Below are 144179 nucleotides of genomic sequence, written 5' to 3'. Positions count from 1 at the left end.
ATGGAAATACACTAAAATATATCACCGTATTCAGAACAACCTTGATTTTGAACAAGTTGCAAATTCCCTTGAAATTTCAAAGATGCTCGTTAGCAAATTCTTTGGTGTTCCGCGGAACTGACACTGATGTGTAATCATGTGGAGAATTTGTGTCTTAACCTCAAAATCAACCATGACTGATGGTTGTGTAATAGCATGACCGTTCCCAGCCCTCGTGGCTTTCATCATTGCCTCCATCGTTTGAGCTTGAGCTCTGTCACCCATCTTTTCTTCTTCCTTGATATATTCAAAGTTCGAAATATAAAAAGGTAGAGCTGCAAAACCTTCTAAGATTTCTTTATCCTCTTTAGGTTTGTTGCGTGTGTGATAAACTCTAGATGGTTCCAGAGTTATGATTACCTAATCTACGATCACACCACAACAAAACAACGCGTAAATCCAGACAAAGATAACAGAACAGTAACTTTTCCAAGAATTAAATTCTAACAAAAGGTTCGAATAACTAAAAGCTTGTAAGTTCCCAATTAAACACCGCTCTCCGGCAGCGGAGCCAAAACGTTGATGTTGTAAAACCACACTTAAATCAAATGTAGTAAACTAAAAGAGTTTTATCAGATGAATCAGGCAACTGTCCTGATCAATGTAGTAAAATCTAAATCAACCGCTTTCTGTGGACAAACTCATACTTGCTAAATACTTTACTACATTGATCAGGACAGTTGCCTGATTCGTGTGATAAAACCCGTTTAGTTTAGTACATTTAATTTAGGTGTGGTATTACAACATCAACGTTTTGGCTCCGCTGCCGGAGAGCGGTGTTTAATTGGGAACTTACAAGCTTTTAGTTATTCGAACCTTTTGTTAGAATTTAATTCTTGCAAAATTTACTGTTCTGTTATCTTTGTCTGGATTTACGCGTTGTTTGTTGTGGTGTGATCGCAGATTAGGTAATCATAACTCTGGAACCGTCTAGAGTTTATCACACACGCAACAAACCTAAAGAGGATAAAGAAATCTTAGAAGGTTTTGCAGTTCTACCTTTTTATATTTTGAACTTTGAATATATCAAGGAAGAAGAAAAGATGGGTGACAGAGCTCAAGCTCAAACAATGGAGGCAATGATGAAAGCCACGAGGGCTGGGAACGGTCATGCTTTATCTTCTCAAAATCAACCGCTTTCTGTGGACAAACTCGTACTTGCTAAATACTTTACTACATTGATCAGGACAGTTGCCTGATTCATCTGATAAAACTCTTTTAGTTTAGTACATTTGATTTAAGTGTGGTTTTACAACATCAACGTTTTGGCTCCACTGCCGGAGAGCGGTGTTTAATTGGGAACTTACAAGCTTTTAGTTATTCGAACCTTTTGTTAGAATTTAATTCTTGCAAAAGTTACTGTTCTATTATATTTGTCTGGATTTACGCATTGTTTTGTTGTGGTGTGATCGCAGATTAGGTAATCATAACTCTGGAACCGTCAAGAGTTTATCACACACGCAACAAACCTAAAGAGGATAAAGAAATCTTAGAAGGTTTTGCAGCTCTACCTTTTTATATTTCGAACTTTGAATATATCAAGGAAGAAGAAAAGATGGGTGACAGAGCTCAAGCTCAAACGATGGAGGCAATGATGAAAGCCACGAGGTGTGGTTTTACAACATCAACAACAATACCCACTTATAATAATATATACTTGTATATCGAAAAAACACATTATTTACATAGAAAAAATAATAATAATAATTCGTGAACATAAATGGAAATATTGTTTGAAAATGCATTGAACTCTCACTAAATTCCTATTGTATGCATTAAACTTTCAAAATTCATATTATATGTATTCAAGTATCTAAATTGTTTTATTGTATGTATTTAATCTGTTATAACAAGTAACCTTTGAGGTCATCTTAGTTCCTTTTTGTAGACATTGACATCATTGGTCCCCGTGTTTATAAACCTTAATTTCATTGTCCTTCGTATCATATTTTCATTTAGTAATTAGAATTTTATCAAAAAAAATTTCATTTATTGACTAGGATTCTTTATCTTCTTTTTCAACAAATAGTCATAAGCATCATAATCAAATTCACTGCAACAGAAAGGAAATATATATAATTATCAAAATTTTAATTGGTCATCGTTATAGCTGCATTTATGTTATAGCAAAAACAGATCATTAAACCCAAACTTAATTCTTTAAATATCTAAAGAAAAAAAGATTTTAGTTCCCTTAATAGAGGTAACCACGTAAGTGCTACTCTGCGACATGGGTGTAATCCTAAACCCATATATCAAAACAAATCAGTAACACACACATATTAACTAAAAATTGTAAACTAAAAAAATTAAAATGATGCCCAGCAAGTGAGATAGCTGGATGCAACTACCACCCCAACATTTTTTAAAAGAAAATCTCCACCAACATTTTTTTTTAGCAGTAGCAGTATTAATTGATTCCAAATCAAGGGATTTATTTCAAAAAAAACAAGTTTTCATCTAGTGATTTTGAGAGATCAATAATGTATATGTCTAGAAATGAAATTGAGGTGATCAATGATGTAACATATTAAATACATACAATTAAATAATTTAAATAGTCGAATATATATAATAAAAAAATTTAAAGTTTAATGCATAGAATAGAAAGTTGGTAAAAGTTAATGCAATTTAAATAATTTTCCCAACATAATTTATTAGGACAATTTTGTAACGTTATTATTATGTATTGTCACATGATCATAAAATGACGGAATATGTAAATAAGAGTGTGTAGTAGTTATAAAGTGTCGATATAATAGGATGACTTTTCTTTCGAGTATATGTATGTATTTTGTTATGGTCTTTCCACTTTGAACTTAAGTATTAGCATTTAATAACTTAAAGTATTAGCATTTAATAACTTAAAGTAGTTCCCTAATTTGAAGACATGTCAAACGACAATGAAGTAAACTCCGACGACACTCAAATTTTCCTCTTTATATATATATATATATATATATATATATATATATATATATATATATATATATATATATATATATATATATATATATATATATATATATATATATATATATATAATCAAAAGTTCAAACGAGAACCAATAAAAGGGCGAGAACTGCGAGAACCATTAAACTACAAGGATTTTCAAATTTGAGTAGATTGAATCACATATAAATGTTGATGGAGAGTAAGGTTAACCAAAAAATAGTTTGAAAAAATCTATAGTTTAACTATATAATCAAATATATAATTTCTCTGTAAGACCCGAGTTTGAAATACACATTTTTGTATATAAATAAATGCTGGCAGCATCAGTGTCAGTGTTAGGCCGCAGCGCGGCTACGGCCTGGTGATGATTCCTTGGTTTTATTTAAATTTAAAAGAGGGGTAGTTTGGTCTTTTTGCTTGAGGTCGGTTTTGAGGCTATCAAAGGGGTGGATGAGGCTCATTTACCCCATTCACCAACCTTATCACCCTCTTCATAAAGTAGCGAGAGAGTAGTGAGAGAAACTAGATCTTGAAGCTTTTCAAGTAGGTTTTTGCTAGATCGGGTCCACTTCCTCGTGTTTCTACCTTCTAGCATCTTATTAATTATGTTAGTGTTCATATTTAGTTCTTGCTAGTAACCAAACCCTAGATGGTTGTGAAATTGGGGGTTTATGGTTTGGGTGAAAGTGTAAATAACCTAAAAATTGATGATCTTGAGTTAGTTGAGGAAATTGATAATCATATGAGTAAATCTTGATTAAGGTTCATTAATGAATTTGATTTACTAGTGATTTGGAGAATGAGACTTCCAAGCTTAGGGTTTGACCCATTATTAGGTTAAAATGGGTTTTTGGGTAAAAAAGTGCACTAGCACAAATTTGATGACCTAGTGGTGTGTAGTTGGGTGATTTAATGCCATGGTCACTAGCTTTAGTGATTATGGGTGACTTAGGCCTACGATTGGCGTTGTGAGTGCAAGTGGTGAACATTTGCACTAGGTGTCTAATTGGACGGGTCGAAAGCTCTCTTAGATAAGTGTTGATTTTATGCTAATGTAATTGGTGATTTTCATTGACGGTTGAAGAGCTCATTGGCTTACCTTCGTTTTGGATACAAGGTGCGTGGAATAATTATATGCGTATGTATATAATGTATTTATTTGTATGCTATGGTATGAACCAAAGAGCCGATAGTGCCATAGTGTGAACCAAAGAGCCGGTAACATCGTAGTACATGTGTTGAAGTGTGAACCAAAGAGCCGGTAGCACTTTAGCGTGAGTATGACTCGAGTTTTGATGTGAACCAAAGAGCCAGTAGCATCATGACTAATGCGTATGGTGTGAACCAAAGAGCCGGTAGCACCATGACGCGAGTATGCTTAACCATATGGTTGTGTATGTGTTGTGTAGCATATTGTATTGTTTCTATCATATGCTATTGATTATTGCTAGTCGAGGTGTTGGAGGTTATTAGCTTCGTACTTGAGATGGTATGCTAATATTGCTAGCGTATATGCGGTATGTGACTAAGTGTTTGCAAGTAGGTATATATTATATATTGTATGTGTATAATTATTGCTTTCACTAAGCGTTTTACTTACCCTCTCGTTGTTTACCTTTTTAGGCTCTGGCGTTGACAAGGGCAAGGGTATACGTTTGAACTAGCGATCTCCCTACATGATTATGCTAGAGTTTTACTTTTGGAGTTCGACCTAGGTTTGGGTAGTTTAACCCCAAACACCATGCTCGGGTTTTGTTTGGTAATTAAACTTGTCGGTCGAAACTCATATTTTTGAATTATAAATGAGCAAATGATGCTCGGTGGTCAAATAATTGAATTGGGGTCTTAAAACTTGTAAACTCTATTAGTTAGGTGGTGGATGGCCTTTTGAATCGATGTTTTTCGTTTAACACGAAATTCGGGACTTATGTAAATTATTCTAAGTAAGAATCAGCATCAGCATAAAGCCGCGCCGCGACCCAGCAGGGTGTGCCGTGGGCTAAAGGGGGTTTTGGATGTCGAGGGTGTTAGATGGTTCAAACCATCTGAGACTTTGATAAGCCGCGCCACGGGTTAAGCCTGACAGGCTTGGCCTGTCCCATTTTAAAAAAAAAAATTACGTCATTTAACGGGCTAGGTCGTTACAAGTGGTATCAGAGCATGGTCTAAGGGATTTAGGCGACTTGAGATAGGTGCCTAGACTTAGACTTTATTTGTGTATGCGTTTTATGCGGGACTTGTAGGAGATGGGTCGGACCGAGTGTGGTTAGTGCCTAGGTTTAGGTGAACTAACTTTGTGTTAATTGTTTTGTATTGTGTTTGTAATCATCAAGCGAGATAGGTATTGTACTAGCGAGTTAACGCGATGTGCTCACGTAATAATGACTAGCTACCATTGTTACGGGTGCAAATCGTGTCAAACAAGCAATGTATGACGAGTGTTGAGCAAGATGGGGCGGTTTGGTATATCTATGTCATTTCTGTTTGTTTCATTGTTTAACTTATTTCCTTTTTATAGAATGAAGATGAGAAACGGACACGATAAAGATAACGGAGGTACGAGCGAGGACTCCGAGTTCACGGCCAAGGTTGAGACCATTATGCAAGGCGTCACACGGCTTTTCTTGAGGATGTTAAGAAGATGTTCCTAGATTCGATTGACGAGCAAGTAGTCAATCTAGTCAAAGAACAAGTTAAGGTTGTTCTTCACGAAGATAATGTTGGAAGGCGAGACTTCCACTACAAAAATTTCAAATATGCTCAACCTCCCACTATTGATGGTGAACGAGACCCACTCAAGAGTGCTCATTGGATCTCCGATATGGAGGGGGATTTTCGTACTAATGAGTGCCCTCTCGATAAGAAGACGAGCTATGGTAGTAGCATGATGAGGGGTGATGCAAAGTTATGGTGGGACGCAAAAATCCAACTTTATGGCGAAGAACAAAGCATGAGTTTGACGTGGTACGAGTTTAAGGCGGAATTTTTCAAAGAGTACCGAACTTTGGCAGATCTTTCGAGGCTTAAGGATGAGTTGTGTACTTTAAGGCAAGGGTCAATGGATTTAAACACTCTCAAGTCCACCTTTTTATCAAAAACCTAATTTTGCCCGGAGTATGTCGGGGATGATCATATGTTGAAAGAAGACTTTTACCGAACCTTGAATGACAACTATCAAGAAAGGATTAGTAGGAACTCGGTGAAAACATTTGATGAATTGTTTGACATAGCTAAGGGTTTTGAGTCGTTTGCTTCGAGAAAGAGTGACTTCACCTTTGGTAAACGAAAATTTGAAGCTACTAGCCACTCGAACAAGAAGAGTAGGGGTGCGACCGAGAGGGCCGGTAGTTTAAAAAGGGTGCCTCTAAGGGTTTTGGACCCACGTGCTATAATTATGGGTGACAAGGGCACATGGCCCGTGATTGTACGAACTCATCTTCCAACAAAATCGTTTGATTTAATTATCAAAAAGAAGGACACCGAAGGATGGAATGTCCTAATTTGCGGAATGAGCAAGTTAAGAGGCTAGAGAAAGCGGCGGGTACGGCTAGGGGATGAAATTATGTGATGACCAATGATGAAGTCAAACAATCCAATGAAGTTATCTAAGGTACTTTCATGGTTAACTCTAATCTGGCGAGGATACTATTTGATAGCGGTGCTAACTTATTGTTTGTGTCTCTGAGTTTTGTGCCTAAACTTAAGAAGCCGCTAGCTAAGTTAAGTCATCCGATAGAAGTCGAAATAGCAGATGGTAAGATGGTGCTAGTGGTTGATGTGTGTAAAAATTGTAATGTTATGTTTGGTACCGAAACCTTTAAAATTGATCTCATCGCAATGACTTTGGGTGAGTTTGATATCGTCGTTAGTATGGATTGGCTCGATTGTCATAGAGCTGATATTGCATGCCATGAAAATTTTATTCGTGTGAAGACCCCAAGTGGGGGAGAGTTAATTATTCATGGTGAGAGACGGAGAAGACTTGTGCCATTATGCACTTGTGCATGAGCACGTCGTATTCTTAGTAGTGGTGTCATGGCTTTTCTTGCTCATGTGGTTGATACTCGTGAAGAGACACCATCCATTCATGAAATTCCGGTGCTTAGTGAATTTGAAGACGTTTTTTCGGATAAATTACCGGGTGTTCCGGCGGAAAGACAAGTTGAATTTCGCATTGAGTTGGTTCTAGGGGCTACTCCCATTGCTAAAACTCCTTATCGTTTAGTACCGACGAAAATGCAAGAGTTGTTGGATCAAACCCAAGAGTTGCTTGAAAATGGTTTTATCCGACCGAGTGCTTCGCCATGGAGCGCTCCGGTTTTATTCGTAAAGAAGAAGGATGGTAGTATGCGGATGTGCATCGATTATCGGGAGTTGAACAAAGTAACGATCAAGAATCGTTATCCGTTGCCTCGGATTGACGATTTGTTTGACCAACTCCAAGGTGCGACGTATTTTTCTAAAATTGACTTACGGTCCGGCTATCACCAAATGCGGGTCCGTGAGGAAGATATTGAGAAAACGGCCTTTCGAACGCGTTACGGGCATTTTGAATTTGTAGTTATGCCTTTCAGTCTTACGAATGAACCGGCGACATTCATGGATCTTATGAACCGAGTGTGCCAACCTATGTTGGACAAGTCAGTAATTGTGTTCATTGGCGACATACTTGTCTATTCAAAGAGTATGAAGGAACATGCACATCATTTGCGTGGAGTGTTGAAGACATTACGAAAGGAGAAGTTGTATGCTAAATTCTCCAAGTGTGCATTTTGGCTAAGGGAAGTGCAATTCCTTGGCCATATTGTGAATAAAGAAGGTATTCAAGTGGATTCGAGGAAGATAGAGACGGTGAAGAGTTGGGAACAAACTACACCTACGAAAATCCGAAGTTTTCTCGGATTGGCCGGTTATTATCGTCGGTTTATCCAAGACTTTTCAAAGATCGCTTCTCCATTGACAAAGTTGACGAGAAAGAAAGCGAGATTTTTGGGAAAATGAACAAGAGATTACTTTACAATTGTTGAAAGAGAAATTGTGTCAAGCTCCAGTCTTGGTGTTACCGGAAGGTATAGAAGATATGACGGTTTATTATAATGCCTCATTAAATGGACTCGGGTGTGTTCTAATGCAACTGGGTAAAGTCATCGCTTATGCCTCTCGACAATTGTAGGAACACAAAAAGAGATACCCGACTCATGATCTTGAATTGGCGATGGTGGTACATGCGTTGAAGATTTGGCGCCACCACTTGTATGTTGTCAAGTGTACGATTTATTCGGATCATAAGAGTTTGAAACATCTTTTTGATCAACGAGATTTGAATTATCGCCAACGTAGATGGATGGATGTGGTAAAACATTATGATTGTGAGATACTTTATCATCCGGGTAAGGCAAAAGTGATCGCGGATGCGTTAAGTCGAAAGAGTCAACATTCAGAGATACGAGTAGGATCGTTACGCAAGATTATTACTAATGATTTTCTTGTAAAGCTTGGTGAGATTCAATTTGAAGCTTTTGTTAACAACAAGTATGAAGAACGAATCATGGGGCAAACAAAGTCTATTACCTTAGGCCCGCATGGTTTGTTGTCCTTTCAAGGAAGAGTGTGGGTGCCTAGAATGGGAGATTACCAACAAGTCCTACTTGATGAAGCACATAAGTCAAAGTATTCCATTCATTCAGGTGGGACAAAGATGTACCTTGATTTGAAGAAAGAATATTGGTGGCCCGGCATGAAGCGTGATGTTGTTAAGTATGTTGAACAATGCGTCACGTGTTTTCAATTTAAGGTCGAACACCAAAAGCTGTATGGTATGTTACAACCGTTGGAAATCCCGAAATGGAAATGGGAGCACATTACCATGGATTTCATTATAAAATTACCAAAGACGGCGAGAACCCAATTTGATACGATTTGGGTGATAGTTGACTGGTTGACAAAAAGTTCATTGTTTCTCCCAATTCGGGAAACGATATCGTCGGAGAACTTGTCTAAGTTGTTTATCAAGGAGGTGATATCGAGACACGGGGTTCCTATATCTATTGTTTCAGATCGGGATACTCGTTTCACATCTCGATTTTGGAATAAGTTTCATGAAGATATGGGTACACAATTGAGAATGAGCACGGCGTACCATCCTCAAACGGATGATCAAACTGAACGTACGAATCAAACATTGGAAGATATGTTACGGGCGTGTGTCATTTATTTCGGTGGTAGTTGGGATGAGCACTTACCATTGGTGGAATTCTCGTACAATAATAGTTATCATACTAGTATCGGGATGCCACTTTATGAGATACTTTATGGGCGAAGGTGACAAACTATGATTTGTTGGGGTGAAGTGGGACAAAAGGAAATACGGAGTACCGATTTGGTTTTAGAGACGATTTGTAAAATCGAGATGATTCGGGCTCGATTAAAGGTGGCGCAAGATAGACAAAAATCTTATGCCTAAAAACGTAGGTGGCCGATTGAGTTTCAAGAAGGTGACATTGTGATGCTTAAGGTTTCGCCATGGAAGGGTATTATTCGGTTTCGAAAATGGGGAAAGTTAGCTCCTCGATTTATTGGTCCGTTCAAGATCTTGGATCGTGTCGGTGAAGTTGCTTATAGACTAGAGTTACCCGAAGAGCTTACGGGAATTCATAACACATTCCATGTTTCCCATCTCCGTAAGTGTCTTGCGGATGACTCGACGTGGGTAACGTTGGATGAGATTTCCTTGAACAACAAATTAGAATATGTCGAGGAACCGATTGCCATTCTTGATAAAAAGGTTAAAACGTTACGTAACAAAGAGGTGAGGACTTTAAAAGTCCAATGGCGTCATCGAAAGGGTTTCGAGTTTACGTGGGAATACGAAGACTTTGTTTTGGTGTATCTCCCTGCTTGTCATGCGGCTTGGATTGCGAGGACGTAATCCTAATCAAGTGGGGGAGAGTTGTAAGACCTGAGTTTGAAATACACATTTTTGTATATAAATAAATGCTGGAAGCATCAGTTTCAGTGTTAGGCCATGGCGCGGCTACGGGCTGATGATGATTCCTTGGTTTTATTTAAATTTAAAAGAGGGGTAGTTTGGTCTTTTTGCTTGAGGTCGGTTTTGAGGCTATCAAAGGGTTGGATGAGGCTCATTTACCCCATTCACCAACCTTATCACCCTTTTCATAAAGTAGAGAGAGAGTAGTGAGAGAAAGTAGATCTTGAAGCTTTCCAAGTGGGTTTTTGCTAGATCGGGTCCAATTCCTCGTGTTTCTACCTTCTAGCATCTTATTAAGTGTTGTGGTAAGTCTCTAAACTGAATTTTATAAGTTAACTATATTAGTGTTCATATTTGGTTCTTGCTAGCAACCAAACCCTAGATGGTTGTGAAATTGGGGGTTTATGGTTTGGGTGAAAGTATAAGTAACCTAAAAATTGATGATCTTGAGTTAGTTGAGGAAATTGATAATAATATGAGTAAATCTTGATTAAGGTTCATTAATGAATTTGATTTACTAGTGATTTGGAGAATGAGACTTACAAGTTTAGGGTTTGACCCATTATTAGGTCAAAATGGGTTTTTGGGTCAAAAAGTGCACCAACACAAATTTGATGACCTAGTGGTGTGTAGTTGGATGATTTAATGCCATGGTCACTAGCTTTAGTGATTATGGGTGACTTAGGCCTACGATTGGCATTGTGAGTGCAAGTGGTGAACATTTGCACTAGGTGTCTAATTGGGCGGGTCGAAAGCTCTCTTAGATAAGTGTTGATTTTATGCTAATGTAATAGGTGATTTTCATTGACGGTTGAAGAGCTCGTTGGCTTATCTTTATTTTGGATACAAGGTGAGTGGAATAATTATATGTGCATGTATATAATGTATTTATTTTTATGCTATGGTATGAACCAAAGAGCCGGTAGTGCCATAGAATGTATGAGTGTGCTACGATGTGAACCAAAGAGCCAGTAGCATCGTAGTACGTATGTTGAAGTGTGAATCAAAGAGCCGGTAGCACTTTAGCGTGAGTATGACTCGAGTTGTGATGTGAACCAAAGAGCCGGTAGTATCATGACTAATGCGTATGGTATGAACCAAAGAGCCGGTAGCACCATGACGCGAGTATGGTTAATCATATGGTTGTGTATGTGTTGTAGTGTAGCATATTGTATTGTTTCTATCATATGATATTGATTATTGTTAGTCGAGGTGTTGGAGGTTATTAGCTTCGTACTTGAGATGGTATGCTAATTATATTGCTAGCGTATATGCGGTATGTGAGTAAGTGTTTGCAAATAGGTATATTATATATTGTATGTGTATAATTATTGCATTCACTAAGCGTTTTGCTTACCCTCTCATTGTTTACCTTTTTAGGCTCCGGCGTGGACAAGGGCAAGGGTATACGTTTGGACTAGCGATCTCCCTACATGATTATGCTAGAGTTTAGCTTTTGGAGTTCGACCTAGGTTTGGGTAGTTTAACCCCAAACACCATGCTTGGGTTTTGTTTGGTAATTAAACTTGTCGGTCGAAACTCATATTTTTGAATTGTAAATGAACAAATGATGCTCGGTGGTCAAATACTTGAATTGGGGTCTTAAAACTTGTAAACTCTATTAGTTAGGTGGTGAAAGGCCTTTTGAATCGATGTTTGTCGTTTAACACGAAATTCGGGACTTGTGTAAATTATTCTAAGTAAGAATCAGCATCAAAAGAGAGCTGCGCCGCGGCCCAGAAGGGCGCGACGCGGGCTAAAGGGGGTTTTGGACGTCGAGGGTTTTAGATGGTTCAAACCATCTGAGACTTTGATAAGCCGCGCCGCGGGTTAAGCCTGGCAGGCTTGGCCTGTCCCATTTAAAAAAAATTTGTGTCGTTTAACAGGCTTGGCGTTACATTCACGTTCACATGTGCAGGTGTGTTTGTGTAACATACGAACATTTCATATAATTCACAATTGAACATGTAATTTGTGGTTGTGAACATTTTTTTGCCAATGATATGAACATTAGATAACACTTATATGCAGTTATTTAAATATAAATACATATAAACCATGTAATTAACGAGTTATTGCCCTTTTTGTAGTTCTCGTTTGAACATGTCCCTATATATATATATATATATATATATATATATATATATATATATATATATATATATATATATATATATATAAATATATATAAATATATATATATATATATATATATATATATATATATATATATATATATATATATATATAGCGAAAGGATTCGGAGAGAACCAATAATAGAAGAGAACCTAGAGACCTTACATACTAATGCACATTAACCTACCGTCTGCACCTATTTTTTGAAAAAAAAGGAAAAAAAAAAGAAAATTCAAATACTTCGGAAAAAAATTTAATGATGTATAGGTAGAGAGAACTTAAAGAACTCACATATTAATGCATGTTCACCTATCATATGCACCTACTCTTTAAAAAAAATTCTAAAAATTTTTTTTTAAAAAAATCGAAAGAAATTTTAAAATTTTTTTAATTATTTTTAAAAAATCCACGTCAGCGCAGACTGACTGCAACGTGAGTGCAGACTGACTGCCACGTCATCGCAGACTGACATGTGACTCATGTGACGACCCGGAAATTTCTGACCAAATTTAAACTTAATCTTTGTATGATTTTGACATGATAAGCAAAGCCTGTTAAACCAAGTCTCAAAATTTTTGAACTGTTTATATGGATTCAGTTAACCTTTGACAACTTTCGACGATTCACGAACAATTATGTATACATAAATATGTAAAATATATGTAATTATAAATACGAATATAGGTGTATATATAATATTTTGAAACAGTAAAATACAATTTAATTATTTGATTTGAATATGTAAAGTTGTGACGACCCGGAAATTTCCGACCAAATTTAAACTTTAATCTTTATATTATTCCGACACGATAAGCAAAGTTTGTTAAGTTAAATCTAAAGAATTTTAAACTGTGTTCATACATTCATTATAACCTCGACCAAATTTCGACGATTCACGAACCTTTATATATAAATAGATATGTATATGTATATATATATATTATAACTTGAGAATATTAATAAAGTATTAAACGTATAATACTTTACACGAACGTATTTGTTTCAATATGATTTTCAACGAAAAAAAAATATATTAAATGATTGAATTATCAGAAACATTGAATTATGATTACAAGTCTCTGTTGAGAGGTCCACTATGATTTAAGAAAATCTATTCATCTTAACGATATTCAGAATAATTTGTAAAGCTATTTATAAATAAAAACAAAAAGTGTCATTTACGAAAGTTAGACAAAAGTTAGTGGAGAATTGGTTTCCATAATATTCTATTAATCTATTTTCAAACGTACAAAGATGTTTTCAGTTTAAAAAGAATTTTATTATTAAAACGTATATAACTTTTATAAATATCTAGAATCACTTTTGACAACTCATTACTTAACCAGTATAATAAATATAACGATATTTATATTTTATTTCATTAAATATATATAACGATTTAAATTAATATTATATATATTTATACCCGTATTATACATACATAGTTTTTTATACTTTTACTATACTTTAACTTTACCTTTACTTTTACTTTTACTTTACTTTAAATTTAATAATTCACTTTAATAATTCATACTTTAATAATTCACTTTAATAATTCATACTTTAATAATTCACTTTAATAATTCACTCTTTAATAATTCATACTTTAATAATTCATACTTTAATAATTCACTTTAATAATTCATACTTTAATAATTCACTTTAATAATTCATACTTTAATAATTCAAAAATCTATTATAAATAGAATTCAATAGGTTTCATTATTTCATAGAAACTTGAAAATATATTTCTCTAAACTCTCTCAATCGATTTATATATATATATATATATATATATATATATATATATATATATATATATATATATATTTGCTCTGTATTATTTCAAGATATTATTAGTATACATAAAATATTACGACGGAGTGCTGTCCGAGTGATTTCAAAATAGTTTTTTTGAATGATTCGAAGCTAAGGAAATTATGGGTTATAGCTATGGAGGTGATGGGTATGGTTCATGGGTATGCTCGTGAGGTCAATCTAGTATTTATCTTCTCCGTTGCGTCGACGTACTTTCCTGCAATATTGAATCTCAATATTAATACGTTCGTGAATCCGAGGCCAACCTTGCACTTGTTAAATGAAGTTATATGTATTTTTACTACGAAATACAGTATTGTGAGTTTCATTTGCTCCCTTTTTAATTGCTTTTGCAATATATATTTTTGGGCTGAGAATACATGCGCTGTTTTATAAATGTTTTACGAAATAGACACAAGTACTAAAACTAATTCTACGTGGGTTTAAACCAGAAATATACCCTTAGCTTGGTAACATTAAACTACTTGTCTATGTACGGTAGGCGCGAATCCTAAAGATAGATCTATTGGGCCTGACAAACCCCATCCTGACTATGGGATGCTTTAGTACTTCGAGGTTATATTAAACACACCTGATCTGGTGTACTTCAGAGGGTAAAACATGAACGTTAAGGCTTGTTACCGGGTGCCTACAACTTATAGAATACTTTTATACACTTGCGAGTGTACATATATTTATAAACGGAAATCTTGGGGTCTATTAATATGTTGAAATGATTGTTATGATAAACCTATGAACTCACCAACCTTTTGGTTGACACTTTAAAGCATGTTTATTCTCAGGTATTAAAGAAATCTTCCGCTGTGCATTAGCTCATTTTAAGGATATTACTTGGAGTCATTCATGGCATATTTTAAAAGACGTTGCATTCGAGTCATTGAGTTCATCAAGATTATTATTAAGCCAATTATAGTTGGATGTATTATGAAATGGTGTGCATGCCGTCAACTTTCGTTTTAAAGAAAGTTTGTCTTTTAAAAACGAATGCAATGTTTGTAAAATGTATCATATAGAGGTCAAATACCTCGCGATGTAATCAACTATTGTGAATCGTTTATAATGTATATGAACGGGTCCTTTCAGTTGGTATCAGAGCGGTGGTCTTAGCGAACCAAGTCTGCATTAGTGTGCCTAACTGATAGTCGTTAGGATGCATTAGTGAGTCTGGACTTCGACCGTGTCTGCATTTCAAAAGTTTTGCTCATCATTCTTGTCAGAAATTACCTGCTTATCATTCTTAGTCTAGACACATCTTACTGCATTGATTGCATGAATAGTGTATAGACAAAATTCATATCTTAGCGTATCTACTAATTCATATCTTAGCGTATCTGTTACTGTAAACTTTGCCTGACATATTCCGTAAATTCCTCCGTAATCTACGAAACCTTTTGCTCTATATAATTAGAATACCACCCGATAGCCAGAAAATTATTTCATATCGAAAAATTCTTTATTCAATCGTACGAAATGGAATTCATCATTAGTTCAAGTCCCTCGGATTCCGAAATGGAATCCCACTCAAGTTCCGAAAGCAGTGTGACCTGAATGGATCAACCAATTAGTCATCATCTATTCTGGATGAATTGGGGATGGCTCCGTAGCCTCCTTAATCATTGGAGACAAGAAGAAGGTGATCCCTTCCATCTACCACATTGCCCTCTTGGCGAAGAACCTGAAGCACTTACCAGCGAACTTATCCGAAACACCATTTTCTCTCTTATTTCTAGAGTATCTCGTCACGATTACATACTACACCAAATTCTAGATTTTATTTATCCGCTCATCCGAACCAACAATCACCCCGGTGTAATAGAAGAAGTCAAAGAGCTTCGCGCTCGGGTAGTGGCTTTGGTGAATATGGTGCAAAGGTTACAAACACCAGCAGCAGCACCAGCATCATAAACAGTATCACCATCAGCAACACCAACAGTACCATCACCACCACCAACAACAACATCCACATCCCACACCGCAACATCACAATCTGTATCTCAAACATCAACGTCATACGCCCTGTAAATATCCAGGAATATCAACAACAACAAACGATGAAGTATTAATTCATAAACTTCATTGAAGAGATATCTCTGCGGTAGTTATGTAATCTCCAAAATCTTAGAGATTATTTAATTCTGACCGTAAATCGGATGAGTGAACGGAGATGGTAGAGTAGAAACTTTGATCAAAAATGGTGTACGATTTACAAGCTAGAATTGTTTTACCAACAGCATCAACATGACCGTAGCATCATCAACACAGTCAGTGCCGTCAGTATCGTCAGAATCAACAGCACCTGTAACATCACAAACTCTGTCAGTTCAAGAATCATTGTGGACATCATTACGAATCAACAACAAATATATTGTATCAACGAGTTATGAAGTATTAACTCATTTCCAATCGAAAGATTTATATGTATATTTTATATGTATAAATTTTTAAACCATAATAAATCTTCCCTTACTAAGCTATTATGTGTGAATCTTAACTACTCAGTTAATTCATATTACAAATATGCAATGATGTACGTCCTTCGTCCGCAACTTAACCATCGTTAATTACAATCTCTGTCTCAATTCAATAAAAAATCCAATTCATAATAAATCAAGTGTATTATTCGAATATATGTTTGATTTTACACTTTCATCATCGATGTACTCGAAACTTTTCAAATAACATCATTCGTACCTTGCGAAGTTCACAAGAATTTCACGAAAACCAACAAATAACAAAGTAATGATTCATAATTTCAATATTATTGAAGAAATACTTATGCAATTTATAAAGTTTTAGGGATTACTCAATTCTAGTTCCAACCATAAAACAAATGAGTTTAATTTAATATTAACTCATTAAATCTATATTACATCTAAAGAAAATATACACATATATTTTTATAAAGACTGTAATAAACTTCTTTTGTACAAAATATTAATTGTGAAATTTTTTTTAACGGGTAGGTAATACCCGAGAGATATATAAATTCACAATTAATATATTACATTTTTCGAAACTGATTCAGCAATCATCAACTATACTCCCTACTTTCACAACAATATCCATTCTTTCATATAAATCAAAACAATCATACTCATTCAAATTCAATTACATATTCTGATTTTGAAATCGCATAATTCAATTCGAAATATAACCAGTATCATCACTCTTAGATTCCTATATCTTTAAAAGCTATACTTTGATTTCAAAACTGTGTTAGAACATCATATGTATTAACGATTATAATATGTGCTCAAACCCTTCGAAATTCCTGAAGACACTTCAACTAAGGAACAATCGAGATGATGATCCAACCACATGTTACCCACAGTTATACACCTAAAAAAAAACTCTCAAAACCCAAGTCATAGTTTGACACGTATCCGTGTTAGACCCTTTGGCATTTACTAGCTAAAATAACTTTTTCAATTCCATTTCAAAATAGACAATTTTGTCACAGCTCCAGCAAGTCATCTTCGACTTCTCAATCAAAACAGTCTTATTATAACCTCGATAGATACGTTGCCCTTTTGCCAATGTTACCGGGGAATCGTTTATAATCACCACATTAGCAATAAACTTACCAACAACTTCATTGATCTTTGACTTTCCAAAAAAAAAATCATTATAATTATCGAAACCCTATCATATACTCATTCGTACCTTATAACAAGAATTGCCATACCAATTATTGAGAATCAGCAATCAGTATTTTGAAGCCTCGTAGCATGTCTACATCAACAATTACATATACACACAACGTCTACCTCCAAGACTTACATTCTTTGAATGAGAAATTTCTGAAAAACACCCTAAACTGTGAACCAGTTCTCGAAATTTTGAAAAATGCTGACGAAGCAGCAAAAACTGTAAACGACCTTAACAGTAAAAAGTTGGATGATAAAGGATAGTATATTGGCAAAGCTCAGTAAAAGAGAAGCTTTGGAACTGGAAAACGGATTGAGCAAAGTATGAAGGAGGCTGTGGACAAATCACAAAGGCTGAACCTGCCTTCAAAGAATCCAAATGATTCAGTACTTGCTGAAGTCATTAACGAATACCTTGCTCCTGACTCTAAACCCCTGCGGACAATATCCTTCATCATCCTCTGATATTAGATATTCTAAGATATCATCGTATCTTTCATTATAAATATCATCCATACTTCTGAAGATATTTTTATAATTATTCTTATCTGAAATCATTTACCTCTTCGCGCTATCTGTATTATATCATAAAAGAAACTATTTTAGTTTCTAAATTCTGAAACATTCGAGTTTAAAATAGGAATATTCTTGAAGAAGTGTTGGGAGCTGAAGCATGAGTTAGTATAATATAATGACACTTGATCAACGTGATTATATTACAGTAATTCATGCTGAGTTTCTAAATGGAACATGATGATTCACATATCATAACGTCATCATGTGCTATGTTACACGACTCTTGTATTCTCTTCGACAAGTCAAGATCGTGTCATTACAATTTCCTTCCTAGAACATTAACAATGTTCATTCTGAAATTATATCTGCGAATTCTGGACCATTACAAGCGGTGCTTAATCGCAAGAAGAAGAAACGAAAGGACAAAGCTCCGAACTAGAAATGGGAGTATAAATCATAGCAAATAGAAGAGAGCATTAACTGTGGATGACAATGATTATAGAAGAAGCAAGGACTTTGAAATATAAGGGAAGATATAAAACCCAACAACAACCCAGAAATCACAAACCGTATATATCAATGCATATAGCAATATAAAGACACGGGAGAACTAAAAACACTATAAAACCAAGAGTATAGTAGAAGTAAATAGATTCTTCCAGAGGCAGATGAAAAAGAAGAGCGACAGATATGAAAGTGAGGAGTATATCAAGAATCAGCACTGGATGAAGCATATTGACAAATACTTTAAAATATGAGTTGAGAAGGTGTGAGTTGTAAGAAAACAAATGAGGTGGATTTATAGTGAAATATCCGACAGAGAAATCAAAATGGATTATCGCATTAATTCGAAGAGGATCATAATTTCCTTAATCGCTAAATAATCAAATCCAATATAGATTGCAAAGATTTTCTTTTCGGAGATCAATCGTGATGACGTCAAAAGATACGACGAATCACTATTATCTTATTTCATTCTTTTACGATAACTTCACTCACACGCTTCGAGTAATCGAATTATTTTATCCATTCTTCTTGAACATGATAAAACTCTATAATCGTTATAATAACATTCTCATTGTTAGTCATGACGAACTCTATCAAATTTCGGGGACGAAATTTCTTTAACGGGTAGGTACTGTGACGACCCGGAAATTTCCGACCAAATTTAAACTTTAATCTTTATATTATTCCGACACGATAAGCAAAGTTTGTTAAGTTAAATCTCAAGAATTTTAAACTGTGTTCATACATTCATTATAACCTCGACCAAATTTCGACGATTCACGAACCGTTATACATAAATAGATATGTATATGTATATATATATTATAACTTGAGAATATTAATAAAGTATTAAACGTATAATACTTTACACGAACGTATTTGTTTCAATATGATTTTCAACGAAAAAAAAAATATTAAATGATTGAATTATCAGAAACATTGAATTATGATTACAAGTCTCTATTGAGAGGTCCACTATGATTTGAGAAAATCTATTCATCTTAACGATATTCAGAATAATTTGTAAAGCTATTTATAAATAAAAACAAAAAGTGTCATTTACGAAAGTTAGACAAAAGTTAGTGGAGAATTGGTTTCCATAATATTCTATTAATCTATTTTCAAACGTACAAAGACGTTTTCAGTTTAAAAAGAATTTTATTATTAAAACGTATATAACTTTTATAAATATCTAGAATCACTTTTGACAACTCATTACTTAAACGTATTATACATACATAGTTTTTTATACTTTTACTATACTTTAACTTTACCTTTACTTTTACTTTTACTTTACTTTAAATTTAATAATTCACTTTAATAATTCATACTTTAATAATTCACTTTAATAATTCATACTTTAATAATTCACTTTAATAATTCATACTTTAATAATTCACTTTAATAATTCATACTTTAATAATTCACTTTAATAATTCATACTTTAATAATTCACTTTAATAATTCATACTTTAATAATTCACTTTAATAATTCATACTTTAATAATTCAAAAATCTATTATAAATAGAATTCAATAGGTTTCATTATTTCATAGAAACTTGAAAATATATTTCTCTAAACTCTCTCAATCGATTTATATATATATATATATATATATATATATATATATATATATATATATATATATATATATATATATATATATATATATATATATATATATATATATTTGCTCTGTATTATTTCAAGATATTATTAGTATACATAAAATATTACGACGGAGTGCTGTCCGAGTGATTTCAAAATAGTTTTTTTGAATGATTCGAAGCTAAGGAAATTATGGGTTATAGCTATGGAGGTGATGGGTATGGTTCATGGGTATGCTCGTGAGGTCAATCTAGTATTTATCATCTCTGTTGCGTCGACGTACTTTCCTGCAATATTGAATCTCAATATTGATACGTTCGTGAATCCGAGGCTAACCTTGCACTTGTTAAATGATGTTATATGTATTTTTTCTACGAAATACAGTATTGTGAGTTTCATTTGCTCCCTTTTTAATTGCTTTTGCAATATATATTTTTGGGCTGAGAATACATGCGCTGTTTTATAAATGTTTTACGAAATAGACACAAGTACTAAAACTAATTCTACGTGGGTTTAAACCAGAAATATACCCTTAGCTTGGTAACATTAAACTACTTGTCTATGTACGGTAGGCGCGAATCCTAAAGATAGATCTATTGGGCCTGACAAACCCCATCCTGACTATGGGATGCTTTAGTACTTCGAGGTTATATTAAACACACCTGATCTGGTGTACTTCAGAGGGTAAAACATGAACGTTAAGGCTTGTTACCGGGTGCCTACAACTTATACAATACTTTTATACACTTGCGAGTGTACATATATTTATAAACGGAAATCTTGGGGTCTATTAATATGTTGAAATGATTGTTATGATAAACCTATGAACTCACCAACCTTTTGGTTGACACTTTAAAGCATGTTTATTCTCAGGTATTAAAGAAATCTTTCGCTGTGCATTAGCTCATTTTAAGGATATTACTTGGAGTCATTCATGGCATATTTTGAAAGACGTTGCATTCGAGTCATTGAGTTCATCAAGATTATTATTAAGCCAATTATAGTTGGATGTATTATGAAATGGTGTGCATGCCGTCAACTTTCGTTGTAAAGAAAGTTTGTCTTTTAAAAAGGAATGCAATGTTTGTAAAATGTATCATATAGAGGTCAAATACCTCGCGATGTAATCAACTATTGTGAATCGTTTATAACGTATATGAACGGGTCCTTTCAGTAGTAGTATACAAAATAATAAATTTGTAATTAAAATAAATATCTATATGTATATGAATCTATACATAATTAATGTTGTATGTATATATAAAGATATATGTAAATAATAGTATATATGATAATTGGAAATTATAAAATATAATTTAAACATTAGAATTAGATATGTAAAATAAGATACAAAATAATTAATTATAATTTAAAATGAATCTATATATATAAAGACATATTATTTCTAGGTATAATTATTATATGTATATTATAATATATATAAAATTAAATAAGATAGAATCAATAAAATTTATTATATAATATGATTATTAAATATTACATAATTAATAATATATTATTAACCAGTTAAAATATAGTTGTTATAAAAAGATAATTATTTCTTTCATTATTAATACTAATACTAATATTAATAATTAATATCAGTATTAGTTATATTATCATAGATAATATATGGATATGAAATTTAATGCATTTAATTTGCTATCTTTACTAATATTATTATTACTTTCATTACTATTATTAGAATAATCACTTAATATTAATATCAGTACTATTATTAATATTATATATAATAAATAAATATGAAATGGACACAATTGATTTGTTATATAATAATAATAATTATTATTATTATCTTTATCAATAATATTATTATTAATATCATTATTATTATAGTAGTTATTTATATAAATTTATACAATTTATTATTATTATCAGTAATAATATGATTAGTATAATTTTTAGGATTTTTTAGTATCATTATTATTTATCATTATTAATATAATTATTATTATTATTAATATAATTATTATTATTACTAAAATATTATGAATATTTATTATATAAATTTATAAAGCAAAGAATAAAGGTACCAATTCTGTTTGATGTAGCTTTCCATACTGTGTTAAAAATTTGTTTCTGTCTCTACATCTGGTAACTAATCGAATCATATCACATAATCACAACAAAATCAGTTTAGGGTCAATTTCACTTTTATAACTTTTCTCCTGATCGAATATTTTTTTTTTAAATCCATCAGACTACAAAACAAATGCTATGTTAACTAATTGAGCTGTAATTACATCACTTGACCTCTATGTAACAATGCAGTTTTGCTTAGATTCTCTATCTCAAACTATCTGCAAAGTTTGAGCCTTCAATTCCTCTTAACAATTACAAATTTTCCAGTCAAAGTTTGATTTCCAAAAGTCAACAATATTGTTCATCACGGAATTCAAAATCATTTCGATGTTTTCAGTTAAATTGACGATTGATAAAGTTTATAGGAGTGGTTTGAAACACAATTCGTGTTATAAATTTTGTCTAAAATGTTCTCAATAGCAAAATCATTATTATTATTTTTCTAAGTATGCCGCTACAACAGCAGCACTTGTTACAATTTTTTTTTTGTTTTAATTAAGTTAATAAACCTCTAAATCGTTTCTGTTAAATTTATGAATGTTAAAACCAATTCGGAGTTTTGTTGTGATGATTGTTTGAGCCTCTGATCGAATTAAGTTTTAAAGAAGATGAAGAAGAAAAGGGAAATAAACAGGAAGGGTTAAATAATTTCGGGTGTGGGATAAATCAGAAAAACAGAAATAGCAGAATGGTCATGGGTGTTGTGGTTGAGCGGGAGGTCTCGGGTTCGAATCTCGTCTAGGGCATTTCTTTTTAGTGAAGCTTTCAAAGGGTATAATCATTTAGCTTTCATTTTTATTATTTTTATTATTATTATTATTATGATTATTATTATTATTATCATTAATTATTGTTATGTTATTATTATGTTAACATAGTTACCATGATTATTATTATTAACATTTTTGTTATATTTTTGTTATGAAGTAACATCATTAAGTATTAATAGTGTTATTATTGTATTATTAATATTGATATAAGTATTATTATGATTAAGATTATTATTATTATTGTTGGTATGAAAATAATACAAACTATTATAATTATCACTAATATTAGTATTAGTAACATTTAGAATTATTATTATTATTATTATTAACAAAAGTATTATTATTAAGATTACCACTAGTAATAAGATTGTTATTATTATTATTATTATTATTATTATTATTATTATTATTATTATTATTATTATTATTATTATTATTATTATTATCAAAATTTTTATTTTCATTACCATTACTATTAAATTATTAATTTTATTAAAAACTACTATTATTATCATTATTATGAGATTTATTATAAAAACTATCATTAATATTATCATTTATAGAATTATTAATACTATTATCATTATTATTATTAATATTAGTACTATCATTATTATTGTTGTTATCACTTAAAATATTATCTTAGTATTATTAAACTACTGCATTAATAAACAAATGATATTTATATATAAATATATTTAATACATACAACATAACAAAATTTAATATTTTTTATATACAAAATGAATATATGAAACATATATATATATATATATATATATATATATATATATATATATATATATATATATATATATATATATATATATATATATAAAGGATATAACTAATAAATTTATATATATATTTGTTCGATCACAATTATGTATATTAATAAATATACAAATGATATAGGTTCGTGAATCCAAGGCCAACCCTCAATTATTCAGTTTTGTCGTATGAATATTTTTACTACAAAATATTGGATAGTGAGTTTCATTACTCCCTTTTATTATATTTTTGGGACTGAGAATACATGCGCTGCTTTTATAAATATTTTATGAAATAGACACAAGTAATCGAAACTACATTCTATGGTTGGATTAACGAAATCGAATATGCCCCTTTTTAGCTTGGTAGCCTAAGAATTGGTATTTATGATAATTGCCACCAATTGACGCGAATCCTAAAGATAGATCTGTGGACCTCGACACGTCCCATTCGGGTTACGAATGCTTTAGTACTTCGATTATCATGTCCAATGAGAGTCCCGGAATGATGGGGATATTCTATACTCATCCTGTTAGTTCGGTTATCAAGCTTCACCATATGAATGATTTTTAATTCGCGGGTTACATGTGTTATTTTGTACTCGGGGGACGTGTACAATTAAATATCTGGAAATCTTGTGGTCTATTAAAATGATGAAAATGATTGTTTATGATAAAATAATGAACTCACCAACCTTTTGGTTGACACTTGAAAGCATGTTTATTCTCAGGTATTAATGAAATCTTCCGCTGTGCATTTGCTCATTTTAAAGATATTACTTGGAGTCATTCTTGGTATATTTCAAAAGACGTTGCATTCGAGTCGTTGAGTTCATCAAGATTGATAATATGTCATTCATAGTTTGGATATATTATGAGATAGCATGCATGCCTGTCAACTTTCATTGTAATGAAAGTTTGTCTTTTAAAAACTAATGGAATGTTTGTAAATGTATCATATAGAGGTCAAATACCTCGCAATGTAATCATATGTTATTGTATTCATCCTTATGGATTAGAACGGGTCGTCTCATGTGGTATCAGAGCGGTGGTCTTAGCGAACCAGGTCTTGCATTAGTGTGTCTAACTGATAGTTGTTAGGATGCATTAGTGAGTCTGGACTTCGACCGTGTTTGCATGTCAAAAAGTTTTGCTTATCATTCTTGTCAGAAATTACATGCTTATCATTCTTAGTCTAGACACATCTTACTGCATTGATTGCATAAATAGTGTATAGACAAAATTCATATCTTAGCGTATCTGCCAATTCGTATCTTAGCGTATCTGTTACTGTAAACTTTGCCTGACAGCTTCCAAAAATTCCTCCGTAATCTATGGGATCTTCTTTTCTATACATAAGTATTCTATGTAATTAGAATATCATCTGATATCCAAAAATCATTTCATATCGAAAACCTTTTATCTAACCGTACAAGATGGAACTCGCAACTAGTTCAAATTCCTCGAATTCCGACAGCCATTATGATATGGATTTCCACTCGAATTCCGAAAGCAGTGTAACTGAAATGGATCAACCAATTCACTATCATCAATTCTGGATGAATTAGGGATGATTTCGTAGTCGACTGAACCAATGGAAATGAGAAGAAGGCGATACTTTCCATCAACCAAATTTCCTTCTTGGCGAAGAACCTGAAGCACTCACTGGTGAACCAATCCGAAACACCATTTTCACCCTCATTTCCCGAATATCTCGCCACGATTATATTCTATCTAAAATTCTAAACCTTATTCATCCGCTCATTCCGACCGACAATCATCCCGGAATAATAGAAGAAGTCAACGAACTTCGCGCTCGAGTAATCAATTTGAAGAATATGGTGCAAAATTTACCAGATTCAGCAACATCACCGGCACCAACAGTACCATCAGTAACAACACCAGTACCATCAACAATCCATGCCTCAACATCTCATTCTGTACCTCGAGTATAATCTTCGTTCTACATCTTGTTCTACATCGATTAATTTTCGTTCTACGAATCGTTCTATATCATTTATCTTCACTGAACATGGCTATTATGTAATCTCTAAAGTCTTAGAGATTATTTATTCTAGCTTAAACCGAAAAGAAAATGAGATTAATATCATATTAACTCATTAAATCCATGATTACATCTGAAGAAAATAAATATGTATATATGTTCTCATAAAGATTGGAATTAAAAATTCTTTGGTACAAACTGTTAATGGTGAAAATATTTTAACGGGTAGGTAATACCTGAGAAATATTTAGATTTCACATTAATAAGTTACACTGTACATTCTTCGAATCTGATTCAACAGTCATTTACTATCCTACTTACATCCACAGATATACGTATCCGTTCACCACAGAATAACCATTTTCATTCAATTTCATATTTGGATTTTGACCTATCAGAATCCAACAAGTGGCATAATGAAGAAAACATTGGATACAATAAAATTTGTTAGAAACAAACAAATTAACTATGAGAAATTTTGTAAAGAATCCATGCTAACAAAATCCTAGCTAACTGTTCCTAGCTAACTGTTAATTCCTTATTACATTTATCGCAATTTATTTGTCACAATTTTAATTTTCGCAATGTTATTTATCGTCATTTAATTTCTGTTATTTGTTTTACGCACTTTATTTATCGTCATTTAAATACTGTTAGTTACGCATTTTAAATATTGGGACACATATACAATGTTTTGACATATCATATCGACGTCATCTATATATATTATTTAGAATAACCATAGACACTCTATATGCGGTAATGTTCGAGTTAGCTACACAGGGTTGAGGTTGATTCTCAAATAATATATATACTTTGAGTTGTGATCGAGTCTGAGACTTGTATACAATGGGTCACGACACTATTAATTAATTCGAATATTATATATTAAACTATATATGAATTATTGGACTACTAACATTGGACAATTAAAATAAATTAAAATATTGATTAAAACATATGAAACTAAACGTTTCTTCAAGTTTGCCACTTGATTTCATCTTAAACCTAGTTTGTATCTTGACGATTACAATCTGCATTCAAACCTTTCATAATTCTTGAAAACACCTCAATCGAGAGAATGAACCAACTGCATCTCATCTACGGAAGGAAAGATTTATGCATACAGTTATGCACCTGAAAAATTCGCGGAACCTGAGTAAACATTTAACACGTAGCTGTGCTAATTCCTTTAGCGTTATTATTACCGAAAATAACTTTGCAACTCCTGTTTGAGATAGCCAGTTTTGTCACAGCTCCAACAAGTCAACTTCGACTTTTCGTTCGAAACAACCTTATTATAACCTTGATATATATGCGTGCTCTTTTATTGTTACCGTAGAACCTTTTATATTCCACCATATTACCAGCAGACGTACCAGCAACCTCGTTGCTTCTTGGCTTAAATCTCTCCGACAAATCACCATGTTTATCTATTGAAGTCTTATCATGAACTCATTGGCACACCATACCAACTACCGGGAATCATCAACCATCAGTCTCGAATTTCGCAGCGTTTTCACTTCAATAGTTATATATATATATATATATATATATATATATATATATATATATATATATATATATATATATATATATATATATATATATATATATATATATATATATATATATATAACGTGTAACTTCTGGAAATTTTGATCATCAATTCTGAAATTTTGAAAAGCACCCAGTCTACGAATCAATACTCTAAATGTTGAAAAGGCTGAATGAAGCAGCAGAAATTGTAGACTACCTTAACCGTCAGAAGTTTGATGACAAAGAATAGTATGTTGGCAAAGTTCAGAAATGTTGAAACTGGAAAACGGATTGACCAAACCATGAAGGTGTAGCTGTAGTGACCCGAACTTTTCCATGTTTATATATATTAATTGAGATTGATATTTACATGATTAAATGTTTCCAACATGTTAAGCAATCAAACTTGTTAAGACTTGATTAATTGAAATATGTTTCATATAGACAATTGACCACCCAAGTTGATCGGTGATTCACGAACGTTAAAACTTGTAAAAACTATATGATGACATATATATGGATACATATATATAGTTAACATGATACTATGATAAGAAAACATATCATAAAGTATATTAACAATGAACAACATATGTAAAAACAAGACTACTAACTTAATGATTTTTAAACGAGACATATATGTAACGATTATCGTTGTAAAGACATTTAATGTATATATATCATATTAAGAGATATTCATACATGATAATATCATGATAATATAATAATTTAAAATCTCATTTGATATTATAAACATTGGGTTAACAACATTTAACAAGATCGTTAACCTAAAGGTTTCAAAACAACACTTACATGTAACGACTAACGATGACTTAACGACTCAGTTAAAATGTATATACATGTAGTGTTTTAATATGTATTTATACACTTTTGAAAGACTTCAATACACTTATCAAAATACTTCTACTTAACAAAAATGCTTACAATTACATCCTCGTTCAGTTTCATCAACAATTCTACTCGTATGCACCCGTATTCGTACTCGTACAATACACAGCTTTTAGATGTATGTACTATTGGTATATACACTCCAATGATCAGCTCTTAGCAGCCCATGTGAGTCACCTAACACATGTGGGAACCATCATTTGGCAACTAGCATGAAATATCTCATAAAATTACAAAAATATGAGTAATCATTCATGACTTATTTACATGAAAACAAAATTACATATCCTTTATATCTAATCCATACACCAACGACCAAAAACACCTACAAACACTTTCATTCTTCAATTTTCTTCATCTAATTGATCTCTCTCAAGTTCTATCTTCAAGTTCTAAGTGTTCTTCATAAATTCCAAAAGTTCTAGTTTCATAAAATCAAGAATACTTTCAAGTTTGCTAGCTCACTTCCAATCTTGTAAGGTGATCATCCAACCTCAAGAAATCTTTGTTTCTTACAGTAGGTTATCATTCTAATACAAGGTAATAATCATATTCAAACTTTGGTTCAATTTCTATAACTATAACAATCTTATTTCAAGTGATGATCTTACTTGAACTTGTTTTCGTGTCATGATTCTGCTTCAAGAACTTCGAGCCATCCAAGGATCCATTGAAGCTAGATCCATTTTTCTCTTTTCCAGTAGGTTTATCCAAGGAAATTAAGGTAGTAATGATGTTCATAACATCATTCGATTCATACATATAAAGCTATCTTATTCGAAGGTTTAAACTTGTAATCACTAGAACATAGTTTAGTTAATTCTAAACTTGTTCGCAAACAAAAGTTAATCCTTCTAACTTGACTTTTAAAATCAACTAAACACATGTTCTATATCTATATGATATGCTAACTTAATGATTTAAAACCTGGAAACACGAAAAACACCGTAAAACCGGATTTACGCCGTCGTAGTAACACCGCGGGCTGTTTTGGGTTAGTTAATTAAAAACTATGATAAACTTTGATTTAAAAGTTTTTATTCTGAGAAAATGATTTTTATTATGAACATGAAACTATATCCAAAAATTATGGTTAAACTCAAAGTGGAAGTATGTTTTCTAAAATGGTCATCTAGACGTCGTTCTTTCGACTGAAATGACTACCTTTACAAAAACGACTTGTAACTTATTTTTCAGACTATAAACCTATACTTTTCTGTTTAGATTCATAAAATAGAGTTCAATATGAAACCATAGCAATTTGATTCACTCAAAACGGATTTAAAATGAAGAAGTTATGGGTAAAACAAGATTGGATAATTTTTCTCATTTTAGCTACGTGAAAATTGGTAACAAATCTATTCCAACCATAACTTAATCAACTTGTATTGTATATTATGTAATCTTGAGATACCATAGACACGTATACAATGTTTCGACCTATCATGTCGACACATCTATATATATTTCGGAACAACCATAGACACTCTATATGTGAATGTTGGAGTTAGCTATACAGGGTTGAGGTTGATTCCAAAATATATATAGTTTAAGTTGTGATCAATACTGAGATACGTATACACTGGGTCGTGGATTGATTCAAGATAATATTTATCGATTTATTTCTGTACATCTAACTGTGGACAACTAGTTGTAGGTTACTAACGAGGACAGCTGACTTAATAAACTTAAAACATCAAAATATATTAAAAGTGTTGTAAATATATTTTGAACATACTTTAATATATATGTATATATTGTTATAGGTTCGTGAATCAACAGTGGCCAAGTCTTACTTCCCGACGAAGTAAAAATCTGTGAAAGTGAGTTATAGTCCCACTTTTAAAATCTAATATTTTTGGGATGAGAATACATGCAGGTTTTATAAATGATTTACAAAATAGACACAAGTACGTGAAACTACATTCTATGGTTGAATTATCGAAATCGAATATGCCCTTTTTATTAAGTCTGGTAATCTAAGAATTAGGGAACAGACACCCTAATTGACGCGAATCCTAAAGATAGATCTATTGGGCCTAACAAACCCCATCCAAAGTACCGGATGCTTTAGTACTTCGAAATTTATATCATATCCGAAGGGTGTCCCGGAATGATGGGGATATTCTTATATATGCATCTTGTTATTGTCGGTTACCAGGTGTTCACCATATGAATGATTTTTATCTCTATGTATGGGATGTGTATTGAAATATGAAATCTTGTGGTCTATTGTTACGATTTGATATATATAGGTTAAACCTATAACTCACCAACATTTTTGTTGACGTTTAAAGCATGTTTATTCTCAGGTGAATATTAAGAGCTTCCGCTGTTGCATACTAAAATAAGGACAAGATTTGGAGTCCATGTTTGTATGATATTGTGTAAAAACTGCATTCAAGAAACTGATTTCGATGTAACATATTTGTATTGTAAACCATTATGTAATGGTCGTGTGTAAACAGGATATTTTAGATTATCATTATTTGATAATCTACGTAAAGCTTTTTAAACCTTTATTTATGAAATAAAGGTTATGGTTTGTTTTAAAAATGAATGCAGTCTTTGAAAAACGTCTCATATAGAGGTCAAAACCTCGCAACGAAATCAATTAATATGGAACATTTTTAATCAATAAGAACGGGACATTTCAGTTGGTATCCGAGCGTTGGTCTTAGAGAACCAGAAAATTTGCATTAGTGTGTCTTATCGAGTTTGTTAGGATGCATTAGTGAGTCTGGACTTCGACCGTGTTTTCTTTAAAAATGATTGCTTAACATTTTTGTTGGAAACTATATATTTTTAACATATGAATATTATGTGATATATTAATCTCTTAACGTGTTTGATATTATGTGATAGATGTCTACCTCTAGAACAAGTCCCATTGACTCACCTAATAATAATGAAGAGTCAAATGTAAATTGGAATGATTTGTGGACTGATTCACAAGTTCCCGAAGAGGAACCGGAAGAAGAGTCGGAACCGGAAGAAGAATCGGAACCGGAAGAAGAATCGGAACCGGATGAAGAAATAGAACCGGTGGGGAAAATAATAAAACGGTTAAGTAAAAGAAAATCCTCAACCAACCGACCAAAGTTAATTATGGTCAATGGTGTTTCCGCCAAGGAAGCAAAATATTGGGAGGATTACCAATTCTCCGATGAATCGGATTCCGACGAGAATTCCGATGATGTTATAGAAATTACCCCAACTGAATTTAAAAAGGCAAAAGAAAATAATAAGGGAAAGGGCATAAAAATAGAGAAATCTAATTCCAACCCCGATGAACTTTATATGTATCGTCAACCCCCGAAGTCCTTAAGTTGTAACAATGACCCGGGAACCTCTAAACCACCAGGTTTTTCTAAACCAATGTGGACAACGATGGCTTGTATTAGGGGAACATCATATATCCCTAGAAACTTGGCAAAACGAACCAAAACCGAAGAAGAAGAAACGAGCGAGTCGGAATAAGATAGTTGTATTCGTGTGGTGTAATATATGTAATATAGTGTTCTTATGCTTTATGATATATGTAAAAATTGCTTGTATTAATAAGTATTTTTTTTTATGAATCTAACTCTTGTCTATTTTACAGTTTAAAAACACAAAATGGATAGACAACCCAATATTTTAAGAGACCTACCCGGAGACATGATTGATGAAATTTTGTCTAGAGTCGGCCAGAATTCTTCGGCACAACTATTTAAGGCGAGATCAGTTTGTAAGACATTCGAAGAACGTTCCAAGAATGTCTTGGTTTATAAGAGACTTTCGTTTGAAAGATGGGGGATATCACATTGGGAAACCCATAAGTTACGATGTGTTTACTTTGACGCATATATTGCGGGGAACCCAAATGCTATTTTACGCAACGGGTTAAGAAATTATTTTGACTCAATATATCCGAATATTGGACTTCGTGATTTAGAAAAAGCGGCTAACATGCAACATAAAGAAGCATGTTATGCTTACGGATTAGTAATGTTCGCTTCTCACCAAAGTGAGAACAAGAACATCGGGCTACAACTATTAAACAAAACGTTTCCACAAGTGACGGAGTCGGTAATTGGGGTAAGAAATGAGGTTTTTAGATTATTACGGGACTGTTGGACATTACGTAACCCTCGTCCCTTTGATGACGTTACAACACGCTGTCTTATCAACGGCCATAACGGTTATGTTGCACAAGACCAAGGATGGGAAGTAGTCCTAGTAAAACCAGAATGCATGACTTGTTTCTGGACGTATGAATTACGTGTCTTTATTGCCTTTGCTGAACGACTTGTGTACTAGCTAGAATTGTCTTCACAACTATCTTGTATCAAAGTTATTGTGTGCTATATTTCATGCTTTATGTAAAATAAGCGGTATTGTAAGTTTGTAAAATATTGTATAAAAGTTTGAACGCGAAATATTATTATAATCAGTTTTTCATATAGAATTGTAGTAGTTGAATTGTATATTAGCTACTAAGTATGAACTTAACGGGTAGGTACTACCCGAATTTAAACTTATAAAACGCTAATATGAAGAAAAAGATTTTATAAATGAGTTCATATTATGCTACGAAATACTATTAACTACTCTTAATATTCTGTATGATTAACTTGTTCCATTTAACTATTTTGAAGGAAATGGCACCGACTACTCGACACACCGTGAATATGAATGAAGAGGAATTCCGTACTTTTCTAGCTTCAAACATAGCCGCAGTACAGGCTGCGCTACATACCAACAATAACCTTGGATCTAGAAGTACAGGAAATCGTGTAGGATGCACCTACAAAGAATTCACTGCCTGCAAACCTTTGGAATTTGATGGAACCGAAGGACCGATCGGATTGAAACGGTGGACCGAGAAGGTTGAATCGGTGTTTGCCATAAGTAAGTGTACTGAAGAGGACAAAGTGAAGTACGCTACGCATACTTTCACAGGTTCTGCGTTAACATGGTGGAATACCTATCTAGAGCAAGTGGGACAAGATGATGCGTACGCACTACCGTGGTCAGCATTCAAGCACTTGATGAACGAGAAGTACCGTCCCAGAACCGAGATCAATAAGCTCAAGACAGAACTTAGAGGGTTACGAACCCAAGGATTTGATATTACCACGTACGAAAGACGATTCACAGAATTGTGCCTATTGTGTCCGGGAGCATTCGAAGATGAGGAAGAGAAGATCGACGCGTTTGTGAAAGGATTACCGGAAAGAATCCAAGAAGATATAAGTTCACACGAGCCCGCCTCCATACAACAGGCATGTAGAATGGCTCACAAACTAGTGAACCAGATTGAAGAAAGAATTAAAGAACAGACTGCTGAAGAGGCCAATGTGAAGCAAGTCAAAAGAAAGTGGGAGGAAAACGGTGATAAGAATCACCAATACAGCAACAACAGTAATTACAACAATAATCGCAACAATTATCCCAACAATCGCAACATCAATCGCAACTACAACAAACGGCCCAACAACAACAACAACAACAACAACAACAGCAACTACAACAATCATCCCAACAACAATAATAACCGCAACAACAACAACAATCAGAAGCAGCTATGCCAAAGGTGTGAAAAGAATCACTCGGGGTTCTGCACCAAATTTTGCAACAAGTGTAAAAGAAATGGTCATAGCGCGGCGAAGTGTGAGGTCTACGGACCAGGGGTTAATAGAACGAAAGGAACAAATGGTGTCGAAACGAGTAATGGCGGAGCAAGTAGTGTCGGAGCAAGTTATGCCAATGTAGTTTGTTATAAATGTGGAAAACCAGGCCACATTATTAGAAATTGCCCGAACCAGGAGAACACGAATGGACAAGGCCGTGGAAGAGTTTTCAATATTAATGCGGTAGAGGCACAGGAAGACCCGGAGCTTGTTACGGGTACGTTTCTTATTGACAATAAATCTGCTTACGTTTTATTTGATTCGGGTGTGGATAGAAGCTCTATGAGTAGAGATTTTTGTGCTAAATTAAGTTGTCCATTGACGCCTTTGGATAGTAAATTTTTACTCGAATTAGCAAATGGTAAATTAATTTCAGCAGATAATATATGTCGGAATCGAGAAATTAAACTGGTTAGCGAAACATTTAAGATTGATTTGATACCAGTAGAGTTAGGGAGTTTTGATGTGATAATCGGTATGGACTGGTTGAAAGAAGTGAAAGCGGAGATCGTTTGTTACAAAAATGCAATTCGCATTATACGAGAAAAAGGAAAACCCTTAATGGTGTACGGAGAAAAGGGCAACACGAAGCTACATCTTATTAGTAATTTGAAGGCACAAAAACTAATAAGAAAAGGTTGCTATGCTGTTCTAGCACACGTCGAGAAAGTACAAACTGAAGAAAAGAGCATCAATGATGTTCCCATTGCAAAAGAATTTCCCGATGTATTTCCGAAAGAATTACCGGGATTACCCCCACATCGATCCGTTGAATTTCAAATAGATCTTGTACCAGGAGCTGCACCAATAGCTCGTGCTCCTTACAGACTCGCACCCAGCGAGATGAAAGAACTGCAAAGCCAATTACAAGAACTTTTAGAGCGTGGTTTCATTCGACCAAGCACATCACCGTGGGGAGCTCCTGTTTTGTTTGTCAAGAAGAAAGATGGTACATTCAGGTTGTGTATCGACTACCGAGAGTTGAACAAACTTACCATCAAGAACCGCTACCCACTACCGAGAATCGACGACTTATTTGATCAACTACAAGGCTCGTCTGTTTATTCAAAGATTGACTTACGTTCCGGGTATCATCAAATGCGGGTGAAAGAAGATGATATTCCAAAGACTGCTTTCAGAACACGTTACGGTCATTACGAGTTTATGGTCATGCTGTTTGGTTTAACTAATGCACCAGCTGTGTTCATGGACCTTATGAACCGAGTGTATGGGCCATACCTTGACAAGTTTGTCATTGTTTTCATTGATGACATACTTATTTACTCAAAGAATGACCAAGAACACGGTGAACATTTGAGAAAGGTGTTAGAAGTATTGAGGAAGGAAGAATTGTACGCTAAGTTTTCAAAGTGTGCATTTTGGTTGGAAGAAGTTCAATTCCTCGGTCACATAGTGAACAAAGAAGGTATTAAGGTGGATCCGGCAAAGATAGAAACTGTTGAAAAGTGGGAAACCCCGAAAACTCCGAAACACATATGCCAGTTTTTAGGACTAGCTGGTTACTACAGAAGGTTCATCCAAGACTTTTCCAGAATAGCAAAACCCTTGACTGCATTAACGCATAAAGGGAAGAAATTTGAATGGAATGATGAACAAGAGAAAGCGTTTCAGTTATTGAAGAAAAAGCTAACTACGGCACCTATATTGTCATTGCCTGAAGGGAATGATGATTTTGTGATTTATTGTGATGCATCAAAGCAAGGTCTCGGTTGTGTATTAATGCAACGAACGAAGGTGATTGCTTATGCGTCTAGACAATTGAAGATTCACGAACAAAATTATACGACGCATGATTTGGAATTAGGCGCGGTTGTTTTTGCATTAAAGACTTGGAGGCACTACTTATATGGGGTCAAAAGTATTATATATACCGACCACAAAAGTCTTCAACACATATTTAATCAGAAACAACTGAATATGAGGCAGCGTAGGTGGATTGAATTATTGAATGATTACGACTTTGAGATTCGTTACCACCCGGGGAAGGCAAATGTGGTAGCCGATGCCTTGAGCAGGAAGGACAGAGAACCCATTCGAGTAAAATCTATGAATATAATGATTCATAATTTCATTACTACTCAAATAAAGGAGGCGCAACAAGGAGTTTTAAAAGAGGGAAATTTAAAGGATGAAATACCCAAAGGATCGGAGAAGCATCTTAATATTCGGGAAGACGGAACCCGGTATAGGGCTGAAAGGATTTGGGTACCAAAATTTGGAGATATGAGAGAAATGGTACTTAGAGAAGCTCATAAAACCAGATACTCAATACATCCTGGAACGGGGAAGATGTACAAGGATCTCAAGAAACATTTTTGGTGGCCGGGTATGAAAGCCGATGTTGCTAAATACGTAGGAGAATGTTTGACGTGTTCTAAGGTCAAAGCTGAGCATCAGAAACCATCAGGTCTACTTCAACAACCCGAAATCCCGGAATGGAAATGGGAAAACATTACCATGGATTTCATCACTAAATTGCCAAGGACTGCAAGTGGTTTTGATACTATTTGGGTAATAGTTGATCGTCTCACCAAATCAGCACACTTCCTACCAATAAGAGAAGATGACAAGATGGAGAAGTTAGCACGACTGTATTTGAAGGAAGTCGTCTCCAGACATGGAATACCAATCTCTATTATCTCTGATAGGGATGGCAGATTTATTTCAAGATTCTGGCAGACATTACAGCAAGCATTAGGAACTCGTCTAGACATGAGTACTGCCTATCATCCACAAACTGATGGGCAGAGCGAAAGGACGATACAAACGCTTGAAGACATGCTACGAGCATGTGTTATTGATTTCGGAAACAGTTGGGATCGACATCTACCGTTAGCAGAATTTTCCTACAACAACAGCTACCATTCAAGCATTGAGATGGCGCCGTTTGAAGCACTTTATGGTAGAAAGTGCAGGTCTCCGATTTGTTGGAGTGAAGTAGGGGATAGACAGATTACGGGTCCAGAGATTATACAAGAAACTACCGAGAAGATCATCCAAATTCAACAACGGTTGAAAACCGCCCAAAGTCGACAAAAGAGCTACGCTGACATTAAAAGAAAAGATATAGAATTTGAAATTGGAGAGATGGTCATGCTTAAAGTTGCACCTTGGAAAGGCGTTGTTCGATTTGGTAAACGAGGGAAATTAAATCCAAGGTATATTGGACCATTCAAGATTATTGATCGTGTCGGACCAGTAGCTTACCGACTAGAGTTACCGCAACAACTCGCGGCTGTACATAACACTTTCCACGTCTCGAATTTAAAGAAATGTTTTGCTAAAGAAGATCTCACTATTCCATTAGATGAAATCCAAATCAACGAAAAACTTCAATTCATCGAAGAACCCGTCGAAATAATGGATCGTGAGGTTAAAAGACTTAAGCAAAACAAGATACCAATTGTTAAGGTTCGATGGAATGCTCGTAGAGGACCCGAGTTCACCTGGGAGCGTGAAGATCAGATGAAGAAGAAATACCCGCATCTATTTCCAGAAGATTCGTCAACACCTTCAAAAGCTTAAAATTTCGGGACGAAATTTATTTAACGGGTAGGTACTGTAGGACGAAAATAACTTTGCAACTCCTGTTTGAGATAGCCAGTTTTGTCACAGCTCCAACAAGTCAACTTCGACTTTTCGTTCGAAACAACCTTATTATAACCTTGATATATATGCGTGCTCTTTTATTGTTACCGTAGAACCTTTTATATTCCACCATATTACCAGCAGACGTACCAGCAACCTCGTTGCTTCTTGGCTTAAATCTCTCCGACAAATCACCATGTTTATCTATTGAAGTCTTATCATGAACTCATTGGCACCTTGTAACGATAATTACCATACCAACTACCGGGAATCATCAACCATCAGTCTCGAATTTCGCAGCGTTTTCACTTCAATAGTTATATATATATATATATATATATATATATATATATATATATATATATATATATATATATATATATATATATATATATATATATATATATATATATATATATAACGTGTAACTTCTGGAAATTTTGATCATCAATTCTGAAATTTTGAAAAGCACCCAGTCTACGAATCAATACTCTAAATGTTGAAAAGGCTGAATGAAGCAGCAGAAATTGTAGACTACCTTAACCGTCAGAAGTTTGATGACAAAGAATAGTATGTTGGCAAAGTTCAGAAATGTTGAAACTGGAAAACGGATTGACCAAACCATGAAGGTGTAGCTGTAGTGACCCGAACTTTTCCATGTTTATATATATTAATTGAGATTGATATTTACATGATTAAATGTTTCCAACATGTTAAGCAATCAAACTTGTTAAGACTTGATTAATTGAAATATGTTTCATATAGACAATTGACCACCCAAGTTGATCGGTGATTCACGAACGTTAAAACTTGTAAAAACTATATGATGACATATATATGGATACATATATATAGTTAACATGATACTATGATAAGAAAACATATCATAAAGTATATTAACAATGAACAACATATGTAAAAACAAGACTACTAACTTAATGATTTTTAAACGAGACATATATGTAACGATTATCGTTGTAAAGACATTTAATGTATATATATCATATTAAGAGATATTCATACATGATAATATCATGATAATATAATAATTTAAAATCTCATTTGATATTATAAACATTGGGTTAACAACATTTAACAAGATCGTTAACCTAAAGGTTTCAAAACAACACTTACATGTAACGACTAACGATGACTTAACGACTCAGTTAAAATGTATATACATGTAGTGTTTTAATATGTATTTATACACTTTTGAAAGACTTCAATACACTTATCAAAATACTTCTACTTAACAAAAATGCTTACAATTACATCCTCGTTCAGTTTCATCAACAATTCTACTCGTATGCACCCGTATTCGTACTCGTACAATACACAGCTTTTAGATGTATGTACTATTGGTATATACACTCCAATGATCAGCTCTTAGCAGCCCATGTGAGTCACCTAACACATGTGGGAACCATCATTTGGCAACTAGCATGAAATATCTCATAAAATTACAAAAATATGAGTAATCATTCATGACTTATTTACATGAAAACAAAATTACATATCCTTTATATCTAATCCATACACCAACGACCAAAAACACCTACAAACACTTTCATTCTTCAATTTTCTTCATCTAATTGATCTCTCTCAAGTTCTATCTTCAAGTTCTAAGTGTTCTTCATAAATTCCAAAAGTTCTAGTTTCATAAAATCAAGAATACTTTCAAGTTTGCTAGCTCACTTCCAATCTTGTAAGGTGATCATCCAACCTCAAGAAATCTTTGTTTCTTACAGTAGGTTATCATTCTAATACAAGGTAATAATCATATTCAAACTTTGGTTCAATTTCTATAACTATAACAATCTTATTTCAAGTGATGATCTTACTTGAACTTGTTTTCGTGTCATGATTTTGCTTCAAGAACTTCGAGCCATCCAAGGATCCATTGAAGCTAGATCCATTTTTCTCTTTTCCAGTAGGTTTATCCAAGGAAATTAAGGTAGTAATGATGTTCATAACATCATTCGATTCATACATATAAAGCTATCTTATTCGAAGGTTTAAACTTGTAATCACTAGAACATAGTTTAGTTAATTCTAAACTTGTTCGCAAACAAAAGTTAATCCTTCTAACTTGACTTTTAAAATCAACTAAACACATGTTCTATATCTATATGATATGCTAACTTAATGATTTAAAACCTGGAAACACGAAAAACACCGTAAAACCGGATTTACGCCGTCGTAGTAACACCGCGGGCTGTTTTGGGTTAGTTAATTAAAAACTATGATAAACTTTGATTTAAAAGTTTTTATTCTGAGAAAATGATTTTTATTATGAACATGAAACTATATCCAAAAATTATGGTTAAACTCAAAGTGGAAATATGTTTTCTAAAATGGTCATCTAGACGTCGTTCTTTCGACTGAAATGACTACCTTTACAAAAACGACTTGTAACTTATTTTTCAGACTATAAACCTATACTTTTCTGTTTAGATTCATAAAATAGAGTTCAATATGAAACCATAGCAATTTGATTCACTCAAAACGGATTTAAAATGAAGAAGTTATGGGTAAAACAAGATTGGATAATTTTTCTCATTTTAGCTACGTGAAAATTGGTAACAAATCTATTCCAACCATAACTTAATCAACTTGTATTGTATATTATGTAATCTTGAGATACCATAGACACGTATACAATGTTTCGACCTATCATGTCGACACATCTATATATATTTCGGAACAACCATAGACACTCTATATGTGAATGTTGGAGTTAGCTATACAGGGTTGAAGTTGATTCCAAAATATATATAGTTTGAGTTGTGATCAATACTGAGATACGTATACACTGGGTCGTGGATTGATTCAAGATAATATTTATCGATTTATTTCTGTACATCTAACTGTGGACAACTAGTTGTAGGTTACTAACGAGGACAGCTGACTTAATAAACTTAAAACATCAAAATATATTAAAAGTGTTGTAAATATATTTTGAACATACTTTAATATATATGTATATATTGTTATAGGTTCGTGAATCAACAGTGGCCAAGTCTTACTTCCCGACGAAGTAAAAATCTGTGAAAGTGAGTTATAGTCCCACTTTTAAAATCTAATATTTTTGGGATGAGAATACATGCAGGTTTTATAAATGATTTACAAAATAGACACAAGTACGTGAAACTACATTCTATGGTTGAATTATCGAAATCGAATATGCCCTTTTTATTAAGTCTGGTAATCTAAGAATTAGGGAACAGACACCCTAATTGACGCGAATCCTAAAGATAGATCTATTGGGCCTAACAAACCCCATCCAAAGTACCGGATGCTTTAGTACTTCGAAATTTATATCATATCCGAAGGGTGTCCCGGAATGATGGGGATATTCTTATATATGCATCTTGTTATTGTCGGTTACCAGGTGTTCACCATATGAATGATTTTTATCTCTATGTATGGGATGTGTATTGAAATATGAAATCTTGTGGTCTATTGTTACGATTTGATATATATAGGTTAAACCTATAACTCACCAACATTTTTGTTGACGTTTAAAGCATGTTTATTCTCAGGTGAATATTAAGAGCTTCCGCTGTTGCATACTAAAATAAGGACAAGATTTGGAGTCCATGTTTGTATGATATTGTGTAAAAACTGCATTCAAGAAACTGATTTCGATGTAACATATTTGTATTGTAAACCATTATGTAATGGTCGTGTGTAAACAGGATATTTTAGATTATCATTATTTGATAATCTACGTAAAGCTTTTTAAACCTTTATTTATGAAATAAAGGTTATGGTTTGTTTTAAAAATGAATGCAGTCTTTGAAAAACGTCTCATATAGAGGTCAAAACCTCGCAACGAAATCAATTAATATGGAACGTTTTTAATCAATAAGAACGGGACATTTCAGTAGCGACCCGACAAAATTGTCATTGACGGATCTGTCTAATTAGGTCCCGTTACGTAGTCATCAGTCTTTAAAAACAACGTTTGATCAAAAATATGTCGTATTCATTTCAAATGTAAAGATTGTTTCAAAGTTTACAAGAATAGTTCAGCCACAAGTTACGTTACAACGTTATAAGTACAATTGAAACCTATGCGACACAATTTAAAAGTAGCCAAAAAACGCTCCATGTATGCAAATATACTCGACATCCAATGCAAGTATCAAAATAATGAGCGAAAGCATGTATCACAAAACGTTCAAGGACCTGAGAAAAAACATAGAAATCTATCAACGAAAACGTTGGTGAAATCATAGGTTTAAGTAAGTAAGCAAGTACAAATGAACCACAAGATTTATATCATTGAAATAATAGTAAACCATTCTAAAATTTGTTGTCACGAGAACCCAATTATCAAGGCTTAACTTTCCATCCATAGAACCCCATCACAATAGTGTTAGAACATACACTGTTTCTCGAAAATATATTTCATCCGAATAACGGTAGCGAACTGTCCGAATGAGGGTTTGTCAAACTCATATGACCATACAACATAAGTTCTTGCTTACACCCGGCAAGTGTAACTAATGATAATCCAATTGAGGATTTTTGTTCTAACTCGTATGTAGAATGTTTGTTTTCGTACTTGTGTTCACTTTGTAAAATGAAACGTTTATGTTTTCTCATCCCAAATGTAAGTTTAAAAGAGTAAAGGTGGGGCTATGATCTCACCTTGAGTGCATGAGTAATAAAGTACTTCACAAGTAAACGTGTGCAAGGACAATTGCTAGTCTTGACCTAAACAAGTAGGTTGTATCAAAAACGGTAAACACGATGGGTCAAAGTTGTCCAATTAGTCCTATGGCTCGTTACGACTCGATTACATATAGCATGTGAATCACGTTGCCAAGTTTCATGCATGATTCAAATATAAAAGCATGTTAGGATGATTGCATAAGTATTTGGTTAAGTTTGAACAAAAGTCAACTTTGGTCAAATCAAGGTCAACGAAAAAGTCAACATTTTCGGGTCGGGTCCCGAACAATTTCTATGAGTTTTATAATTATATATGAGCATGTTAGAACAAGTTACATGTTAATCGAAGGTGTGTAGCATAGTTAGAATTAAACGGTAAACGACCAACCAAGTCAGAATCCTGCAGTTCATTTGGATGGCGTCCAGAATGTCTGAACGGCGTCCAGCTGTGAAGGGCTGAACGGCGTCTAACTTTTTGGGCAGCGTCCCAAATGATACACATAACCTGCTTTGCTGAAATCACTAAGTACACGAACCAAACTTCAAAAAATCTCATTTTACGATCCTCAAACGATCAAAACATGTATCCTATATCATCGGAAAGGTATTTTGACGAGGAAAATAACAAAACACATTTCATCAATCAACTTAACATTTTCAACAACCAAAATCGCATTAAATGATCACCATTTATTACATTCAAGTTCATTAAATGTGTTTCATGATTCGGGCAACCAATTTACATGTATGATATGCCGTTTCGAAGGTAATTAAACACACATTGCAACTAAACACTTATCAACAATATTTCATAGCATTTAATGCATCAAAGTTCATAATTAAGCCTATCAAACCCTAACCTAATCAACAAAACAATAATCATGTTAATGAAGTTTCCTTAATCAACCTACACATCAAAATGAAGCTAGTGATGCTAGTAACACATTTAATACATGAACTTTTAACATTTAACAACATTTAAGCAACCAAATCACAAAATCAAACACACCAACTTTTAAGTTCATGCTAGTTACTTAAATTAACAAGATCGAGCATATAAATCACATATTCATGTTAGACTTGAGCCATAGACACTAATTAACACTTTTATAAGTCAAAATTATCAAGAACACAAAATCTAGTATTTTTAGAAAGTTACCCAAACTTGATGAAATCGGTATGGAATTGAAGAGGAAGATGCAAGGATTCCAAATATGTAATTTGTTTTTATGTTTGATTGCTAGATTGGAAATGGATGATGAATCTTTGAATTGGTGTTTGAGAGAAAAAGTTGAAGTATTGAAAGAGAGAAGGAGGTGAATGAATGGATGAGAGTTCATGGTTGACTAGTTGACCTAGTCAAGAGTTTGGTCTCTTGGCAAGTTTAGTCCCTCGACTTTAAAAGCGGGTGCGTGAATTACCTAAACGAGATATTTTAAAACGCACATTAACGGAGGATGTTATAATTATATAACGGACTTTACAATAGTATAACGCAAGGTAAATGGAAAAAAGGCGGGATGTTACATTACCTACTCCTTAAAAGAAATTTCGTCCCAAAATTTAAGTAGGCGTAGTAGTCGTTGTTTCTTCCTCGAGATCTTGCGTTTCCGAATCCACGACTAAATGAGGGTATTTCCTTTGCATTTGATCTTACCTTTCCCAAGTAAACTCGGGTCCCCTTTTGGCATTCCAACGGACCTTAACGATCGGGATTCTACTTTGTTTTAGCGTCTTCATGGAGGTGTCCACAATTTCAACCGGTTCCTCCATAAAATGAAGTTTGTCATCAATAGTAAGCTCCTCAAGAGGGATGACGAGTTCGGGTTTGGCAAAACGCTTCTTCAAATTTGATACATGGAAGGTAGGATGGACGGAGCTCAGTTGAGGCAGAAGATCTAAATGATAAGCAACGGTTCCAATACGCTCCAAGATTTTGAAAGGACCAATATACCACGGATTTAGTTTCCCGCATTTCCCGAAACGGATTACACCTTTCCAAGGTGCGACTTTTAACATTACGCTGTCACCGACTTGAAATTCGAGGTCATTGCATCTTTTGTCGGTATAGCTCTTTTGACGACTACGGGCCGTCCGGAGCCTATCTCGGATTTGAACGATCTTCTCGGTTGTTTCATGAATGAGTTCGGGTTCGGTGATTTGTGTGTTTCCTACTTCGGCCCAACAAAGAGGAGAACGACATTTTCGTCCATATAACGCTTCAAAAGGTGCTGCTTTAATACTCGCGCGACAACTATTGTTGTAAGAGAACTCAGCTAGTGGCAAATGCTTGTCCCAAGCTTTTCCAAAATCGACAACGCAAGCTCGTAACATGTCTTCCAAAGTTTGAATTGTGCGTTCGCTTTGTCCATCGGTTTGTGGATGATATGCAGTGCTCATGTCTAAACGCGTTCCCAACGCTTCTTGTAAAGTACGCCAAAATCTAGAAAAAAAAATAGCCATCTCGGTCGAAAATAATCGATAAAGTCACACCGTGACGGGCTACGATCACTTTAATGTAAAGTTGTGCAAGTTTTTCCATGTTGTCGGTTTCCTTCATGGCTAGGAAGTGCGCAAATTTGGTGAGACGGTCAACAATAACCCAAATAGTATCGTAACCACCCACCGTATTTGGTAGTTTGGTGATAAAATCCATCGTTATTCTTTTCCACTTCCATTGTGGGATTTTGGGTTGTTGAAGTAACCCGAATGGCCTTTGGTGTTCGGCTTTGACTTTGCAACAAGTCAAACACTTTGTAACATAAGTAGCAACATCCCTTTTAATGTTCGGCCACCAATATTGTTCTTTAAGGCCGTGGTACATCTTATTGGCACCGTGATGAATCGAATATCTTGACTTATGGGCTTCGTCTAGAATAAGGCTTCGCAAGTCCCCATAACTAGGCACCCAAATTCTTTCGACGAAATATCGAAGTCCGGTCTCCTTAACTTCGAATCGAGAGGTGAGGACGTTCAAGTGTTCGAGAGATGTTTTCATCCTTGAGAGCCTCATCTTGGGCTACACGAATTTGACTATTGAGGTTGGTGTGAATGGTGATGTTTAAAGCTCGGACACGAAGAGGCACCGCTCTTTCCTTTCGACTTAAGGCATCGGCTACTACGTTTGCCTTCCCGGGATGGTAACGAAGCTCACAATCATAATCGTTTAAAGTTTCAATCCACCGGCATTGTCTCATGTTTAGTTGCTTTTGGTCGAAGATGTGTTGGAGGCTTTTGTGATAGGTGAAGATAGAACTCTTGGTTCCATAAAGATAGTGTCTCCACATTTTAAGTGCAAAGAAAATGGCTCCGAGTTCGAGATCATGTGTCGTGTAGTTCCGTTCATGAATTTTTAGTTGTCGAGAGGCATAAGCAATTACTTTCTTTCGTTGCATCAATACACACCCAAAACCATGTTTTGAGGCATCGCAATATACAACAAAATCATCATTGCCTTCGGAAAGTGACAAGATAGGAGCGGTGGTTAGCTTTGTCTTCAAGATTTGAAACGCGGATTCTTGCTCGGTCGCCCAAATGAATTTCTTTCCCTTGTGAGTTAACGCGGTTAGAGGACGTGAAACCAAAGAGAAGTTTTCGATGAATCTACGATAGTACCCGGCGAGACCCAAGAATTGACGAATGTGGGTAGGAGTAGTAGGGGTCTACCATTTGCTAATGGCTTCGATTTTTGCGGGATCGACTTTAATACCTTGATCACTTACAATATGACCAAGAAATTGAACTTCCTTCAACCAAAATTCACTCTTGGAGAATTTGGCATAGAGTCGTTCTTGTCTCAAGAGTTCAAGCACAAGTTGGAGATGTTGTTCGTGTTTTTCTTCGCTTTTAGAATAGACCAAAATATCATCGATGAACATGATAACGAATTTATCGAGGTAGGGTTTGCACACGCGGTTCATAAGATCCATGAACACCACCGGTGTGTTAGTAAGATCAAATGGCACTACAAGAAATTCATAACTACCATAACGAGTCCGAAAAGCGGTTTTGGAGACATCTTCCCCCTTAACCCTTAATTGATGATAACCCGAGCGGAGATCGATTTTCGAATATACACGAGATCCTTGCAGTTGATTAAAGAGGTCATCGATGTATGAAAGAGGATATCGGTTTTAACTATCAATTTATTTAGTTCACGATAGTCGATACACATTCGTAGGGATTCATCTTTCTTCTTAACGAATAAAATCGGAGCGCCCCATGGTGAATGGCTAGGTTGGATAAAACCACGGTCAAGTAGTTCTTGGATTTAACTTTGCAATTCTTGTATTTCGGATGGAGCAAGTATATACGGTGCATGTGCTACAGGTGCGGCTCCTGGAATAAGATCGATTTGGAATTCTACCGGTCGATGAGGTGGAAGACCTGGCAATTCATCGGGAAATACATCGGAAAAGTCACTAACAATTGGCACATCATCGATATGTTTCTCGTTGATCTCTACTTTCTTAACGTGGGCTAGAATTGTGAAACAACCTTTACGAAGGTATTTTTAAACTTTAAGGCACGAGACGAGGTTGAGTCCGGTGCAACTCTTATCGCCATAGACAATCAAGGGTTCACCATTCTCGAAAGGAATTTGAATCGCTTTAAAATTGCAAAGAATGTGAGATATCATTTTGGCTAGCCAATCCATACAAATGATTACATCAACTCTCCCTAGTTCTATAGGTATCAAGTCAATTTCAAACTCTTTACCCGTTAAGTTTAACGTACACCCCCGGTAAAATTTGTCGGCACTCTATAGTTTCTCGCTGGCCACTTCAATGGTATAAGTAGTATCTAGTAGGAGTGGTGGAGTGCTAAAAGAATGAGTCAAAGTCTTGGATACAAAACTCTTGTCGGCACCCGAATCGAATAAGCAAGAGACATAAGAATTGTTGAGAAGAAACGTACCCATGACTAGTTAATTGTCATCTCGGTCTTCCTCGGTGTTAATGTTGAAAGCTCGGCCGAGCGTATTGGGGTTATCTTTCTTCTTTGGGCATGCATTTCTATAATGTCCCGTTTGGCCACATTCATAACAAGTGACCATCTTTGGTGCATTGGGACCCTTTCGAGCGACGGGGGTGGCACTTTTACATTCGTTGGCCTTATGACCAATTCCTTGGCACCGATGGAAAATTAGCTTGCCACATTCACCAAAGTGATGCTTGTTGCATTTGTTGCAAAGAGGTAGGTTTCCGGCATAACCCTTTTTGCCGTCAGAGGTGAAAGGCTTCTTGGCAAAGTTGTTGTTGCTTGATTGGGGGGCTTCCCATTTTATTTTGTTGCTACCCGACTTATCCTCGGCTTTAGGTGCCGGTACTACGATTTCGCTCACCGTTTCTATCAATTTGCAGGCCCTATTCAAAGCTTCTTGATGATTAGTGGGTTTAGATGACATTACTCCGTGTTTGATGCTCTTTGGAAGACCATCCATGTAAAGTTCAACCCTTAAAGACTCAGGGTTCACAAGGTTTGGGCACATCAAGGCTAGTTCAGAAAATCGTTGATTATAGGCCTTGAGATCGTTTCCGACCACTTTTAAAGTTCTTAGCTCTTGTTCAAGCCTTTGGGTTTCTTCATGAGGAAAATATTTGATGATCATCTTTTCCCTTAAATCGGCCCACGAGAGGGCGTGGGCTTCATCGGTACCCACCGATTGCACATAGGTGTTCCACCAAGTGAGAGCGACGCCGGCGAATGTGTGAGTGGAGTACTTGACCTTGTCTTGGTCCCGACAACCGGTTATGCTAAAGACGGCTTCCGTTTGCTCAAACCATCTAGTGAGCACAACCAGTCCCCCTGTTCCATCGAAAGTGTGAGGTTTGCACCCCATGAAGGCTTTATAGGAGCATCCCACATTTGAATTACCGGCTCCATTGTTGTTGTTGTTGTTGTTGTTGTTGTTGTGGTTGTTGTTATTGTTATTGTTGTTGGATGAGTGACCGGCCATGGCTGCATCCATGGCGGTGGGTATCATTCGTTGTATAGCTTGTTCGGGAGTCTCATGGCGTGATACATGGCGAGGAGGCATTGTTCCTTCAAAACACAAGAATATCATTGATTAGTATTCACAATAATACTAACCGTGATATGGAATGAGGATAAAGAGAAAATTTTCCTTGACTCGCCTTAAATTCTTTATGTCATAATGTTGGAACGTTCATATGAATCACCGTAATATAATCCCGGAAATTATATTACCCTAATTCATATGTGCATTCGACATTATTTCACTAAGTCAAGGTGGCGTGTCAATCAAATTAAACAACGGAAGATTAAGATAGAATAAAAATTAGATATGAATAGAAGAGTTCGAGTATAAATGCACAAGTAGTCAAGTAATTCTTACTTCAAATCTATATGCCGATTGTAGTCTAGACTCACTAATGTACCCTATGACTCGGGGTTGACACCAATGAACTTTAAATCCCTACAACCAACGCTCTGATACCATCTGTAGCGACCCGACAAAATCGTCATTGACGGCGCCGTCTACTTAGGTCCCGTTACGTAGTCATAAGTCTTTAAAAACAACGTTTGACCAAAAATATGTCGCATTCATTTCAAATGTAAAGATTGTTTCAAAGTTTAGAAGAATAGTTCAACCACAAGTTACGTTACAACGTTATAAGTACAATTGAAACCTATGCGACACAATTTAAAAGTAGCCAAAAGACGCTCCATGTATGCAAATATACTAGACATCCAATGCAAGTATCAAAATAATGAGCGGAAGCATGTATCACAAAATGATCAAGGACCTGAGAAAAAACATAGAAATCTATCAACCAAAACGTTGGTGAAATCATAGGTTTAAGTAAGTAAGCAAGTACAAATGAACCACAAGATAAATATCATCGAAATAATAGTAAACCATTCTAAAATTTGTTATCACGAGAACCCAATTATCAAGGCTTAACTTTCCATCCAAAGAACCCCATCACAATAGTATTAGAACATACACTGTTTCTCGAAAATATATTTCATCCGAATAACGGTAACGAACCGTCCGAATGAGGGTTTGTCAAACCCATATGGCCATACAATATAAGTTCTCGCTTACACCCGGCAAGTGTAACTAATGATAATCGAATTGAGGATTTTTGTTCTAACTCGTATGTAGAATGTTTATTTTCGTACTTGTGTTCACTTTGTAAAATGAAACGTTTATGTTTTCTCATCCCAAATGTAAGTTTAAAAAAGTAAAGGTGGGACTATGATCTCACCTTGAGTGCACGAGTAATAAAGTACTTCACAAGTAAACGTGTGCAAGGACAATTGCTAGTCTTGACCTAAACAAATAGGTTGTATCAATAACGGTAAACGATAGGTCAAAGTTGTCCAATTAGTCATATGGCTCGTTACGACTCGATTACATATAGCATGTGAATCACGTTGCCAAGTTTCATGCATGATTCAAATATAAAAGCATGTTAGGATGATTGCATAAGTATTTGGTTAAGTTTAAACAAAAGTCAACTTTGGTCAAGTCAAGGTCAACGAAAAAGTCAACACATTCGGGTCGGGTCCCGAAAAATTTCTCTGAGTTTTATAATCATATATGAGCATGTTAGAACAAGTTACATGTTAATCGGAGGTGCGTAGCATAGTTAGAATTAAACGGTAAACGACCAACCAAGTCAGAATCCTGCAGTTCATTTGGACGGCGTCCAGAATGTCTGGACGGCATCCAGCTGTGAAGGGCTGGACGGCGTCCAACTTTTTGTGCGGTGTCCCAAATGATACACACAACCTTCTTTGCTGAAATCACTAAGTGGACGAACCAAACTTCAAAAAATCTCATTTTACGATCTTCAAACGATCAAAACATGTATCCTATATCATCGGAAATGTATTTTGACTAGGAAAATAACTAAACACATTTCATCAATCAACTTAACATTTTCAACAACCAAAATCGCATTAAATGCTCACCATTTATTACATTCAAGTTCATTAAATGCGTTTCATGATTCGGGCAACCAATTTACAGCTATGATATGTCGTTTCGAAGGTAATTAAACACACATTGCAACTAAACACTTATCAACAACATTTCAAAGCATTTAATGCATCAAAGTTCATAATCAAGCCTATCAAACTTTAACCCAAATCACCAAAACAATAATCATGTTAATGAAGTTTCCTTAATCAACCTGCACATCAAAATGAAGCTAGTGATGCTAGTAACACATTTAATACATGAACTTTTAACATTTAAGCAACCAAATCACAAAATCAAACATACCAACTTTCAAGTTCATGCTAGTTACTTAAATTAACAAGATCGAGCATATAAATCACATATTCATGTTAGACTTGAGCCATAGACACTAATTAACACTTTTATAAGTCAAAATTATCAAGAACATAAAATCTAGTGTTTTTAAAAAATTACCCAAACTTGATGAAATCAGTATGGAATTGAAGAGGAAGATGCAAGGATTCCAAATATGTAATTTGTTTTGATGTTTGATTGCTAGATTGGAAATGGATGATGAATCTTTGAATTGGTGTTTGAGAGAAAAAGTTGAAGTATTGAAAGAGAGAAGGAGGTGAATGAATGGATGAGAGTTCATGGTTGACTAGTTGACCTAGTCAAGAGTTTGGTCTCTTAGAAAGTTTAGTCCCTCGACTTTAAAAGCGGGTGCGTGAATTACTTAAACGAGATATTTTAAAACGCGCATTAACGGAGGATGTTTTAATTATATAACGGACTTTAAAATAGTATAACGGAAGGTAAATAGAAAAAGGCGGGATGTTACAGAAGGAGGCTGTGGACAAATCATAAAGACTAAATCTGCCTTCAAAGAATCCAAATGATTCAGTATCTGCTGAAGTCATTAACGAATACCTTGCTCCTTACTCTAAACCCTTGCGGATAATATTCTTCATCATCCTTTTATATTAGAAATTCTAAGATATTATCGTATCTTTCATTGTAAATATCCTCAATATTTCTGAAGATATCTTCATAAATATTTTTGAAGTAGTGTTGGGAACTGAAGCATGAGTTAGTATAATATAATGACACTTGATCAACGTGATTATATTTCAGTAAGTCATGCTGAGTTTCTAATGAAATGTGATGATTCATAGATCACAATGTCATCATGTGCCATTTACACGACTCTTACATTCTACCTAATCTCCAAACATATCAAGAACATATCTTCCTGATAGTTCTATCTTTTCTCTTGAATTCTGGTAACTTAACCAATCAAGATCGTGCAATTACAATCTCTCTCTTAGAACATGAGTCACGTTCATTCGAAACTTCATACCTACGAATTCTGGACCATTATTCGCTTGACTTAAAGTCGGGAAGAGAAAACAAAAGGATGGAACTCCAAAATATTAAGGAAACGAAAGGAGTGTATTTATAGTGAAATATTCGACAGCGCAATCGAAGTAGATTATTGTATCTAATCAAAGAGGATCATAAGTTCCTTAATTTCCGTAGAACCAAATCTTATTACGAAGATTTTCCTCTAAATCCCTTGAATTCCGGAAATCAACCGTGACTACGTCAAAAGTTAAGACGAACCTGCATTTACTCATTTCATTCTTTTGTGATAGCTTCACTCGTACGCTTCACATAGTCGAATCATTTTATCTATATTAATCAATAATGATAAAACTCTATTTATCAACTCATATTCGTCATGAAAACATTTTTATTGTTAGCCATGACGACCTCATTCAAATTTCGGGACGAAATTTCTTTAACGGGTAGGTACTGTGACGACCCGGAAATTTCCGACCAAATTTAAACTTAATCTTTTTATGATTTCGACATGATAAGCAAAGCCTGTTAAACCAAGTCTCAAAATTTTTGAACTGTTTATATGGATTCAGTTAACCTTTGACAACTCCCGACGATTCACGAACAATTGTGTATACATAAATATGTAAAATATATGTCATTATAAATATGAATATAGGTGTATATATAATACTTTGAAACAATAAAATACAATTTAATTATTTGATTTGAATATGTAAAGTAGTATACAAAATAATAAATTTGCTATTAAAATAAATATCTATATGTTATGAATCTATACATAATTAATGTTGTATGTATATATAAAGATATATGTAAATAATAGTATATATGATAATTGGAAATTATAAAATATAATTTAAACATTAGAATTACATATGTAAAATAAGATACAAAATAATTAAGTATAATTTAAAATGAATATATATATATATATATATATATATATATATATATATATATATATATATATATATATATATATATATATATATAAAGACATATGATTTCTAGGTATAATTATTATATGTATATTATAATATATATAAAATTAAATAAGATAGAATCAATAAAAATTATTATATAATATGATTATTAAATATTACATAATTAATAATATATTATTAACCAGTTAAAATATAGTTGTTATAATAAGATTATTATTTCTTTCATTATTAATACTAATATTAATATTAATAATTAATATCAGTATTAGTTATATTATCATAGATAATATATAAATATTAAATTTAATGCATTTAATTTGCTATCTTTACTAATATTATTATTACTTTCATTACTATTATTAGAATAATCACTTAAATTAATATCAGTTGTATTATTAATATTATATATAATACATAAATATGAAATGGACAAAATTGATTTGTTATATAATAATAATTATTATTATTATCTTTATCAATATTATTATTATTAATATCATTATTATTATAGTAGTTATTAATAGAAATTAACACAATTTATTATTATTATCAGTAATAATATGATGAGTATAATTTTTAGGATTTTTTAGTATCATTATTATTTATCATTATTAATATAATTATTATTATTATTAATATAATTATTATTATTATTAATATAATTATTATTATTACTAAAATATTATTAATATTTATTATATAAATTTATAAAGCAAAGAATAAAGGTACCAATTCTATTTGATGTAGCTTTCCATACTGTGTTAAAATTTGTTTCTGTCTCTACATCTGGTAACTAATCGAATCATATCACATAATCACAACAAAATCAGTTTAGGGTCAGTTTCACTTTTATAACTTTTCTCCTGATCGAATATTTTTTTTTCAAATCCATCAGACTACAAAACAAACGCTATGTTAACTAATTGAGCTGTAATTACATCACTTGACCTCTATATAATCCTTTGCTAATATCATTTGAATAAAAACAGAAAAACTAAATTAAAATTTTCAAAGAAATATCACGATACCTCTATTTTTCCATCTTTTTAGCCATAACTCGAATTCGAATTGAAACTAAAAATGTAACAATGCAGTTTTGCTTGGAATCTCTATCTCAAACTATCTGCAAAGTTTGAGCCTCCAATTCCTCCTAACAATTACAAATTTTCGAGTCAAAGTTTGATTTCAAAAAGTCAACAATATTGTTCATCACGAAATTTGAAATCGTTTCGATGTTTTCAGTTAAATTGGCGATTGATAAAGTTTATAGGAGTGGTTTGAAACACAGTTCGTGTTATAAATTTTGTCCAAAACGTTCTCAATTGCAAAATCATTATTATTTTTTTCTAAGTATGTCGCGACAGCAGCAGCACTTGTTATAATTTTTTTTTTAATTAAGTTAACAAACCTCTAAATCGTTTATGTTAAATTTATGAATCTTAAAACCAATTCGGAGTTTTGTTGTGTTGATTGTTTGAGCCTCTGATCGAATTAAGTTTTAAAGAAGATGAAGAAGAAAAGGGAAATAAACAGGAAGGGTTAAATAATTTCGGGTGTGGGATAAATCAGAAAAACAGAAATAGCAGAATGGTCATGGGTGTTGTGGTTGAGCGGGAGGTCTCGGGTTCGAATCTCGTCTAGAGAATTTCTTTTTAGTGAAGCTTTCAAAGGGTATAATCATTTAGCTTTCATTTTTATTATTATTATTATGATTATTATTATTATTATCATTAATTATTGTTATGTTATTATTATGTTAACATAGTTACCATGATTATTATTATTAACATTTTTGTTATATTTTTGTTATTAAGTAACATCATTAAGTATTAATAGTGTTATTATTGTATTATTAATACTGATATAATATTATTATGATTAGAATTATTATTATTATTGTTGGTATGAAAATAATACAAACTATTATAATTATCACTAATTAGTATTAGTAAAATTTAGAATTTTTATTATTATTATTAACAAAAGTATTATTATTAAGATTACCACTAGTAATAAAATTGTTATTATTATTATTGTTATTAATTATTATTATTATTAAGTATTAGGTATTATTATCAAAAATTTTATTTTCATTACCATTACTATTAAATTATTAATTTTATTAAAAATTACTATTATTATCATTATTATGAGATTTATTATAAAAACTGTCATTAATATTATCATTTATAGAATTATTAATACTATTGTCATTATTATTAATATTAGTACTATCATTATTATTATTGTTACCACTTAAAATATTATCTTAGTATTATTAAACTACTGCTTTAACAAACAAATTATATTTATATATAAATATATTTAATACATACAACATAACAATATTTAATATTTTTTTATATACAAAATGAATATATGAAATATATATATATATATATATATATATATATATATATATATATATATATATATATATATATATATATATATATATATATATATATATATATATATTATTAATATAAAAAGGATATAACTAATAAATTTATATATATATATATATATATATATATATATATATATATTTGTTCGATCACAATTATGTATATTAATAAATATACAAATGATATAGGTTCGTGAATCCAAGGCCAACCTTGCATTGTTCAGTTTCGTCATATGAATATTTTTACTACAAAATATTGGATAGTGAGTTTCATTACTCCCTTTTATTATATTTTTGGGACTGAGAATACATGCGCTGCTTTTATAAATGTTTTACGAAATAGACACAAGTAATCGAAACTACATTCTATGGTTAGATTAACGAAATCGAATATGACCCTTTTTAGCTTGGTAGCCTAAGAATTGGTGTTTATGATAATTGCCACCAATTGACGCGAATCCTAAAGATAGATCTATGGATCTCGACACATCTCATTCGGGTTACGAATGCTTTAGTACTTCGATTATCATGTCCGATGAGAGTCTCGGAATGATGGGGATATTCTATATGCATCATGTTAGTTCGGTTATCAAGCGTTCACCATATGAATAATTTTTAATTCGGGGGTTACGCGTGTTTTTTTATACTCGGGTTACGTGTACAATTAAATATCTGGAAATCTTGTGGTCAAATAAAATGATGAAAATGATTGTTTATGATAAAATAATGAACTCACCAACTTTTTAGTTGACACTTGAAAGCATGTTTATTCTCAGGTATTAAAGAAATCTTCCGCTGTGCATTTGCTCATTTTAAAGATATTACTTGGAGTCATTCATGGCATATTTCAAAAGACGTTGCATTCGAGTCGTTGAGTTCATCAAGATTGATAATATGTCATTCATAGTTTGGATATATTATGAGATAGCATGCATGCCTGTCAACTTTCATTGTAATGAAAGTTTGTCTTTTAAAAACGAATGCAATGTTTGTAAAATATATCATATAGAGGTCAAATACCTCACAATGTAATCATATGTTATTGTATTCGTCCTTATGGATTAGGACGGGTCGTCTCAACTCATTCTGTGCCATGCAGGCTGACATGTGGTTCAGTCTGTGCCACGCAGACTAACACGTGTCAGTCTGTGCTGACATGGCAATCAGTCTGTGTTGACGTGGTTTTTAAAAAAATTATTAAAAATAAATTTTTTTCCCGAAGTATTTGAATTTTTTTTAACTTTTTTTTTAAAAAAAATAGTTGCATACGGTAGGTTAATATGCATTAGTATGTAAGTTTTCTAGGTTCTCTTCCATCCTTAGTTCTCTCCGGATCCTCTCAATATATATATGTATATATATATATGTATATATATATATGTATATATATATATATATATATATATATATATATATATATATATATATATATATATATATATATATATATATATATATATGACCAAGAGTATGAGAGAACTTAGAGAATTTACATATTGAATGCACATGCACCTACTATATGCACATATTCTTTGGAAAAAAAAAATTCGAAATAGTTTTTCCCCAAAATTTTTTTATTTTAGATTTTTTCCCCGAATTTGTTTTAGATATTTATATGTGCAGATTGACTTTTTTATTGTGCAGATTGAGTTTTTTATTGTGCATATCGACTTTTTTATTGTGAATATTGACTTTTTTTTGCAAATTGAGTTTTTTATTATGCAGATTGACTTTTTTTTGTGTAGATTGAGTTTTTTTTTGTGCATACTGACTTTTTTTGTGGAGATTGTGAATTTATTTTTGCAAAACACTTTTTTTTTCATATTGATTTTTTTTTAAGATTGAATTTTTTTTCTTCACAAACTGAAGCTCAATTTGCCCGTAGATTGAAGCTCAATCTGCACATAGATTGAAATTCAATCTATAAGTTCTATGGGTTTTCATACACCCTTAGTTCTCTTTAGATCCCTTTTATATATATATATATATATATATATATATATATATATATATATATATATATATATATATATATATATATATATATTAAATATTAATAATAATATAATTAATATAAATATAAATATATTTTATATTATTAAAATAATAACAATAACAATAACAAACTGAAATCTAAAAAAAAAAAAAAATGGAGATATCAAAATATTCGGTTAAAGGATCATCAAACAAAATTGCATATGTAATGATTTCCAATTTGTATAATAAATGATAGGGCAAATTGCCTAAAAAATAAGATAAAAAATGTAATTTTTTTTAGAACCTTTTTTCTCATAAAAAACTTCATATTCAATTTGATACTTAAAAGGGTCTCTGATTTATAAATTTGTAAATGGTGGTAATTACCCTTATATACTAATAGAGCCCCAAAATTTAGTCGTTTCAGTTTTAAATGCCTGTCGTTTTTGCAACGCTTTCACAACTTTTTTTTCCTCTAGGTCTTCACTTTTTCCCTAATTATTTACGCTCATTCTTTAGCCATTTTTACTATTGCAAAAACTTAGTTATTGCTTTCTTTCTTCATCAGACATCCTTCTTCTTCACCCATTGTTGTTGAAAATTTTTCTTCATCTTGCAGGAAAGGTTGCCAATTTCTCTTTAAAGTCGATTTTGTGGCTGAAATTTCATTTCGGGTTTGATTGTTCGTCTTTTTATATATGTTTTGTGCTTTGTGCAGTGAATGAAAATTTGGCCATACGTTTTACAAAATAAGTGTTGAAAGCTTCGTAGTTCTGAGTTTTTTTTTGTTTTATAATATTATTTTCCTCCTCTGTTTATTTGTTTCCAGTTCTGATTGACGCTATTCTACTTTTCTTCGTGTATTAATTTTGCTGCCGTGTTTTCGTGATAATTTTTCATCAAGTTTTTTCTCCGTTTTTCTAATTAATTAATCATGTTTTTTTCGTAACATCTACAGTTGTGTGTGTACTACGAGATTGCCGTTTGGAGTGATCGTTGCATTGTGCATTCAGGTGATTATCGGTTTTAGGGTTTTAATTCTAGGTTTGCTCCTTATCTTACTTTCCTGATTTGCTTTCTATTTGTTTTTCTTATGCTGCTGCTGTGATGCGACTTGGTTCATGTTTCCTTATTGTTTTTGTATGTGTTAATAAATACTCCGTACAAGTCAGAATAAACAGAAAAAATAGTTGATGTGGTGGTGTTGGTAGTGGCTTTGTAGATATGGGTAATGTGGGTTGTGTGTCTGCATAGCACACACGATCTCATCAAACATGGCAAACACCACTTCAATTAACCCCGCAATCCCCACAGTTAGTAAACGTAAAAAACAATAAAACATCGACATTAATCCGCTTGCGACATCGTTTCATGAGAGAATATGACTGACTCTCACGGTTCAATTTAAAGACCATGGAGTTCATGTTTTTGTGAAAGGAAGATGTTTCTGATATGCACTTGGGTCGGAAGTAGACACTCGATTTACATTCTGTAGAGTTTAGACCAACTGATCTTCGAAGTGGAACAGATAAAATTTATATGCTTAGTATGTATGCTAGACTACTAAATAGTTGTTTCTGACTTTAGTACATTTGTATAAGAGCCCTTGACTTTAAGAGCTCTTATGGATAAAATATGCTTTGTTGCAAAAGAAGTATCATTGAGTGCTTGAGTATTGTGAGTATTGTTTTTGGATGATAGAATAATTTTTTTCCTTCTCATTGTAAATAGTGATTGGACAAACATTTGGGAGTGCTGTTTGAAGGCTTTTCAACTAGATTATAAATCTTTCAAGGTTTTTAATTTTTCATTCTTTTTTTTTGTTTAATTTCTCATTCTTTGTTTACCGATGTTGAACAGGAGATTTACATCTCACCAAAGCATTTAAAATACAAATTAGAGGGTTGTAATGGTTATAAGTCTGCATGTGCAATCACAATGTGACTCAACTAATCATATTCAATGAGCACGTCGTGCAATTTGATATAAAATCCTACGAGTTATTAAAGAGTTATTAAAGAAACCTGTGATATTAGCGGGTACCTCAGGTAAACGTTTGACATTGTAAACATCATCAATCAAATATTTTAACAGCCGTTGAACTAACACTTGCCCTGTATGACTCACAGCCTATATGACTCACAAGAAAACCTGACAGAATCCAAGATGAAAAAAAAAAGAATACCAATAACCACCTAGGTAACAGAAAGTTGCATACACTTAGCAAAGTAGCATCATGGTTACTAGCAGCAATGTTATTTTGTTTCAACCAACGTTACTTTTATGTGACAAGGGGTGAGGAATTTTTGCGTTGCAATCTCATTATTGAGCGTAAATTAATTGAGATGACAACATCCGTTAGCTGATGTAGGATCTTCCTAGAAAAAGTCGTCAACGTACATAACAAAGTTATATGCTGTTATAAAATGTTTTTATCACAAAGGCATGTACACGTCTACCAAACAATTTAACCTTATTTGTTGGTCGCATTATTTGTTGTTGTACTATTTGTATGTGCGTGCATGTCTATGTTTACGACAGTTCACATGTCTTTAATTAGGTTGTCAAAAATATGTTCCTGAAATGGTACCAGTGTTGGTCCAACACTAGCAGATCGTTATGGAAGTGATCATGGATAGCAGATCGTTCGCATCATGTGAACAGATTGTGAACGAAGGTGGCTTTAGAGGTTTATACTGTTGATTCAATTTCAAGGTAAATGTCATACTTTTTCTGTAATGTTTTTGTGTTTAATTTGTTTTGTATAGCCACCGATTGTCATTTGCGATGTGTATATGATCCACGGGGTAACTTCATAACAATAGGACTTTTGCAAGCTTAATTTTTTTTTTTTTTGTGCCATATAGTATGAAGATAAAATTCAAACTTGCTAGATGCAATGGTTGGGTATTTTATCTGTTCAAAAGTGATCATGTGTCTGTAAAATTTTGCATAAATGTGCAAGTATTTGTATTGCGCATGGCCAAAAATCATAGTGAATTGTGCTAAAAAAGGTGCTTTTAATGGGGTAAATCTGAGTAGCGTAAGCATCAAAAGGTATGTGCTTTTTTGCCTGTGCTTAGTCTAATATGTTTGGCCACTACAGGAAACTATAGAATCCACATGAGCAAGTCTGACACAGAATGAATTGCTCACAAATGTGACATGGAGTGTCAACATTCAAAGATTTGTGACTAAATAGTGAGGGCCACCCAAGAAACTTTTATAAGCTGCTAGCTAGATTTCATACCTTTTTCTAAATCTTAATTTGTGTCACTTGAATTACCATTAAAACAAATGTATAGAGTGTGATTTACTTTAGTTATATGAGACAAAAACTTCAATTTTTCGTTAGAATGTGGCACGACAACGAAAAGATTGAAACTTGACTCAATTTGGGGAGTAAATTGAATGAATGCATAATTGTGTGTTAAAGATCATTTGATTACTATGTTTATTAAGTTATGTTGACTAAACTGACTCCTCAACTTTCTCTAGGCACAGACACAAAAGACAATCAAGGGAAGAAAAAGAAGAAACAACAAACAATACATCACTACAAATATCCTTCGCCGTAGCAATGTGCGGCCAGCCTCAACGCTAGTTAGTGTAAACAATGAACACCTTAGATTTTATTATATATATATATATATATATATATATATATATATTTTTTTTTTTTTTTTTTTTTTTTTTTTCCTACCGATGTGTATTTCAATGTCATTATTCAATATTTTTTCTAATTGCATCTCACTAATTTTTATTTCCTTACCTTATATTTTAAAACGGATAAATAAAAAATAAAAGGATAAGATATATGCAACTCTTGTTCATTGTACCCAAGTTCACCATCATTATCCATCACCTTCACATCCATCATTCATCAAGTATTCAAGTCCGTAATTTTTCAAACACAATTAACGACCAATTCGACCACAACCATCTCTGTAATTTTTCAGGATTTCGATGAAAAACGCATTCAACGATTTTAAAACTAAAGATTACAAACAAACAAAAAAGGAATCGAAACTAGCTGAATTATGTAAATCGAACTATACAAACAAGATCGGGTTCCAGTGACGGAGTCGAAACAAGCCAGTGTTCAAATCTAAATTCGATTCAACGAAGGTTTTCATATATGAATCTATGTGTAGGTTTTCATACGTTAAAGCGAACTTGAGATTGATCTTATGGTGATGGTGAAATGGCGTTGATGGATTGATGGTAGCGTTAGTGCAAAATAGTACGCTATCGATGAATAACACATATTATCGAATGTCTACATCAATATAAAAAATCAAGGTGTCAATGTTTACTCTAATTACAACCATTTTTAAATTAGAGACCTTTTTACAGAATAAATTATAAATATATTCAATAGTATGTTTTTACTATCCACTTCAATATTTAATTAAGAAAGGGTATTTTGATCTTTTATCTCCTTAGATATTTGTTGGTTGTTTCTCTGATTCTCTACAACATTCTGGAGTCTGGACCGATCTATTCTCGTGCCCCAGCCATTATATATAAATTTGCAGGTTTAATATTTACTTTGGTGCTGTTATAAACAAAAGTAAGTAATGGTTCAGTGGTTGGTCAATTGGTATAACCATGGTTGCAAAAATCGGGAGATAAAGTTGAAGACTCTTCCTCGGCCTTGCCCATTATTATCCCCCTGATTTGGACACATATTTTTATAATGGCCCTTCTTCCCGCATCCGAAACAAGTAATGTCGGCATAACTTGTTCCGACATTATTGTTCCCTTAGTCATTGATCCGTAGATTTCGCACTTTGTCGCACCATGGCCCTTTCTTTTACACTTAGTACACATTGCCGTACATAGCCCAGTCGGATGGTATCCTTCACACCTCTGGCATGGTTTCTGCCTCTTATTGTTATTGAAATGGTTGTTGTTGCGATTGTTATTATTGTTGGGACGGTGGTTGTAATGGTTATTGTTGTTGGGATGGTTGTTGTTGCGGTTGTTGTTGCGAAATTTGGTGCGATTGAAGTTGTGATTGTTGTGTTGATTGTTAAAATTATGACCCTTGTCACTGGTTTCTTTCCACTTTCTCTTGACTTATTTTGTGTTGGCTTCTTCGGCTGCCTGCTCTTTAATTCTTTCCTCAATCTGATTTATGAGTTTATGAGCCATTCGACTCACCTTTTGTATGGAGGCGGGCTCATGTGAGCGCGGGCTCATGTGAGCTCACATCTTCTTGAATCCTTTCTGGTAACCCTTTCACAAATGCGTCGATTTTCTCTTCTTCATCTTCGAACGCTCTCGGACACAATAGGTACAACTCTATGAATCGTCGTTGTAGTGACCCGAACTTTTCCATGTTTATATATATTAATTGAGATTGATATTTACATGACTAAATGTTTCCAACGTGTTAAGCAATCAAACTTGTTAAGACTTGATTAATTGAAATAGGTTTCATATAGACAATTGACCACCCAAGTTGACCGGTGATTCACGAACGTTAAAACTTGTAAAAACTATACGATGACATATATATGGTTATATATATAGTTAACATGATTTTATTATAAGTAAGTATCTCATTAGGTATTTTAACAATGAGTTATATACATAAAAATGAGACTATTAAATTAAGAAACTCGAAAATGATATATATAACGATTATCGTTATAACAACGTCTTAATAGGTACATATGAATCATATTAAGATATTGATACACTTGGTTAATTATGTTAAATGATAAGTAAATATATCACTAAGTGTATTAACAATGAACTACATATGTAAAAATAAGACTACTAACTTAATGATTTCGAAACGAGACATATATGTAACGATTATCGTTGTAACGACATTTAACTGTATATATATCATACTAAGATATATTATATATCATAATATCATGATAATGTAACAATTTAACATCTCATTTGATATAATAAATAATGGGTTAACAACACTTAACAAGATCGTTAACCTAAAGGTTTCAAAACAACATTTACATGTAACGACTAACGATGACTTAACGACTCAGTTAAAATGTATATACATGTAGTGTTTTAATATGTATTCATACAGTTTTGAAAGACTTCAAGACACTTATCAAAATACTTCTACTTAACAAAAATGCTTACAATTACATCCTCGTTCAGTTTCATCAACAATTCTACTCGTGTGCACCCGTATTCGTACTCGTACAATACACAGCTTTTAGATGTATGTACTATTGGTATATACACTCCAATGATCAGCTCTTAGCAGCCCATGTAATTCACCTAACACATGTGGGAACCATCATTTGGCAACTAGCATGAAATATCTCATAAAATTACAAAAATATGAGTAATCATTCATGACTTATTTACATGAAAACAAAATTACATATCCTTTATATCTAATCCATATACCAACGACCAAAAACACCTACAAACACTTTCATTCTTCAATTTTCTTCATCTAATTGATCTCTCTCAAGTTCCATCTTCAAGTTCTAAGTGTTCTTCGTAAATTCCATAAGTATAGTTTCATAAAAATCAAGAATACTTCCAAGTTTGTAAGTCTACTTCCAAGCTTTCTAATCCATTCCAAGTAATCATCTAAGATCAAGGAACCTTTGTTATTTACAGTAGGTTATCTTTCTAATTCAAGGTAATATTCATATTCAAACTTTGATTCAATTTCTACAACTATAACAATCTTATTTCGAGTGAAAATCTTACTTGAACTGTTTTCGTGTCATGATTCTGCTTCAAGAACTTTCAAGCCATCCAAGGATCCTTTGAAGCTAGATCCATTTTTCTCATTTTCAGTAGTTTTATCCAGAATACTTGAGGTAGTAATGATGTTCATAACATCATTCGATTCATACATATAAAGCTATCTTATTCGAAGGTTTAAACTTGTAATCACTAGAACATAGTTTAGTTAATTCTAAACTTGTTCGCAAACAAAAGTTAATCCTTCTAACTTGACTTTTAAAATCAACTAAACACATGTTCTATATCTATATGATATGCTAACTTAATGATTTAAAACCTGGAAACACGATGAACACCATAAAATCGGATATACGCCGTCGTAGTGAAACCGGGGGCTGTTTTGGTTTGGATAATTAAAAACTATGATAAACTTTGATTTAAAAGTTTTTCTTCTGGGAAAATGATTTTTCATATTAACATGAAACTATATCCAAAAATCTTGGTTAAACTCAAAGTGAAAGTATGTTTTTCAAAATGGTCATCAAGATGTCGTTCATTCGACGGAAATGACTACCTCTTTAGTAATTGACATGTAACTTAAATTTCCAACTATAAACCTATACTTTTTCTATTTGGATTCTTAAATTAGAGTTCAATATGAAACCATAGCAATTTGATTCACTCAAAACAGATTTAAAATGAAGAAGTTATGCTTAAAACAAGATTGGATATTTTTGATCTTTTTAACTACGGGAAATGTTTAACAAATCTATACAAATCATATCCTAGCTAACTTATATTGTATTATACATGTATTCTAATATATTATGTAATCTTGAGATACCATAGACACGTATGCAAATGTTTTGACATATCATATCGACCCATGTATATATATTATTTGGAACAGCCATAGACACTCTATATGCAGTAATGTTGGAGTTAGCTATACAGGGTTGAGGTTGATTCCAAAAATATATATACTTTGAGTAGTGATCTAGCCTGAGACGTGTATACACTGGGTCGTGGATTGATTCAAGATAATATATATTGATTTATTTCTGTACATCTAACTTTGGATAACTAGTTGTAGGTTACTAACGAGGACAGCTGACTTAATACAGTCAAATCTTTAAAACATAATAAAAATGGTTGTAATTATATTTTGATCATACTTTGATATATATGTACATATTGGTATAGGTTCATAAATCGATCCGTGGCCAAGTCTTATTTTCGAGGAAGGAAATATTTGTGAAAGTGAGTTATAGTCCCACTTTTAAAATCTAATATTTTTGGGATGAGAATACATGCAGGTTTTATAAATGATTTACAAAATAGACACAAGTACGTGAAACTACATTCTATGGTTGAATTATCGAAATCGAATATGCCCCTTTTTATTAAGTCTGATAATCTAAGAATTAGGGAACAGACACCCTAATTGACGCGAATCCTAAAGATATATCTATTGGGCTTAACAAACCCCATCCAAAGTACCGGATGCTTTAGTACTTCGAAATTTATATCATATCCGAAGGGTGTCCCGGAATAATGGGGATATTCTTATATATGCATCTTGTTAATGTCGGTTACCAGGTGTTCACCATATGAATGATTTTTATCTCTATGTATGGGATGTGTATTGAAATATGAAATCTTGTGGTATATTGTTACGATTTGATATATATAGGTTAAACCTATAACTCACCAACATTTTTGTTGACGTTTAAAGCATGTTTATTCTCAGGTGAATACTAAGAGCTTCCGCTGTTGCATACTAAAATAAGGACAAGATTTGGAGTCCATGTTTGTATGTTATTGTGTAAAAACTGCATTTAAGAAACATGTGTCGATGTAATATATTTCTATTATAAACCATTATGTAATGGTCGTGTGTAAACAGTATATTTTAGATTATAATTATTTGATAATCTACGTAATATTTTTTAAAACCTTTATTAATAAAATAAAGGTTATGGTTGTTTTAAAAATGAATGCAGTCTTTGAAAAACGTCTCATATAGAGGTCAAAACCTCGCAACGATATCAATTAATATGGAACGTTTATAATCAATATGAACGGGACATTTCAGTTGGTATCCGAGCGTTGGTCTTAGAGAACCAGAAAATTTGCATTAGTGTGTCTTATCGAGTTTGTTAGGATGCATTAGTGAGTCTGGACTTCGACCGTGTTTTCTTTAAAAATGATTGCTTAACATTTTTGTTGGAAACTATATATTATTAACATGTAAATATTATGTGATATATTAATCTCTTAACATGTTTGATATTGTGTGATAGATGTCTACCTCTAGCACAAATCCCATTGACTCACCTAATAATAACGAAGAGTCGAATATATATTGGCAAGATTCACAAGTTCCCGAAGAACCGGAAGAAGAGGAAACGGAACCGGAAGAAGAGGAACCGAAAGAAGAGGAACCAGAAGAAGAGGAACCGGAAGAAGAGGTTCCGGAGGGGAGAATAGTAGGAACCACAGAAAACCGGTCAAATAAAAGAAAATCCTCAACCAATGGACCAAAGTTAATAATGGTCAATGGTGTTTCCGCTAAGGAAGCAAAAAATTACTAATTTTCCGATGAATCGGATCCTGATGAGGATTCCGATGATGTTATAGAAATTACCCCGACCCAATTTAATGAGGCAAAAGAAAATAATAAGGGAAAAGGCATCAAAATAGAGAAATCTGATTCCGACCCCGATGAACTTTATATATACCGTCAACACCCGTATTTTCAATATCGTGACAATAACCCGGGAACCTCTAAACCACCAGGTTTTTCTAAACCAATGTGGAAAACGACGACTCGTATTAGAGGAACATCATATATCCCTAGAAGATTAGGAAAAAGAACCAAGTTCGAAGAAGAAGAAACCAGTGATTTAGATTAAAGGGGTGTGAGCATGTTGTGTAATAAATGTATTGTCGTGTGCTTGTACTTTTATGTTCTATGTAAAAATTGCTTGTATTGTTTGTTATTACGAATCTAATCCTTGTCTATTTTACAGTATAAAAACAATATGGACGTTAAGGGTAGACAACCGAATATTTTAGAAGACCTACCAGAGGATATGATTGAGGAAATCTTGTCTAGAGTCGGTCAGAATTCATCGGCACATTTAGTTATGGCGAAATTAACTTGTCAAACATTTGAAAGACTTTCCAGAAATGCCTTAGTTTACAAAAGGCTTTCCTTTGATAGGTGGGGTATATCACATTGGGGAGACTTTAAGTTACGCCGTGTTTTCTTTAAAGCGTTAAATGCGGGGAACCCAAATGCAATTTTACGCTACGGGTTAAGAACCTATTTTGACTCAACATATCCCCACATAGAATTTCGTGAATTAGAAAGAGCTTCTAACATGCAACATAAAGAAGCATGTTATGCTTACGGGTTAGTGATGTTCGCTTCTTACCAAAGTGAGAAAAAGAACATCGGATTGCAGCTTTTAAATAAAACTTTCCCACAAGTGACGGATTCAGTAGTTGGGGTGAGAAACAAGGTTTCTAAATTATTACGGGGCTGTTGGACATTACGAAACCCTCGTCCTTTTGACGAAATTACAACATGCTGCCTAGCTAATGGTCATAACGGTTATTTTCTACAAGACCAAGGATGGGAAGTCGTCTTAGTAAAACCAGAATGCATGACTTGTTTCTGGACTTATGAATTACGTGTCTTTATTTCCTTTGCTGAACAACTTACGTATTAACTAGATTTATCTTCAAAACTGTCATGTATCATAGTGTACTATATTTCATGTTATATGTAATATAGCGAAGTTGTAAGTTTGAAGAATATTTGTATGTGATATATTATTATAATCAGTTTTTCATATGGAATTGTAGTAGTTGAATTGTATATTAGCTACTAAGTATGAACTTAACGGGTAAGTAGTACCCGAATTTAAAATTATAAAATGCTAATACGAAGAAAAAGCTTTTATAAATGAGTTCATATTACGCTACGAGATACTATTGACTACTCTTAATATTCTGTATGATTAAATTGTTTCATTTGACTATTTTGAAGGAAATGGCACCGACTACTCGACACACCTTGAATATGAGCGAAGAGGAATTTCGTGCCTTTCTTGCTTCAAACATAGCCGCAGTACAGGCCGCGCTACATACCAACAATAACTCTGAATCTAGCAATACAGCTAACGGCGCAAGAAATCGTGTAGGATGCTCCTAAAAGGAATTCACTGCCTGCAAACCTTCAGAATTTGATGGGACCGAAGGACCAATCGGATTAAAACGGTGGACCGAGAAAGTTGAATCGGTGTTTTCCATAAGTAAGTGTGCTGAAGGAGACAAACTGAAGTACGCTACTCATACCTTCACAGGTATTGTGTTAACATGGTGGAATACCTATCTAGAGCAAGTGGGACAAGATGCTGCTTACGCGCTACCGTGGTCAGCATTCAAGCACTTGATGAACGAGAAGTACCGTCCCAGAACCGAGGTCAATAAGCTCAAGTCAGAACTTAGAGGGTTACGAACACAGGGATTCGATATTACTTCGTACGAAAGACGATTTACAGAATTGTGCCTATTGTGTCCGAGAGCGTTCGAAGATGAGGAAGAGAAGATCGAAGCGTTTGTGAAAGGGTTACCGGAGAGAATCCAAGAAGATATAAGTTCACACGAGCCTGCCTCCATACAAAAGGCATGTAGAATGGCTCACAAACTAGTGAACCAGATTGAGGGAAAAATTAAAGAACAGGCGGCCGAAGAGGCCAACGTGAAGTTAGTCAAAAGAAAGTGGGAGGAAAATGGTGATAAGAGTCACCAAAACAACAACAACTATCCCAACAATCGCAACATCAATCGCAACTACAACAAACGGCACAACAACAACAACAACAACAACAACAACTACAACAATCATCCCAACAACAATAACAACTGCAACAACAACAACAACAATCAAAAGCAGCTATGCCAATGGTGTGATGATATCATCAAAGAATTACCGGGACTACCTCCACATCGATCTGTTGAATTTCAAATAAATCTTGTACCAGGAGCTGCACCAACAGCTCGTGCTCCTTACAGACTCGCACCCAGCGAGATGAAAGAACTGCAAAGCTAACTGCAAGAACTATTAGAATGTGGTTTTATTCGACCAAGCACATCACCATGGGGAGCTCCTGTTTTGTTTGTCAAGAAGAAGGATGGTACATTTAGGTTGTGTATTGACTACAGAGAGTTGAATAAACTTACCATCAAAAACCGTTATCCACTGCCAAGAATTGACGACTTATTTGATCAACTACAAGGCTTGTCGGTTAATTCAAAAATCGATTTACATTCTGGATATCATCAAATACGAGTAAAGGAGGATGATATTCTAAAAACTGCTTTTAGGACGCGTTATGGTCATTACGAGTTTATGGTTATGCCGTTTGGATTGACTAACGCACCAGCTATGTTCGTGGACCTTATGAACTGAGTGTGTGGGCCATATCTTGACAAGTTTGTCATTGTTTTCATCGATGACATACTTATTTACTCAAAGAATGATCAAGAGCACGAAGAACATTTGAGAAAAGTGCTAGAAGTATTAAGGAAAGAAAAACTGTACGCTAAGTTTTCAAAGTGTGCATTTTGGTTGGAAGAAGTTCAATTCCTCGGTCACATAGTGAACAAAGAAGGTATCTAGGTGGACCCGACAAAGATCGAAACTGTTGAAAAGTGGGAAACCCCAAAAACTCCAAAGCATATACATCAATTTTTAGGATTGGCTGGTTACTACAGAAGATTCATCCAAGATTTCTCCAAAATAGCAAAACCCTTGACTGCATTAACGCATAAAGGGAAGAAATTTGAATGGAAGGATGAACAAGAGAAGGCGTTTCTGTTATTGAAGAAAAAGCTAACTACAATACCTATATTGTCATTGCCTGAAGGGAATGATGATTTTGTGATTTATTGTGACGCATCAAAGCAAGGTCTCAGTTGTGTATTAATGCAACGAACGAAGGTGATTGCTTATGTGTCTAGACAATTGAAGATTCAGCAAAATTATACAACTCAAGATTTGGAATTGGGTGCTGTTGTTTTTGCATTAAAGACTTGGAGGCATTATTTATATGGGGTCAAAAGTATTATATATACCGACCACAAAAGTCTCCAACATATATTTAATCAGAAGCAAATGAATATGAGACAACGCAGGTGGATTGAACTGTTGAATGATTATGATTTTGAGATTCGATACCACCGGGGGAAGGCGAATGTGGTAGCCGACGCTTTGAGTAGAAAGGACAGAGAACCTATACGGGTAAAAGCTATGAATATAATTATTCGTACTAACCTTACTACTCAAATAAAGGAGGTGCAACAGGGGGTTGTAAAAGAAGGAAAGTTGAAGAATGAGATACCCAAAGGATTAGAGAAACATCTTAATATTCGGGAAGACGGAACCCGATAAAGGGCTGATAGAATTTGGGTACCAAGGTTTAGAGATGTGAGAGAAATGGTACTTAAAGAAGCACATAAAACCAGATATTCAATACATCCCGGAGCGGGGAAGATGTATAAAGATCTCAAGAAACACTTTTGGTGGCCGAGTATGAAAGCCGATATTGCTAAATATGTAGGAGAATGTTTGACGTGTTCTAAGGTCAAAGCAGAACATCAGAAACCATCAGGTCTACTACAACAACCTGAAATCCCGGAATAGAAATGGGAAAACATTACCATGGATTTCATTACTAAATTGCCAAGGACTGCAAGTGGTTATGATACTATTTGGGTAATAGTTGATCGTCTCACCAAGTCAGTACACTTACTGCCAATGAGAGGAGATGACAAAATGGAGAAGTTGGCGCGATTGTATTTGAAGGAGGTTGTCTCCAGACATGGAATACCCGTCTCTATTATCTCTGATAGGGATGGTAGATTTGTTTCAAGGTTCTGGCAGATGTTGCAACAAGCATTGGGGACTCGTCTAGACATGAGTACTGCCTATCATCCACAAACTGATGGGCATAGTGAAAGGACGATACAAAAGCTTGAAGACATGCTACGAGCATGTGTTATTGATTTCGGAAACAGTTGGAATCGACACCTACCGTTAGCAGAATTTTCCTACAACAACAGTTATCATTCTAGTATTGAGATGGCGCCGTTTGAGGCACTTTATGGTAGAAAGTGCAGTTCTCCGATTTGTTGGAATGAAGTGGGGGATAGACAAATTACGGGTCCGGAGATAATACAAGAAACTACCGAGAAAATCATCCAAATTCAACAACGATTGAAAACCGCCCAGAGTCGACAAAAGAGCTACGCGGACAGTAAAAGAAAAGATATAGAGTTTGAAATTGGAGAAATGGTCATGCTTAAGGTTTCACCTTGGAAAGGCATTGTTCGATTTGGTAAACCGGGGAAACTAAATCCAAGGTACATTGGACCATTCAAGATTATAGATCGTGTCGGACCAGTAGCTTACCAACTGGAGCTACCTCAACAACTCGTGGCTGTACATAACACTTTCCACGTCTCGAATTTGAAGAAATATTTAGCTAAAGAAGATCTCACTATTCCGTTGGACGAAATCCAAATCAATGAAAAACTTCAATTCATTGAAGAACCCGTCGAAATAATGGATCGTGAGGTTAGGAGACTTAAGCAAAACAAGATACCGATTGTTAAGGTTCGATGGAATGCTCTTAGAGGACCCGAGTTCACCTGGGAGCGTGAAGATCAGATGAAGAAGAAATATCCGCATCTATTTCCAGAAGATTCGTCAACACCTTCAACAGCTTAAAATTTCGGGACGAAATTTATTTAACGGGTAGGTACTGTAGTGACCCGAACTTTTCCATGTTTATATATATATATTAATTGAGATTGATATTTATATGACTAAATGTTTCCAACGTGTTAAGCAATTAAACTTGTTAAGATTTGATTAATTGAAATAGGTTTCATATAGACAATTGACCACCCAAGTTGACCGGTGATTCACGAACGTTAAAACTTGTAAAAACTATACGATGACATATATATGGTTATATATAGTTAACATGATTTTATTATAAGTAAGTATCTCATTAGGTATTTTAACAATGAGTTATATACATAAAAATGAGACTATTAAATTAAGAAACTCGAAAACGATATATATAACGATTATCGTTATAACAACGTCTTACTAGGTACATATGAACCATATTAAGATATTGATACACTTGGTTAATTATGTTAAATTATAAGTAAATATATCACTAAGTGTATTAACAATGAACTAAATATGTAAAAATAAGACTACTAACTTAATGATTTCGAAACGAGACATATATGTAACGATTATCGTTGTAACGACATTTAACTGTATATATATCATACTAAGATATATTATATATCATAATATCATGATAATGTATCAATTTAATATCTCATTTGATATATTAAATAATGGGTTAACAACATTTAACAAGATCGTTAACCTAAAGGTTTCAAAACAACATTTACATGTAACGACTAACGATGACTTAACTACTCAGTTAAAATGTATATACATGTAGTGTTTTAATATGTACTCATACACTTTTGAAAGACTTCAAGACACTTATCAAAATACTTCTACTTAACAAAAATGCTTACAATTACATCCTCGTTCAGTTTCATCAACAATTCTACTCGTATGCACCCGTATTCGCACTCGTACAATACACAACTTTTAGATGTATGTACTATTGGTATATACACTCCAATGATCAGCTATTAGCAGCCCATGTGAGTCACCTAACACATGTGGGAACCATCATTTGGCAACTAGCATGAAATATCTCATAAAATTACAAAAATATGAGTAATCATTCATGACTTATTTACATGAAAACAAAATTACATATCCTTTATATCTAATCCATATACCAACGACCAAAAACACCTACGAACACTTTCATTCTTCAATTTTCTTCATCTAATTGATCTCTCTCAAGTTCCATCTTCAAGTTCTAAGTGTTCTTCGTAAATTCCATAAGTATAGTTTCATAAAAATCAAGAATACTTCCAAGTTTGCAAGTCTACTTCCAAGCTTTCTAATTCATTCCAAGTAATCATCTAAGATCAAGGAACCTTTGTTATTTACAGTAGGTTATCTTTCTAATTCAAGGTAATATTCATATTCAAACTTTGATTCAATTTCTACAACTATAACAATCTTATTTCGAGTGAAAATGTTACTTGAACTGTTTTCGTGTCATGATTCTGCTTCAAGAACTTTCAAGCCATACGAGGATCCTTTAAAGCTTGATCCATTTTTCTCATTTTCAGTAGTTTTATCCAGAAAACTTGAGGTAGTGATTATGTTCATAACATCATTCAATTCATACATATAAAGCTATCTTATTCGAAGGTTTAAACTTGTAAACACTAGAACATAGTTTAGTTAATTCTAAACTTGTTCGCAAACAAACATTAATCCTTCTAACTTGACTTTTAAAATCAACTAAACACATGTTTTATATCTATATGATATGCTAACTTAATGATTTAAAACCTGGAAACACGATGAACACCATAAAATCGGATATACGCCGTCGTAGTGAAACCGGGGGCTGTTTTGGTTTGGATAATTAAAAACTATGATAAACTTTGATTTAAAAGTTGTTCTTCTGGGAAAATGATTTTTCATATTATTATGAAACTATATCCAAAAATCTTGGTTAAACTCAAAACGAAAGTATGTTTTTCAAAATGGTCATCAAGATGTCGTTCTTTCGACGGAAATGACTACCTCTTTAGTAATTGACATGTAACTTAAATTTCCGACTATAAACCTATACTTTTTCTATTTGGATTCTTAAATTAGAGTTCAATATGAAACCATAGCAATTTTATTCACTCAAAACGGATTTAAAATGAAGAAGTTATGGGTAAAACAAGATTGGATATTTTTGATCTTTTTAGCTACGGGAAATGTTTAACAAATCTATACAAATCATATCCTAGCTAACTTATATTGTATTATACATGTATTCTAATATATTATGTAATCTTGGGATACCATAGACACGTATGCAAATGTTTTGACATATCATATCGACCCATGTATATATATTATTTGGAACAACCATAGACACTCTATATGCAGTAAAGTTGGAGTTAGCTATACAGGGTTGAGGTTGATTCCAAAAATATATATACTTTGAGTTGTGATCTAGCCTAAGACGTGTATACACTGGATCGTGGATTGATTCAAGATAATATATATCAATTTATTTTTGTACATCTAACTTTGGACAACTAGTTGTAGGTTACTAAAGAGGACAACTGACTTAATACACTCAAATCTTTAAAACATAATAAAAATGGTTGTAATTATATTTTGATCATACTTTGATATATATGTACACATTTGTATAGGTTCGTGAATCGATTCGTGGCCAAGTCTTATTTTCGAGGAAGGAAATATTTGTGAAAGTGAGTTATATTCCCACTTTTAAAATCTAATATTTTTGGGATGAGAATACATGCAGGTTTTATAAATGATTTACAAAATAGACACAAGTACGTGAAACTACATTCTATGGTTGAATTATCGAAATCGAATATGCCCCTTTTTATTAAGTCTGGTAATCTAAGAATTAGGGAACAGACACCCTAATTGACGCGAATCCTAAAGATAGATCTATTGGGGTTAACAAACTCTATCCAAAGTACCGGATGCTTTAGTACTTTGAAATTTATATCATATCCGAAGGGTGTCCCGGAATGATGGGGATATTCTTATATATGCATCTTGTTAATGTCGGTTAAAAGGTGTTCACCATATGAATGATTTTTATCTCTATGTATGAGATGTGTATTGAAATATGAAATCTTGTGGTCTATTGTTACGATTTGATATATATAGGTTAAACCTATAACTCACCAACATTTTTGTTGATGTTTAAAGCATGTTTATTCTCAGGTGAATACTAAGAGCTTCCGCTGTTACATACTAAAATAAGGACAAGATTTGGAGTCCATGTTTGTATGATATTGTGTAAAAACTGCATTCAAGAAACATATGTCGATGTAATATATTTCTATTGTAAACCATTATGTAATGGTCGTGTGTAAACAGTATATTTTAGATTATCATTATTTGATAATCTACGTAATGTTTTTTAAAACCTTTATTGATAAAATAAAGGTTATGGTTGTTTTAAAAATGAATGCAGTCTTTGAAAAATGTCTCATATAGAGGTTAAAACCTCACAACGAAATCAATTAATATGGAACGTTTATAATCAATATGAACGGGACATTTCAGTCGTTCGTATGTGGTAATATCAAACCCTTGTGTTCGTAACCCTCTAAGCTCTACCTTGAGCATATTGACCTCGTTTTTGGGACGGTACTGCTCGTTCATTAAGTGTTTGAATGCTAGCCACGGTAGTGCCTAAGCAGCATCTTGTCCCACCTGTTCTAGATAAGTGTTCCACCATGTTAACGCAGTACCCGTGAGGGTATGCGTAGCGTACTTTACTTTGTCTTCTTCAGTGCACTTACTTATGGCAAACACCGATTCAACCTTCTCAGTCCACCGTTTTAATCCGATTGGACCCTCGGTTCCATCGAATTCCAAAGCTTTACAGGCAGTGAATTCTTTGTAGGTGCATCCTACACGAGTTCTCGTGGCGTTAGTTCCATTGCTGGATTCAGAGTTATTGTTATTTTGCATCGCAGCCTGTACTGCGGCTATGTTTGCTGCAAGGAAAGCACGGAAGTCTTCCTCGCTCATGTTCAAATTCTGACGAGTCGTCGGTGCCATTTCCTTCAAAAATAGCCCAAAAGAATTAAGTTAATCATATAGAATATTAAGAGTAGTCAATAGTATTTCGTAGCATAATATGAACTCATTTATAAAAGCTTTTTCTTCATATTAGCATTTTATAGTTTTAATTCGGTAGTACCTACCCGTTAAGTTCATACTTAGTAGCTAATATACCATTCAACTACTACAATTCTATATGAAAAACTGATTATAATAATATTTCGCGTTCAAACTTTTATACAATATTTTACAAACTTACAATACCGCTATAATACATATAGCATGAAATATAGCACAAAATAACTTTGATACAAAACAGTTGTGACAACAATCCTAGTTAATACGCAAGTCGTTCAGCAAAGGCAATAAAAACACGTAATTCATAAGTCTAGAAACAAGTCATGCATTCTGGTTTTACTAAGACTACTTCCCATCCTTGGTCTTGTGGATCATAACCGTTGTGGCCGTTGACAAGACAGCATGTTGTAACGTTGTCAAACGGACGAGGGTTTCGTAATGCCCAACAACCCCGTAATAATCTAAAAACCTTGTTTCTCACCCTGACTACTGAATCCGTCACTTGTGGGAAGGTTTTATTTAAAAGTTGTAATCCGATGTTTTTTTTCTCACTTTGGTGAGAAGCGAACATCACTAACTCGTAAGCTTAACATGCTTCTTTATGTTGCATGTTAGAAGCTATTTCTAACTCATGAAGTCCTACGTTGGGATATGTTGAGTCAAAATAGGTTTTTAACCCGTAGCGTAAAATTGCATTTGGGTTCCCCGCATTTAACGCTTTAAAGAAAACACGGCGTAACTTACGGTGTCCCCAATGTGATATACTCCATCTTTCAAATGAAAGCCTTTTATAAACTAAGGCATGCTTGGAACATTCTTCAAATGTTCTACAAACTAATTTTGCCATAAATAATTGTGCCGACGAATTCTGACCGACTTTAGACAAGATTTCATCAATCATGTCCCCGGGTAGGTCTTCTAAAATTTTTGGTTGTCTATCCTTAACGTCCATTGTGTTTTTATACTATAAAACAGATGAGAATTAGATTCTTAAAAGATAATTATCAAATAATACAAGCAATTTTCACATACAACAAGAAAAGTACAAGCACACTTATTTTACATATTTTACACCTCATGATTACAATGCTTTATTCCTACTCACTAGTTTCTTCCTCTTCGGACCTGTTTCGTTTTGCTAATTTTCTAGGGATATATGATGTTCCTCTAATACGAACCGTTGTTTTCACAAATGGTTGAGAAAAACCTGGTGGCTTAGAGGTTCCCGGGTTATTGTTACAACCTAAAAAATACGGGTGTTGACGATACATATAAAGTTCATCGGGGTTGGAATCAGGTTTCTCTATTTTGATGCCCTTTCCCTTATTATTTTCTTTTGCTTTTTCAAATTGGGTTGAGGTAATTTCTATAACATCATCGGAATCCTCATCGGGATCCGATTCATTGAAAAATTGGTAATCTTCCCAATATTTTGCTTCCTCGGTGGAAACACCATTGACCATTATTAATTTTGGTCCATTCGTTGAGGGTTTTCTTTTACTTATATGTTTTTCTGTGGTTCCTAATATTTCCTCCTCCGGAACCTCTTCTTCTTCCGGTTCCTCTTCTTCCGGTTCCTCTTCGGGAATTTGTGAATCTTTCCAATATATATTCGACTCTTCATTATTATAAGGTGAGTCGATGGGATTTGTACTAGAGGTAGACATCTATCACACAATATCAAACATGTTAAGAGATTAATATATCACATAATATTTACATGTTACAATTTGTAGTTTCCAACAAAAAAATATTAAGCAATCATTTTTAAAGAAAACACGGTCGAAGTCCAGATTCACTAATGCATCCTAACAAACTCGATAATACATACTAATACAAATTTTCTAGTTCTCTAAGACCAACGCTCGGATACCAACTGAAATGTCCCGTTCATATTGATTATAAACGTTCCATATTAATTGATTTCGTCGCGAGGTTTTGACCTCTATATGAGACGTTTTTCAAAGACTGCATTCATTTTTAAAACAACCATAACCTTTATTTTATTGATAAAAGTTTAAAAAGCATTACGTAGATTATCAAATAATGATAATGTAAAATATACCGTTTACACATGACCATTATATAATGGTTTACAATAAGAATATATTACATCAAAAATAAGTTTCTTGAATGCAGTTTTTACACAATATCATACAAGCATGGACTCCAAATCTTGTCCTTATTTTAGTATGCAACAGCGAAATCTCTTAATAATCACCTGAGAATAAACATGCTTAAAACGTCAACAAAAATGTTGGTGACTTATAGGTTTAACCAATATATTATCAAATCATAATAATAGACCACAAGATTTCATTGTTATAACACATCTCATATCAGGCATTTCGCAAACTGCATAGAGATAAAAATTATTCATATATTGAACACCTGGTACCCGACGTTAACTTTATGCATAGAATATCTCCAAAACAGAACCTCTCGTCTGTATAATAATCTTGAAGACTAAACCATCCATAACCTGAATGGGGGTTGTTAAGCTCAATAGATCTATCTTTAGGATTCGCGTCAATTATGGGCCATTTCCCTAATTCTTAGGTTACCAGACTTGAAGGGCGATATTCGGTTTAATAATCCAACTATAGAATGTAGTTTTGCGTACTTGTGTCTATTTTGTAAAACATTTATAAAGCTGCATGTATTCTCATCCCAAAAAGTATTAGATTGTAAAAGTGGGACTATAACTCACTTTCACAGATTTTTCCTTCGTTGGAAATAAGACTTGGCCACTGGTCGATTCACGAACCTCAAGTTTAGTAGGTAAACCTACTAGAAGTGACAAAAATTGATCTACCTTCAAAGAATTCTTGGATGGCTTGAAAGTTCTTGAATTAGAAAGATATCTTACTGTAAATAAGAAAGATTTCTTGAGATTAGATGATCACTTGAAATGGATTTGAAAGCTTGGAAGTAGACTTGTAAACTTGAGAGTATTCTTGATTTTATGAAACTAGAACTTATAGAATTTATGAAGAACACTTAGAACTTGAAGATAGAACTTGAGAGAGATCAATTAGATGAAGAAAATTGAAGAATGAAAGTGTTTGTAGGTGTTTTTGGTCATTGGTATATGGATTAGATATAAAGGATGTGTAAGTTTGTTTTCATGTAAATAATTCATGAATGATTTATAATATTTTTTGTAATTTTGTGAGATATTTCATGCTAGTTGCCAAATGATAGTTTCCACATGTTTAATGACTCACATGGGCTGCTAAGGAGCTGATCATTGAAGTGTATATACCAATAGTATATACATCTAGAAGTTGTGTATTGTACGAGTACGAATACGGGTGCATACGAGTAGAATTGTTGATTAAAATGAATGAGGATGTAATTGTAATCATTTTTGTTAAGTAGAAGTACTTTGATATGTGTCTTGAAGTCTTTCAAAAGTGTACAAATACATCTTAATACACTACATGTATATACATTTTAACTGAGTCGTTAAGTCATCGTTAGTCGTTACATGTAAGTGTTGTTTTGAAACCTTTAAGTTAACGATCTCATTTAATGTTGTTAACCCATTGTTTATTATATCTAATGAGATTTTAAATTATTACATTATAATGATATTATGATGTATGAATATATCTTAATATGATATATATACATTAAAATGTCGTTACAACGATAATCGTTACATATATGTCTCGTTTCGAAATCCTTAAGTTAGTAGTCTTGTTTTTACATATGTAGTTCATTGTTAACACACTTAATGATATACTTAATTATCATTTTATCATGTTAAACATAGTGCATCTATATCTTAATATGATTCATATGTATTTAGTAAGACGTTGTTATAACGATAATCGTTATATATATCGTTTCGAGTTTCTTAATTCAATAATCACATTTTTATGTATATCACTCATTGTTAATACACTTAGTAAGATACTTACTTATCATAATATCATGTTAACTATATATATATCCATATATATGTCATCATATAGTTTTTACAAGTTTTAACGTTCGTGAATCGCCGGTCAACTTGGGTGGTCAATTGTCTACATGAAACTCATTTCAATTAATCAAGTCTTAACAAGTTTGATTGCTTAACATGTTGGAAACATTTAATCATGCAAATATAGTTTTCATTTAATATATAATCATGGAAAAGTTCGGGTCACTACATCTCTAGCTACGGTTTGGTGGTAGTGGTAAGTTTTAACTCCGTATTTTGAGTTCAAATTGATTTATTGCTAGGGTTTGTTCATGTGTGACTTGTAAGACCCAATTGTGGGTTAAATGGGTGAATTTGGCTAAACTTGAGGTATGGAAACCCTAAGGATTGTGATCTAGGGTTTGGACCTGTGATTTAGTGATTATAGAGTTAATGGTGTTGTTGAATCACTAACACACTTATGTGATAGTGAAAGTTTTGTTAATGAGTTCAAGTTTGACCAAATGGTTGGTCTTGACTTTAAAAATGGGTCAAATGGATAATGGTTGACCTAGTTGGGCAAGATGGGTATGAAAATACCCTAAATTTGTGTTAGTTGGTGTTATTGGGCTTTAATCACTAGCTTATAGTGATTAATGATAGTCTTGACTTTGGATGAGCGGTTTTTGTGCAAATGGGTCATTTAATTCAATTGGGCCATTAAATGCACAAGAGTTAAGTGTTGGGGTCTAGTCCAACTAGTTTGTATGTTGATTGTGTATCTAATGTAATAGGTACTTTATTTTGAAGCTTGCGGAGTTTTTAATCATCACCGAAGCGATAAGGTAAGTGGAATGATTATGCGTATATGTATATGGCGTATTTATTTGTCAATTTTATGGTATGAACAATCGAGCCAGTAGTACCATAACATGCATGTGACGAGTGTCGTGATGTGAACCACGAGCCGGTAGCATTAACGTGTGAACCACGAGCCGGTAACACTAAAGTGTGAACCCCGAGCCGGTAGCACTATAAAATGAGGTGTGAACCACGAGCCTGTAGCGCCAAAGTGTGAACCAAGGAGCTGGTAGCACTATAAAAGAGTATGTCTAAAATGCGTAGTGGAGCGAACCAAGGAGCCGGTAGCGTCATAGCATTTCGTATGGTGTGAAACATGAGCCGGTAGCACCATAGCGTTTATGGTTAACCATATTGTGTTGTTGTTTATTGTTTAGCATATTATATATATATATATATATATATATATATATATATATATATATATATATATATATATATATATATATATATATATATATATATATATATATATATATATATATATATATATTGCGTTGAGTATATGCTAATGTGAAGTTGTTGATCGAGTACGAATTGTTAGCATTATGAATATGATGACATGCTATTTGAGTTACAAGTTCGTATGAGGTATTTGGTGGGCTTGATTGCAAATAGATGGGTTATATATGTGTATGAATAATTGTTGCACTCACTAAGCTTTGCTTACCCCTCTCGTTGTTTACTTTTTAGGTACAAGTATGGAGAAAGGGAAAGGGGTTGCAGGGAATTAGATATTCCCATGTTGGTTGCTTAGGTGAAGCTTTTGGAAGACGGCCTATTGTTTTGGGTAGTTTAGTCTCGAACCATGCTCATGTGTCGTTTGGTTTAAAACTATCATTTAAGGGTCGAACTTGTACTATAATTGATTAAAGGAATTCGTTCCTATGATGTAAAATTTAAACTTGTTGAATGTTTAAATGTTTTGTATGAACCGATTGATATCATGTAACCAATTAAAGTGGCGTGTTATTGGTTCATTATAAAAAAAAAAAAATTTCGGGTGTAAAGACGGGTTGGGTTGTTTCAAGTGGTATCAGAGCATTGTCTAAGGGATTTAGGCGACTTGAGATAGGTGCCTAGACTTAAACTTTATTGTGCATGCATTTTATGCGGGACTTGTAGGAGACGGGTCGGACCGGGTTGGGTAGTGCCTAGGCTTTGGTGAAGTAACCTTGTATTGATATTTTTGTTTTATTTTGTGTTTGCGATCATCGAGCGAGATAGACGTTATACTAGCGAGTTAATGCGACGTGCTCGTATAACAATGACTAGCTACCATTGTTACGGGTGCAAATCGTGTCAAACAAGCAATGTACAATGAGTATTGAGTAAGATGGAGTGGTGTGGTGTACGTATGTCATTCTCGTTTGTTCCGTTGGTTAACCTATTTCCGTTTTATAGAATGAAGATGAGAAACGGGCATGATACCGATAACGGGGTTATGAGCGAAGACTCCGACTTCACGGCTAAGGTTGAGGCCATCTTTAAAAGTCAAAAAGCGAAATTTCTCGAAGATGTTAGAAAGGTTTTCCAAGAATCGGTTGATGAGCAAATAACCGAGTTAATCAATGAACGAATGAATGTCGCGATCGAAGAGGCATTCGAAGCTAGAGACATTAATCCTCATGGTGAAGGGGGTAATGTTAATGGTGGACATGGGAGGCGAGACTTCCATTATAAGAACTTCAAGGACGCCCAACCTTCTATGTTTAATGGGGTGAGGGATCCATTGAAGAGTACATGTTGGATTTCCGACATCGAGGGGGCTTTCCGTACTAGTGAATTTCCACCCGAGAAGAAAACGATATATGGTTCTAGTACGTTACGTGAAGAGGCTAAGATGTGGTGGGATGACAAGATTCAATTGTATGGTGAAGAGCAATGTATGAGCTTGTCGTGGGAAGAGTTTAAAAAGGAGTACTTTGATGAATATCGAACTCAAGCGAACCCTAATAAAATCCGGGACGAGTTGCGTGATTTACGACAAGGTTCGATGGACTTGGTTACTCTCAAGTCTACCTTCTTGTTAAAGACTTATTTTTTGTCCGGAGTATGTTGGTGATGACCGAATATTGATGCAAGATTTCTATCGTACTTTAAGCGATGAGTTGAAAGGTAAGATTAGTCGGGGAACGGCTAAGTCTTTTGAAGAGTTGTTTGAGTTGGCTCGGGGTTTCGAACCGGAGATCCCGAAAAGAAGTGATTTCTCTTTCTCTAAGAGAACATTTGAAGGTTCAAGTGATTCGAACTTTTCAAACAAAAAGAACAAGAAGGGTTCCGAAAGTGTTAATAGCGTGAAGAAGGGTGGCACTTTGAGTTATGGACCCACGTGTTTTAATTGTGGTCAAAGGGGGTACATGGCCCGTGATTGTACCAAGGCACCGAGCAAACTTACTTGTTACAATTGTCAAAAGGAGGGGCATCGAAGGACGGAGTGCCCCGATTTGTATGGTGATCAAGTGAAGAAGTTAGAGAAAGCGGCGGGCACGGCTAGGGGTCGTAACTACTTGATGACCAATGATGAAGCCAAACGATCCAATGAAGTTGTCTCAGGTACTTTCATGGTTAACTCCAATCCAGCAAGGATACTTTTTGATAGTGGTGCTAATTTTTCGTTTGTGCCTCCGAGATTTGTGCCTAAACTTAATAAACTGCTAGCTAAGTTAAGTCATCTGGTAGAAGTCAAAATAGCGGATGGTAAGACGGTGCTAGGGGTCGATGTTTGTAAAGATTGTAATGTTGTGTTTGGTAACGAAACCTTTAAATTGATCTTATCCCGATGACTTTGGGTGATTTTGGTATTGTTGTGGGTATGGATTGGCTCGATCGTTATAGAGCCGATATTGCATGCCACGAAAAGTTTAGTCGTGTAAAGGCCCCAAGTGGGGAAGAGTTAATTATTCATGGCGATAAGCGAAGGAGACTCGTACCATTATGCACTTTTGCACGGGCGCGTTGTTTCCTTAATAGCGGTGGCATGGTTTTTCTTGCCCATGTAGTTGATACTCGTGAAGAGCCACCATCCATTCATGAATATTCCGGTGGTTAATGAATTCGAAGATGTTTTTCCGAATGAGTTACTGGGTGTTCCGGCGGAAAGACAAGTTGAATTTCGCATTGAGTTGGTTCCGGGGGCTACCCCCATTGCTAAGACTCCTTATCGTTTAGCACCAACAGAAATGCAAGAGTTGTTAAATCAAACCCAAGATTTGCTTGAAAAGGGTTTTATCCGACTGATTGCTTCGCCATGGGGTGCTCTGGTTTTATTCGTGAAGAAGAAGGATGGTAGTATGCGGATGTGCATTGATTATCGGGAGTTGAAAGAAATCTTTCAAACTTGCTAGCTTACTTCCAATCTTGCAAATCGTTTGATGTGACAACATGAACGGAACGAAGTTCCTAGTAAATTCAGAAGTATGTACAACGTTCGATGTGACAACATGAACGGAACGAAGTTCCTAGTAAATTCAGAAGTATGTGACAACAAAGTGACGATCAAGAATTGTTATCCATTGCCTCGGATTGACGATTTGTTTGACCAACTCCAAGGTGCGACGTATTTTTCTAAAATTGAGTTGCGGTCCGGCTACCACCAAATGCGGATCTGTGAGGAAGATATTTAGAAAAAAGCTTTTCGAACTTGTTATGGGCATTTTGAATTCGTAGTAATGCCTTTTGGTCTTACGAATGCACCGGCAGCATTCATGGATCTTATGAACCGAGTGTGCCAACCTATGTTGGACAAGTAGGTGATTATGTTCATTGATGACATACTTTTCTATTCTAAGAGTATGAAGGAACATGAACACCATTTGCGCAAAGTGTTGAAGACGTTACGGAAGGAGAAGTTGTATGCTAAGTTCTCCAAGTGTGAATTTTGGCTAAGGGAAGTGCAATTCCTTGGCCATATTGTGAACAAAGAAGGTATTCAAGTAGATCCGGGGAATATAGAGACGGTGAAGAGTTGGGGACAACCGACTAGGACTATGGAAATTTGAAGTTTTCTTGGATTGGCCGGTTATTATCGTCGGTTTATCCAAGACTTTTCAAAGATCGCTTCTCCTTTAACAAAGTTGACAAGGAAGAACACGAGATTTAATTTGGAAAATGAGCAAGAGATTCCTTTCCAATTGTTGAAAGAGAAGTTGTGTCAAGCTCCGATTTGGTGTTACCGGAAGGTGTAGAAGATATGACGGTTTATTGTGATGCCTCGTTAAATGGGCTCGGGTGTGTTCTAATGCAACGGGGTAAAGTCATCGCCTATGCCTCTCGACAATTGAAAGAACACGAAAAGAGGTACCTGACTCATGATCTTGAATTGGCGGCGGTGGTTCATGCGTTGAAAATTTGGCGACACTATTTGTATGGTGTCAAGTGTACGATTTATTCGGATCACAAGAGTTTGAAACATCTTTTTGATCAACGAGATTTGAACTATCGCAACGTAGATGGATGGATGTGGTGAAGGATTATGATTGTGAGATACTTTACCATCCCGGTAAGGAGAATGTGGTCGCGGATGCGTTGAGTCGAAAGAGTCAACATCCGGCGATACGAGTAGGATCGTTACGCATGACTATTACTAATGATTTTCTTGTAAAGGTTGGTGAGATTCAATTTGAAGCTTTTGTTAATAACAAGCATGAAGAACGAATCATAAGGCAAACGGAGTCTATTATCTTAGGCCCGCATGGTTTGTTGTCCTTTCAAGGAAGAGTGTGGGTTCCTAGAATGGGAGATTACCGACAAGTGCTACTTGATGAAGCACATAAGTCAAAGTATTCCATTCATCCGGGTGCGACAAAGATGTATCGTGATTTGAAGAAAGAGTATTGGTGGCCCGGCATGAAGCGTGATGTTGTTAAGTATGTTGAAAATGCGTCACTTGTTTGCAAGTTAAGGCCGAACACCAAAAGCCGTATGGTATGTTACAACCGTTAGAAATCCCGAAGTAGAAATGAGAGCACATTACCATGGAGTTCATTACAAAGTTACCAAAGACGGCGAGAACCTAATTTGATACGATTTGGGTGATAGTTGATCGGTTGACAAAAAGTGCATTGTTTCTTCCTATCATGGAGACGATATCGTTGGAGACTTTGTCCAAGTTATTCATCAAGGAAGTGATATCAAGGCATGGAGTTCCTCTATCTATTGTTTCGGATCGAGATACTCGTTTCACGTCTCAGTTTTGGAATAAGTTTCATGAAGATATGGGTACTCAATTAAAGATGAGCACGGCGTATCATCCTCAAACAGACGGTCAAACCGAGCGTACGAATCAAACATTGGAGGATATGTTACGGGCGTGTGTTATTGATTTCGATGGTAGATGGGATGAACACTTGCCTTTGGTGGAATTCTTGTACAATAATAGCTATCATGCTAGTATTGGAATGCCACCGTATGTGCTGCTTTATGGGCGAAGTTGTCGAACTCCTATTTGTTGGGGGTGAAGTGGGACAAAGAGAAGTCGGGAGTACCGATTTAGTTTTAGAGACGAATATTAAAATTGAAATGATTCGGGCTCGACTTAAGGCGGTGCAAGATAGGAAAAAATCTTATGCCGATAAACGAAGGCATCCGATTGAGTTCCAAGAAGGCGACATGGTGATGCTCAAGGTTTCGCCATGGAAAGGTATTATTCGATTTCGAAAACGAGGAAAGTTAGCTCCTCGGTTTATTGGGTCTTTCAAAATTTTGGCTCGTGTTGGTGAGGTTGCTTATAGACTAGAGTTACCCGAAGAGCTTGGGGAATTCATAACACATTTCATGTTTTCCATCTCCGTAAGTGTCTTGCGGATGACTCGACTTGGGTGCCATTAGATGAGATTGCTCTAAACAACAAGCTACCGATAGCCATTCTTGATGAAAAGGTTAAAATGTTGCAGAGCAAAGAGGTGAGGACTTTCAAGGTCCAATGGCGTCGTCGAAAGGGTTCCGAGTTTACATGGGAACCCGAAGAGTTCGTTTTGGTGTATCTTCCGGCTTGTCATGCGGCTTGGATCACGAGGACGCGCTCCGATTCAAGTGAGGGAGAGTTGTAACACCCCGTTTTCCTCGTACATGTCCAAAGGTACGTATTTGACCTTTAGAATGTATATACTTGGTTGCGTGTGTGGTTAAATGATTTAAGAATTTAGTTTGGGGTGCATCTGGTAATCTATCGCGTTTTGATGAGGTTTATCGCGAACTGGTTCATCGCGTAATGCGAATAAATGGACTGAAATGCGATGGCCTGAAAACCCCCTGACCTGAGCAAACTGTCGCGTATTGGGTGAGTTTGTCGCGTCCCGGGCGTCGCGAAACACAACAGGCTGTCGCGTAACGCGACACTGTCGCAGATCTGACCATTTTAACCCGTTTTAAGGGTATCTTTTGGGGTGTTTTGGTCTTTTTGCTTTATGGACGGTTTGGGGAACATAAAAACTGATCCAAGCTTATCATAAACACATTTAACACTCTTTCACCTACACACTTAAAGTCTAGAGAGAGAGTTAGAGTTTTAGAGTGAGAGAGCTCACTTTGGGGAGGAAGAAGACCAAATCTTGCCCGAGTCCAAGTTTTAAAGTTGTTCCCTACATCTCTAGCTACGTTTTGGTGGTAGTGGTAAGTTTTAACTCCATGTTTTCAGTTCAAACTGATTTATAGCTAGGGTTTATTCATGTGTGACTTGTAAGACCCATTTGGGGGTTAAATGGGCGAATTTGAGTAAACTTGAGGTATGGAAATCCTAAGGGTTGTTATAACGACCCTACTTTTTCCGTTATCTTTTGCCATTAATTATTTAACGACCGTTAATTATTTTTCGTGCCACGTCATTTCTATGACCTATATTATTATTTTTGTAATAATATATTAATTATTATGTGTTATATGAATATTTGTATTCATATCTTTAATTGTACGTTTCTACGTGTCGCGAATTTCTATCCGGGGAATCTTTTCGGTTTTCAAACCAACGGTCAAACTTTTGGAATTTTTAAGTCCTAATTATTTTAAATATGATATTTTGATGTCATATGATTATATATAGTATTTATATATTTTATTCGTCGCGTATTTATTATCTCTTCGAAAAATCAATCGCGTAGCGGCGTTTTCGCGTTTCGGGTTTCGTTCGGGCGTTCGGGCCACTAGGATTTTGTCATTTATCAAATTGGGCCACTATGGGGCCCACCCCATTCAGTTCTTGGCCGAAATTGTCAAGGAGGGGGTATACCCCATTCATTTTTGCAATACTCCTCATTTTTACATTTTATTCCTAATTTTATCAAACCTAATTTTAGATATTTGCTCTCTTCCTCCCCTTTTGCACCCTTGAGCTGTCGCCACTTCCACCACCAACATCATCATCATCAATTAATTTTAAAGCTTGGATCAAGGATTGATTAACACCAACGCGTTCCTCTCAATCTCCTCTACGCGATAACATCCATTGATTATTGATTAGGGTATAAACCCTAACCCTAGAACTTTTGATTTTTCATTTATTTTCTATATTTTTATGATTATTTAGTAGTATGATGTTTGTGGATTATTGTAATGGTGTTTGTATGCATAGATGTACTCATAATCACATGTTTTCGGTGTGTAAAATTCTGGACAGCAGCTTTTTCGTGTGTTTCTGATATGATGACTGATATAAATGTTAAAATAAAGTATCTAGATGAGTTCCTCTCATCAAGACGTTAATTTTAGACTCCGGATTCATGTCGTTTCGATTCCCGGAACCCTAATTATGATCAAAGTGGTATTTTGTTAAGATTGAAATGTGATTTTGGTATGAACCAGGTTTGGTCCGACTTTGTGACCATATTTGGTGACTTTAGGGTGTGTTAGTGTGTTAGAACTGATGGTGGGGCGAACTTTCATGTTCGGGTCATCTCAATCCAAGCCACGAATCACCCGTTACGTCTAAAACACGTTTTTGATTGAATTAAAGTTCCAAGTAGTGTATTGGCTGTATATCACGACTTGTGGGCTGTTCTTGGGGTGTTCTTGAGTGTACAAAAGTGTCGGGTGGTTTGCTTAGGCGGAGATATATGTAAGGCTCGCCGAAAACCGACACCCGGGGCTCAAGATACGACCCGATGAACTTTTGATTAAAACTTATGGTTAAATATTAAAACTTATGAGAAAAATAATGATTTTCATTATTGATTAATTACTTATGATATAAGAAGTAATTATTATTATTTAAGACTTATGATATATATTTATTATATCATTTAATTATGACTTATGATTTAATTAACATTTTAATTAAACTTATGATTAATAATACTTTTATTATTAATGAAAAATACTTATGATAAGTATTAAACTTATATTATGAGATTATTATTATTATAGGACTTATAATAAGGATTAAATAATTATTTAATTATTATAAGACTTAGTTATTATTTAATTATTAAATACTTATGATTTAATAAGTATAATTAGAAATTTATGATATGATTAATAATTCATTATTAATTAATAATACTTATGATATGATTTAAAATTTATTATTAATTAATAATACTTATATTATGACTAATATTTAATTAATTAATTAAATACTTATGTTATATTAATTATATCATTTAAACTTATCTAAACTTTAATAATTCATTTTTATTTAATTAAACTTATGTTAAGACATAATTATACACTTTTGACTTTAATAAACATTATAACCTATGTTATTATTATAACTTACACTTTTCAAATTAATGTTGACTATGTTTGACCAAGGTTGACTTTTGAGTTGACTTTCGGTTGACTTTGACTTTCAGTTGACTTCTGTTGACTTTCTAAATAAGGAAACTTTCCTAACTTCAAAACTTTCTAAAAATAGAACTTTCTAAATTTGGAAACTTTCCAAAAATAGAAACTTTCCAAAAATAGAAACTTTCCAAAAATAGAAACTTTCCTAAAATAGAAAACTTTCCAAAAATGGAAACCTGCTAAAAATAGAAACTTTCTAAAAATAGAAAGTGTGTGTCCGTATGCTGTTCCAGTCAAACCGATGCTTGCCGAGTGTTATTCTATGTCTACTTGCAACATGTACAATAGCTATCATACTAAGACTTGACCTAAGTTAGTTATTTATATCGGCCTGCTTTATTTATAGGTCGGCGTTGTGATCTTTCTTGATCACTTTACTTTATTTGCTGTTCGCTTGTTTGTGAGATTTCTTCAGTTGCTATTAAGGTGAGTTATAGTCCCATTTTTCTATTTTAAATCTTTTGGGATGAGAATACATGCAATTTATTTATATTTTGGACACAAGTGGAAGTTGGTTTAAATTATTCATTGTGAGTTGAACAAAAATATTCCCTAGTCTGGTAACTGTAATCACTGGTTTCTACTGGTGAACGCGAATCCTATGGATAGATCTATCGGGTTTGACAACCCCATTTCGAGCTAGTCGCGCTAGCAATTTGTTATCGGAATGTTTAGTACTTCGTATTTTGTTGTAGATACACTTGTTCGGTGTATATTATTTATTGTGTTTGGCAAGGGTAAATAAATGGTTAAGTGGTTACCAGGTGGCTCACGAAAAATGGAATAATGTTTTATTATATGTTTTCTAGCATATAATTTGGTGGTTCAAAAAGGAGTTTTTATGTTTTCAAACATAAATTTTTATTGTTTAAATTAAATATTGTTTGCAATATTAAACCTATAATTCACTCAACATTTTTGTTGACAGTTACTCGCATGTTTTATTCTCAGGTTCATGATTGATTGCTTCCGCTGTGCTTAGAGAGTCTGCATATTTATGATGGCAGCTTTTGTTAAACATTAACTTGCATTCTATTTTGTTACATTAAAAAGTGGTTGTTTGTTGACTTTATTTTGGTCAACTTTTGGTTAAAGTATTATTGTATAGTTTTTCTAAACTTATACATTTTAGTAGATTTCCTTTATAGGAAACCATTTTTAAATAAAGAATGCAAGGTTGTTTTATTAAATTCATATAGAGTTTCGATCAAGCTGTGGGACCAAGTGACGAAGCCGTTAAGTGTTTTGACGGAGTCGCCACAGTTGGTATCAGAGCTCTGGTTGTAGGGAATTAGGCTGCATTGATGTCGTTACCCGGGTCAATAGGATGCATTAGTGAGTCTAGTCTACAGCCCGGCCTATTATATATTATTATATGTGATTATTTGTGTCGTGTTGGTATGTATATTGTTATCATACATACATTTCTATTATGTTCTGAATCCGGGAGGAACTCCCATTCCGATTTAAACGTATTCTCCGACTCATGCGAGTTCATCTTTTAAAGGAACACCTCGGTTAGTGAAACTGAGGGGGTGTCATTCTTGACTACTGGAATTCTCGACATTTCTATGTCATAATTAGTGTTTATTGATATAACGTTTAAGTTACATTACGTGTTCTAGAATTCTCGGCATTTCTATGTCATCTATTATGGTTATAACGTTTGAGTTATATTACACGAGATGTCATTCTTGACTTCTAAATGCTCGGCATTTCAATGTCAGCTATTATGTTTAGGTATATAACATTTTTGTTATATTACGTGCATTTGTGTCGTTGTGCCTATGTGCTTTGGTTGTTGAAACGGAAAACGTCATTCTTACTTTTAGAGATTCTTGGTACTTCGAAGACATTTTTATGTCATCGTTACTCCTATTCATTACTTTCGATGTCTTTTTCTCTTGTGCTATCCTTAGCACATTGTTAAGAAATTGTTTTAGGGAAATTGTGTTGAAATTCGAGGTTGACCACGTGTCCTGACCTTATGTAGTGATATTGGAATGGAACTATGAGTTAGTGAAATATAATGGCGTCAGGCCAACGTGATTATATTACTTTAATTCATAAAAAGTCCCAATATTGTGACATGAGGAATAGAAAGCGAGTCAAAGAAAATTTGTACACCACTCATTCGGAAATTCTAACGTTATTACATGAGTAAGGAAGATACTCATTATCTTATTTGTTGACATGCGAGAGACTCATCTTAACCGAACTACCTACCCCATGTTTTATCATTTATAACTCGCTTGTTAGTGACAGCTTCGCACGTGAATAGTTTTGACCCAAGGACTTGTGTTCTGATAAAAGTCAAGACATTATTTAACTCATTGGTTTTCATGACCTCGTAGCATTTATTGAAGAGATGTCGCAAGACGATTCAAGTCCATCACCCGAGCTTTAACGATCTTACTTCAACTCGTAACCTCTGTGATGCGGATACCCTGCTTTTCATTAAAAATTTTACACATTTGTGTAATTGGGCGGTTCTCACGAGATTTATGGGCGAATAGAAGTAATGAAATACTTTGTCATGTATACTATTTATAAAATCATATATGTACGTATGAATTCAAATGGACAAATTTACCCTTACCTATTTTGGCTAGTATACACTAATTTATACCTTCAAAATTATTTTAAAACCACTCTTATTGAGTTGTCTAGTTAACTCAAATTGATATACGTAAAATGGTACACGTTGTACATACTTCTAAATTTACTAAGAGCTTCGTTCCATTTATGGGGTTACATTAGACGTTTAAAGCTTTTTCAAAACTTCTTTGATTGATTACATTAGAATTTTCGCATTACTCTACAGAGTGTTTGGATCACATTTCTTCTCATCCTCCGTTTAAGGATGAAAATTTACCATTAAGTCCATTGATAGAAATTCTTACACCAGTTTGGATGCCGGTTTTATAAAATTTGTTGGAAAGTCTTTGCGCTCATAGAATTTTCCCTCTTATGGTTGGACATGACCGAAACGCAGACCGATAAATCAAGTTTCTGGGGTACACTCAATGGTCACCTTATTGTAGAAAAGGCGCTAGGTGGGTTTCTACCCCAACTGTTGTTATAATGGGTATCATGGATATATATTACTCTAGACCGTTTGAGGAGTTTCTACTCTCAATTTTCGCTGTCAACCGCAACACCCTCGTAAACATCAATCCTAGGATTCGATACTTTAGGGTGCACGAAATTATTTTTGGAGATTCATCTCACCTGGAGTCGGCCATTCTTTATAACCCATGATTCGCGTTCTTTTCATCCGCACATAAATTTAAGAATATGGATGAATCCTAGACTTCCTCGCTCATTGTACAAGGAAGTTCACTCTCGTTGAATTATCACACCTTTCATACGTCTTCCTTTCGGAAATATAATGAAAAATTACTTTGGAGTCCATGATCCTCGTTAACTCCTTTGAGAGAATTGCCTTAAATATCTATGCCACCGACGTGACTACTCCATATTTATTTCTTCCTTCATTATTGCAAATTTATTTCATCCGTCCCAGTTCGTCCCCTTGGGGAGCTCCCGTTTTGTTCGTTGAGAAGAAAGATGGTTCATTTCGTTTGTGTATTGATTATCGTGAATTGAACGAGCTTACTCTTAAAAACCGTTACCCTCTTCCGAGAATTGATGATCTGTTCGATCAACTTCAAGGTTCGTCCGTTTATTATAAGATTGATCTTCGTTCCGGTTATCACCAATTACGCGCTAAAGAAACTGATATTCTGAAAACCGCTTTCTGTACCCGTTATAGTCACTTTGAATTTCTTGTTATGCCGTTCAGATTGACAAATGCACCTGTTGTGTTCATGGACCTCATGAACCATGTGTGTAGACCCTATCTGGACAAATTCGTTACTGTTTTCATCGACCACATCCTTATTTATTCTAAGAGTGATGAAGGGCGAAGAACATTTGAAGTTAGTGCTTGATCTGTTGAGGAAAGAAGAGTTGTACGCTAAGTTCTCTAAGTGTGCTTTCTGGTTAAGAGAAGTTCAATTTCATCGGACATATTGTTAGTAAATAGGGAATACAAGTTGATTCTGCTAAGATTGAGGCGATTGAAAAGTGGGAAGTTCCGAAAACTCCTACTCAGATTCGCCAGTTTCTAGGATTAGCAGGCTATTATAGAAGGTTCATTCAAGATTTTTCACGAGTAGCGAAACCTCTGACTGCTTTAACGCATAAGGGGAAGAAGTACGAGTGAAAGAGTGAACAAGAGTCTGCTTTCCAAACTCTGAAGAAGAAGTTAACTTCTGCACCGATATTATCACTACCTGAGGGTAATGATGATTTTGTTATCTATTGTGATGCTTCGTGTCAAGACTTTGGTTGTGTTTTGATGCAACGAAAGAAAGTTATTGCGTACGCGTCACGTCAGTTGAAGATTCACGAGCAGAATTACGTAACCCATGATTTAGAGTTGAGAGCTGTTGTGTTTGCGCTTAAGATTTGCAGACATTATCTATATGGGGTCAAAGGTACATTGTACACTGATCACAAAAGTCTTCAACATATTCTTGATCAGAAACAGTTAAATATGAGGCAACGAAGATGGGTTGAGACGTTAAATGATTATGATTGCGAACTTTTATATCATCCGGGAAAGGCCAATGATGTGGCTGATGCATTAAGTCGTAAAGAAAGGGCTGAACCTCGCAGGTTTAGGGCCTTGAATATGACAATTCAAACAAACCTCGCTAGGCAGATCCTTGAGGCACAATAAGAAGCCTTGAAGGAGGAAAATTTTGTAACGGGAAGGTCCGAGGCTTGAGTAAACAGTTAGAGGTACAAACCGATGGTACTCGGTATTTTGCGGGATGCCTTTGGGTTCCGAAGTTTGGTGATCTACGAAAACTTGTTTTAGATGAGGCTCATAAGTCTAGGTACTCTATTCATCCCGGTTCAGGAAAGATGTATCATGATCTTAAGGAGCTATTTTGGTGGCCTAATTTGAAAGCTGATGTGGCTACGTATGTGGCTAAGTGTTTGACCTGCGCTAAGGTTAAAGCTGAACATCAGAAACCGTCTGGACTTTTGGTGCAACCTGAAATTCCTGAGTGGAAGTGGGAAGGTATTAAGATGGACTTTATTACGAAGTTACCGGGAGTTGTGGATGGTTATGATACCATTTGGGTGATTGTTACCGACTCGCTAAGTCAACTCTTTTCTTGCCAATTAAGGAAACATATTCAATGAAGAAGTTTACTCGTTTGTATTTAAAGGAGATTATTTCGAGACATGGTGTTCCCGTATCGATTATGTTGGACTGAGGCAGTCCTAACAAGGTGCTCTAGGAACTAAATTGGATATGAGCACCGCTTATCATCCACAGACGGATGGTCAGAGTGAAAGGACCATTCAAACGTAGAAAACATGTTAAGAGCGTGTGTTATTGATTTTGGAAATGGGTGGGATAAATATTTGCCGCTGGATGAGTTTTCTTATAACAGCAGTTATCATGCAAGTATTAAAGCCGCACCATTTGAAGCTCTGTATGGTAGAAAGTGTAGGTCTCCTGTCTGTTGGAATGAGGTTGGGGATGCTCAACTCACATGACCAGAGATCATTCACGAGACTACCGAGAAGATTGCACAGATTAAGGAAAGATTGAGAACTGCCAGGAGTAGGCAAAAGAGTTATGCTGATAAGAGAAGGAACGATAACGACTTTCAGGTCGGTGATCGTGTTATGTTGAAAGTTTCACCTTGGAAGGGTGTGGTACGTTTTGGTAAAAGGGGAAAGTTGAATCCTCGATTTGTTGGACCTTTTGGGATTATTGAGAGAGTTGGACCAGTGGCTTATCGTTTGAAATTGCCACAAGAACTCAGTGCTATTCGTGACGTTTTTCATGTATCGAATTTAAAGAAGTGTTTGGCCGAGGCCAATGAAACTATTCTTTTTGATGAACTTCATGTTGATAAGCAACTTTATTTTATTGAAGAACCTGTTGAAATTATGGACCGAGAGGTAAAGACTCTTAAGCAGAGTAAAATTCCTATTGTTCGAGTTAGATGGAACACCGGACGCGGTCCCGAGTTCACTTGGGAGCGTGAAGGTCAGATGAAGCAGAAGTAACCGCATTTGTTCCCAGATGCCGAGGAAACCCCTGCACCTGCTTAAATTTCGGGACGAAATTTCCGTAACGGGAAGGTACTATAACGACCCTACTTTTTCCGTTATCTTTTGCCATTAATTATTTAACGACCGTTAATTATTTTTCGTGCCACGTCATTTCTATGACCTATATTATTATTTTTGTAATAATATATTAATTATTATGTGTTATATGAATATTTGTATTCATATCTTTAATTGTACGTTTCTACGTGTCGCGAATTTCTATCCGGGGAATCTTTTCGGTTTTCAAACCAACGGTCAAACTTTTGGAATTTTTAAGTCCTAATTATTTTAAATATGATATTTTGATGTCATATGATTATATATAGTATTTATATATTTTATTCGTCGCGTATTTATTATCTCTTCGAAAAATCAATCGCGTAGCGGCGTTTTCGCGTTTCGGGTTTCGTTCGGGTGTTCGGGCCACTAGGATTTTGTCATTTATCAAATTGGGCCACTATGGGGCCCACCCCATTCAGTTCTTGGCCGAAATTGTCAAGGAGGGGGTATACCCCATTCATTTTTGCAATACTCCTCATTTTTACATTTTATTCCTAATTTTATCAAACCTAATTTTAGATATTTGCTCTCTTCCTCCCCTTTTGCACCCTTGAGCCGTCGCCACTTCCACCACCAACATCATCATCATCAATTAATTTTAAAGCTTGGATCAAGGATTGATTAACACCAACGCGTTCCTCTCAATCTCCTCTACGCGATAACATCCATTGATTATTGATTAGGGTATAAACCCTAACCCTAGAACTTTTGATTTTTCATTTATTTTCTGTATTTTTATGATTATTTAGTAGTATGATGTTTGTGGATTATTGTAATGGTGTTTGTATGCATAGATGTACTCATAATCACATGTTTTCGGTTTGTAAAATTCTGGACAGCAGCTTTTTCGTGTGTTTCTGATATGATGACTGATATAAATGTTAAAATAAAGTATCTAGATGAGTTCCTCTCATCAAGACGTTAATTTTAGACTCCGGATTCATGTCGTTTCGATTCCCGGAACCCTAATTATGATCAAAGTGGTATTTTGTTAAGATTGAAATGTGATTTTGGTATGAACCAGGTTTGGTCCGACTTTGTGACCATATTTGGTGACTTTAGGGTGTGTTAGTGTGTTAGAACTGATGGTGGGGCGAACTTTCATGTTCGGGTCATCTCAATCCAAGCCACGAATCACCCGTTACGTCTAAAACACGTTTTTGATTGAATTAAAGTTCCAAGTAGTGTATTGGCTGTATATCACGACTTGTGGGCTGTTCTTGGGGTGTTCTTGAGTGTACAAAAGTGTCGGGTGGTTTGCTTAGGCGGAGATATATGTAAGGCTCGCCGAAAACCGACACCCGGGGCTCAAGATACGACCCGATGAACTTTTGATTAAAACTTATGGTTAAATATTAAAACTTATGAGAAAAATAATGATTTTCATTATTGATTAATTACTTATGATATAAGAAGTAATTATTATTATTTAAGACTTATGATATATATTTATTATATCATTTAATTATGACTTATGATTTAATTAACATTTTAATTAAACTTATGATTAATAATACTTTTATTATTAATGAAAAATACTTATGATAAGTATTAAACTTATATTATGAGATTATTATTATTATAGGACTTATAATAAGGATTAAATAATTATTTAATTATTATAAGACTTAGTTATTATTTAATTATTAAATACTTATGATTTAATAAGTATAATTAGAAATTTATGATATGATTAATAATTCATTATTAATTAATAATACTTATGATATGATTTAAAATTTATTATTAATTAATAATACTTATATTATGACTAATATTTAATTAATTAATTAAATACTTATGTTATATTAATTATATCATTTAAACTTATCTAAACTTTAATAGTTCATTTTTATTTAATTAAACTTATGTTAAGACATAATTATACACTTTTGACTTTAATAAACATTATAACCTATGTTATTATTATAACTTACACTTTTCAAATTAATGTTGACTATGTTTGACCAAGGTTGACTTTTGAGTTGACTTTCGGTTGACTTTGACTTTCAGTTGACTTCTGTTGACTTTCTAAATAAGGAAACTTTCCTAACTTCAAAACTTTCTAAAAATAGAACTTTCTAAATTTGGAAACTTTCCAAAAATAGAAACTTTCCAAAAATAGAAACTTTCCAAAAATAGAAACTTTCCTAAAATAGAAAACTTTCCAAAAATGGAAACCTGCTAAAAATAGAAACTTTCTAAAAATAGAAAGTGTGTGTCCGTATGCTGTTCCAGTCAAACCGATGCTTGCCGAGTGTTATTCTATGTCTACTTGCAACATGTACAATAGCTATCATACTAAGACTTGACCTAAGTTAGTTATTTATATCGGCCTGCTTTATTTATAGGTCGGCGTTGTGATCTTTCTTGATCACTTTACTTTATTTGCTGTTCGCTTGTTTGTGAGATTTCTTCAGTTGCTATTAAGGTGAGTTATAGTCCCATTTTTCTATTTTAAATCTTTTGGGATGAGAATACATGCAATTTATTTATATTTTGGACACAAGTGGAAGTTGGTTTAAATTATTCATTGTGAGTTGAACAAAAATATTCCCTAGTCTGGTAACTGTAATCACTGGTTTCTACTGGTGAACGCGAATCCTATGGATAGATCTATCGGGTTTGACAACCCCATTTCGAGCTAGTCGCGCTAGCAATTTGTTATCGGAATGTTTAGTACTTCGTATTTTGTTGTAGATACACTTGTTCGGTGTATATTATTTATTGTGTTTGGCAAGGGTAAATAAATGGTTAAGTGTTTACCAGGTGGCTCACGAAAAATGGAATAATGTTTTATTATATGTTTTCTAGCATATAATTTGGTGGTTCAAAAAGGAGTTTTTATGTTTTCAAACATAAATTTTTATTGTTTAAATTAAATATTGTTTGCAATATTAAACCTATAATTCACTCAACATTTTTGTTGACAGTTACTCGCATGTTTTATTCTCAGGTTCATGATTGATTGCTTCCGCTGTGCTTAGAGAGTCTGCATATTTATGATGGCAGCTTTTGTTAAACATTAACTTGCATTCTATTTTGTTACATTAAAAAGTGGTTGTTTGTTGACTTTATTTTGGTCAACTTTTGGTTAAAGTATTATTGTATAGTTTTTCTAAACTTATACATTTTAGTAGATTTCCTTTATAGGAAACCATTTTTAAATAAAGAATGCAAGGTTGTTTTATTAAATTCATATAGAGTTTCGATCAAGCTGTGGGACCAAGTGACGAAGCCGTTAAGTGTTTTGACGGAGTCGCCACAGTTGTGATCTAGGGTTTGGACTTGTGATTTGGTGATTATAGAGTTAATGATGTTGTTGAATCACTAACACACTTATGTGTTAGTAAAAGTTTTGTTAATGAGTTCAAGTTTGACCAAATGGTGGGCCTTGACTTTAAAATGGGTCAAATGGGTAATGGTTGACCTAGTTGGGCAAGATGGGTATGAAAATACCCTAAATTTGTGTTAGTTGGTGTTATTGGGCTTCAATCACTAGCTTATAGTGATTAATGATAGTCTTGACTTTGGATGGGCGATTTTTGTGCAAATGGGTCATTTAATACAATTGGGTCATTAAATGCACAAGAGTTAAGTGTTGGTGTCTAGTCCAACTAGTTTGTATGTTGATTGTGTATCTAATGTAATAGGTACTTTATTTTGAAGCTTGCGGAGTGTTTAATCATCACCGAAGCGATAAGGTGAGTGGAATGATTATGCGTATATGTATATGACGTATTTATTTGTAAATGTTATGGTATGAACCAACGAGCCGGTAGTACCATAACATGTATGTGACAAGTGTCGTGATGTGAACCACGAGCCGGTAGCATCAAAGTGTGAACTACGAGCCGGTAACACTAAAGTGTGAACCACGAGCCGGTAGCACTATAAAATAAGGTGTGAACTACGAGCCGGTAGCGCCAAAGTGTGAACCAAGGAGCCGGTAGCACTATAAAAGAGTATGACTCAAATGCGTAGTGGCGCGAATCAAGGAGCCGGTAGCGTCATAGCATTTCGTATGGTGTGAACCATGAGCCGGCAGCACCATAGCATTTATGGTTAACCATATTGTGTTATTGTTTATTGTTTAGCATATTATATATATATTGTGTTGAGTATATGCTAATGTGAAGTTCTTGATTGAGTACGAATTGTTATCATTATGAATATGATGACATGCTATTTGAGTTACAAGTTCGTATGAGGTATTTGGTGGGCGTGATTGCAAATAGATGGGTTATATATGTGTATGAATAATTGTTGCACTCACTAAGCTTTGCTTACCCCTCTCGTTGTTTACTTTTTAGGTACAAGTATGGAGAAAGGGAAAGAGGTTGCCGGGAATTAGATATTCCCATGTTGGTTGCTTAGGTGAAGCTTTTGGAAGACGGCCTATTGTTTTGGGTAGTTTAGTCCCAAACCATGTCATGTGTCGTTTGGTTTAAAACTATCATTTAAGGGTCGAACTTGTAATACAATTGATTAAGGGCCTTCGTGCCTATGATGTAAACTTTAAACTTGTTGAGTTGAATGTTTAAATGTTTTGTATGAACCGGTTGATATCGTGTAACTAATTAAAGTGACGTGTTATTGGTTCATTATAAAAAAGAAAAAAAAAAATTTCGGATGCAAAGATGGGTTGAGTTGTTTCAATTAACAATCTTTACAAAATCATAGGTGCAAATTTCTGCTGAAAGAAAAGAAAGCAAAAAAAAAAGGAATAATGTATTGGGAGGTCATCCAAGTATGTGATTATATGTTTGTAGGCCACCCATTTTTTAAAACTATGTTGTAGGCCACTCGCATTTGTATTTTGTTGCGTTTCTACCAAATCTGGTCAAAAGGTTAACGGAATAATATAAAATGACATAATTACCCCTGTATATAAATAAATTTAAAATAATTAAAAATTTTATAATTAATAATTACCGAAACTACCCTTTATTTTTCTTTATTAATATAATAATAATAATAATAATAATAATAATAATAATAATAATGATTTATAAACGTGGATTAACACCTACAGTTACAAATGTTATACAAGTTAGGATTTATGAGCAATCACATATAATTGTTCTCACAGTTAAATATAACATTGTTTTTCTTGAAACTTAGCCTTGTGTTTTTTGCGTCCGTGATTACTTGTGTTTTTTCTCAGTTGAATCAGTTGAATTTCCTTCTTCAACATCACCCTCTTAAGCACCACCACCACCCTCGCTATCACTGAAACAAAGACGTATACAGTGAATAAATGAATGATAAAATCAAAGATGCACAAAAGATTAATTGTATTAATATGTACCTAATCATGGTTTTTTCTTTGGATGCGGCAGATCAATGTTCAATGTTCCCAGTAAATATGTGAAGAAGAAGTAGAATAGTAACCCTAATTTTTTTAGTCTCACGATTGTATTTACGTAGTATTATAAATAATAATTAATATATATATAATTATAATATATATATATAATATATATTAAAATTAAACTAAAAGGGGTAAGTTTGTCTTTTCAATAGTGTAAAGGGTATTTCAGTCATATTCAATAATTATGACCGGATTTGGTAGAAACACAACAAATTACAAATACGAGTAGCCTACAAAATCGTTTTTAAAAACTGGTGGCCTACAAACATAAAATCACATATTTGGGTGGCCTTCCAATACATCTTTGACAAGCGGTGGGTGAGTGATCCAAGAGCCATTCGACATTATTCCAGGGATTTGTAGTTTTTTCCGTTTCCTGTTTAAAGAAGCACGAAAAAACGCTGAATTTTTGTCTCCCACACCGTATACCAGCTTCTTGTTTTTCTGCACCAAATTTGATGCTTCAGAGGATTGAATACGTGTGAGTTCTTTAAGGGCATTGGCATGGTCCGTGGCAGCGAAGAACAAGAAGGGGCTGAATCCATGAGAGTATCGATTTCCTTAATCTTATTGATCATCTCCACTCTATTACAAACAGCCACTGAATTAATATTCTTAAAATTTTCAAAGAATTCTTAACATGTTTTGTTTATCTTTAAAGCGAATTAACGGGTTCGAGCTCAGTCTCAATGCTTGATCATTCCATGTGTTTAAAACAGTATTTTCGAACCCATCAATGTCGAACCAAGAGTGAAGTAATTTAAAAGGCGTGGGACCATAATCAAGAGTTTCATTGGAAAGAAGAATATGGTAATGGTCCGACTAAAGATTAGTGAGAATCTTGCCCGTAACCTGTGGAAACACGTCTAGAATCCCATTAGAAACCAGAAAACGATCAATCTTGGAACGTTGCGTAAAGGATTTATTAACACGAGTGAAGGCCCGGGCACACAATGGAATTTCAATCACTCCACCATTATTAGTAAAGTCATTAAAATAGGAGGCAATTAAGTGATTAAAGTGCGTTCCAAAGCGTTCATGAGGTTATCTCACCATGTTAAAGTCACCAAAGACAATAAAGTCCCAGCTATTGTTTTGGAGGAAAGAAGTGATAAAATCCTAAATTCGCCTTTTCTGAACACGAGACTGGGGAGCGTAAACGTTTAGAAGAAAACACGGATTGTTGCTACTAGTAAATCTACCCTCGACAATCAACACATTTGCAAAAGAGATCACTCGATTACTAGTGAATATCATAGGATCCCAAATAGTTAAGATGCCTCCCGAACGGCCTCGAGCACTAGACGAAGCGACTTTGAAATGAAAATTTCCCCACAAAGCCTTTACAACGGAGTTGAAATCATTTGCTCCAGAAACCGAACTTGCTTTCTTACTGTTTACTTCACTAGCTTGAGGAGAAGAAAATCTAACTCCATTAAATCCAGGGGGTTTAGACAATGATTTAGATGATTCTTGTGTAGTCTCTCTTTCTTCAGAATTGGAAATGGCATTGGAATTATGACATGGGTTAGTTACACCAACCTGTGTAACAAAAGGAGATTTAAAAGAATTGTCTTTCACTCCTTTACTGTAAGAATCTGGGATAAAATCATCATCACTTAAATGAGTATCTTTCGCATCACATGTTTCTGTTAGATAACAGTGTGTACTTTTACCAATTTCAGATTAACGCAGCGGGTAGTTAAAATAATAATCTTTTATTATTTCATAAAAATATTTACAAGATTATATATTCATATATTTAATGAAACATGCACACGATTAATTTATCTCAATGATCCAATTACACCATAATAATTGTCATGAATATAAAACAAAAGATGAGTTAACGATATATCTTTCTTGGAGAATTTGATGAGATGGAGAGAAACTTACGATCAAAAGTATGACCGTCTCTTAGGATAGTCCACACTACACTTCAAACAACGTCAATGGATGCTAGTCCAAATCCAAGTAATAATTAATCAACCTTTGATTAATATTATGAATCCAAAATGATACTCCGTATGAAACAATGTTATTTTTTCTTACTTCCTCTCTTTTCAATTCTCTCGTCCATATATATAATATGAAGTAAAGTAAAGAGTATCAATCAATTTAGATCACGGATATATTTTCATTTTTGAAAGTCGTATTTATGATTTACGCGTTTTAACTTCTTTTGTAATTTTCTTTTTCAAAGTCGTATTTCTCAAATACTTTAGGGGTATATTATGTAACTTATAATTAATAATTTCTATCATGTCGCTTTCATGTGAATAGTAAATTAATTAATTTCGTTTCATTTACTATTCATATGAATAGTAAATGAATTAATTTCGATTTACTATTTTGTTACTTGAGTAATATATATACATCATATATATATTTTATTTGACTTCTCGATGTATATGTGTGTGACCCCGAAGGCTCAAATGAGGTTGACCATATAGTTATATGCTGTACCTTGCACATTAATCCTATAGACTCCCACTTGTGCATGGCACAACATCAAGTAACTATAAACAATGGTAAGCGTCTAGCAACACATCATTGTCCCCAAATTCATGTGAGGGTTGTTTCTCGAAACTTTTTATGGTAAGTTTTAAATGTCATTCGTCCTTTTGTTTCAGATACTTTAGTTAAACTTGAGATATGGATCATCGGTCATTCTCATTTGTTTAACAATTTTGTTTCTCGATCTTAGAACTGAATTAGATCACCAAACTAATTAAGTATCATCTTAATTATAATTGGGTGCGGCCACACAAATATCTTATTCATTCATCGAGGAGCTCAAAAAGTATCTAACTCCAAACATTTTAGAGGAACAAATCCTATATTGCATACACGTGTCTATCACGAGCTTTACATTATACCGAATAATGGCCTTTATAACAGCCTTATTCAGGACAACATTTAACCATATCAAAGTACAGTGTTCCACACATCAAAACTGGCATGCATCTCAAGTCTAAGGACATAAAAACATAACCACTAAAAGATTCACTACTGACTACGATCCATGTAGTGACATCTCATGGTTGGGTCATTCCAATATTCATCATCAATGAATACATATGAATTTTGGTCTCAATAAGTTAACTATTCATCATTAATGAATATAACCAAAATTTCATATTAATCTTTATTCATGTTATTCCCATAACATAATCGATTATGGAGATTTTGAATAATCAACAATTATTCATGGATTAAACATGCTAATATAGAACACAGTTATATAAATGAAAATGATCATACCAACTATATATCAATTCATTAAGATAAAACTGCTTAATGTTTCAAAAATATCCAAATACTAAATTACAAATTAAAAAGATCGGCAGCATAACGAAGTCCAATACTACTAGCATGATCATCATGCTTGTTGTGTGTCATGGGCTTCGTGAACGGGTCAGCCACATTATCATCTGTATGAACCTTAAGAAAACTAATATCATTCCTCTCAACGACTTCTTGAATGTAGTCAAACTTTTGAAAAATGTGTCTGCTACCTTTACGTACACGTGATTCTTTTGCAAGTATAATAGCATTTGAATTATCACAGTACATTTCCATAGGGGATTCAATGCTGGGAACTACTCCGAGTTCAGCAATAAACTTCCTAATCCAGACAGCTTCTTGAGCTGCTTCTAAGGCAGCAATGTATTCTGCTTCCGTTGTAGACTGTGCAACTGTGCTCTGCTTTGAGCTTCTCCAATCAACTGCCCCGCCATTCATGACAAAGACATACCCTGATTGGGATCGAGAATCATCTCGATCAGTTTGGAAACTAGCATCTGTATAACATCTAATACTCAACTCTTCTTCCAAATCACCGTAAACCAAGAACATATCTTTAGTTCTCCGTAAATATTTAAGAATGCTCTTAACAGCAATCCAATGTTCTTCACCTGGATTCTGTTGATAACGACTCGTCAAACTCAAAGCTAACGAGACATCAGGTCTAGTACATAACATGGCATACATAATGAATCCTATAGCCGAAGCATACGGAACACATTTCATTCGTCTTATCTCATCAGGTGTGATAGGACTTTGAGACTTGCTCAAGGTTATGCCCTTTTGCATGGGTAATGCTCCACGCTTGGAGTTTCGCATGTTATATATTCATAAGATTTTGTCAATGTATGTACTTTGACTCAAACCAATAAGACTTTTGGATCTATTTCTATAGATCCTGATTCCTAGAATATACTTAGCTTCTCCAAGATCTTTCATGGGAAAACATTTTTCAAGCCAAGATTTGACATCTTGCAAAGTTGGAATGTCATTTCCAATAAGTAGTATGTCATCAACATACAAGATCAAGAAGACAACTTTGCTCCCACTAGCTCTAATGTAAACACAGGGCTCATCTTGGTTTTGAGAAAAGCCAAACTCTTTGATTTTCTGATCAAACTTAAGATTCCAGCTCCTGGATGCTTGCTTTAATCTATAAATGGATTTTAGAAGCTTGCATACTTTAGTAGGATGCTTACGATTCACAAACCCTTCCGGCTAAACCATATATACGTCCTCGCTTAGGTCGCCATTTAGGAAAGCGGTTTTGACATCCATTTGCCATATTTCATAATCATGAAAAGCAGCTATGGCAATAAGTATCCTAATTGATTTAATGCTCGCGACTGGTGAAAAAGTTTCCTCATAATCAATTCCTTGAGTATGAGTATAACCTTTTGCTACCAACCGAGCCTTAAAAGTATTTACATTACTGTCCATGTCAGCCTTCTTCTTAAAGACCCATTTTGTAACGACCCTACTTTTTCCGTTATCTTTTACCGTTAATTATTTAACGACCGTTAATTGTTATTCGTGCCACGTCATTTCTATGACCTATATTATTATTTTTGTAATAATATATTAATTATTATATGCTATGTGAATATTTGTATTCATATTTTAAGTTATACGTTTCTACGTGTCGCGGATTTCTATCCGGCTAATCTTTTCGATTTTCAAACCAACGGTCAAGCTTTTGGAATTTTTAAGTCCTAATTATTTTAATTATGATATTTTAATATCATATGTTTATATATAGTATTTATATATATTTTTCGTCGCGTATTTGTTATCTCTCCGAATTTTCAATCGCGTAGTAGCGTTTTCGCGTTTCGGGCTTCGATCGGGCGTTCGGGCCACAAGAAATTTATCAAATATCATTGTGGGCCATGTGGGTCCCACCCCATTCAGTTTTTGGCCGAACCATTCAAGGGGGAAGGGGGTATATGCACATTTTGCTTCATTTTGGGATAATACTTACACTTTTCAATTTTCCTTAACCTATCTCATTTCATTTTTAATTTCTCCATCTCTTTCTTTCTCCCTAGCCTAGGCCATCGCCACCACCATCAAAATACATCATCATCTTCATCAAAATTATAGCTTGGATCATCAAATCGTTTACACAACCGGATTCCTCTCTTCGATCTCTACACACTCATATCATTCAATTCTTGATTAGGGTATAAACCCTAACCCTAACTTTTTGATTTTTATTTAATTTTACTATTTTTATATGTTATATTGATAGTATGATGATTATATGTTATTGTATTGTTGATAGTATGCGTGGAAATGCTCGTTAATTCATGTTTTCGATTTGATTGATTTGGGACAGCGGTTTGTTTGATTGTTTCTGTAAACACAACTGATATAAAAGTGAAATTCAAGTGTCTAGATGAGTTCCTCTCATCAAGACATTAATTTTAGACTCCGGATTCATGTTATTTCGATTCCCGGAACATAAGTTATGATCAAAATGGTGTTTAATTGAAATTAAAATGTGAAAACGAATTGGTACAGGTATGGTCTGACTTTGTGACCATTTTTAGAGCCTTTAGGGTGTACTAGTGTGTTAGGATTGATGATTGGATGAACATTCATGTTCGGGTCATCGAAATCCGAGCCACAGATCACTCGTTATGACTAAAACATGTTTTTGAACGGATTAAAGATCCAAATTGAGTAATGGCTGTAATTCACGACTTGGTGGCTGATCTTGGGATGTTCTTGAGCACACTAAGGTGTCGGGTGGGTTGGTTATGCGAAGATATATATAAGACTCGCCGAAAACTGATTCCCGGGGCTCAAGTTATGACCCGATGAACTTTTAATTAAAACTTATGGTTATGAAATAAGACTTATGATATGAATAATGATTTTCATTATTAATAAATTACTTATGATATAAAAGTAATTATTTTAATTTAAGACTTATGATTTACATATTTATTATATAATTTATTAATTAATTATGATTAATGAAACTTTAATTAAACTTATGATTAATAATACTTTTATTATTAATGAAAAGTACTTATGGTAAGTATTAAGCTTATATTATGAGGTGATTATAATAAGACTTATAATAAGAATTAATTGATTATTTAATTATTATAAGACTCAATTATTATTTAATTATAATTTAATTATTAAATACTTATGATTTAATGATTATAATTAGAAACTTATGATATGATTAATAATTCATTATTAATTAATAATACTTATGATATGATTTAAAAATTATTATTAATTAATAATACTTTTATTATGATTAATATTTAATTAATTAATTAAATTCTTATGTTATATTAATTATAACATTTAAACTTATGTTAACTTTAATAATTCATTTTAATTTAATTAAACTTATGATATGACACAGTTATACATAATTGACTTTAATTAACATTATAACTTATGTTATTAATATAACTTATACTTTAAAATTTAACATTGACTATGTTTGACCAAGGTTGACTTTTGAGTTGACTTTCAGTTTACTTTGACTTTCAGGTGACTTTTGTTAACTTTCTAATTAAGGAAACTTTCCTAACTTATAAACATTCCAAAAATAGCAACTTTCTAAAAATAGAAACTTTCCTAAAATAGAAACTTTTTAAAAATAGAAACTTTCCTAAAATAGAAACTTTCCTAAAATAGAAACTTTCCAAAAATGAAAACCTGCTAAAAATAACTTTATAAAAATAGAAAGTGTGTGCCCGTACGCTATTCCGATCAAACCGATACATGTTGAGTGTTGTTCTATGTCTACTTGCAACAAGTACAGTAGCTATCATACTAAGACTTGACCTAAGTTAGTTATTTATATCGACAAGCTTTATTTATAGGTCGGCGTTGTGATCATTCCTGATCACTTTACTTCATTTGCTGTTCGCATTTTTATGTGGTTACTTCATTTGCTTTAAGGTGAGTTATAGTCCCATTTTTCTATTTAAATCTTTTGGGATGAGAATACATGCAATTTATTTTATATTTTGGACACAAGTGGAGGTTGGTTTAAATTATTCATTGTGAGTTGAACAAATATATTCCCTAGTCTGGTAATTGTAATCACTGGATTCTACTGTGAACGCGAATCCTACGGATAGATCTATCGGGTTTGACAACCCCATTTCGAGCTAGTCGCGCTAGCAATTTATAATCGGAATGTTTAGTACTTCGTATTTAGTTGAAGATACACTTGTTCGGTGTATATTATTTATTGTATTTGGCAAGGGTAAATAAATGGTTAAGTGGTTACCAGGTGGTTCACGGAAAATGGAATAATGTTTTTATATGTTTTCTAGCATATAATTTTGTGGTCCAAAAAGGAGTTTTTATGTTTTCAAACATAAATTTTTATTTTTTTTAAATTAAATATTGTTTGCAATATTAAACCTATAATTCACTCAACATTTTTGTTGACAGTTACTCGCATGTTTTATTCTCAGGTTGATGATTGATTGCTTCCGCTGTGCTTAGAGAGTCTGCATATTTATGATGGCAGCTTTTGTTAAACATTAACTTGCATTCTATTTTGATACTTTAAATTGTGGGTGTTTGTTGACTTTGTTTCTATCAACTTTTGATTAAGTAATTATATATGGTTTTTCTAAACTTACATATTTTGGTAGGTTTCCTTTATAGGAAATCATTTTTAAATGAAGAATGTAAGGTTATTTATCAAATTCATATAGAGTTATGATCAAGCTGTGGGACCAAGATAACGATGGTCGTCAAGTGTACTTTGATGGGTCATTTCAGTTGGTATCAGATCTCTGGTTGTAGGGAATTAGGCTGCATTGATGTCGTTACCCGAGTCGATATGGTGCATTAGTGAGTCTAGTCTACAGCTCGGCCTATAATATATTATTATATGTGATTATTTGTATCGTATTGGTATGTATATTGTTATCATACATACATCTCTATTATATTCTGAATCCGGGAGGAACTCCCATTCTGATTTAAACGTATTCTCTGACTCATGCGAACTATCCTTTTAAGAACACCTCGGGTAGTGAGACCGAGGGATGTCATTCTTGACTTCTGAAATTCTCGACATTTATATGTCATCTATTATGGTTATGTATATAACGTTTGAGTTATCTTACGCGAGATGTTATTCTTGACTTCTAAATGCTCGGCATTTCAATGTCAGCTATTATGTTTAGGTATATAACATTCTTGTTATATTACGTGCCTTTGTGCCGTTGTGCCTATGTGCTTTGGTTTTTAAACCGGAAAATGTCATTCTTGACTTTTAGAGATTCTTGGTACTTTGAAGACATTTTTATGTCATCGTTACTCCTATTCATTACTTTTGATGTTTTGTCTCTTGTGCTATCTTTAGCACATTGTTTAAGAAATCGTTTAGAGAAATTGTGTGGAAATTCGAGGTTGATCGCGTGTCCTGACCTCATGTAGTGCTATTGGAATGGAACTATGAATTAGTGAAATATAATGGCGTCAGGCCAACGTGATTATATTACGTTAATTCATAAAGAAGTCCCAATATTGTGACATGAGAAATAGAAAGCGAGTCAAAGAAAATTTTTACACTACTCATTTAGAAATTTCGATGTATTACATGGGTAGGAAAAATATTCATTATCTTATTTGTTGATATACGAGAAGCTCGTTTTAACCAGATTATCTATCTCATGCTCTATCCTTCATTACTCGCTTGTTAGCAACAGCTTCGCTCGGGAACAGTTTTGGCCCAAGGACTTATGTCCTGATATTAGTCAAAACAACATTTAACTCATTAGTTTTCATGACCTCGTAACATTTGTTGGTTAAAAGTCGCACGACGATTCAAGTCCTTTACTCGATGTTCCACGAAATTACTTCAACTTGTAACCTCTGCAATACAGATACTCTGCTTATTATCGGTAGTTTTACACATTTGTTTAATTGGGCGGTTCTCACGAGATTTATGGACGAATAGAAGTAATGAAATATTTTGTCATGTATACAATTTATAGAATCATATTTGTACATATGGATTCAAATGAATAAATTTACCCCTACCTATTTGGGCTAGCATATACTAAATCATACCTTCAAAATTATTTTAAAACCACTCATTTATTGAGCTGTTTGACTAAGTCAATTTGTTTTATATAAAATGGTACACGTTCTACATACTTCTAAAATTTACTAAGAACTTCGTTCTGTTTATGTTGTCACATCAAACGTTTAAAGCTTTTTCAAAGCTCCTTTGATTGATTTTATCAAATTTTTGCATTACTCTACAGAGTGTTTGGATCACAGTTCTTCTCATCCTCCGTTTAAGGATGAAACTTACCATTAAGTTCATTGATAGAAACTCGTACACCACTTTGGATGCCGGTTTTATAAAATTTGTTGGAAAGTCTTTGCGCTCGTAAAATTTACCCTCTTATAGTTGGACATGGCCGAAACGCGGACTGATAAATCAATTTTCTAGGGAAACACTCGGTGGTCACCCTATTGTAGAAAAGGCGCTAGGTGGGTTTCTACCCCAACTGTTGTTAAAGTAGGTATCATGGATGTATATTACACTAGATCGTTTGAGGAGTTTCTACTCTCGATATTCACGGCTAACCGCAACATCCTCGTAAACATCAGCCCTATGATTCAATACCTTGAGGTACACGAAATTATTTTTGGAGATTCATCTCACCTGGAGTCGACCATTCTTTATAACCCATGATTCGCGTTCTTTTCATCCGCACATAAATTTAAGAATAAGGATGAATCCTAGATTGACTCGCTCATTGTGCGAGGAAGTTCACTCTTGTTGAAAGATCACACCTTTCATACGTCTTCCTTTCAGAAATGTAATAAAAATTTACTTTGAAGTCCATGATCCTCGTTATCTCCTTTGAGAGAATTGCCTTAAATATCCATGTCACTGATGTGAATACTCCATATATTTCTTCCTGCATTGTTGCAACTATATTTCATTCGTCCCAGTTCGTCCCCGTGGGAAGCTCCTGTTTTGATTGTTAAGAAGAAAGATGGTTCGATCTGATTGTGTATTGATCATCGTGAGTTGAACAAACTTACAGTTAAAAACCGTTACCCTCTTCCTAGAATTGATGATCTGTTCGATCAGCTTCAAGGTTCTTCTGTTTATTCTAAGATTGATCTTCATTCCGGTTATCATCAACTGTGTGTTAAAAACTCTGTTTTTCTGAAAACTGCTTTTCGCACCAGTTATGGTCACTACGAATTTCTTGTTATGCTGTTCGGATTGACAAATGCACCTGCTGTGTTCATGGACCTCATGAACCGTGTGTGTAGACCCTATCTGGACAAATTTGTTATTATATTCATCGACGACATCCTTATTTATTCTAAGAGTGATGAAGAGCACGAAGAGCATTTGAAGTTAGTGCTTGATTTATTGAGGAAAGAAGAGTTGTACGCTAAGTTCTCTAAGTGTGCTTTCTGGTTAAGAGAAGTTCAGTTCCTTGGACATGTTGTTAGTAAACAAGGAATACAGGTGGATCCTGCTAAGATCGAGGAGATTGAAAAGTGGAAAATTCTAAAAACTCCTACTCAAGTTCGTCATTTTTAGGGTTAGCGGGTTACTATAGAAGGTCCATTCAAGATTTCTCTAGTATAGCGAAACCTCTGACTGCTTTAACGCATAAGGGGAAGAAGTACGAGTGGAAGAGTGAATAAGAGTCTGCTTTCCAAACTCTGAAGAAGTTAACTTCTGCACCGATATTATCACTACCTGAGGGTAATGATGATTTTGTTATTTATTGTGATGCTTCGTGCCAAGACTTTGGTTGTGTTTTGATGCATCGAAAGAAAGTCATAGCTTACGCGTCACGTCAGTTGAAGATTCATGAACAGAATTATACAACCCATGATTTTAAATTGGGAGTTGTTGTGTTCGCACTCAAGAAGTGGAGACATTACTTATATGGGGTCAAGTGTACAGTGTACACTGATCACAAAAGTCTTCAACATATCTTTGATCAAAGACAGTGGAATATGAGGTAGCGAAGATGAGTGGAATTGTTGAATGATTATGATTGTGAACTCCTTTAGCCATTCCGAAAAAAAGCCAATGTCGTGGATGATGCTTTGATTCGAAAAGAGAGAGTTGAACCTCGTAGGTTTAGAGCCTTAAATATGACCATTCGAACAAACCTCACAAGGCAGATTCTTGCAGCTCAACAAAGAAGCCTTGAAGGAGGAGAATTTTGTAACAGGAAGGTCCGAGGCTCGAGTAAACAGTTAGAGGTACGAACCAATGGTACTCGGTATTTTGCGGGACGCCTTTGGGTTCCGAAGTTTGGTGATCTGCGACAACTTGTTTAGATGAGGCTCATAAGTCTAGGTACTCTATTCATCCTGGTTCAGGAAAGATGTATCATGATCTTAAGGAGCTGTATTGGTGGCCTAATTTGAAAGCTGATGTAGCTACGTATGTGGCTAAGTATTTGACCTGTGCTAAGGTTAGAGCTGAACATCAGAAACCTTCTGGACTTTTGGTGCAACCCGAGATTTCCGAGTGGAAGTGGGAAGGTATTACGATGGATTTTATTACTAAGTTACCGAGAGTTGCGGGTGGCTATGATACCATTTGGGTGATTGTAGATCGACTCACTAAGTCAGCTCGCTTCTTGCCAATTAAGAAAACTGATTCAATGGAGAAACTCACTCATTTGTATTTGAAGGAGATTGTTTCTATACATGGTGTTCCTGTATCTATTATTTCGGACCGAGATAGTCGATTTGTATCGAGGTTTTACATGAAGCCTTGGGAACTAAGTTAGATATGAGCACCGGTTATCATCCTTAGACGGATGGTCAGAGTGAAAGGACCATTCAAACGTTAGAAGATAGGTTACGAGCATGTGTTATTGATTTTGATAATGGGTGGGATAAATATTTGTCGCTAGCTGAATTTTCTTATAACAACAGTTATCATGCAAGTATTAAAGCCGCACCGTTTGAAGCTCTGTATGGTAGGAAGTGTAGGTCTCATGTTTGTTAGAATGAGGTTGGGGATGCTCAACTCACAGGTCCAAAAATTATTCATGAGACTACCGAGAAGATTGTACAGATTAAGGAAAGATTGAGAACCGCCAGAAGTCGGCAAAAGAGCTATGCCAATAAGAGAAGGAACGATATTGAATTTCAGGTCGGTGACCGTATTATATTGAAGGTATCACCTTGGAAGGGTGTGGCACGATTTAGTAAAAGGGGAAAGTTGAATCCTCATTTTGTTGGACCATTTGAGATTATTGAGAGAGTTGGACCCGTGGCTTATCGTTTGAAATTGCCACAAGAACTCAGTGTTGTTCACGATGTTTTTCATGTATCGAATTTAAAGAAGTGTTTGGCCGAGGCCGATAAGACTATTCCTCTGGAGGAACTTCATGTTGATAAGAAACTTCATTTTATTGAGGAACCTGTTGAAATTATGGACCGAGAGGTTAAGACTCTCAAGCAGAACAGAACTCCTATTGTTCGAGTTAGATGGAACGCCAGATGCGGTCCCGAGTTCACTTGGGAGCGTGAAGATCAGCTGAAGCAGAAGTACCGTCATTTGTTCCCAGATGCTGAGTCAACCCCTGCACCTGCTTAAATTTCGGGACGAAATTTCCGTAACGGGAAGGTACTGTAACGACCCTACTTTTTCCGTTATCTTTTACCGTTAATTATTTAATGATCGTTAATTGTTATTCGTGCCACATCATTTCTATGACCTATATTATTATTTTTGTAATAATATATTAATTATTATATGCTATGTGAATATTTGTATTCATATTTTAAGTTATACGTTTCTACGTGTCGCGGATTTCTATCCGGCGAATCTTTTTGGTTTTCAAACCAACGGTCAAGCTTTTGGGATTTTTAATTCCTAATTATTTTAAATATGATATTTTAATATCATATGTTTATATATAGTATTTATATATATTTTTCGTCGCGTATTTGTTATCTCTCCGAATTTTCAATCGCGTAGTAGTGTTTTCGCGTTTCGGGCTTCGATCGGGAGTTCGGGCCACAAGAAATTTATAAAATATCATTGTGGGCCATGTGGGTCCCACCCCATTCAGTTTTTGGCCGAACCATTCAAGGGGGAAGGGGGTATATCCACATTTTGCTTCATTTTGGGATAATACTTACACTTTTCAATTTTCCTTAACCTATCTCATTTCATTTTTAATTTTCTCCATCTCTTTCTTTCTCCCTAGCCTAGGCCATCACCACCACCATCAAAATACATCATCATCTTCATCAAAATTATAGCTTGGATCATCAAATCGTTTACACAACCGAATTCCTCTCTTCGATCTCTACACACTCATATCATTCAATTCTTGATTAGGGTATAAACCCTAACCCTAACTTTTTGATTTTTATTTAATTTTACTATTTTTATATGTTATATTGATAGTATGATGATTATATGTTATTGTATTGTTGATAGTATGCGTGGAAATGCTCGTTAATTCATGTTTTCGGTTTGATTGATTTGGGACAGCAGTTTGTTTGATTGTTTCTGTAAACACAACTGATATAAAAGTGAAATTCAAGTGTCTATATGAGTTCCTCTCATCAAGACATTAATTTTAGACTCCGGATTCATGTTATTTCGATTCCCGGAACGTAAGTTATGATCAAAATTGTGTTTAATTGAAATTAAAATGTGAAAACGAATTGGTACAGGTATGTTCTGACTTTGTGACCATTTTTAGAGCCTTTAGGGTGTACTAGTGTGTTAGGATTGATGATTGGATGAACATTCATGTTCGGGTCATCGAAATCCGAGCCACGGATCACTCGTTATGACTAAAACATGTTTTTGAACGGATTAAAGATCCAAATTGAGTAATGGCTGTAAGTCATGACTTGGTGGCTGATCTTGGGATGTTCTTGAGCACATTAAGGTGTCGGGTGGGTTGGTTAGGCGAAGATATATATAAGACTCGCCGAAAACTGATTCCCGGGGCTCAAGTTATGACCTGATGAACTTTTAATTAAAACTTATGGTTATGAAATAAGACTTATGATATGAATAATGATTTTCATTATTAATAAATTTACTTATGATATAAAAGTAATTATTTTAATTTAAGACTTATGATTTACATATTTATTATATCATTTATTAATTAATTATGATTAATGAAACTTTAATTAAACTTATGATTAATAATACTTTTATTATTAATGAAAAGTACTTATGGTAAGTATTAAGCTTATATTATGAGGTGATTATAATAAGACTTATAATAAGAATTAATTGATTATTTAATTAATATAAGACTCAATTATTATTTAATTATAATTTAATTATTAAATACTTATGATTTAATGATTATAATTAGAAACTTATGATATGATTAATAATTCATTATTAATTAATAATACTTATGATATGATTTAAAACTTATTATTAATTAATAATACTTATATTATGATTAATATTTAATTAATTAATTAAATTCTTATGTTATATTAATTATAACATTTAAACTTATGTTAACTTTAATAATTCATTTTAATTTAATTAAACTTATGATATGACACATTTATACATAATTGACTTTAATTAACATTATAACTTATGTTATTAATATAACTTATACTTTAAAATTTAACATTGACTATGTTTGACCAAGGTTGACTTTTGAGTTGACTTTTGGTTGACTTTGACTTTCAGTTAACTTTTGTTAACTTTCTAATTAAGGAAACTTTCCTAACTTATAAACTTTCCAAAAATAGCAACTTTCTAAAAATAGAAACTTTCCTAAAATAGAAACTTTTTAAAAATAGAAACTTTCCTAAAATAGAAACTTTCCTAAAATAGAAATTTTTCAAAAATGGAAACCTGCTAAAAATAACTTTATAAAAATAGAAAGTGTGTGCCCGTACGCTGTTCCGATCAAACTGATGCATGTTGAGTGTTGTTCTATGTCTACTTGCAACAAGTACAGTAGCTATCATACTAAGACTTGACCTAAGTTAGTTATTTATATCGACCTGCTTTATTTATAGGTCGGCGTTGTGATCATTCCTGATCACTTTACTTCATTTGTTGTTCGCATTTTTGTGTGGTTACTTCATTTGCTTTAAGGTGAGTTATAGTCCCATTTTTCTATTTAAATCTTTTGAGATGAGAATACATGCAATTTATTTTATATTTTGGACACAAGTGGAGGTTGGTTTAAATTATTCATTGTGAGTTGAACAAAAATATTCCCTAGTCTGGTAACTGTAATCACTGGATTCTACTGTGAACGCGAATCCTTCGGATAGATCTATCGGGTTTGACAACCCCATTTCGAGCTAGTCGCGCTAGCAATTTATAATCGAAATGTTTAGTACTTCGTATTTAGTTGAAGATACACTTGTTCGGTGTATATTATTTATTGTGTTTGGCAAGGGTAAATAAATGGTTAAGTGGTTACCAGGTGGCTCACGGAAAATGGAATAATGTTTTTATATGTTTTCTAGCATATAATTTTGTGGTCCAAAAAGGAGTTTTTATGTTTTCAAACATAAATTTTTATTTTTTTTAAATTAAATATTGTTTGCAATATTATACCTATAATTCACTCAACATTTTTGTTGACAGTTCCGCTGTGCTTAGAGAGTCTGCATATTTATGATGGCAGCTTTTGTTAAACATTAACTTGCATTCTATTTTGATACTTTAAATTGTGGGTGTTTGTTGACTTTGTTTCTATCAACTTTTGATTAAGTAATTATGTATGCTTTTTCTAAACTTACATATTTTGGTAGGTTTCCTTTATAGGAAATCATTTTTAAATGAAGAATGTAAGGTTATTTATCAAATTCATATAGAGTTATGATCAAGCTGTGGGACCAAGATAACGATGGTCGTCAAGTGTACTTTGACGGGTCATTTCACATTTACACCCCACTGTCTTGCAATTGGGTGGAAGATCAATCAAGTCCCATACTAATTATCTTTCATGGACTGCATCTCTGCCTTCATAGCATCTCCCCATTTGTCAGATTGTGGATCTGACATGGCTTCACCATAGCTAGAGGGTTCATCATAATCCCCTAGATGAGGTTCATTTGAATTAATCAGAAGATTTAACCTCTCAGGTTGATGAAGAGTTCTACTAGATCTACGAAGTATAGGTGCAACACATTGTGGTTCACCAACAGTGTGTTCAGCTTCAACGTGCGGTTGGCTAGTGCCTTCAGAAGGTATGTTACTTTGTGATTCTTCAATTTCTTCAAGATCTACTTTACTCCCACTGACTTCTTGTAAGAGAAGATCTCTTTCAAAGAATTCAGCAAACAAAGTAGTAAACACTTTGTTTTCAGCTTGGTAGTAAAAGTAGTAACCCATTGTTTCATTTGAGTATCCCAAAAAGTGATATTTGATACCTCTGGGTTCTAACTTGTTTGAAGTGTCACGTTTCACATACGCTTCACAACCCCAGACTTTCAAATAAGACAACTTAGGACTCTTTCCATGCCATAATTCATATGGTGTCTTTTCTACCTTCTTGGTTGGAACCATATTGAGTATGCGTGCAGCAGACTCTAATGCATAACCCCAAAAAGACATCGGCAGAGTAGTTGGACTCATCATAGATCGAACATATCAAGTAAAGTTCGATTCCTCCGCTTCGACACACAATTGTGTTGTGGTGTGTAAGGTGGAGTGAACTGTGAGACAATCCCATGATTCTTTAGGTGGTCCAAAAACTCTTGACTCATATATTCCCCTCCCCGATCAGAGCGAAGGGCTTTAATGGTCTTTCCAAGTTGATTCTCTACTTTATTTTGGAAGATTTTGAATGTTTCAAGAACTTCATGTTATGTTTTAGCAAGTAAACATAACCATATCTACTATAATCATCAATAAATGTAACAAAGTATGATTCACCATTTCTAGACATAGTTCTAAAAAGGCCACATACATCAGTATGTATTAGCCCTAAAAATATCTTTAGCTCTTTCACCAAAACCGGAGAAAGGAACCTTTGTCATCTTTCCACATAAACATGACTCGCATACATCAAATGACTCAGAGTCAGTTGATTCCAAAATCCCATCAGATTGGAGTTTCGAAATGCGTTGTTGATTTATATGACCAAGACGACAATGCCATAGATAGGTCTTGTTCAATTCTTGCTTGAATCGTTTTGCAGTACAGGTATATACAGAATTATTATTTGAAATCACACCATGCATATCATTTTCAAAAATACCATCACGTGAAATAGCATTAAAATAAAATACATTATTCTTAGAAACTGAAATACCAAAGTGCGTAAATGTAAGTTCAAAACTAACATCTTTCAAAAGAGAAACTGAAATTACATTGCTCGTAATACTAGGAGCATAATGACATTGTTCCAACAAAACAATAAGACCACTAGGTAGAGTAAGCTCATAGGTGCCAATAGCTTCAACAGCAGCTCGAGCCCTATTGCCCACTCTTAAGTCGAGTGTGTCTTTCTTCAATCTCTTACTTATTCTCATTCCCTACATATTGTTACAGATGTGAGTATCACAACCAGTATCAAAAATCCAGAAATCACTAGAAAAAGTATATAACTGTATATGAAATATACATGATTTGTTGGTCTGGCCAGCTTTGCCTTTTCTCAACTCAGATAGGTAGGAAGGACAATTCCTCCTCCAGTGGCCAACTTTTCCACAGTGAAAACATTTGGCGTCTTTCGCTTGGTTTTCTTTCTTGGGAGGTGGTGGAATTTTCTTCTTAGCAATTGACTTGCTTTTTCCTTTTCCCTAAGTTTTCGGCTTATTCTTTTTCACCTTACCATCCCTAATCATCAGGACACCTGGATTGGAACCCTTATATGGAATATCCTGTTCAGCAGTTTTGAGCATCGAGTGCACCTCTGCCAGAGATTTCTCCCAACCTTGCATATTGTAATTCATTACAAATTGGTGATACGATTTTGATAGTGAAACCAAAACCGTGTTCACAGCCAAGTTAGGCGGTAAGGTTGTTCCAAGTTTTTCCAATCGGTCAATGTAGCTTTTCATTTTCAAGACATGAGAGCTCACTGATTGACCCTCCTCCATTTTACATGTTTGAAGAAGCTTATAAGTTTCATATAACTCTTGACTAGCCTGTTTATGAAACATATTTTTAAGCTCAGTCATCATATCATATGTTGTACGATCTTCCATTTCCTTTTGGAGGTCAGAAGTCATACTAGCAAGCATGATTAAAGCTATCTTCTCTTGCTCATCAAACAACTTCTGATAAGCATTCTTTTGAGCAGCAGTAGCTGTCTCAGGAGGAGCTTCGGGTAAGGGTTCTTCAATTTTATTCAACTTTCCTTTATATTTGAGAACAATTCTCAGGTTGCGGTACCAATCGAGGAAGTTTGAACCATTGAGTTTCTCCTTCTCCAACAAAGAACGGAGGGTGTTTTGGTTTACGTTTTGATTGTTTGACATCTACAAAAGAACAAGGTTCAATTTTAGTATTTTTGATATAAAACTTTAATAAATTAATTACCCAAGTTTTAATATATTTAAAAACAATTAATTTACGAAAGCCTAAGATCCACATAGAGGTTCCATAACTACATCTGTTGATCAGCTAGCAGTTATAGAGTCTACTGGTAGGTAGCCAGTACCAATTGCATCACATGTGCAACTCTTAGATCTTTATGGGACCTTGATATATGTGTAGTCTAACAAATCACTATTATCTATTGGCATGTTTGTCCCATCCTTGCCTCGAACTCAGGTCTCACCGTGAATACGATTAAGTCGTCCAATTTGGAAACAGTGGAAATTTAGCCTAGTCTCACTCGTAACCGAAAATCCACCTCGTGGCTATAATTCGATTAGGTCTCACCGTAATCAAAAAATAACGAGGAGTGTTTGCAAGCTCATTGGATGGCATGACTTAAATTTGACGGGTATTTTTTAAAAAGTTTGTGTTAACGAATAATGCATGCACACAAGATTCGCTACACTATTTGTTAAAAATCATTTTAAACAGTTTTATATATGTCGATCGTGTTTATGCGTCTAGTTTGTTATTTTATTTTATATATAAAAGTAACAAATAAATAAACGTGTATTGTGACACCGCTGATTTTTTTTTTTTTTTTTTTTTTTTATAAATACGTGGCGGAAGCATTAACGTTAATTAAACCATTATACTAATATAAACATATCATAATTACATAACCAAAGCAGTTGACAGCTAGCATTTAACTAATACATATGGTGTCACGTGACGTTTCAACAAAAGTTTAGTTTTATAGGAAAAGACACATCAGAGTTGGCTCCTGTCAAACATAACATCAGCATGCCCCGTCTTCTCCCCAAAAGCATCATCTCTACAAAAGCTAATAACCTGCAGGGAGGAGATGGAGGGGAAATTAGCACGAAGCTAAGTGAGTACGACTAACCACAGGCAATAGTATACAGAACAGCTATACTAATCATGTCACAAAGAGCTAACACACAAACATCACCCAAGTGCCGTCTACAGAGACTCTGGCGGCTCGGCCAAACCATTAACCACCAGTTGATCGGGCTGGGGCTTACCAGAAGTTCCTCCACCACCGTATGTATATACATAATCCACACGCGACGGACGCGTCATTCACATATATATACACCACGGCTGTCTAGGCTACCACATGAGGAACCCAACCCGCAGGTTGATCTCTCCTACCGAGGCTACCACACAATAGGGACGCACTGGGCTCCAGCAGACAAGTATCAACTAACATGCAGTCATCACAACATACTAACTAACCATAGTAGCAAGTATATCTAACAAGCATGGCAATCATAATATAACATGCTACTCTATACTATATACTCTAGTTAGTCCCACTCACCGATTACCAGCAAACGAGAAGGTGTTCAGCTATCTAATCACTGAACCTTCTCTTTCTCCTTTTCTCCTGAGAAATACATATACACGAGTTAGTTTATGTCCATAAACACCAAATAACACAAATATATAAATTTTGTAAGAAAATCTGTCCGCTAAAATTTTTCTGTTTAACACTTACGCACTTTTGAAATTTTCATCAAAATCTCAAAATACAAATGGGCAGCATAACGGCTAGAAATCAACACTTAGTAAAAATTTCACTGTCTAAGACCATCGGTCGATCGTCAGAGACTATCGGCCGGCCGTCACTACTCCATCGGCCGGTGGACCACACCATCGGTCGATCGTTAAATTTTCAACCGTTCGTCGAAGGACTTCCACCATCGGTCGATCGTCTAGTCCGTCGACCGATCGTCTCACTCCATCGGTCGATGGTCAGAGACCATCGGCCGAGGGTAGTTCATCTGCAGTAGCAGCTACCAAAGTGACGGGTTTCAACCAAATTCATCCAATTCTCGATCTAGAGCTCGTTTTTAACCTCAAAACTTACCAAATCTGATACACTAATCATCAAGAAACATAAACCCACAAGATTTGGACTCAAACAACATCAAATCAACCCATTTTGACCCAATTTATACTTTTAATAAAAACTAACACAAAAGCTTCAATTTCTCAAAGATTAGATCAAGAAATGATACAAACCTTACCTTAAAAGAATCAGTAAATCGTAGAGAACACAAAGCTATGAACGATTTGAGCTCTAGTACAAGAATTTGGAATTAGGGTTTGATAGGTGGAGAAGGTGAAGTACGGGTTATTTTGGGAAGGATCTGGAAATGAGAAGAGAGAGACAGCACACTAGTCACTTAATGGGTTTAATTCCCACATTGTGTGGCACACGGGTATTTATCAGTTATCTAATATCTTTCGTACATCATTTGGCGACCCAAACGAAGTCCAAATTAAATAAACAAACCTGTTCTGTGACCCTTGTCACAAACTGGTCCTAACCTCATCATTAATTAATAATAAACATTAAATAAAAATAAAAGCATATAATAACGCAACACCAACTTAAGGGCAATCTAGTAATCTTACATCTAGGCCCACTTGAGGATGTTACATGTATCGTTTTAAAACAGTTTTAAAAGATGTAGCCCATATATATATATATATATATATATATATATATATATATATATATATATATATATATATATATATATATATATATATATATATATATATATATATATATATATATATTATTTGAGTTTAAAAAAAAATATTTAACTTTAAACTCTTTAGAGTTTAACTTTTTAAAATCATCAATTTTAACCTTTGAAACTCGTTACCAGTTTTATTTGATGTTTTCATCAAAATTATTTAGCATATATTATAATCAACAATTAAAAAATATAAATGCGTAAAAATAAAACACAACCGTACCATGCATCACACACACATAGCCTAGCCCAAACATCCTATGCTTGAACCCATGAGCCGACATGGGATCAAGAGGTCAAACTAAGGGTAATATCGTAGCTCTCACTTGATTCAAGAATCAAGTGAAAACTTGACAAACGTCATCGTTGTCGTTGTCAACTTGACCTGTTCGCCATCTTCTAAGCCAAAAGCATGTTGTATTTTATCTTCAATCTTCATCTTGTTACATTTATTTAAATTTGAAAATACAACTAAACTAGTACTTTTACAAATAGAAATAAACTTAAATACAATTCTATGAAAATAAAAAATAAATATAATTCAACTTTGGCTTCAAAATGGCCTTTCTAATAATACAAATAATCAACATGACATAATATTGCCATAATCAACAATCACAACAATCATACATAGGTCGGGGCATTATGAGCTATGTGTGCAATCACAATTATAATAACTACATTTTCAAAACTTAAATATGGCTTGTCCATGGTTACAATGCATGTGTATAACCATGAAATAAAACAATCAACAATTATAATAAATATTCAAGCCATAACAAATAAATTCAAGATTTATAACAGTGATTTTTTTTTCAGATCTTATTCGTGCTTCATGAGGTAATCAATAAAGTTGACTTTCAAAACCATAAAGGTTTTAACTGTTACCAATTCACCACAAAGCTAAATCTAAAGAAAAATCACGCGACAATTAAGATGCTGTAAAAGCGGCTCGGATACCACTGTTGGATAACCGTGTGTACTTTTACCAATTTTAGATTAACGCAGCGGATAGTTAAAATAACAATCTTTTATTATTTCATAAAAACATTTACAAGATTATATATTCATATATTTAATGAAACATGCACACGATTAATTTATCTCAATTATCCAATTACACCATAATAATTGTCATGAATATAAAACAAAAGAGGAGTTAACGATATACCTTTCTTGGAGAAATTGATGAAATGGAGAGAAACTTACGATCAAAAGTATGACCGTCTCTTAGGATAGTCCACACTACACTTCAAACAACGTTAATGGATGCTAGTCCAAACCCAAGTAATAATTAATCAACCTTTGATTAATATTATGAATCCAAAATGATACTCCGTATGAAACAATGTTATTTTTTCTTACTTCCTCTCTTTTCAATTCTCTCGTCCATATATATAATATGAAGTAAAGTAAAGTGTATCAATCAATTTGGAACACGGATATATTTTCCTTTTTAAAAGTCGTATTTATGATTTACACGTTTTAACTTCTTTTGTAATTTTCTTTTTCAAAGTCGTATTTCTCAAATACTTTAGGGGTATATTATGTAACTTATATTTAATAATTTCTATCATGTCGCTTTCATGTGAATAGTATATTAATTAATTTCGTTTCATTTACTATTCATATGAATAGTAAATGAATCAATTTCGATTTACTATTTTGCTACTTGAGTAATATATATACATCAAATATATATTTTATTTGACATCTCAGTGTATATGTGTGTGACCTCGAAGGCTCAAATGAGGTTGGCCATATAGTTATATGTTGTACCTTGCACATTAATCCTACAGTTTCATCAAAGATGCCATTACGTGGAATCGATATCCGATTATCAGAGCAAAGATCCGTTTCAGGGATGACAATAGCAGGTGAATTCGGAACTCTCATATTAGCATTCGAAAGTTTTCTAGCGATGTAGACATCAAGAACTTTACCATGCTCCATACATACTTTACGCAGATCATTGATACCGAATGAATGAGGAAAGTTTGTAACATCTTGGCAGTGAGGATGTGATCGTTTATTGCAGGCATGATGAAGACGAAACGAAATCACGGAGTTTGATGTTAGAATTTAGGACCCAAACAAGACAGGTGATTTATATAAATCACCAAACCCACGAACGACAAACGAATAATTAAAGCATAACGATAAATAAAAGCATACAACGACACGGGATTTAACGTGGTTATATCCCAACTCCAAAACACGGAGAAGGGTTTAGTCCACGGGCGTAAACTAGACATTGTTCACTATTAATTTCGTGCACACATTGTATGAGTTACATAGGGTGTTTATATAGGAAAATCTAAACAAGGAAACAAATTAACGAGCAAGAAAACTCAATTCTAGAATTTTCTCCCATCAGAACCATTCTCGCGACCGCGATGAAATTCTGGTGGTCGCGAGTTTTGTTTTCTCAGCACAGATATGATTCTTGCGACCATAACTATAAACTTGCGGTCACCAATTTCACAGATTCAGCAAACCTTGTTTAGTTTGAACTTCGCACTCCAATATTTGATCCCACCAGTGATCCAAGAAAAGCTGATGAAACGGCAGCTAGCTTTTTGTACCCCTATATATGTCGAACTTCATTTCACATTTTACTTTCTAAAATTTTTTAGTAAATAACATTTGTTTTTATTGAATGATCATAGACTTTCCAGTATTTACACATGTCAATATTATGTTTTTTTAATAGTTATCCTGGTGAATATTATTTATAATAATAATAGACCTAGTTTATAACCCGCGATTTCGCGGGACTAAACTATAATTTAAAAATAATTGAGTACTTATATGTGTCCAAAAGTATAAATGAAATTAAAATTTAAACATATCATGTAGTCTATTGAAGTAAATCAATGGTGGAAAACAAGAATATATAGATAGACATGGAAGATTTATTTTTCATCACCCTGTAACTATTCCATGCGGATCTTTTAGATACACTATGATGCTATAGTAAAGGTGCACGAGGTCTTACCGTCTAGATTTGATGGTAGTTCGAATGTTCACATAGAATTCAATTTCACATAGTCTATATAGGAGACGGGGGTAGTCACTACACCATTCATGCATGTGGGTAGTCATTACAACATTCATGCATGTTGCTACTTATGCCACAAGGTATTACTCTACCTTAGTTTTTGCTTTTTTCCATTTACGAAGGTTCGTACAAAGCGTATAACATAAAACGCCTAAGATATTACATCCAAATATCCAATTAAAACATAAAACACTTAGTCAATGTATGTTGTTTAGAAGCATAAATGTATGATATGTTGTTTACATCACAAACGTGCTATTTAACTCACAACGAAGACTAAGTTGAAGAGAAAATGACACAGTTGACGTTTGACAAGTGACCTTGCAAGACAACGTGGAATGCAGAGGTATAACCTGAAGCAACCCATCCTAATCCATAAGGACGAATACATTTAAATATGGATACATCGCGAGGTTCTGAGCTCTAAATGATACATTTTACAAACATTGCATTCGTTTTTAAAAGATAAACTTTCATTACATCGAAAGTTGACAGGCATGCATACCATTTTATAATATAACGGAACTACAAATGACTTAATAGTAATCTTGTTGAACTCAATGACTCGAATGCAACGTCTTTTGAAATATGCCATGAATGACTCCAAGTAATCTCTCTAAAATGAGCAAATGCATAGCGGAAGATTTCTTTAATACCTGAGAATAAACATGCTTTCAAGTGTCAACCAAAAGGTTGGTGAGTTCATAAGTTTATCATAAAACAATAAAATTCAGTAATTTTGATAGACCACGAGATTTAAATATTGCATGGTACAAATGGGCCCGAATCCTACACCCACCTGTAATGTACATGCTATTTCCTTTAAATACAGTACACATTTCTCGTGTACGAAATCAGTTTTCAAAATACTTCATAACCGTACACATATCTCGTGTACAATATATCATACACATAACCTGTGTATAAAAATCATTCTCTCGATATATAACATTCATTTTATTTTCTTTGCTTGGCTTGGTAACTGACGTTAACATTTAACGAGCATCATAAATATCCCCAAAATAAACAAAACTTTCAGTCTGTAATAATATATAAACCTTGAAGTACTAAATACCTCGCCCACTAGCTCTTCCGTCTAGTGAACATTCTGGGTGGGGGTGTTAAACCCGGTAGATACCTTTAGGATTCGCATGAATTAGTGGCAATTATAACGTCCAACTAATTCTTAGGTTACCAAGCTATAATAATCAGGGGAAAATATTCACGTCAATTAGTGGCAATTATAACGTCCAACTAATTCATTAGATGAATGTTTTACTTTTGTCTATCTTGTCAAACATTTATAAAAGCATTTCATGTATTCTCATTTCCAAAATTATATATTGCAAAAGCATTTAATAAAAAGGGATCAAATGAAACTCACAATACTGTATTTTGTAGTAAAAATACATATGACGGCATTGACAAGTGCAAGGTTGGCCTCGGATTCACGAACCTATATTAAGTATATATATTTATATGTTTGTCAATATCTGTCTAACAATTTAGGTCGAGTCATAGTGTACCACAATCCTAATGCTCGAGACCGATATACAAAAGTTAACAAAAATCAGCTTGGCCCAAAATGACTTTCAAAATCTATACATGTTTATTATATACCTTAAATATAGTCATTTTATATATTTAAATATATTTATCAGATTTTATTAGAGTAAATAATACAAGTCATATATTAATAATTAAAAATTTATATTAAAATTTATATATGATTAAAATATACTTTCATATATTGATGAAACATGACTAGGAACTTCGAGATCAACATGTTTAATTCACACAAAGGCGGAATTAGTGAATCAAACCAATCAAAGTGAATATGGGTAGCATTTTGGGATTAAATTAGTCAAACCACAACAAGGATTGTGATTAGATTAATGCCTAGAGCTATTATTCACCACCAGGAGTGATTTGGGTTGAGAGAGAATCAGATCAAGTGGACCAGATCTGAGTGATTGTGTGTGAGAGAGGCTTAACCTAAAATGAAGAACATAAGACTTTATATACCCCTGCTGTTGACTCACCCGTACGAGTCATCCATCACACGTACGAGTTGGCTTCATCAGCCGTACGGGTGATCACTCACTCGTGTCTTCTCATTCAGGTTATAATTATGACTTAGCTCAGCATCAACCGTGCGTATGATCCTGTCAGCCGTACGAGTGATGCTTCACTCGTACGTCTGACTAAGTCTAACATAGTCAAACATCCGTATCGCGTTCGTGCAGCACCTGTAACCACATACAAACACAGATAAGATAATAACGAGCGATCATGGTATCCCATAAACTGAAGTACTAATCACAAACGTAGGCAAGATGTCTAGGGACTTACAGAACATGCAACAACAACTCCCCCTAGGACCTAGAACATCGATTACAATAAAGTAAACGTTCGTGAAATACACATAAGTCCAAAAGTAGCATCAGTCTAATATCAATTACATATCTAGATTCTCTCTCTCTCTCTAAAATACATCATCATCAAAAACAAAAACAAACAAAAATTACTAACTAGCATCACAGTATTCGACACACATCAGCTGGCTTGAACTTGGTTTGAGCTTTGAGCATCACTTTCTCTGTTGAGGTATGCATAGAGGACATCAATCACACGTTGATATCTCATAGCTTCCTCCTTTCGATCGTCTCTGAATGTAATGTGATGGCTGTGAAGAGTCTCCACATCAAATCTCGACAAGTTCCTCAGCCACATAGGATCTAGAATCCTCACATTGTCGAACTGTATGCTTCCATCATCCTTCTTAATCGCAGTCAAGATCACTGCTTCTTCTAACAATTCATCATAGAACCACCATCTGAAGTTTTTACAGATATGCTTGGGTAATGGCATCAAGGGAGATTGTTTCATATACTTAGCTGGATGGAACTTAACAACACTGATAGGTCCTCCGTTAGAGTTTTTCTTTGTCGGGTGTATGAAAAACCTAGCGGTCGTTGACTTAAAGATGTCCCATTTCCCTGTCTTATACTCATATCTGAGTTTTCTCTGAAACAACCTGGAAAGGTCACAATCTTCAGCGTTTAACATCTTCAGCTTAGCAAGTTGCATGATCTCGAAGTACGGTAGAGTTTTGAAGTGACTTGGACGTGCCATATAATCAACTTCGCCTTCCCTCTTGATCGCAAAACAATTGATCTCCTTGAAATAGCCCCAACTCAAAATTTTACCCTTAAAGTACTTCTTGGTTCTTTTACCTTTCTCATAGAAACTGACAAACTGCGGCTCGAGTTCTGGCTTATCTACTTGATCAGGGTTAACAACGTTCTGGCTTAACGTTTCTATTCACTTTAACCCTATCACGTTTGAACCATTCATTAATCTCATTCCATGTCTCGGCTTTAGCTTGTTCGGCTCGAAGTTTCTTATCTTTCAATTCAGTTTCTTTTCTTTCTTTCTCAACGAGTAGTTTGTCATGTCGGATCTTCTTGTTCCTTTCTAACATAACATCCACTTCTTTCACTTGTTCTTTGTATACCTTCCTCGCCTTTTCTAACTCAATTAAGTTCTTTCTTTTCTCCTCACAACTCAGATTGAAGAAGTCACTTAAGGTGTTGAGTGACGGATACGAGTATGGCTCAAGTGAAGGCATAACAATATCAACTTCTTCTTCTTCTTCTTCTTCATCATCAGATTCTGTCACAAATTCGTCCTCGGACTCGATAATCACGTCCTCTTTCAGACTATCTTTACCAACAGAATCTTCACTCTTCTCATCAGCAAACAAATTATCAAAATCACTTAAGTTGATATTTTGGATTGATTCGGGAGGGATACTTGACAATGACTCTTCTTGTGGAGCCTTGTTTTCAGCTTCAACTGACTCTGCATTCTCCGTATCGTTTTCGCTGTCATATGCCAGAGCAGCAAGCTGTTCCAAAGGAAACTCACTTGGTGGAACGTCCCCTTTTCTGCATCATTAAGAACATTTGAATAATTCATATAATATTCAGCAGTAAAGACCTCACCATATTCATTAAAACTTCGAATAGGTATCACTAACGGTATATCAAAAGAGGGTCCTCCAGTTCCAGCATCTTCTTCATCGTCTCTTTCATCACCTTCACCCAAATCAAAAGAATACTCTTCTTCTCTCTCTTTAATCAACTTTGTTTTACCAGAGGTAAGCTTTTCAATCTTTTCATTCAACTTTTTCATCTTCTCCTTGTTCGCACTCTTAATCGCCAAAAACTTCTTCTTCAACTTATCCGTTCTACTCTTCTGTCAGTCCAACCTATCAGATAACCTCTTATTCTCTTCCACCAACGATTCAATCTTAGCATTATTGATCTTCTTCTCCTCAGTAGCTTGATTTTCCAGTTTGGTTATTTTTGTGACCAAAGACATCAACAGATTTTGCTGAGTCTTATATTTATCTGACATGACCTGAGGGGTTGTTGTGGCAGGTTTTGGTGACGTAACAGCGGCTCTTGCATCCTTCATAAACCCGGATGGTTTCTTCTGAGCCTGTTGTTTTGAACCTCCCTGTGATGATCTCTGAGGTGAATCATAAGAATACTTCGTTCTTTTCTCCTTCTTTTTTAGTTGCTCTGCAGTCATAGGATCCTTTTCTTTCCTCTTCCTTGGAATCAAACTGGTATCCTCCTCAGTTGCTTTATCATCACCCTCGATAATCTCATCATCAACATTACCTCCTCCTTGAGCTTCACCAGTAGCTCGTTGATTATCACCCTCACCTTCTTTATCAGAAACTTCGTAGTCAGAGTCTGAATACTCATTTCTCCAAGCATTGCCTGCTGGACATCGGCTTCAGGTGGATAATATCCTCTTCAAGCTTAGGTTGATCAGGTGCAGCGTCATTAATGATTAATTGAAGAAAACGGGCATAGATCAGGTATCTCTGAGAAGAACTGAAGTGGTTTGCCTTGAAATAGTAGAAAACAAAACCCGAAAAATTGTATGGAGCCTTGAGAACAAGTGCCACAAACTTACTCTGCACTTACTCGTTCAGCTTATCAAAACCCGATTTGCGTCCACTCAAGCAATGCATGATCACATGAGCAAGATATCTAAACTGTGGTGGTAGACATGTCTTCACCAGTTCGAATTTGCCACAAAGGTAAACAGAATAAGCACATCTTCTGAAATAACCATGGATTCGTTCTCTACTGATAGTCATATGGGAGCAGTTCTCGTCATTGAAACCCAAAATCCTTCTAATCACATCCTTAGAAACAGTAATATCATGACCTTGAATCTTACTAACAAGCTTATCTTCATCAACATCCAACACATCATTTCTCCATAACTCTCTCTGATGACTGTAGTATGCAGTGCATTCAGTAGAAATAGCAGTGTGTATCCTTGATCTCTGAATGAAAGCTATAATCTCCTTAAAATGAGAACCTCTTTCAAGAGTAGTATCATAAAGAGCGACTTGATTGTTCAGTTCACCCTTCTCTAGAGGAATCTCTTGCTGAGCAGGTGGGTTAACTAGATTAGCTTGAGGATTAGCTTGTTGCTCGACCTGTCCTTCAGCGTTAACAACCGGAATACTGACTTGTTGCTCAGCCATTTGATGATATCTAAACAAAGACTGAAACATTTACAGAACAGTTAGATATATAAGTCAATCACCATAAAACATCATAGCATTTGCATCAAAGTGTCATAAACTTGTAAAACATGATGAATCGTGCGAGTGATCATGTCACACGTGCGGCTGAGAGATCAACTGTGCGAGTGATACAGTCACTCGTGTCACTGTTGACACATTTGAGCAGTAATATGGTTTCAGACAATGTACACAGCTGATGCATTAAAACATAAGCGAGTGAATCAACCGTGTGGTGACTCGTGCGAGTCATGTCTCACGCGTGCAAGTGACGTCACTCGTGCATGTCTGATGAAACCCGTATTAAATGCCTTTTTCAAATCATCAAAATCACATAATTGTGCATTTTACGGACCGATTTACATCACGATAGCATCATAAGGTTCTGTTAAACACAAAACAATTACAGATACACATCAAAACAACCTTCAATTTCATGAAATTCGAGTTAAGAACCCTTAGGGTTTCGATTTATTAAAGCAACAAATTAAGGTATCTAAACTCGATGAAATCATACCTAATAGGTGGAGATGGATTCGTCCAAAGATGCTTAACGTTCATTGCAAAGGAATACTTGATCGGTGATGATCGAATTTAGAGAGAGAAAAACGAGATGGGTGCAGAAGTGTGAGCTGCTGAGCTCATCACCCCTATTTATACTCTCATGATCAACCGTGCGGTTGATCACACGATCCACCATCACATGCGCGTCTCACCTAAATCACACGTGCGTGTGACCCAATTGTCTTAGGACAAGTTTGATCAGGGTCATCCGTACGGTTAACCTCAAACGCGTGGTCAATCGTACGGTTCACACATCAAGCGTGCGTGTGAGCACTTAGGCAATTTCAAAACTTCAAAATTGTACAACCTTAGGATTTCGACTCGTTCGTCAATCTTAGATCTAACAAGAACTTTCAATTTGAGTCGAAAATCATTAAAACTTCAAGAAATGACCATTAACACTTAGGCAAATAAAAAATCCTAACCTAAACAAGGTTATTACTTTAAACATTCTGTGTTCCAAGAGTAAATCCTACAGTGTAATGTCAACTTAAGTTCATTAGCAATCTAAATCATCAATGTCCTTCAAACAGTCACAAGCTCTACAAACTTCTATCTCATGGATTTGGTGGCCCAATATCTTGATCTCAACAAAGTTCTTTCAGATGTCGTTATGCACTCAGAGGATAATCAGTAAAACAAGGAAATGATAAAATCTTTATGGATTTTCTGATGCAAAATGTCATGCAACTAAAATTATGCAAATGAAAGACATTCTATCATGAAATGCAATATCATGCAGACCAAAATCTTTTTGTTGTTTTATAGTTTTCAATGCAAACAAATTTAACAGTACATATATATAAGACATACAAATCCACATTCTTTTTGTGAGCAAGATGATCAACTATTTTAAAAATGGATCAGAACTGACATATTGAATCAATTTCTGTTGTTCATTCCTAATTATCCAGTCTAAGTCTATTATCATGCAATTACTGATATCAATCCTCATTAAACATGAACATATTCATTCCGGACACTTCGACAATCATGTTGGCATTAATTACTTGAACACTATAAAGCAATGATTTTTGGGATCATGATAAGTTCATTAATCCTTGATTCTTCCATCACTTATGATTGCGCATTTTTATTAGGTTGTCAATTCATTACACGTAACTTTCCGTTATCTCTTTCCATGTACTTCATTCAAATTGAACAGGATGGTTCTCACGGCATTTTGAATAACCCTTTCAGCCTTTAGCTTTTACCAATGTGTTGACAATCTTCAATCTAGTTGGCTCGGCTGATCTCAGAGTATATTTGATTATCTGAATAGGCGCACTATTTACCGTGGGGATTGGTCTACAGTTAAAGCAGACTTGCTTGATGACCAGTCGTCACATGAACTAAATCTCGAGGCCCTTAACTTCTTTATGTTCAAGTTGTCATGGAAAACGGAATCGAAAGTTAAACTTTCATAAATATGTATTAGAGTATATCTAGGTAAGTATCTTTCCAACTTACAGTCTTAATGGATATAACTCTAAATTGCAGACGACAAGAATCTTGATAGTTCAGTTTGAACGTCGTGATTAAACAATTCAAGCTGCGCGGGGGCATCACACTAAGAATGATCTGAGTTCTTTATGAGCACATCATGAATCAGCATTCTTCATACTTTCAGGACTTTGCCATCTTGATACGCCAATTTTATTGACATTGATTTTCTTTTGAAATTTTATTTTTCAGCATATCACTGTCTTTTGATATATTGATTTTGAACGCCATCATGAATGGATTTTCTATTTTTATGCATGAACTTATGTTTCTTTGTTGTGTGCTCAGATCACTCGAAGGTGTTCTCTCTTAAATGCTTGAACGGTCCGCAATACGGAATTATACTTTTCGACCTTAAGCGAGAAGGGACACTTACTTTCGACATAAACTAATTTTCTCTGTATTTTCAGGGTTTAGTTTCGATTATTAAGTCTCAGGCCCGTGACAATGTGGTATGCACCAGCCAAACAAATAATCCTCAACCCCTTAAATGATCTATTAAATGTCCCATTCATAGCTGTGAAGCTGAATTGGTAGAGCAACATTGAATATTGCTTGGGGACATCCAACACCAACTTTCTCTAAAGATTATCAATTATGATAGGGGATACCCTCAACCGACTGTTGAGTTCCTCAACAACTATCATTTTATACAGTTTCAGAGATAATTAGGTGATTACCTTTACAGATCGTCCATGACTTCTGAATCTTAGATGATCATTATTCTTATTATGATTGTCTAATGCCAAGAATTAATAAGTCACATCTATCAGTACATCACACGACAGATAAACATAAACGTTCAAATCAGTCCTTACTAATCAAATATATCAATTCTCAGTACAGTAATTTCTTCATCTCCAACATATTAATCAAAACAATTTCATTTTCGGATTTTTCAACTTTTTAAGATTTTCTGGTGAGGCATTTTTCACTTTTTAGGTATTTTCTGCTGATAACATATACTCCCCCTAAAATGCTGAAATATAAAATATTTTTGTGTTTTAGCATTTTAACCAAACAGAAAATAACTACAGACTAGCATGCAAACATGAGAGAAATTATGTAAAGAAATGCAGACAAGAAGCAAAAAAATATGCAATATAGATGATTAACAACCAAAAATCTACATGTCATGCATCCTACATGCAAAGTCTAAAAGCTTGACTAACCCTCACACACAACATCCGTAATTACTTTGTCTCGATCAACAATGACATTCATCTCTAGTAGGAGTAAGAACCTAGGTTTATCAAAAGTCTTAGTGAATAGGTCAGCCCTTTGGTCCTTAGTACCTATTCTCTTAACCTCAATAATCTTTTTCTCATGGCAATCCCTAAGAAAATGATATTTAACACCTATGTGTTTAGTCTTAGAATGTTGCACATGATTCTTAGTAATTGCTATAGCAGCAGTATTATCAATATAAAGAGGAGAGAAAGAGATTCTTAGCCCGTAATCGTGAAGTTGTTGTTGGATCCAAACAACTTGCGAACAACAACTAGCAGCAGCTATATATTCAACTTCACACGTGGAAAGAGCAACTGCAGTTTGTTTCTTGCACTGCCAGGTCACCAGCCTTTCACCAAGAAATTGACATCCTCCTGATGTAGACTTGTTGTTCATTTTGCAACCAGCATAATCTGAATCGCTATAAGCTACAAGATCAAACTTCTCATCGTTCGAATACCAGATGCCGAGATTTGGCGAATGCAACAGATAACGTAGAATTCTTTTGGCAGCTTTAAGATGAACTGTATTCGGATTAACTTGATAACGAGCACACAGACATGTTACGAACATAATATCTGGCCTAGACGCAGTGAGATACATGAGCGATCCGATGATTGCTCAATAATATGTAGGATCAACAGGCTCCCCTTCGCACTCTAGCGAAATACCATGATTAACAGCTAATGGAGTTGACACAGGACGTTCTTGGGTCATACCGAAACGTTCGAGTATATCATTTACATACTTTGCTTGATGATGAAAAATACCATTACTAGTCTGTTCGACTTGTAAATTAAGAAAGTAGTGTAAGAGACCCAATTTACTCATTTCAAACTCGTCCTTCATCACCTGTTCGAACTCATCAACGAGTTCCTGCTTAGTAGCACCGAAGATAATATCGTCAACATAAATCTGGACTAAAATAATGTCGTCATCTTGAACTTTTGTGAACAGAGTACAGTCTACCGTGCCCATTTGACATCCTTTTTCAATCAGATAACTCGATAACCATCCGTACCAAGCTCTAGGAGCTTGATGTAAACCATAAAGGGCTCGACGTAATCGGTAAACTTTTTCAGGATGAAGATGATCTTCAAAACCCGGAGGTTGACTGACATATACTCTTTCATTTAGCTTACCATAAAGAAATGCACTCTTAACATCCAATTGATAAACTTTAAACTTCATAAAAGACGCGAAAGTCAAGAAAATGCGAATCGCTTCCAATCTGGCAACAGGAGCGAAAACTTCATCGTAATCAAATTCAGGATCTTGCTGATAACCTTTTGCATCTAATCTTATTTTTTACGGGTAACATTGCCATCTTCGTCGAATTTGCACTTCCAAACCCATTTGAGGTCGATTACTTTCGCACCATGCGGCTTAGTAACTAACTTCCAAATATCTAGATGATGGAATTGCAGAATTTCTTCTTGCATAGCCATTAACCAAACAACATGCTTCAAAGCTTCTTTTGTTGTCTTTGGCTCTATTCTAGAAATATGACATGAGTACTCGTAATATGCAGCAGCGGCTGTCATATGAGAATCAACTTGACCATCAAAATGAACTTGTCTTCTTGTTCTAACACATGCATTCGGATCTTTAATAATGTTCTCTCTAGGATGAGCAGCTGTAGTTCTGGGAACTGGGTGTGCGGGAATAGGTATTTCTCGATGTAGATTCGTGGTATCTCCATCTTCAGGATTATCAGAATTGTCACTCGAAATATCAGATCCGCTGGTATCGTACACTGGATCAACATCTTGATCTGAATCTTGTGCTGGTTCAACGACAGTAGGTAATGGAGTTGGAGTAGATGCTGACACTTCTAGCTCGTTCTGTAAATCAAACAGCATTTGTAACTCTACTTCATTCTCCGTCTGATCTGGAGCAAGATTAAATGAATCAATCAGCTCATCATAGTTGTAGATCCAAGGTTGACTTTTGGTAGCAGTCTTTGTGTAATTCCGTTGGACGTCAACTTCAGACCATTCTTCAACACATCTCGTCTCATTCTTGAAAACTAGCCTGTTAGGAGAACTGTAACCGAGAAATACTCCAGTAACCACTTTTGAATCAAACTTACTTCCTGGTTTTCTCTTCAAAATGGTACACGGGGCACCAAATGGTTCTAGATGCTTCAACGAAGGTTTTCTCCCATGCAATAACTCATAGCATGTTTTACCTAGTCGTATAATGGTTAAAACTCGATTCATAGTGTAACAAGCATTTGCAACAGCTTCACCCCAAAAATGAACAGATAAAGATGAATCAGCTAGCATAGTTCTAGCAGTCTCAATCAGAACCCTATTCTTTCTTTCAGCAACACCATTCATCTGTGGAGCGTATGCAGAACTGAACTGCATATTGATACCTTTTTCAATACAAAAACCTGCAAGAAACTGATTCTTGAATTCTGTACCGTTGTCGCAATGAATCTTTCTGACTTTCAAATTAAAACCTGTCTCTACTCGATTGATTAGAACTTTCAAGTTCTCAAACGTATCGGACTTCTCTTTCAAGAACATTACCCAAGAGAATCTTGAATAATCATCAGTTACCACCAGACAATACTTACTTCCATCAATGCTTTCAAAACGGATTGGACCGAAAAGATCCATATGTAACAATGCAAGTGGAGCAGAGATAGGATTGTACTTTACCAACTTATGAGCTTTCTTGCTCTGCTTACCCTTCTTACACGGAACACATGTTCCTGGAATCTGAAAAGATCGAAGATCAACACCTTCTACAAGATTGTTGTGAACCAGATGGTTCATCTTCCGAAAACTTAAATGACCCATGTGTTTGTGCCATGTAATAGAATCTTGTTCAGTCGCTTTAGAAACAAAAGCTTGATGTTGTTCAGCAGTTGAAGTAGCAACATTCATATCTAGCATGTATAAATCAGCTTGTCTAAGAGCCTTCATCAAAATCATTTCTGGAGGAATCACAAACTCTGGTTTCAAAATGTAGCTGAATTCGTCATCAAATGCTACTTTGAAGGATTTTTCACAGATTTGTGAATCCGACAACAAATTGTTTGCAAGCTCTTGACAGTAGTTTACTTTGTCGAAACTAACTTTATCATTCTTCAATAAACCTTGAGCTGAAATGTGACCTCCTTTATCTCCAGCAAATGCAACATAACCTCCCTTAATTAGGTGTACATCCGAGAGAAGAGATAGTTGTCCAGTTATATATCTCAAAGCGCCGCTATCCACTATACAGGTGTTGTTTGCAAGTATCCTGGTTCCCTGTTGAGCATTATTTAATGAGGAAGTCTCAGCCATAAATACAAAGAAATCTGTCTTCTTCCCATCATCGAGCTCATCTTCTGATTCTGATGAGGCTATAAGAAACTCTGATGTATCAGCATCTTTACCCAAATGAATCTCTTCAAGTCTATCCTAGATATCCTTAGCTCTTATCCAATGGGAAACCTTTTCAAGATCACTAGCTGATAAACACATCTTCAATAAGTCTACTGCTTGCTTGTTCAATGCTTCAAAATCAGTTTGATCTACCCTAGTATGAGCAGCTTCATCTTCAATCTCTGATTCTGATGTCTTGTCTGATTCATCAACATATTTACTTACACTTTCAAGATCTGAACCTTCACCCATGAGTACTAACATTTCCAATTCAACAGCAATCATTCTACCCCATTCGTCTAATTCCTTATCAGCATCAACCAATGTTTCTTCACTATGATCTGCTGCTATACTGTCTTCAAACACTGAGGTATCACCATACTTATCCTTCCAACTGTTGAAGTAGTAGTCCTCTGATGATGTCGGTGAAACACTTCCGGATTCAGGTGTACGAGGAACCGAATCACGTGCCTTTTTGAATTTTCTCACAACTTGCTTCTGAACCTTCTCTCTTCGAATGGTTCTTGATAATTCTTCAGCTCTTTCGGCACGAGCAGTCAGTTTCTCAATTATGTTTTGACTAGTGACACAGTCTACTTCTACTTCGGTGATCTTTGCCATGTTGGCTTTAGGTTGTTGGTCTTCCACATTTAACTTCATAGACCAATCATCATCGTCTCCATGAATAACAACCAAAGCTTTGTTTGGACTTTCAACTGCATCAGTTTATTTAATTTATCAGTAATGTAGATCTCACATTTAGTTGAATGACTCTGAGAAGTATAATTCTGATTCTTGAACGGATTACGATTACCCTGCTTCTTTTGTTTTGTACATTGCCTTGAAAAATGACCTAATTCTCCACAGTTGAAGCAAGTAATAGTATTCATATCAAAACCCAGTTTTGTATCTTTGGTCAGACTAATCGGTTTCCCAGTTCGCTCTTCATAATCTCTAGCACGTCTCATAAGATTTACCATACCTCACATAATATCCATCTTCTCGGCTTCGTTCTTATCAAGTTGATGATAATCTTCAGTTGTTAGATGAATATTACCTACGCGACCATCAAGATAACTATCATAAGAATTAACAAGGCTTGACAGCAAAGCTATATCTTCACTAATCTTTTCTTTCCCGGCTTTCCTCATGTTTTCGATCTTAAATGCAGAAAGAACATATGATGCAGTCGGTATAGATGACTCAGTAGTATTCGAAGTAGGCTGTGATTGATTGTTGAGTGAACATGGTGAAACTTGTGGTGGATACGAAGTTTATTAAATAGGTGCACTGCTAACATTCAAACCATACATATTCTGATTGTTCGTAGCAAAGGCTGTTTGAAATAGTGCATGAGCCGACTTAGGCGGTGTGTAACCATTTGGACAGTACATTTTGGTGTCTTGAACTTGTTTAGACCTCTTGACTTTGTTTAACAACCCTAGTTCTTCTTCCTGAAGTCTTGCGATAAACGAGTTCACTGTAGCAGTAGCTAATTCTCCACTAGTTTTCATAGCTAATACAAAACCATTCCATTCTAACGGTAATGCTCCAGCTAGACATGTCACTTTGTCTTTCTCTTCAATAGTTACATCATGCTTATATATTTCAGCTAGCAAATGACGATATCTTTCAACTAATTCTATAATAGACTCTCCAACTTGCCAGTGAAAACCATCAAACTCAGCTTTCAACTCTAAACCTTTTCTAGTTCTGTAAGATGAAATTCCTTCATTAAAATACGAAGTGCTTCCCATATCTTGAATGAATTATCATGACACGGAAATTGATAGAAAATCGGACCATCAAGAGCACTCGTCAAATTACAGTACATCTTTTTCTCCAAGTTACTCCTTACATTCTTCAGAAGGCATGTTGTGTAATGTATACAACTCATTTGTAACTGGTGAACGTGGCCATTGAAATTCGGTTTCAATGTACTTCCAAAGCTTCGTGTCCTGACCATCAGACCAAATCTTAAACCTCGACTTCCAAGTAGAATAATTATCCATATTCAGTAACCTCGGATATTTCGTACCACTTCCTGATTCACTCTCAGCAAGGAGTAATCGTTGACTCATATTTGTAATGCTCTGAACTAACGGTGCGGCTAATGCGTAATCATTTGAATTAAACATCTTGAAAACTTTACCAAAGGGTAAACCGTGCGGTTCTGGTTATCAATCGTATGTGTGATAGTATCAACCGTACGTGTGAAAGTATCAACCGTACGTGTCACAGACTAAAGTGTACGTGTTACTACTTAACCAACAAAACCGAACACTAAGTAACAACCGTGCTAGTGACAATCACCCGTGTGATTACTTGTACGTGTCACAATTAACCGTTTGATCACTCGTGTGATCAGACTGTAGTCACTTAACCTCAAAAGGTTATGCTAACCCGTGCGTGTGAGTTCACGAGTGTCGATCAACCGTGTGGTCAACCGTGCGTGTGATTAAAAATTTTGACCCACTCGTGTAAACTTCTGTTCAGCTCAAATCACCCAAAAACCCTAAAAATTGATGTTAAACCTCAATTTCTTCGTCCAAAAGCTGGATTAGCACTAAACAAACATAAAGACACTCTCTAATTACAATTACACACGTAAAAATGATTCCTTTTTAATTAAAATCACTTTTATCTCAAAAACCCAAATAATAAACCCTATTAATCACCAAAAATCACTTGATGATGTTGAAATCACAACCAACGCTCTGATACGGATGATCACTCACTCGTGTCTTCTCATTCAGGTTATAATTATGACTTAGCTCAGCATCAACCATGCGTATGAGCCTGTCAGCCGTGCGACTGATGCTTCACTCGTACTTTTGACTAAGTCTAACATAGTTAAACATTCGTATCGCGTTCCTGCAGTACCTGTAACCATATACAAACACAGATAGGATAATAACGAGCGATCATAGTATCCCATAAACTGAAGTACTAATCACAAACGTAGGAAAGATGTCTAGGGACTTATAGAACATGCATCAACATATATCTCAAGTAATAAAATTTATATAATTCACTCAAAATCATAAACATATAGTGGTATGTATTATTAATGTATTTATATTACGTGTGGTAAAAATATCTTTGTATCACATATTTATTTGATAAAATAATTTTGATAATACTAATAATGAGTAAAAGTTGTATTATTTTGTAAAAATAATAATGATAATATTAATAAAGATAATGTTATTAAAAGTGTTTAATATAAATAACAAGGGTAATAATAATGATGATATTAATAATACTAATAAAATTGATAATAACGATAATTTTAAATAAAACGGTAGTTTTAAATTCTATACTTTTAATAATACTATATTCTTAATAAAAACATTAATTCTTAATAATAATAATAATTTTATAGATAATAATAATAACGACGATAATAATAACGACGATAGTAGTAGTAATAATAATAATAATAATAATAATAATAATAATAATAATAATAATAATAATAATAATAATAATAATAATAATAATAATAATAATAATAATAATAATAATAATAATAATAATAATAGAGTTAACGATAATTCAGTTGACCATATCTTTAAATCCGTTCATCGAAATCACACGACTTCTAAATGAAAAGTTAATAATTTTTCAACAGCTTTCCAACGACATGCATATCATATACCTTATCTCAAGAGCATATGTATTAAACTCATGATTTATCATAAACTATATAAAGATGAAAATAAACATTCAAGCATGCATAATTATATATACTCGAGCACTAGTCAGGGATACACTATCAATATATAAAAGATAAGATATGAATGCTCACGTATCAATATTGAGATTCAATATTGCAGGAAAGTACGTAGACGCAACGGAGATGATAAACACTAGTTTGACCTCACGAGCATACCCCCGAACAATACCCATAACCTCCATAGCTATAACCCATAATTTCCTTAACTCTATCCTGCTCGAAAAACCCATTTTGAAATAACTTGCTCATAACCTCATTTGAAAACATACGAGCAGAACCTCGTCGTAATATTTTATGTAATTGTTACTAATAGTACTAACACTACTAATATTAATATAACTAGATTAATATTAATAATCTTTAATAATGATAATATTAATAATAAAATAAATAAATATATACGTTGTAAAGAGATAAATAGATTGAGAATGAATGAATCGAGAGCAGAAAAGCTCGGGCTTTATAGCCCTGATCCGGACCCTCGACCTCCGCAATTGCGGTGTTTGTGTGGGTGTTATCTTTGCGATCGCGAAGTGCCCCAATACAGCTCAGCCTTCAATCATTTGAGGCTGCCGACGGTTTATATATTTATTTAATATATAATATATTTAATTTATATAATTATATATATACATTATATTATATTCACGTGCATAGTTAACTCGTAACTTGTCCCGATGACTCATATGTTGACACTCGACTAATGTCCCGGTTCCGGTTTCTCAAAAGTGTTTCGTACGCTTAGAAAACTTGCACTTTACGTTACGTGACTCGTACCCTTGTCAAAATATAGACTAAAATCATTGATAAACTATATTACTCGAAATGTAACTTGAACATTCAAGTGTTTTGGTTAGTTGCTTCTTTAAATAAACTTTTCATTGTTTACTAAAATATATTTAATAATATATTTAAAATGTTACTTAAATCAAAACGTTTCATAACTGTATTAATATTGAAATATATATATATATATATATATATATATAAATATATATATATATATATATATATATATATAGATATATATATATGTACATATATATATATACATATATATATACATATATATATGTACATATATATATATATATATACATATATATATATACATATATATATATACATATATATATATATATACATATATATATATACATATATATATATATATATATATATATATATATATATATATATATATATGTCTTCATTTAGGAATATAATTTATATATATAATTGGAATATTTATTTAATATAATATTTAGTTTTTCAAAAATGATTATATTTCAAAGTCCGTTTTATAAAATTTAAACCCGTTTAAATAATAGAGGTTATTATATCAAATAATGTTTTTAATATTATGAAAACTAAATAATTAATTAATCAAGGGACACGAGGCAATCAATGTAAAGCACACTTTTGAAAATTAAATGGGAATCTCCACTAACTTTTGTCTATCGATAAATGACACTTTGTTCTTATTGAAAATCAACCTTACCAATTTTTTCGAATACCGTTAAAAAGAAAAGGTTTCCTAAATCAAAGTGGTCCTCTCAACAGAGACCTGTAATCTAGACACAATGAATCTTGATAATTCAATCCTTTGATATTATCCTCTAATCTCGTCGATAAATATAATAAACTTATATTGAAACAAATACGTTTATGTAAAGTATTATACATCTAATACTTTGTTAACATTTTTAATTAATGTAACCATGTACTATATATACATATTTATACACATATAAACATATCCATTTATATAATGATTCGTGAATCGTCAGAACTTAGTCGAGGTTAACTAAATGTATAAACACAGTTTAAAATTTTTGAGATTCAACTTAACAAACTTTGCTTATCATGTCGGAATAATATAAAGATAAAGTTTAAATTTGGTCGAAAATTTCCAGGTTGTCACAGTACATACCCGTTAAAGAAATTTCATCCCGAAATTTGATCGAGGTGTCATGGCTAACAACAAGAATGTTATTATGATGAATATGAGTTGACAAATAGAGTTCTATCATCATTGAGTAATATGGATAAAACAATTTAATTTTTGTGAAAAGTATGAGTGAAGTTATCATAATAGAGTGAAATGAGAAGATTAAAGTTACATCATCTCTTTTGACGTAGATAGGGTTGATTTCAAGAGTTCAAGGGATTTGGAGAAAATCTTCGTAATAAGATTTGATTCTTCGGTAATTAAGGAAATTAAGATCTTCTTTGGTTAAATGCGATAATCTGTCTTGATTGCTCTGTCTGATACTTCACTATAAATCCACCCTCTTCGTTTCCTTATTTCCACAGCTCATACCTTCTATTTTTTTTCCTCAATTCATACTTAAAAGCATTCGTCAATATGCTCCATCCAGTTCTGATTCTTGATATACTCCTAACTTTCATATCTGTCATTCTTCTTTTTCATCTACCAGCAGAGGAATTTATTTACTTTTACTATTACCTTGGGGTTATAGTGTTTTTAATTCTCCCGTGTCTTTACGTTGCAATACGTATTTATATACACGGTTTGTAATTTATGTGTTGCCGTCGGGCTTTATATCTTTCCTTATATTTCGGAGACCCTGCTTCTGTCTTTCTATAATTATTGACATCCATAATTAATGTTCTCTCCTATTTGCTGCGATTTATACTCCCGTTTCTACTTCAGAGCTTTATTCTTTTGTTTTCTCTTGCAAGTAATGGTCCAGAATTCGTAGGTATTGAATTTGGAATGAACATAACTAATGTTCTGAGAAAGAAATTGTAATAGCACCATATTGATTGGTTAAATTACCAAAATTCTAAAGGAAAGATAGAACTATCAGGAAGATATGTTCTCGATATGTTTGATGATTAAGTAGATTGTAAGAGTTATGTAACATGGAACATGATGATGTTATGGTATGTGAATCATCACGTTCCATTAGAAACTCAGCATGACTTACTGTAATATAATCACGTTGATCAAGTGTCATTATATTATACTAACTCATGCTTCAGTTCCCAACACTACTTCAAAAACATTCATATTTTAAGTTCGAATTTTTTTTAGACTTTAGAAACTAAAACAGTTTC

The sequence above is a fragment of the Rutidosis leptorrhynchoides genome, chromosome 5 (assembly GCF_046630445.1).
Source record: "Rutidosis leptorrhynchoides isolate AG116_Rl617_1_P2 chromosome 5, CSIRO_AGI_Rlap_v1, whole genome shotgun sequence".
NCBI classification, from domain to species: Eukaryota; Viridiplantae; Streptophyta; class Magnoliopsida; order Asterales; family Asteraceae; genus Rutidosis; species Rutidosis leptorrhynchoides.
This window is presented reverse-complemented; position numbering follows the sequence as displayed.